Source organism: Chlorocebus sabaeus, chromosome 8, assembly GCF_047675955.1.
Source record: "Chlorocebus sabaeus isolate Y175 chromosome 8, mChlSab1.0.hap1, whole genome shotgun sequence".
Classification (NCBI taxonomy): domain Eukaryota; kingdom Metazoa; phylum Chordata; class Mammalia; order Primates; family Cercopithecidae; genus Chlorocebus; species Chlorocebus sabaeus.
This window is the reverse complement of record NC_132911.1, coordinates 70,224,391-70,332,726: the sequence shown is the minus strand read 5'-3', so window position 1 is coordinate 70,332,726 and position 108,336 is coordinate 70,224,391. Positions and strand designations below refer to the sequence as shown.

Sequence of the window (108,336 nt, the reverse complement as noted above, 5' to 3'; positions counted from 1 at the left end):
AACAAATGCAAATGTGCATGCCTAGCCACTGAACCATGCCCTCTGTGAATACTCACTGAGAATTTGGTGACAGTTTCTCCAGGAAGGGGCAGAATGCAGCACAGAGTCTGACTGTGTAACTAATGCCAGCCCTGTCTTGAGAGTGTAGGAATTGAGTCACCGAAAGTAGCCTAATAGAGCCTTCTTAGGTGAAAATGAACAAAACATGTCTTGAAAATTGTTATCCAGGTTTCACAAGGGCAATCATCAAAAAGACGTTCTTAATGTTAAGTATTTCATCTTTGTCAGCTGGGGTTGTGGTCTTTGAAAAATTACAATTTAAAAGCTAAATTCAAATCTTCACCATAAAAGTATCCACCTAATAAATAAATAAATACATGCATAAATAAAAATTCAAAACCAGTGGATGATCTAATTATTTGAGAAAAAAGTTATATGATAAAACAACTCTAGTATGCTGTTTGCTCTTCTGCATTGCTTTCCTCTCCCTTGGCCCTCTTTCCTCCTATACTGCCTCGCTTCCTACACACACCCAAAAACACAAAGCAAATTTGATGGTCTTTTACTGATTATTTAAATTCTTAAATTATATAATAGTTTGCAACAATAATCAGTAATGAGGTAGCAACTGGCAGGGGCCTGGGGGTGGCAAATCTATTATTTCATTTTGTCATCCCTTGGGGCACAGTTACCAGTGCCATTGACAAGTGAAGTATAAATGGAGTCCTATTTCCATACCTGCATTTCATCTGCCTCCAAAATAACTATACTCCCTTGCATTTCCCCTTCCTCCAAGGTGACTTTTTAAACCATAGTTTCCCTGGTCATTTCTAATATTCTTGGTCTGCTCTTGAGTCATAAACATTGATTCTGACATTCATCGGGATTTTTGTGAAGCGACAGTTTAACCAATATATATTGTATTTAAAAATTTTAAAATCAGATCAAAAATGAAAAAGAAATCCATGTGGTAAATTTCGGCTTTCTTTCTCCTTGATTTTAAAAACCTGGGACAATGAACACATTTTGTTAACATATCCCTGGTGTGAATCAGATTACCAGTGAAGTGTAGGTCAGTGTGACTGGTTATGTGTGGTCTTAGTGCTGTGTGCACAGAGAGCTTATTGAGAATCTAACAAGCTCTATTAATTAATAATAAGTTATATGTATTCATAAACTTATCGGGGATCTTTAGAGAATTATCTTAGTCCTTTCAATATTTATTTAGCAACTACAGTGAGGACAGGAACTGGTAAAATTTTTTTACTGAATTACTTCGGTTCACCCAGCCTAGACAGTTAATTGTGTTTATCAATTCATGGGCTGCGGAAGGGAGGTCTGAATACAATATGTGAGATATTTTCTAGGAAAGATTAAGTTTCTACTGCCAAAGACCTTGCAATCTAAGTAAAAGCACTTAAACTAATCATGTACATTGCAGTAGAGTCTTTTCTTGTAGAAGGAATTCATTCCTTCAAAATACATTCATTGGATATGTGTAGTGTGTGTCCATTGTGTGAGGCTCTGGGGATTGAAAGATGAACAAGACATAGGTCATTGTCCTCAAGGAGCCCAGTCTAAGAGTGGAGATGAGTCATGCACACACACAAGATAGTACAAAATAAAATGTGATAAAGAGTCCAAGCCAAAAAGTACCTGAGACAGGTCTCAATCGAGAAAGTTAAGGGCGTGTGCCAGGAGGCAGGTCTGTGCCTTTCTCCAGAGAAGATTTTGGAGGCTTTAATATTTAAAGGGAAAAGGATGGATATTGGGGAAAGAGAAAAAAAATTTCTCAGCTGTGGGTATAGATAAGAGGCAAACGGTTGCATTCTTTCGAGTCTTTGATCAGTCTTTCACCAAATACATAATTTACATGTTGGCGCTGGGTGGTAGGTAGAGGAATAATAGTCATTTATGTCTCCCTCTAGCTCAGTGAGTCTGCATTTTTACATCAGAGGAAGAAAGCAGATATGCATTTGTCTCAGGTAAGCAGAGAGATGACTTAGAGTTCTGTCCTTTGTACCACGCCTGTGAAGATAAGCTGTCAGTTTACACTGTCAGGGTAAAATTCAACAAAACTGTTTTAAGGTAAAGATATTGGGGCCTGTAAGGAATTTCCCAGTGTGCAAATTGTAAGGGAGGTATGTAGCTTTTAAATCTTTGTAGCTATCTTATTTAGGAATAATGTGGGAGGCAGGTTTGCCTGACGCAGTTCCCAGCTTGACTTTTCCCTTTGGCTTATGATTTTGGGGTCCCAAGATTTATTTTCCTTTCACAACAGCTACAGCAATTCAGGGTCAGGGTCGGAGGAATCAGAAGGGCTTCATGGGTGGGGGTAGTGTTTGAACTGCTGCACCGAGGATGTCAGAGGGATGGACGTGTGGTTAGGTGGGGCATGGCTGGGGCTTTCCAAGAGAAGGCACAGAAGCAGCAACATGGGCATGCACAGGCGTGCAGGGGATCTCCGAGCCACGGTGGCTTGAGCTGGAGTGCAGGCATACTGCTCAAGCATTGGCTGGCCATGGATACTGCGTTAAAGAGTTTTTAACACTTAATAAATTAAGCAGCAGGAAGTCGTTAAAAGTTTCTCACTTCCGTGAGGGCAGTGGTTGGTTAGATTGATCTTTCAGTGAGAATTGGGTTAGACTAGCATGAAGGTGACTGGCTAAAGACCAGATCAGAGGCTGTTGCCAATAGTCCAAGTGAGAGGTCGGGAAGCCCTGGCACAGGTCATGGCAGTGGGGAAGGAAAGAAGGAAATGATCCCTGGGGCTGCTATGAAAGTAGAATCCACAGAGATGACTCAGATGCGTGAGCCTGAGCGACCGATGATGTAGTGAGAGGCTGCAGAGTGAGTCAGAGACAGTCAGGCTTTCTCCCAACTTCTGCATCTACCTCGCTTTGTGGTCTTGGAAGGTGACCTCACCTAGAGGATTTCAGTTCTGCCCTCTATAAGTGAGTGGGGTTCATAACCTAGCTTAGCAGTATTCGTAGAAAAAAACAAAAACCTGTGAAACAGTATTTTCTTTTAAGAGACCGAGAGTCACTCTGTTGGCCAAACTGGAGTGTAGTGGCGCAGTCATAGCTCACTGAAACCTCAAACTCCTGAGCTCAAGCAATCCCCCAACCTTAGCCCCCTGAGTAGCTGGGACTACAGGTGTGCACCACTAGGCCCGGCTAATTTTTTAATTTTTTTGCAGAGACAAGGGTCTTGCTATGTTGCCCAGGCTTGAACTCCTGGCTTCAAGCCATCCTCCTGCCATGGCCTCCCAAAGCTCTGGGATTACAGAGCTGATCTCTATCTTCCTTTCTCTGTCTTTTTTTTTTCTCTCTGTTCTTTCTTGCTCCCTGCCTTTTACTTTTTCTTAGAACTGTCCCTGGAGGCGACACAAGAAACCAGCATGAATCCCACAGGACTAAGAGCTCAGTTGACGAATATCAATGAAAAAGAGTAAAACTCTGTAAAATGTTTGAAAAGATTTACTCTGAGCCAAATATAAGAACCATGACCTGTGACAGCCCCAGGAAGTCCTGAGAACAGGTGCCCAAGGTGGTCAGGCTACAGTTTAGTTTTATAAGTTTCAGGGAGACATAAGACATCAATCAATATATGTGGGGGTATACATTCATTTGGTCTGAAATATGGGACAGCTCGAAGTGGGGGCTTCCAGGTCATAGGTAGATTCAAAGATTTTCTGATTGGCAGTTGGTTAAAAGAGTTAAGATATCACCTAAGGACCCGCAATTTACAGTAAGGTATGAAGGTATGTCTGGGTTTAGATAAGGGGTTGTGGACACCAAGGTTCTTGTGCAGAAGATGCTTCCAACTAGCAGGCTTCAAAGAGAATAGAAGTTAAATCTTAGTTAAATCTCTCCCAGATCAGGGAAAAGACTTGGAAAAGGAAGGGATTCTCTACAGAATATAGATTGTCTCAACAAGAGACAGTGTTGCAGGGCCATTTCAAAATATTTCAAATAAATATATTTTGGGGGAAAATAATTTATTTCAGGGCCTGCTATCTGTCATATGATGCTATACTAGCATCAGATTGGAATTTGGTATCTTATTGCTACAAAGAATCTGTTTTTTCAGTCTTAAGATCTCTGTTTTAGTGTTAATGCTGGTCAGCTGAGCCTGAATTCTAAAAGAGGCTAGAAGGAGGCATGTGTGACTCTATCGTCCCATGATGGCCTGAAATCATTTTTTAGGTTTACTTTGGAACGACCTTGGCTGAGAAGGGGCGTCCATCAGTGAGTTGGGGGGGCTTAGAATTATATTTTTGGTTACCAAAATATACCCTGAAAATCGGAGACAGGTCTCAGTTAATTTAGAAAGTTAATTTTGCCAAGGTTGAGGATGCATGCCTGTGACATGATCTCAGGAGGTCCTAACGACGTGTGCCCAAGGTGATCAGAGCACAGTTTGTTTTTATACAGTCTATGGAGACATGAGACATCAATCAACATATACAAGATGAACATTGGCTTGGTCTGGAAACAGGACAGCTCGAAGCAAAGGCGGAAGATTCGAAGCAGGGAGGAGGATTCCAGGTCATAGGTAGAAAAGAGAAAAATGGTTGCATTCTCTTCAGTTTCTAATTAGCCTCTCCATTTATGCATTTATCTCAGTGAGCAGAGGGGCGACTTTGAATAGAATGAGAGGCAGATTGGCCCTAAACAGTTCCCAGCTTGACTTTTCCCTTTAGCTTAGTGATTTGGGGGCCCCAAGATTTATTTTCCCTTCACAACATGAATAATTACCACCTTCCTCTCTGCGTTCTCTTTTCTTCATTTCTTGCTCCTCCCTGCTCTCAGACACCAGTCCATGGGGTGGGTGTTTGAGCTGGAAGTGGGACACAGGAGGGAGTGCTCTGCTCTAAGGAGAAATCAGAACATTTTGTTTACTCCCAAATCATTCATAGGGTCCAGGAGATTGGGGAAATTCCGGACCTGAATCAGAATTTAAGTCATCTTCAGGTTCCGGGATTTGGAGTGGACCTGAGCCTGTGCTGGACATGAAAACCAGCTGATAAAAGAAAAAATTTAGACAAATTGAAATTAACAAAATTTAATTGAGCAAAGGACGATTCACAAATGAGGCAGCCCTCAGAACCAGAATAGGTTTAGAGATTCAAGGGCTGCCCCATGGTTGGATAAGATTTATGGACCGAGAAAAGGAGGTGATGTACAGAAAGCAGAAGTGGGGCACAGAGTTAGGTGGACTGGTGACAGCTCAGCGTTTGCCTTACTTGAACCTGGTTTAACAGCTGACCACCTGGGATTGGCTGAGACTCAGCGACCTGTTACAAGAGCACGTTACAGTCTGTTTAGACACCCAGTTGGGTGACAGTTCACTATGTACAAGAAACCTTTAGGTGAAACCTAAAATATATATGAAGGTAGCTTTAGGTCAAACTTAATTTAACAAAGCGTAGTCTCCTGAAGGTATTTTGGTTTATATAGAAGGAGTGCACTGCTTCCCCCACGTCCACCCCCACTCTCACCACACATATCAGGACAGAGGCTAGAAACTGATCAGGAGCAATTACACAGGGAGCTGCCATGGTTGGAAGCCCTGGTTGCCCCTCATTTCTGAGTCCCACCAGCCTGGGGCTGGAGTATATTTAGACACATTGAAAAACTGAAGCAAAGTTACCACCACCTTCCCCTCTTTCAACGGTTTTCCAGTCTCCCAGATACATCTGGGGAAATTAGATGGGTCCCTAGGAACCTGAGTGTGCACCCAGCGGTGGATGTGACGCTGAAAAGTAACAACAGAAAAAGAAGGCTTTTGACCTCTTTCAACCTGTAGCTGCCGGGTCAAATGGAACCAGGCATTTTCAGGGGCCAGGGCCCAGGAATGAGATGTAGATCTGCAATGGAATTCTGACGTGACCTACCTGGAGTTAGGCCAAATTTCACAAGTAAAGGGCACGGTCTGTCCTCACTTAAGACACCAGCAGCAAACTCTGGGGTTCCCAGATCCTGCACTTATGACCAACTGGCTACAAATTTGGGGGTTCCCACTACCTCCCTGGTTTGGTAGAATGACTCACAGAACTCAGGAAAACATATTTATGATTACAGTTTTATTAGAGCCAAAAAGAATACAAATTAAGACTGGCCAAAAGAAGAAATTCATAGGGGCAAGGTTGCAGGGTATCCCAAATGTGAACTTCCATGTCCTCTCCCAGTGGAGTCAGGATGCATCACCCTCCTGGCACATGAATGTGTAACAATGCACACAGAGTGCTGTTAACCAAGGAAGATCACCCGAGCTTCTGTGTCCAGAGTTCTTATGGGGGCTTCATTATGGAGGCATGATTGGTGGAATCATTAGCTATGTGACTGATCTCAATCTTCAGCTTTCTCCTTGCCTCCCTGGAGGTTGGGCTGACATCATGTGGCTCAAAGCCCCAAGATTCTCATCTCATGGTTGTTCTTTCTGACATGACCGGCCCCCATCCTCAGTTATCTCATTAGCATAAATTATCAGGGCCCACGATGAATAACAAAGGCATGTCTGTCACTCGAGAAATTCTAAGGATTTAGAGGCTCCCACTCAGGGACTTGGGACAAAGACCAGCTAAGTTCTTTATTATACAGTAAGAGCTCAGTGTGTTTTTCATCTAGGGAAGACAGGAAGGGATGCTAAAATTATTTTTACTACTATACCACTACAACAAATCTGATAAATATGTACTGAGTACCCATTACTTCATGTCATAGATCCCTGTCTCTGGTATTATTATCTCCACTGAGTCAACTGTGGCTGAGCAAGTTAAGTAGTTGCCTTGAGTCACGTGGCTGCTGAAACTGTGATGCAGACTAAGAGACACATCTTTTGAGTACAGAGCCCATGACCTCACCCACTAAGCTGCACCACACCCATGCTTTAGAAGGGCACTATCCATAACAATTTCCACTAATTATGGAAATGTTCTATATCTGTAGTGTCCAATCTCTAGCCACTTGTGGTTCTTGATGTGGAATGTGCACAGTGCAGCTCTGAAACTAAATTTTAAACTGTATTAATTTAAACTTATATTTAAATGTCCACATGTGGATAGTGGTTATTATACTAGACAACCAGTCCTAGAACACGAGATATAAAAAAATATTGGGGGCAAATTCAAATGCATATGAAGGACTCTCCAACAAGAACTGGGTCACCGTCTTTTGGTGATTTTGTACTCTCTGGCTAGAGTGATGTGAATCTCTACTCGCCCCAGTGTGGTCAGAAGAGCAGCACCGATTCTTCATTGTAACTGTCAAAATAGGTCAGAGCATTCTGTGAACAGGAGACATTAGAAAATCCCAAAGAATCCTGAACATTCCAGAACATCCTCAGCATTTCATTTACCCATGTTCTGTTTTGTGTCTTTGGTGCAGGTAATTGCAATTCCAGGTACTTGAAAATAATCCAGCCTTAGTTTAAGGAGCCATTTGTTCATCAAACAGAACAGAGAATTTATGGTTAGATGGAGAGTAGAGCTAAAAGAAAATAAAAAACAGATATGGTTTGAAGCAAAACAGTGAGCAGAGAGAGTGCAGTCCTGATGAAAGAGAAGACAAGAGGAGTCGGAAGACGGATCTTACTCCTGGCTCAGCCTCTAAGGTAGAAAGGAAGTATTCTTGCTTTCTTGTGCCCACTGGAAGTGAGAAAGGGGGTGATCGACTAAAGAATTAAAACAGGGAAAGAACATCAGATGATGCGGATGTGAAGGCAGAGAGTTGATGATTGCTGAAGAAGGAAGTTTAGTTGGGCTGGAGCACTAGGGCACCAGTGGACCAAGACTTTCAGGTCAACTCCAGCACCAATATAATCTGAGAATTATTTTAATCCCATGCCAAAACAAAGGCCAACACTTAATCTTGTGCAAACCAGGTCCTCTTAAACTAAGCCAGTGAGGCTGTTAATTCTTTCTTGCAATATTCACACATGCATGCCTGCATCCACCCGTCCGTCCATCCATCCATCCATCCATCCATCCATCCATCCATCCATCCCTCTCTCCCTCCTTCCCTCCCTCCCTCACTCCCTTTTTTAGTGAGAACTCCACTCATGACCAATGGAGAGAAGGCCACACTTCATTTGGGATTTCAATGAGCCGGTGTTCCAAGCACCAGGCTCGGTTATCAGTCTTGCCAGATATAACCCATCTGACCACAGAAGACATGATGTTATTTCCTTTGGTATCCTAGAGCTCAGGGTGTGGCCCAAATAAAGCACTGTCTAACCATTATTTGGCTTAGAAATTTCCCTCCATGTAACAACTTTAAAAGTTATTCCAAAAAATATAACCCAGAACTCTCTTTCCTTACAAAGATTCTTGCCATCCCTTTGCACTGAGGACTTGACCCATGACATCTACAAAATACTTCATGTTTTCCCTCTGCCTGTGTCATCAGTCTTTTCTATTTAGCTGTCTACCTGGCAATAAGTAGCTTGGATATGTGATTTTTTAAATTTTTTTTTTTTTTGACACGGAGTCTCGCTTTGTCACCCAGGCTAGAGTGCAGTGGTGAGATCTCGGCTCACTGCAAGCTCCGCCTCCCTTGTTCACGGAGCCCGGCCTCAGCCTCCAAGTAGTTGGGACTACAGGCCGCGCACCACCACGCCCGGCTAATTTTTTGTATTTTTAGCAGAGACGGGGTTTCTCTGTGTTAGCCAGGATAGTCTCGATCTCCTGACCTCGTGATCCGCCCGCCTTGGCCTCCCAAAGTGCTGGGATTACAGGCGTGAGCCACCGCACCAGGCGTGATTTTTAAATTTTTAATGAAAAGAAACATCTTACAAAATCTAAAATCAAAGAGAAATGAACTTGAAAAGCACTTAACAGCAGCTAACACTGTGGCATTTCTTTCATTAGATGGTTTGCCAATTTCTGCTTGAAATCTTTTGTGCATTTGATAATCACTCCTTCTTCAAATCTGTTGTTTATAAATTTTACTTCATCATAAAGATCTCTGAGGAAACGTTAGAAAATTGAACATATTTTACTTTCCCCTGAACACTTCTTGGAAATAAGAAACACTCATTATATATGTGCCAGAAATAAGCAGCGACAGTCCCAACAAGTAGCCAATACTTTAGCCCAAGGTCTTCCCAATGGCCTATGTCTGAACTCCACACGTTGGCTCCACCCTCCCCACTCAGACCCATCCCCACTTCTCCTCCACCTCAGCCTCCTAACTGATTTCTCTGAATTCACTCTTGCCTTCTGCAATCCACTTCTCACAAGTCACCCCTTATTTAAATCCTATTAATGGTCACATCACCTCTAGGATAAAGGTATTAATCCTCACTGTGGTCCCAAGACCTGATGTGATATGGCCCTTGCCTATCTCTCTGACTTGCACTGTCCAAAGAAATAAGAGGTATGTGACAAATATGTGCCATATACATGATTTTAAATTTTGTAATAGCCACATTTAAAAAATCTAAAAATAAATAAAAATAATACTATTTTACTTAACCCCAGAACATCTAAAATATTATCATTTCAACATGTAACCAATACTGTTTAAAAGTGAGATGTGCACACAGAGACAGTTTTCCCTCTTCCTTTCCTATATGGAGATCTTTTACTTCCTTTGCTTTATTGCCCTGATGAGAGCTGAAAACACCCTTGCCTTGGTCTTGGTCTTAGGAAGAAAGCACTGTTCTTTAATATTAAGCATAATGTAAGCTGCATGTGTTTCACTTATGTCCTTTATCAGGTTGAATAAGTTCCCTTCTCCTCTAAATTTGCTGACAGTTTTTAAAAGCAGGAATGGATGTTGAATTTGGTCAAATGTTTTTTCTGCATCTGCTCAGATGATCATATGATTTTTTTTCTTTAATCTGTTTAATGTTATGAATTTGAATGTTGAGCCAGTCTTGTATTCCTGGGATAAATCTCACTTAGTCATAATGTATTTTCCTTTTTATATGTTGTTGGATTTACTTGGCTAAAATTTTGTTGAGAATTTTTGCATCTATATTCATAAGCTATATTGGTCTGTAGTTTTCTTTTTCTGTAATGTCTTTGCCTAATTTTGGTATCAGAGACTTCATAGAATGAGTTGGAAAGTACTCCTTTTTCATCATTTTTTTTTGGAAAAATTTGTATATAATTGGTATTTTTTTTCTTCCTTAACTCTTTGGTAGAATTCAGTACTGAAGCCATTTGGGCCTGGTGTTCTCTTTATGAGAGAAATAAGTTACAACATGTAAAGTACCTAGAGCTGTGCTCGGCTTGTAGGAAGTGCTGGGTTGATGTTAGCTGTTAATTTTTTTAAAGTCATCCCTAGTTCCAATTTAAAAATATTGTTTATTTCAGAAAACTTAGAAAATAGTTTAAAATTTTAAGGAAAATATATCACAGTAATCATATTACCAAAGATCATTATTGTTGTTAACATTTTAATGCATGTTTCCAGTCTTTTTTTCTTTTTCTTCTTCTTCTTTTTTTTTTTGAGACAGGGTCTCCCTCTGTTGCCCAAGCTGGAGTGCAGTGGTGAAATCACTGCTCACTGCAGCCGTGCAATCACTGCTCACTGCAGCCTTGACCTCTCAGGCTCAAGAGATCTTCCTACCTTACCCTCCTGAGCAGCTGGGATCACAGGTACATGCCACTGCATACAGCTAATTTTTGTATTTTTTTTAGAGACAGGGTTTCACCAGGTTGCCCAGGCTGGTCTCAAACTCCTGAGTTCAAGGGATCTGTTTGCCTGGGCCTCTCAAAGTGTTGGGATTACAGGCATGAGCCACCATGCCGGCTTGTTTCTAGTCTTTTCTATAAATAACTTATGCTTATTTATATTGCTTATTGTTTATATTGCTCTATACCTACTTTATTTCTAAGCATGATTATTAACATTTCCCATGTCAATGTAAGTTCTTAATAAATACAATTTTGAGGGCTATATATATTTCATTACATGGCCACACCATAATATATCTAACCATCATATTGTATTTTTAGCATTGTTCTTCCTACTTTCCCTACACAGTAGATCCAAGCACCTCTTTCCAAGCACTTCCATATATATTTATATAAACACATATACAAACCCTTAGACTAATTCCCCCAGGCCTTCACTGTATGATGCTATGCTTGCCAGGCCTCTAGGTGCTGAAATGTGTCGAATCTCTGCAGTTTCCCAGGGAAATGACACTTTATGTTTCTGTTTCTTCCTTCCTTGCACACTGATAACAGCTAATGTTTATTTTGTGTTTACTATGTGCCAGGCACTGTACTAAGGCTTTTACATGTTATATCTTAATTAAAAGTAGGTATCATTATTATATCCCCATTTGAGAAACAAAGACACTGAAGCACCGAAATGTCAAGCAACCTGCCTGTGGTCATGCAGTTAGAAGTAGCAAAGCCAAGAAAGGCCATCAGGTTTCACAGTCTGCCTGACTAACCACCATGCATTACTGCTTCCTGACTGATACCTTTGAGCTTTGTACGTGAATTCCATTCCCAGTTTGGGTTGCTGACTCTGAGATATCCTTTGAGTTCTGGCCCAGGTCACCTCCCCCAAATGTGTGTCCTCCACTGGGTTTTGGGTGCATTACTTGCTATTCCTTTGACTTATTACTTACTTCTTGCTCTTTCGGTCACTTAAAGTTTCACTGCCAGTTCCTCCCCTCAGCCAGCTAGAACGCCCATAATCCCAAACTAGAAACTGGGACATGTCATCTGATAAAAGAATTCTTTTTCTTACTTTGTGAATTTGTTTTTATGAACATCATGATGTTATATTTCAAGTAATTTACAATACATTCAATTAAAAGACTATTGAAAATAATAAAACGAGGTAAAAATGGAGACCACTGTAGAAAATGAAAGATAGCAATAAACCATAGCATGTTGTATACACAGGTAACAAAAGTATACAGGTTGCCTAGGACCCTGAAGAAATATCATTTATTTGCTGCACTCCTCACAAAGGATAATACTGTATTTCTGCTTTTGTGTGGAAGATTTGTGTTTTGTCTTGTAAGAACTGCGGGGTGGCTTCAACAGCTTTTTTTCTAGAAAATTAGGATAGGGAGATTTTATTACCAGAAAAGTCTTTGTGTTCTGTTTAATCTCTGAATCTTTCAGTGAGTGTGTGGATGTGTGTTTGGGTTTTACTCGTTTTGTTTTTGTCTTGTCTTTGCTTAACAAAATTACGCTCAAGGACTGCCTTAGATAAAATTTTTATCCAATTAATTCTCTCTCATCGCTGGTCTCTAGTTAATTCTCCACAGTTACTTCCACTGGAGGACAATGACATAAGAACCTCCTCCAAAGGCAGCCCCTGTGTCCAGGGACTTTATCCACTCACCTCCCCAGGGCTACCTTTTGCCTTATCCATCCACCTCGGATCTGTCCTCTGTCCAGAGCCAGGCAGCCCGCCCGGGGCCGAACAGTTACTGCTTCCTCGGCTGAGCAAACGTTCAAAGTAATCAGTGTCCGTTTCCAAGTTCTCTGTTTCTTGTTTTGTTTTCCCTGAGGGTCTCCCCGAACGATGGGCAGCTTAGCCTCAGATGAGTCCCTGGAAATGCAGACATCTTATCACAAATCATAAAGGATTTTGAGGGATAATACATGTGACGGCAATCTGTCTCCATTTTGAAGCAGAAATAATTGTATTTCGTGAATTTCCCCCAATTAAATGGGTCTAGAAATTTAAAGCTAGAAGGATAAACTGCTAGCACCCACCACTCCTTGTCTGGGAAGTTTTAGAGTGGTAACCTGGAGCTCGCCCTACTCTTCAGTTGACTTCGTCTGACTTTTCAGCTCTAGTTTGGGCTGAGAGAATCGAAAGAAAAACCCTACGGGACAGGAAAGAAAACTGGAGGATGCGGGCATCGATCCCGCTACCTCTCGCATGCTAAGCGAGCGCTCTACCATTTGAGCTAATCCCCCACGGCTGGGCACGGCTCGTTATCTGTTCCTCTAGAGAAGGGTCAGAACACTCAGCACTAAAGACAGATTTCTTTGGTTCAAAGCAACAAAACAAATGAGTCTCTCCTTCGAGCCGGAATCGAACCAGCGACCTAAGGATGGCTACGGGCGCGCGCCTACAGTCCTCCGCTCTACCAGCTGAGCTATCGAAGGGAGCGGACAAAACGGCCTGGGTGCCGCCTTGTCTCTGTAACATTGTGTCATTTTTAGGCTTCCTGTTTTTGGTATTGTGTTCTCTCTCTTTCTGATTCCCAGGTTCCGGGAGCACCAGATCCCTCTTCCCGCGGACCCCCCACCTCCTCACGGCAGCCGTTGCGAGCCCTCGGGTAGCAGAAGCTGCCCGGGGCTCTGAGGAGAGGGCCCCGCCCGGCCCCCTGGAGTCGGCCCTGCCTCCTGTGTGACTCGGGGGCCCGGCAATGCCAAAGACCGGTTAGAAAGATGCAGAAGCCGTGACCCGGCAGTCGCTCGGCCGAGCGGAGACCCACAGCTGCGCTGGGAACCTGCCCGGGCGCGTCCCCGCGGGGGGATAGCTAAAAAGAATTACCGCGCAGGCTGGGAGGCCCAAAATGCGGATAACGCGCTAGAGTTTCCAACTGCTTGTTGGAATGCAACGTGTCATTGAAGGCACCCAAGGAAAGGGACATAAGTCATCGGGAGCTGGAATAAAAACCGCACTTGTCTCCTTCGAGCCGGAATCGAACCAGCGACCTAAGGATGTCTCCTGCTGAGGAAGTAGCTACAGTCCTCCGCTCTACCAGCTGAGCTATCGAAGGGACGTGTATGCATGTTGGCGTCCCCTGAGATTCAGCACAGAAGAATCGGAGCGCCAGTCCAGGCAGCCGGAGATTGCACTGAGCGCAGCGCCCGAGAGCCGGCCTGTGTGCTCCACGCGTGCGCAGAAAGACAGCGCGCTCTGGCTCGCTAGCCTGACTGACCGGGTAAAGGCCCTCAACCCAGGTGTCTGGGGCCCGCGGTGCCAAGACCCTGCGACTCTACCGCCCCCACTTATCGTACTTTTCCTTTACCAGCCTGCGTTGCCCTTTAAAGTGCTTGCCGAGTGTGTTCTCAACACGCAGTAATTCAACGGCCAGTGGAGGAGTTGCGTGGTAGACCAGTGGCGCAATGGATAACGTGTCTGACCACGCATCAGAAGATTGTAGGTCCAGCTCCCGCCTGGCTCGGCATTTTTGTCACCTGAGGTTAACAAACCAGAAATCATTACTTCCTCTAGCGTCCCCAAACTGCGAATGCCACTAGTTTGGATTTCTGCAGTGTCCGTTGCACTTTAAGCCCGGGAGGCCTTACCAGCGCCGCCCGTCCAACTTCCGCGGGGTGAAGGGAAGGCCCCAAGGCTCTCGGGACGCCCCCGGCCGGCAAGCCGGGTTAGGAAGACGCCACTGAAGCCCGCGGTTGTGTAGACAGAGCTGGTTCCACCGCATGTACTTTAAGACGTCAGAGTCATTAAGTTCCTAGAGAAAGTCCCCTCACCAACCCGCGGCTAAGCGAAGAGAGGGAAGAAGATTAAGATTACATAAAATGTCTTTTTGATCTGGTTCCTATTTTACGTTTAATTTTAACAAAGTTATTCAATCTCAAATAGGCCTATAATCCTGCTTTGTCGGCCTATTTTTGTAAGTTCATAGTCAGCGTTTATAAATAAAGGTTTGCCGCCATATTCCCACTCAGTTTTTAGCATAGCATAAAAACCATCCAACGACCTGGATTTTGCCCTTAGGGGTCTTTTAACCAAGAAGGCATCATGTTGGTTTGGGCAAACTGAGTTTCTGTGTTAATGTTATTATAGTAATATTTGTGGAAGGGAGATTGGAATTATTTCTTAAATCTCCCCTATAAGATAGTAGTTCCCAAAAGTAAAAGCTTTAATAAAACGTAAAATTAGGAAAGAGAAAATAGGAAGTTAGAGAAAAGGAAAGGGCTGGATTTTTAAGTGGGAAAGCGGCTTCCTTAAGGCTGCACAAACATGAGATTATTTTTGTTTCCTGGTGAACATTTTTCCATTTTTGCATGTAACAAGCTGATGTATCTTTAAAGTTATACAGCGTTTCTGAGAGTTTGAGAAAATGACCTCTGAGAGGTGGGGGAGGTGAGTTGTACCCCTCTGGCTCAAGTTCATGGACAGAACCATGTAAATTAGGCTAAGAGAAAAGAGCCTCCTTTTAGTCCTACTTTCTCCTTATTTTACAAGAGTGGCAAGCAGGGTGTTTATTAAATTATTTTTATCATTATTTTTTAGAAACAGAATCTTGCTTTGTTACCCAGATTGGGGTGCAGTGGTGCAATCATAGCTCACTGCAGCCTCAAACTTCTGAGCTCAAGTGATTCTCCTGCCTCAGCCTCCTGGGATTACAGGCATGCACCACCTCACCTGGCTCTAGCTTTTTTGCCCAGGCTGGTCTTGAACTCTTGACTTCAAGTGATCTTCCAGCCTCGGCCTCCCAAAGTGCTGGGATTAAGGCGCAAGCTACTATACCTAGCCAAACCCTTTTCCCCAACGGCCAACCTTACTTGAGTAACAGGTTTCAGGGAGGCCAAACATGCATAATTTTTGGCCTTTTTACTTGTAAGTGACAGAAATTCACAAGAGCTAGTATAAGCAAGACATTTATTATAATGACACAAGGGTGTCCCCAAGAAACCAAGGATGAAATGTCACTAGGCCTCCTTAAAAGTTTCTCTGTCAGTGCTTCTCAGCTCCTCTCTAGCGCACACAGTTGGAAACATGGTGCTGTCCCCCACCCTAAAAGTTCTGGAGCTTTATTCTTCATGGTCTATCACACAGAGAGTCACTTCTCTTTCTCAGGCCTGACTGCAAAACTCTCCATTATTCTTGGCCTCACTTAGGTGCTCACCCACTGTGTCCAGGGATCAGGATTACATGTATGAAGGTTGGGCGCATACGACTACACCCTTTCCTCCCCAGGAGTACGTTGAAAAGATGATAAAAATACACAAAAGAAAAAAAAAATCTATTGCAACATGGAAAACTACAGTAGGTATAATTAACAAATAGACATTTTAAATAACTTCTGGAAGGTGAAAATCAAATGAGATTATAATGGAGAAAAGCACAGCTTCAAATGCACATTCTACAAGCTAGCAGAGACAAAACCATTCTCCCCATGGAGCTGATAAGAGACTCCAGGCACAGAGAGAGCAGCACAGAGGTCAGCCGCCCACAACATTGTGCAGCTGCTGCTGAATTTTTTGCCAGGGAGATCCCATTGGAGAATGGCTTAAGCAGAGTAGATTTGCCAGTCTAGAGTCTGTAGAGTGGTATAGGGCTAGGGAGTAGGGCAGAGTAGAGCCTAATAGAGATGGAGGGAACAGGAAGGCCACCCCACCCAACTCTTAGAGCAAGTTCTTCCTTGACTTGTCAGGTTGGGGGATCTTAGGCCAGCATGGCTGTTCCCACCCATGCACCATAAATGCAAAGCCTGATTGTCCTCAGGACACAGTCATTTTTACAGATATCAATGTATTCTTTCATATTGTGTTTACCAGACATTTGGGAGGAAATAACAACTTAAAAAAGAAAGTCCAAGATGAACAAGTTAAATAAATGACTGAGGAGAAAACAGAGATAATGCAAGGAATAGAACAGAACTATTTAACAAAAAAGTAATTAGGGATATCCTCAGGGACATCCAAGAGAGTGTTACAGCAATGAAAACCAGAATACAGTGATATTAACAGGAGCAATTAGGGAAGAAGAGAGTTCCTGAATATAAAAGTATGATTGTTAAGGTGAAAAGTAACATATTGGTCATGGCTAAAGATCAACTATGAAGATATACAAGACAGAATGGAAAATATGTGGGAAGCAAAAAATAAAAACATGACACTGGATACGGTGGCTCACCTCTGTAATTCCAGTATTTTGGGAGCCCGGGGCGGGAGGATTGCTTGAAGCCAAGAGTTTAAGCAAGCCTGGGAAACAACGCAAGACCCCCATCTCTACAAAAGATACGAAAATTAGCTAGACATAGTGGTGTGCACCTGTAGTCCCAGCTACTTGGGAGACTGAGGCAGGAGGATCTCTTGAGCCCAGGAGTTCAAAGCTGCGGTGAGCTATGATTGGTTGCACCATTGCACTCCCACTCCTGGGACAGCGTGAGATCCGGTTTCATACATACACACACGCGCGCACACACACGCGCGCGCACACACACACACACACATACACTCAAAAAAAAAAAAAGAAAGAAAAGATAGATCCTGAAGACATAAAGAGTATCTAATATGAGCTCCAGAAAGAGCAAACAGAGACAATGCAGGGGAAAGAATAAAAGAAAGACATTGGTCCTCAGATGGAAAGGATCATGCAAGTTAGGATGAATGAAAAACAACTATGCCTGGACACAGCCTAGTGACATTCAAAAGCATTGAGGATAAAGATGAAACCCTATAACTTTCAAAGATGGAGAAAAACAAAACAAAACAAAAAATCTAAACAAGAACTAGGCTAGCTACAAAGGAATAAGAATTGGATTATGATCAGACTTATCATCATCATTACTGGATGTTAGAAGACAGTGGAGCATGGCCTTCAAAGTTCTGCAGAGAAATAATTTTAAGCCTAGAATTGTATACCGATCAAAGTAGTAATCACATATGAGGACAAATAGTTCACACTTGCAAGGTCTCATAAAGTTTAAATCTATGATTCCTTTCTGAAACAAATAAAAAGTAAGTAAACATTATTTGAGGATGTTATACTAGATGGGTTCTCCAGGAAGCTGAAGCTCAAACAGAATTAGAGCACACCATTTTACAGGGGAGTAACATCTGTGAATGGAAAAGGGGAGGACACAGGATTGGGTAGAGGTAGTCATTAGACAATGATGCAGACCCGACAAAGTTTCTGCCAAACCTCTTGGTGGCTCCAGAGCAAAGATTTCATTTTAGAGGAGTCTCAAGTTGGGCAGAAATGGTGGGGCCCTAGCATCACTACCTTGCTCAGTCATTGGCCAGAGGCTTAGAACCTCGGCTAGAGGAGTTAACACGTGGTGGCTACTAGTTAACCATCCTCCTTGCAGCTGGGTAGTGAGTTCTTTTTTGAAAGGAAAGAACAGCATGTCTAGCAGCATGTCTCTGTGTATGCCACAGATGTACTTCAGTAAAGCAAAGCAAGAATCCAAGAAGGAGGAGTACACAGGATTTAAGAAAAAAGGAAACCAACCCAGGAACTCAATGAAAATAAAATCTCAGGTTGACAGTGATGCAGCTGGCAAAGAAAGCAATCAGGACAAATTAAGGTGAAGAAAAAAGAGGGCTCTGGGAAGATTATTTTTCAAAAAGAAGCAGATTCTTTACAATAGTAGTGTGATTAAGGACCTGGGAGACCTTAGAGATATGATAAAGGCACATGTCACTTTTCTCAAAAAGACAGAACAAAGATACTCAGGGATTTCTTAAAAAAAAAAAAAAAAAGAAAAAAAAAAAAAAGTCTTTATAAAACATATGTGGTTCAAATATAAAGCAAACTGAAATATGGCACAATTTTGAGAAATTGATGGCATGGGTGTTGTTGGGCTGACTTCCCTCCCCACCCCAATTTATTTGTTGAAGACCTAACTCCTAGTACTTCAGAGTGTGACTGTATTTGGAGATAAGGCCTTTAAAGAGGTAATTAAACAAAAACAAGGTCATTAGGATAAGTCCTGATCCAATACAACTGGTGTCCTTAAAAGACGAGGAGAACAGAACACAGAGACAGCAGGCACATGCCCGCACAGAGAGATGGCCACAAGAAGATGCAGGGAGAAGATGGCCATCTACAAGCCATGGGGTCTGAGAAGAAACCAAACCTGCCAATACCTTGAGCTTAGACTTCTAGTCTCTAGAACTGTGATAAAATAAATTTCTGTTTTTAAAAGCCACCCAATCTGTGATATTTTGTTATGAGAGCCCTAACAAACTATATGGGGATGGTGAAGAAATTTGCTTTTGTACATTTTTGTTTAACCATATGTAAGTTATTTTTACATAACATGTATGGGTCAGAGTTTCCCATAATTGTCATCTAATTAAAGATATTCTCTAATAAACATTGCTTAAGAATGAAGAAACTGAGTCCCAAAGATGTGAAATGACTTATCCAAGGTAACAGAGAGGAGAAGTGGCATGTGAGATCTCAGGCCTCCTAAGTCACAGCCAGGGCTCCTTTCTGTGGCACTGCTTGGTCTCTCTGTCCTCAGACGGACACTTGGGTTAGGGAGATTGGGCTGCTGGCTGTTACTCTGGGAGGAAGGAGGTTGAAAGGCAGGTTCTGATGCCAGTACAGTCAGAAAACGGACATTCTGGGAGTAGCAAAGTGTTCCATCTATTAAAGGGGATTCTCTTCTCACCTCTAAATCCAAAGGTCAAATCCCTTAAATTTGTTAACAGCAATGCTCCAAGGAGGTGTGTCAAGACTCCATGAAATGTGGAAGAAAAAAAAAAGCCATTGTTTACTAGAAAAATTATTCTTAGACATATGTGCACTAAAGAGCTTTCAAGTTTTTCCTTTCAGTCAAGGAAACCATTCTACAGATAAGGAAGCTCTACCCGGAAAGATTAAACAATGTCTTTAGAATGACCATCCAGATTAGGGGTGCAGGGCTAGACTCAGGCTTATTGACTTATCCATGGTTTTCTCTAAATATGCACCATCTCCAAGAAGGATATTTGTGAGAAACCACAGAGATGATGTTTCTAGGTCAGAAAGGGAACTATTCTGGGGAATTCCAGTGAAGATACACTTGATTCTCATTATTCATGCAATTACATTGTATAAAGTCATTTTGAACCCTGTTAGCCAAGTTACTTATCTTTTCCATGTTCTAGTCACATAGTCTAAAAAACCACAGATGATGATGGTGACAGTACTTCTGTCACAGGTTGTTGTATTAAATGAATCAATATAAAGCTCTTAGGGCCGTGTCAGATACTAAGCACTATGACTCTTGGTTATTATTCTCTTAGAAATTTTATTTCTAATTTATGAAAGAATAAATCAGCTTTCTCAAATACAAGTAAATGCACCTGTGAGACTAAGGCCAACCCTTTCAAATCCTCTATTTTGGGGGATGGGATGAGAAAGGAAGAGGTAAAAGAGCTAAGAAATGCAGAATATGAGTAGGAAAGTGACTCATTTTATTTTGTTAAAACTTTACTCTTTGACTCAGAATAACAGGTATCTTTCAAGTTTTGGTAGCTAAATATTTAATTTTCTAGTATGTTACACATTGATTTAAAAACATAATTTCCATGCTGAATACAATAAAAATGTTTTCGAAATGAAGGCATTTTATATAAAACTATTATGCTAATAAATTAATCAATGTAGCTGGGCGTGGTGGCTCACACCTGTAATCCCAACACTTTGGGAGGCCGAGGTGGGCAGATCACCTGAGGTCAGGAGTTCGAGATCAGCCTGGCCAACATGGTGAAACCCCGTCTCTACTAAAAATACTAAAAATACAATGTAGCCGGGCGTGATGGCATGCGAATGTAGTCCCAGCTACTCGGGAGACTGAGGCACAAGAATTACTTGAGCCCAGGAGGCAGAGATTGCAGTGAGACTCTGTCTCGAAAAAAAAAAAAAAAAATTCATGTATAGACAGTTTTTTCATTCTAGATATAGAATGTCACTTATTCTAAAAGAATTGATATGTGCGTGTGTGTGTGTTTGGGTAAAGAAAAATGCACATGTAAGTTTTTTATTATGTTCTAATGTAAGACAGCAAAAAAATAAATGGATGACTCATTGAACTTTTTAAGAAGTCTCCCATTCCAGTAGCCCAGTGCCCAGGATAGGTGGTGAGCTGTTGACATGGACCGTTCAATGAACTCTGTGTGTCCACTGATGAGGCTCACGCTCAGCATTTCTCTTCTTGCCTTGAAGCTTCCCTGCTAAGATGCTTGTGAGTTCAGAATGACTGCCAGTGCTTCTGGATAGCCCTTCTGTTGACCCCCACAATATACTTCAGCAGCTCCTCCTCTAATGAAGAGTGGATTCTTGTATCTCTGTAGCTGAAGGAGCATTCTGCAGAATTCATTCTCTCATTCATAGGCATTCAAGTGCTTGCATTTGTCACACATCATTGTAACCAGAAACTAGCCCTTTGTGAGGAACATTGGCCAGAACCCGTCTTGCAATTTGATTCTACCATCTAATTCCGATTCTGATCCATGTCCTGTTCTCATCTTAACCACTCTTGGACCAGCTTCCTGGGGGAACCAGGAGTGGAAGCAAAAAATTCCATGTGAGAAAGGAAAATGAGGTTTGAGCAAGAAAGAGAAGGTGAGCTTTGTAATTTGTAAGTTGCTTTTCAAAATAGACCTGACCATTTTGCTTAAAAAGACCACAGGAAGGAAATGGAATGGCTCAAATTATCCGCAGATTGGGCTATTTATCCTATTGTTTCCTCCAAACAGAAAATAGCATTTGTTTGTTGAGTACAGCTTTCCAAGCACTTGCTGGTTACTGGAGCTGTTAATACTGGGTGTCTCTATGGGTCTTGTTGGGTGAGAGAGTTTATATGCATCGAATCACAGTACATTTGTCTGTGTGTGTCAACATATACAAATTCATTTAAAACCATCTTACATTTGTTGAACATTTGACTTTTCAGATTTCTTTCACTTTAGCCATTTTATCTGATCATCCAGCAACTTGGAAGGTGGTCAGGGCAGATATGAAAACAGAGTCATAGAGAGATTAGCCATGTTATTTTCATCTCACTTGGTCACAAGGCTAGTTAATGAAAGCTTAGATTAGAACCAGGTTTCTTAACTTTCAAACCAAGGCTCTGTCTACTTGATTACATAGAAAAAAAAATTCAGTAACTAAAGAGTTAGAGCAGAATTTTAATGACGTCAGAACTGTCAGAGCTATAACACTAATTCTCACTTACAATATATATTTAGCAGCAATTGACTATAATTTTGTGGGGAGGGGGATAAGAAACAAGAAAAAAGATGAAGGCATTTTATACAATATTATATAAAAACATAACAAGATCTTGAAAATGCAATATTATATAAAGAAGTAAGAAAGACCTAGAAAAACAAACACTTTTTCTGCCGTAGTATTTTAGAAATAGCACATGGTTTCTACCACATAAAAAATATAAGAATCAAACAAGCAGATACAGAGATGACCTCTGGGCTTAAATTGTGTAACGTGTACAGAGCCGAGCAATTTCTGTCAAGGCAAATAATTTTAACAAAAATGAGGTGATATGCGTTTTGGTGTAAATTTAGGCTCTAGAGTTTAGAGTTCTACCCCTTCATGTGTTTTTTTTGTTTGTTTGTTTTGTTTTGTTTTGTTTTTCCTTAGTTTGGCTAATCTGAGCCAGTTATACAAAAATTATTTTACTAGAAAATGATCAACATGCTGATGGGGCTGGTTCAGTCTCAGAATGATTTTCTGGTTCACTTACAACATATAACCAGGTTGAAGTTTTGTTTTGTTTTGTTTTTAAGCCGATCTAAAAGTACACACAAAACCTGTTTCTTCCTGGTTTTACTTGCCAGTTTTCAGTAAATGCCAATTTTTAATGTTCCAAAAATATACCTTAAAAATGTGATTTTTAAGAAATCTAATCATCCTTTTCTGGCTCTTGAAACATTTCTATAACTTTATTGAATATTGACATGGAAGAGGCTCCACACCCAAAAACTCTTTATAGGTTCTCATATATTTTGATGATGATGTTTGTGGTAGATATCAATATTGTGCTACATGGAAGAAAAGTGGCTTCTGTTCTGGAATATTACTTTGCTCAGTTAGGAATCAGATCTGCCTCACATAAAGGGCAGGTTCATAAAGGCTGTACAATTCCACTGTCCTACATCAGGCAAGGAGCATAAAATAACTCTTTAGGCCTTTATTCACCCAAATTGAATGTGTTTCATAAGAAATTCTACTCAGAGAGAAAGTCTGCAAACTGAGAAAATTATATAGCAATCATGTTTTCCTAACCCAAAAATAAAATACCAAGATGGAAAAGTTCACAGCACTTTATGCCCCACACGCTCCCCTACGACCATCTGGAAACAAGACTGAACTGAGAGGAGGGACTGTGGACTCTCAGAGGGCTCAATATCAAGAGTCTGTGCAATAACTTCGAGATCCTTCTTTGATTAGCTGTGTTTTCTCATTTGCATTTGTAGGCTGGAGAAAAACTGGAAAGTCCACATCTAAAAATAAACAAAGCAAAGCAATAAACACTTTCATCATGTTACAGTTCTTTTAATGAAGCAAGTGATAGGTATTTTTGTGGAAATCATGACTGGCAAATCAACTCAATTCATAAGATATCAATATATCTACCATTTTAAGGACTTCAAAAGGGAGGAGGCACTGTCTTTACTCTTTATTCAAGTTTTGTCAGTTATGGAATTATAAAACCAAAGCACCAAACCCAGCTGTCACCTGGAGGGTACTTGCTGAACCTGGTGAACTTGAACTTTAGTTTTCACCACCTTGTGGGGATACAGATAGAACCATCACATATAGTTGTGCAGATTGGAAACTGAACATTATCAAAGGGCACCTGTCATATAGACTACAATGTATATCTACAGGGAAGGTATAGTTTATATGAAAGATGCAGCCTGGCATTAAGTAGTGTACAATTGGATGACTGGCCCTTCTTGGGACAGCAGTCAAAATTGGGAGTTTGCTTAGAGGGAGAGTCTAATAGAAATCTCCTCAGATAAAGCTAGTGCCCAAAATGGTTATGCTGTCTCTAAAATCACTAAATCTACTCCTAAATCTACAGAGAGATTTGTTAGCCTTTAATTTGGGTGCTAAGTTGAGAGAGCTGCCCTAAAAATGTTTAATGGCAAGCCAATGAATACACAAGTTGGCCCACCAAGTTTTCAAAACCTCCGTGTTCTAAGAAACCTCAAGATGATAATTTAGTTTAAAGAGGTCCAGTGCAAGATGTGCTCTCAGGCACTTAGCAAAAGTGAATGACCTCACCTCCAACCTAGGCCTCAAAATATCATCAGAAAATTTCAAGAAACATGAGCTCATAGTAAAAACAATTAGAGGTAGACAAATAGATGTGTGTGTGTGTGTGTGAGACAAAGAGGGAGAGAGAGAATGAGAGAGGGAGAGACAGAGAGAGAGAGACAGAGAGAGAGACAGAGAGAGAGTGATTACATATAGAAACAATGCATACTAAGATCCAATATAAACAGCAGAAGGCCAAATCAGACCCAGAAAGACTTCAAGAACTGCATTTATCAGATACAGAATACAAAATAATTACATTTTAAAAGTAATTAAATTAAATAAAATAATAGATCTTAAAATTTAAAAGAGAATTTCTGGAGATTAAAACATGGATAAAACCTTCATGAATTGGCTTAACAGCTAAAGAAAGAATTAGTGAAGTAGAAAACAGATTGGAAGAGATTATCCAAAATTTAACAGAGACAAAGAGAAAATATAAAAGAGTGTTAAAGGACATGATGGAAAGAATTGTAAGGTCTAACATATCTAACATAACTTTCAGAAAGAAATAAAAAAAAGGAGACACAATATTTGAAGATTTGATGGCTGAGACTATTCTAGAATTGATGAAATACACCAATCCATAGAACCAGCCAGGATAAATTAAAGAGCACAGTGGTTCACTGTTGTAATCCCAGCACTTTTGGAGGCTGAAGCAGTCAGATCATGAGGTCAGGAGATGACCATCCTGGCTAACATGGTGAAACTCTGTCTGTACTAAAAATCCAAAAATTAGCTGGGTGTGGTGACGCACACCTGTAGTCCCAGCTACTCAGGAGGCTGAGGCAAGGAGAATCACTTGAACTTGGGAGGCAGAGGCTGTAGTGAGCTGAGATCGTGCCGCTGCACTCCAGCCTGGTGACAGAGTAATACTCTGTCTAAAAAAAAAGAGAGAGAGAGAGAGAAACCCATCTTTAAAACATCTCAGTCACATTGAAGAACAAAAGACAAGGATTTTGGGCCGGGTGCGGCGCCTCACGCCTGCAATCCCAGCACTTGGGGAGGCCAACGCAGGCAGATTACCTAAGGTCAGGACTTTGAAACCAGCCTGGCTAATGTAGTGAAACCCTATCTCTACAAAAAATACGAAAAAAAAAAAAAAAAAATTAGCCAGGCATGACCGCAGGCGCCTGTAATCCCAGCTACTCGGGAGGCTGATGCAGGAGAATCACTTGAACCTGGGAGGCAGTGGTTGCAGTGAGTCAAGATTGTGCCACTGCACTCTAACCTGGGCAACAAGAGCGAAACTCCATCTGAAAAAAAAAAGACAAGGATTTTAAAAGCAATCTTACTTGTCAATAGCAAATATGGAAGATAAAACTGTGGAGCTAAAAAAACTATGAAACTATGTCTCCAACATACTGAAAGAAGACATCAATCTATATTTATTGACAAACTCTCTTAATAAGTTACATTTGTTTTTTAAAAGAGCATGATAAAGATATTTTCAGACAGTAAAAACAAATTTTTCTAACTGCAGACTCAATTTAAAAGATATAATTCAGGCAGAAACAGTTATCAGATGAAATAATTAAGGTGTAAAAAAATTTTTAAAAAACAGTAAATATGTCAGTAAAACCAAATAATTATTGAATATAAAACAGTAATAAAAATGTATGAGGCTTAACATTGAGAAAAATCTAAAATATGAAAGTAATGTATAAGTCAGAAAGAGGTTGATCAGGGTTAAAGTGTTACAAAATTCTTATATTGTTCAATAGGAGGGTAAAGATAAGAATTGGCTTTAAATTTTGACAAATTAAGTATGTTTGATAAATTTTCAGGGTAATTCCAAAAGAACAGAAAAGAGAATATAATTTCCAAATCAGAGGACAGAAAGAAATTAAATAAGAAAAGACACTCTGACAATTTAAAAGAAAAAAAAAAAAAAAGAAATAGAAAAAACATGTCAACTTAAAGTGATAAATAAAATGATAAAAAATTACCAAAAATTAGGTATATGTATATATCTTATTATGTATCCAGCAGTGTTCTTAGCACTTTATGTATATTAACTCACATAAAGTTATAATGATACTATGAGGTAGGGTTGTTATTATAACCATTTTACAAATGAGAAAACGGGGGCACAGAATGTGTAACTAGGCCAACTTTACATGGGTAGGAAGCAATAGAGCTGATATTCAAACCAAGGCAGTGTTTCTCAGAGGTCTGTTCTCTTCAAGACTATTTCTATATTGTCTCTCACAAAAAGTAGGGTAATAGAAAAAGATTGATGGTAATAAATACCAATGGATATAATACTCTATTTAAAAGAAAAATATTGTCAGACCGAATTTTAAAAACCCAAGCTGCATTAAAAAATAAGGATAAAAGTAGAGAGTAAAATGATGAAAACATATTTACCACACAAACACTGATGGGAAGAAAGCTAATGTAAGTATATTTTAACAGACAAAATAAAATATAAGGCAAAAGCATTTCTGGAGCTAGAAGTAACTCCGTAATAATAAAATGTTTAGTTCACCAAGTAGCTGTAAATATTCTAAACTTATATACACTAATAACATAACCTCAAAATCAAAATCATAAATCAAAAATCAAGAGAACTTTATAGAGGAACAGAAGACTTCATCATCACAGTGGAAAATTTGACTGCTTTCAGCACCTAACTCATGAAATCAAGCAAGGAAACCTTATGTAGAATTTGAAAAGGACTATGTCGTGGACTGAATTGTGTCTCCCCCAAAATTCGTATGTTGAAGTCCTAATTCCTAGTACCTTACAATGTGATCATATTTGGAGATAGGGTCTTTAAAGAGGTAATTAAATTAGAAGGAGGTCACTAGAGTGGGCCCTAATCCAATAGGACTGGTGTCTTATAAGAAGAGATTTGGACACCGAGGAAACACCACGTGAAATCACAGGGAGATGAACAGCTACCAAACAAGAAGAGGGGTCTCAGAAGAAACCAACCCTGCTACCTTGATCTCTGACTTCTGACCTCCAGAACTTTGAGAGAATAAATTTCTGTTGTTTAAAGCCCCAGTCTGTAGTAGTTTGTTATGGCTGCCTTAGCAAACTAATATATACAATAAATTAGCTTTATGCAATAGACATATATGGAACAATGAACCTAACAAATGCAGAATGTGTTGTTTTGAAGCAATGTGGAACATTTATAAAAATTGGCTAAGTTCCAGGCTGTACAGCAAGTCCTAAGACATTTCAAAGCACTGGTATCATAGTGTTGACATTTTCTGATCACAGAGCAGTCAAGTTAGATACAAACAACAAGTAACCTCGAAATCCCAAGATTGAAAATTAAGATATACATAGGCCTAGCTTACAGATTAAAGAAAAAAATCATAATAGAAATCAGAAAATATTTATAACTCAGATGATGAGAGCAATATAAGAACGTCTGTGTGTGTGTGTATGTGTGTGTGTGAGTGTGTGTGTGTGTATGTGTGTGTGTGCGAAACTGAAGTATAACTTATAGGAAAATTTAAAATTTATAGTCTTAAATTTTTAATGTGAGAACAGAGGAAGGGCCGAAAATTAAGAAGCATAAAAGGAAGTTAGAAAATGAACAAAATAAACTGAGAAATAAGGAAGAAAGAAATTAAGTAGAACCAATCAGCAAAACCAAAAGTTGTTTATTTGAGAAGACTGATAAGATTGTAAGACATCTGGTGAGAATGGTTAAAAAAAAAAACAGAGAGAAAGCAGAAATGACCAATGTAAAGAATAAAAAATAGAATAATCATGCAGATACTATAGATGTGTAAAGGATAAGAGGAAATCTTGAAGAAACCATTTTTTCTTTTTGTAAATAAAAAAGAAGGGAAATCTAACTGGTCTATAAACATTAAATAAATTAAATCAATAGTTTAAAATTTGCACAGTTACACGCCAGCCCAGAAAGGTCTTCAAAATCCTGTAGAAAGAATCCTAGTATTACACAAGCTCTCCAAGAGAAGTAAAAAACAAAGGAATACTTTGCAATTTATTTCATGAGGCATAATCTCAATGCAAAATACAGTAGGGAAAGTGAGGAAGGGAAATTATAGACCACTCTCACTCATTAACATTGTCACAAACATCTCAAACAAAATATTGACAGCTCATTTCATCAAATAATAAAATAGTTAATACATGAAGAATACACTGAGTTTAATTATCTAAGGAGTAGAAGGTTGCTTTAATATTGGAAAACCAATTCATATAATTCATCACATTAACAGATCAAAGGAGAAAAATCAGGACCATCTCAATTGATGAAGAAAAAATATTTGATAAAATTTTAATCCACAATCAAATATGAAGTTCTAACAAAATATGAATAGAAGACAATTTTCTTAACCCGATCAAAAACCTATAGCAAACTTACTAATTATGATGCAACCCTGAAAGTACCTTCTCTTTAACATTTTACTAGTAGTCTTGGCAAACACAGAAAGGCAAGAGAAAAAACTGGGTTCACATACTTGGTATGGTTTAAAAAATAAAGAAAAAATGATAAGAGATGGAAAGGAAGAATCAAAACTGTCAGTACTCACAGATGAGACAAACAGTTATGTAGAAACCCTAAAGAATCTACAGGTAAATAATTAAAATTAGCAAGAGAGTTTAGATAGTCTCTTGGATTCAAAAATCAATGTTTTTAAAAGTACATTTTTATATGCCAAAAAGCACGTAGAAAAATACATATATAATTGATTGATAGTAAGAAAAATGGTAAAGTATTCAAAAATAAATATAACTAAAGATACGGAAAATACATCTTTAGTGAAAGCCAATAAATGGTGAAATATACCATGTCACATATTAAAAGACTCAAATTCTTAAAAGTGTCAATTGTACCTGTGGATCTGTAGATTCACTGTAATTCTAACCAAGATCCTAAAACGTTTTGCTTAGGGAATTCTTGTTAAAGAACTTGACAAAAACCTGATTTTGAGATTTATATAAGAAAGCAAAATACTAAGGATATATGACTCTCCTGAAGTACAAGGGAGGAGGACTTGCTTAAACAGATATTAGGGATTATTATAAGTGGGCTTGGTATTGCATAAAATAAACAAAATCACCAATGGACTAGAACAGAAAGCCCAGAAACTGCTCCATATATCTATTGAAACTTAATGTTTATCAAAACCAAAATTAGAAATCAGTGTGCTGAAACAATTTGTTTTCTATCTGGAAAAAAAATGAAATTGGGGTCCCACATCATACCACATGTAAAAAATCAATTCCAGGTGATTAAACTCATATATGTGAAAAGGCAAAACTATAAAACTTTGAAAATCTATATTGGAGAGTATCTTTATATGTTTGAGTTAGTACAGGAATTCTTAATCAAAACACAAAAATCACTAAACATAAAGGCAAAGACTTTTCACTTTTCAACATTAAAATCAAGAACTTTGATTCATCAAAAATGCCATAAAGAGTAAAACACCAAGTCACAAACTGGGAGAATATGTTCTAAATAAACATAATCAATGAAGAATCAATATCCAGAATATTTTAAAAATCAGTAAGGAAAAAGGCAGATGATACAATCTTAAAACCTGCAAAAGATCTGAATGGGCATTTCATAGAAGGGGAAACCCCAATGAACAATGAACATATGAAAAGATGTCAACTTTAATCAAGGAGATAAAAACTAGAATCCCAATGGCACACCGTTTCCCACCTATAAGATTGTCACACATTTACCATCTGGGGATGTCAAATGTAGGCAAGGGTGTGGGGCAACAGGAACTCTCGTTAACTGTTAGTGGGAATGTAAATTAGTGCAATGATTTTGCAGAACTGCTCAGTGTTACCTAATGAGTTATATAAGTGTGTATCCTTTGACTAAAAAAATGACATCCTCTGTATACATATACCGAGAAAAACTCTAGCATTCATGCACCAGAAAATACATGCAAGAACATTCATAACAGCACCGTTTGTAATGTCAAAAAGTGGATGGTATTCAAATGTCCATTAGCAGTAGAATGGATAAGTAAATTATGGTATGGCCACCCAAAATATGATACAACAGTGAAAATACATGAATGACAGCCATAATGTGAATGAATCTCAGAAGGACAACGCTGAATGGAGCATACATAGACATAAAATGGGAATAACAGACACTGTGGGCTGCTAGAGTGGGGAGGGGAGAAGGGAACATGGGTTAAAAAGCTAACTATTGGGTACTATGCTCACTACCTGGGTGATGGGATCTGTACCCTACACCTCAGCGTCACACAGTATACCATGTAACAACCCTGCACGTGTACCCCCGAATCTAAAATAAAAGTTGACACTATTTTTTAAAAAAAGAAATATTACACAGTAAAAATAAAGAAAGTTGAAGAAAGATAATTATTGCATGTAAATCTATTCACTTGAAGTTCAACAATAGGGAAAACCAAGCAGTATGCCATTAGGATTATAAATAAAGCTGTAATACTAAAAAGAATAGTAAGAACTGGTCACACATGATTTAAGATCATTACGTCCGAAGAGCAAACAAGGAGCTCTAAAGGTGATGGTAACATTCTTTTTCTGAGGTGGAAACCCAGGTCATATTTATTTGTATCTATTTAATATTTGAGAAAAACAATAACAGATAAAGGAGTTAGGTAAATTATCCCCAGAACCTCAACCAGTAACTTAGGGAGCTGAGGCCTGAGCCAGGATTGTCTGACTCCACAGCCGTCTGTGCTAGTCCCTGGGGTGGACTGCCCTCAAGTTAGCTGGCGTAAAAGTTTAGCTGGCGTAAAAGGCTAAGTCACCTTTTTGCTGTCCCTTTTCGGGAATTTTAATGCCTTCCTTAGGCCTGTGATATCCTCCACTCGCTGTGCTGCATGAATTTGCAGAGAACAAAGGACTCTCCTTTTCTGAAGGAAGGGTGTTCAGTTTCTTTCTCTAGTTAAATCTTGGTCTACCCTCTCCCCTACTATATATTTTTAAGATTGAAATGAGATTCACATAACTTAAAACCAACCACTTTAAAATGAACACTTCAGTGGCATTGAGTACAAATACAGCTAATGTATGACTCACACTTTGTCTAATTGCAAAACATTTTTATCTCCCCAAAAGGAAACCCAGTCCTCATTAAACAGTTGCTCCCTATTTTTCCCGCGCCACAGGCCCTGGCAACCACCAATCTACTTTCTGCCTCTTTGGATTTACCTATTCTGAATATTTAATATAAATTGAATTGTACAATGTTTGTCCTTTTGTGTTTGACTTCTTCCATCTAGCATGATCTTCCCAGGTTCATCCACATTGTAGCATGCACATGTATCACTACCTCATTGCTTTTTATGGTGGAATAATATTTCACCTCCCCTCTATATTTTTGCATTTTTCTCCATGGAGTCTCTCAAGTCCTTTTCCCCCTTCCCTAGGTAATCCTACCACTCTTGCACTTCTCTAGCAAACTGTTGGGGAGTCCAGCTACTTCCACTTATCACGTTTCATTTTGATGGTTTGAACCTTTGTGTAAGCGTATCTCAGTTTGGGTTTCTTTGCAAAAATAGTCATTGCACAACTTCTGCTTTATTCGATTACCTGATAAAACTATTCAATAGAACAGCCCAATATGACTCTACCTGCCTTTGCCTGGCATGCAAAGCACTATTCACCATCTTATCCACAAGAATATGGGGAGAGGCTGTGATAGTTCTTTGCTTGTACTAAGATTGGTCCCTTCTAGAGTGCACCATCCCCAGAGTCCCCTACCCCTCAACTCCTCCTCCTTCTTAAAGTCTTCTGCTTTAAATGTCACTTCCTGGGAAAGTGTCCTCAACCTGCATGCAGGTGAGGCCCCAAGTGCTCACTTTCACAGCCCCTGTACTTCTTCTTTGGCAGGCTTATGTACCTGTAAATTAACTAGTTCTTTGTGTGATTATTTATTTAATATTTGTCTCCCCATCTCTCTTGCTAGTTTGTAAGGTCCAAAGTACCAGGAACTATGTCTTTACTTTCTCTAGCCCCTGGTATAGCATCAGGCAAATACTAAGTGATCAGTAAATGTTTGCTGTCCGAAGACTATCTCAATAAACCTGACCAGTAAGTTTGCTCACTGAACCTTAATGGCCAAAAATCAAAGAAGTCTTGGGTTCACTTTGAGCTGCTTTTTGGGGGAGCACTCAGAGCTGACAAACCTGTCCTACTGCTCTGGCCTAAGACCTTGATGGTACTTTCTTGCTGTTTCCGTATAAAGAAGAAGCACAGCACTCTTGACTTGCAAGCATTGTTTTCCATGCATTATTTCTAGAAATTGATTCCTTTTGATTGAGGAAAGGGGTAGGAAGAAGCATGATATGTGGGGAGTGGCAAAAAGGGGAAGGATGAATTTAATCTCTTCCTCGGTGCCTTTTCCCTGGGCAGTAAGATGTGATGAATACTAAATAGCAAATGTAATAAATGTCTCAATATCTTGGCCAAGAGTGAGAGTCTAATTACAAGCCATATGGCCTCTTCATCTCAGTGGTTTTGTGGTTGTGAATGTATTTGGGTTTTATCCAGGTGAGTGGCAAGAACAGTTAAGCAGTCAACAGATTTTTCTATGAACTGAATCTCACATTTTTAGATCCAAGGTCAATAGTATAAAACTCTTTTTCTTTTATTCTCCCTCCTTTAAAAAAATTGGGGCAATCATGACTCCACAGTTTTTTGTTTTGTTTTGTTTAGGGTTTTTGTTTTGTTTTGTTTTGTTTTTTTAGGGTTTAGCTGGAAATTTTGGTTGGAGGTCATTCTACTGCCTTCAGCTTGGAAAAATCAAACTGAATTTAGCTCTTATATTGTGGGTTTGTTTTGCCAGGGTGTTCAGAGGTAACTGGTTCCAATTTGGGCTCTTGCTCCATACCTTCTCTCTCTCTCTCTCTCTCTCTCTCTCTGTCACACACACACACACACACACGCATGCATGCACACACATATACTACATACACATACATTGTCCCACGAAATAAGGCTCGCTCTCAAGATGGTCTGTAAGGCCCTCATAGTGGAATTCTATTTCATTGTGGCCTTCAGCTGCTAGAGGAGTATAGGGTCTAAGTGAGCTTTTTTTAAACATACCACCCAAAATTTCACAAAGTAGAACTCCTAATTTGTGAGCATATGAAAGTAAGGGAAATAAGTTGGTACCTATTACCTTTTACCTTTAAGGTTTCAAATTTTCAAAGACAACAAAACTGGGGAAGGGTTCCCCCAAGACACTATCTATCTTCCATTTGATCTTGATTGATTCATAAGAACAACAGAATGCCTCTGTGTTCCTGGGGTCCCATTTTGGGAGTATATTGGGAGTATATTTCTATTTTAAGAAAGACATAGGAATCCACTTATAAGTTCTGTAGTTGCCAGTGAATACTGAAGATGCCACTGTTTGAACTTTCCCCCATTTATTTCTTAAAGGTAGAAGCTGGATTATACTTTCTGATACAGTTTAAAGGGACATAAAAACCCAAACAAATCTATTCCCATTGCTACCAAATCCCACACTGTACCACCACTATTGAACAGAGTTTGGTACAATTTTATATCATCAAAAGGTATCTTAGACTTCAGCTAGAGTCAAGGAGTAGGCATGTTTGAATATGCACACAATAACAAATACACAAGACAAAGTCTTAGATACATAATTAGAATTGTTAAAACTCTCTTAAGGCAGGTGAGAAATATTTCTAATAGCTTTTATAAGTCAACAATTAAGAAAGGATTTGATATTTCAAATTTGGATTTTCATAAATTAAGGAATAGTTATAATGTCCTATAACATGTACTTAAAAGTGAAATTTGTAGTGTTTGGTCACTGATATGGTTTGGCTCTGTGTTACCACACAAATCTCATTTTGAGTAGGAATCCTTATGTGTCGAGGGAGGTGACTGGATCATGGAGATGGTTTCCCCCAAGCTGTTCTCATGATAGTGAGTTCTCACCAGATCTGATTGGGTTAAAAGTGTGACACTTCCCTTTCACTCACTCCTCTCTCTCCTGTCACCTTGTGAAGAAGGTGTTTGCTTCTCCTTCACCTTCCTCCATGATTGTAAATTTCCCGAGGCCTCCCCAGCCATGCAGAACTGCGAGGTCCATTAAACCTCTTTTGTTTATAAATTACCCAGTCTCAGGTGGTATTTTTATAGCAGAGTGGTATTTTTATAACAGACTAATACAGAAAATTGGTACAGGCAGAGTGGGGTACTGCTATAAAGACAACCTGAAAATATGGAAGTGACTTTGGGATTGGGTAACAGGCAGAGGTTGGAACAGTTTGGAGGGCTCAGAAGAAGACAGGAAGATGTGGGAAAGTTTGGAACTTTCTAGATACTTGTTGAATGGCTTTGACCAAAATGCTGATAGTGATATGGACAATGAAGTCCAGGCTGAGGTCATCTCAGACAGAGATGAGGAACTTGTTGGGAACTGAAGCAAAGGTCACTCATGCTATGCTTTGGCAAAGAGACTGACAGCATTTTGCCCCTGTCCTAGAGATCTGTGGAACTTTGAACTTGAGAGAGATGATTTAGGGTATCTGGTGGAAGAAATGGCTAAGCAGCAAAGCATTCAAGAGGTGATCTGGCTGATTCTGAAAGCCAGTTATACGTGTTCACAAAGAGATGGTTTGAAATTGGAATTTATGTTTAAAAGGCAAGCAGAGCATAAGGTTTGGAAAATTTGCAGCCTGACTATATGATAGAAAAGAAAAATCCATTTTCTGGGGAGGAATTCAAGCCTGCTGCAGAAATTTACGTAAGTAACGAGAAACTGAATGTTAATAGCCAAGATCATGGGGAAACTGTCTCCAGGGCATGTACAGACCTTCACAGAAGGCCCTCCAATCACAAGCCTGGAGGCCTAGGAGAAAAAAAAAATGGCTCCTTGGGCAAGGTCTAGGGCCCCACTACTCTGTGCAGCTTCAAGACTTGATGCCCTGCATCCTAGCCACTCCAGCTCCAGATGAGGCTGAAAGGGGCCAAGGTACTCTTCAGAGGGTGCCTCAAACCTTGGTGGCTTCTACGTGGTATTGGGCCTGCTGGTGTGCAGAACACAAGAGTTGAACTTTGAGATCCTCTGCCTAGATTTCAGAGGATGTATGGAAATGTCTGGATGTCAAGGCAGAAGTCTGCTGCAGGGGTAAAGCCCTCATGGAGAGCCTCTGCTAGGGCAATGCAGAAGGGAAATATGGGTTTGGAGCCCCCACAGACAGTCCCCACTGGGGCACTGTCTAGTGGAGCTGTGAGAAGAAGGCCACCATCCTCCAGACCCCAGAAAGGTAGACCCATCAATAGCTTGCACCAAGAGCCTGGAAAAGCCACAGGTACTCAATGTCAGCTAGGAAAAGCAGCTGCAAGGGCTGTACCCTGCAGAGCCCTGCAAAGCCACAGGGACAGAGTTGCCCAAGGCTGTGGGAGCCCACCTCTTGCATCACCATGCCCTGGATATGAGACATAAAATCAAAGGAGATTTTGGCACTTTAAGATTTAAAGACTGCCCAGCCAGGTTTCAGACTTGTCTGGGGCCTGTGGTCCCTTTGTTTTGACCAGTTTCTCCCATTTGGATTGGGAACATTTACCCAATGCCTGTACCTCCATTGTATCTTGGAAGTAACTAACTTGCTTTTGCTTTTACAGGCTCATAGGTAGAAGGGACTTGCCTTGTCTCAGATGAGACTTTGGACTTGGACTTTTGAGTTAATTCTGGAATGAGTTAAGACTTTGGGGGACTGTTGGGAAGGCATGATTTGTTTTGAAATGTGAAAAGGACATGAGATTTTGGAGGGGGCAGGGGCAGAATGATATGGTTTGGCTCTGTGTCCCTATCAAATTTTATCTCAAAATTTAACTTTCATGTGTCAAGGGAGGGACCTGGTGGGAGGTGACTGGATTATGGGGCTGGTGTCCCTCATCCTGTTCTCACGATAGTGAGTGAGTTCTCATGAGATCTGAAGGTTTAAAAGTGTGGCACTTCCCCTTTGCTCACTCTCTCTCACCTGCTGCCTTGTGAAGAAGGTGCTTGCTTCTCCTTCACTTTCTGCCATGATTGTAAGTTTCCTGAGGCCTCCTCAGCCATGTAGAACTGTGAGTCAATTAAACCTCTTTTGCTTATAAATTACCCATTCTCTGGTTGTATCTTTATAATAGTGTGAAAACAGACTGCTACAGTAACTGAATTCAAATCATAAATGTATTTCCCTAGTTAACCCCTGTTCCTTTCTCTTATTTGTTCATACAGTAAGATATAAGAAGACAAAGTGTTAAGTAGCTATTACTTTTATTCTGGAGTAAAGATTGCCCCATAGTAGTTTTACTATACTTTGCATCTTGACATTTCTGGATAAAAGATGGGGAAAATAATAGAAGAAAGAACTGCTAACCATATTTCCTTAAAATCAGTGCTCATGTATGAAAAATTAATTTCCTGTGGTAATCTTCATATGCTGGTCAAATCTCCAAGTACAGTATAATAATCTGTAACATAGCATTTAGATGGGTAATTAATATAAAGCCCTGGCTCCACTTAGTCTTCCCCATCCCACCTTGTCTCATCTTAATTTGTTTTCTCCTTCCCTAAAACCAGAGTATTATGCTCTGGAGGCATTTTGTCTTTTTCCTTGCCAGTGAGGATTGGCTCCTCTGTTCTTTTAAACATCCTTATATAATGTAGATTTTAAAATGTAAATGTAAAGTTAGCTAATAGTTCCTTCGAAGAAAAATTCTGTTGGCAAAAGTCATCAAACTTGAAATCCCGATTTATAGTCCACACGAGGAAATATCCTCAGTAGTGGCTATATAACTTGCCAAACCCAGTTCAAAATGAAAATGTGAGGTACCTTATTCAAAAATTAAGAATTTTAAGACAATAACAGCACAGCAGCAAACAAAGTGGTAGAAATCTTAGTGCAACAAGGCAAGAAAAAGAAACAAATGGAATAAGGATGCGAATGGAAGAAATAAAACTGTTTCTATTTATAGATGATATAATTGTCTGCATAGAAAATCCCAAGGAATTTACACACTCACAAAAATCCAAACTGTTAAATGAGTTTAGCAAAGACATGGGATACAAAGGCAACACAGAACAACTGCAAACAAAATTAAACCAACGCCACTTACAATAGCTCTCTCCAAAATGAAATACTTAGGTACTCATTTAATAAGACATACTAGCTTTGTATGCTGAAAGCTACAAAATGTTCATGAAAGAAATCAAATGAGACCTGGGTAAGTAGAGATACATACTATGTGATAGATTGGAATATTCAACATAGTAAAGATGTCAATTCTTTCCAAGCTGATCTACAAATTTAATGCAATTTCAATAAAAATCCCAGCAGGATTTTTCTGTAGATATAGACAACTTGATTCTAAAATTTATATGCAAAGCAAAGATACTAGAAGAGCCAAAACAATTTTGAAAAAAAAAATAAAGTTGGAAGAATCACACTACCTGATTTTAAGGCTTACTTTAAAGCTGCAAGACAGCAAGACAGTGTGGAATTGATGAGGTCACATTTCTCTGTCTGATGAGTGGCAACAGAAGAACTGTAGACATTTTGGGGATTTGATTAAGGGGATACAGAGTTAGGGATAGGTTTCAGTTGAATTTAGTGGGATATGTTTTTGTGGTTTGCAGCAACTCTGTGTGTAGTTAATTATTGTTAGCCCTACGAGTGTAGAAATGACTTTAGGTAGATTCCTACACATAGATCAATGGGACGGACTAGAGAATACAGAAATAGGTCCATAGAAATATGACCTTTTTTTTTTTTTTTTTTTTTTTTTTTTGAGACAGAGTCTTGCTCTGTCGCCCAGGCTGGAGTGCAGTGGCTCAATCTCTGCTCACTGCAACCTCTGCCTCCCAGATTCAAGCAATTCTTGTGCCTCAGCCTCCTGATTAGCTGGGATTACAGGCACCTGCCACCATGCTCGGCTAATCATTGTATTTTTAGTAGAGACAGGGTTTCACTGTGTTGGCCAGACTGGTCTTGAACTCCTGGTCTCAAGCGATCCGCCAGCCTCAGCCTCCCAAAGTGCTGGAATTACAGATGTGAGCCACCCTGCCCGACCCTGGCCAACTGATTTTTGGCAAAGAGGGAAAGACAATTCAATGAACAAAGGATACATAGTAGAAGCCATGTAGAGGATACATAGACCATTTTCAGCAAATGGTCTTAGAAAAATTAGATTCCATATTCAAGAAAAAAAAAAGAGTCTGGACCTAAACCTTACACCTTATATGAAAATTAACTCAAAATGGGTCATAGATCTAAATGTTAAACATAAAACTCAAAAACTTTTAGAAAACATTGGAGGAAGTCTTTATGACAAACGGTAGTCTGAGTTCTCGACATAACACCAAAATAAAGCACAATCAATTTAAAAAGAACTGATAAATATGATTTCATCAAAATTTTCCTCTGCAAAGAAGCAGGAAAAGGGCGTAATAATATGTGGATACCACACTTTTGTAAAACAAAAAAAATTTACACAAAAATTGTGTAAATGTAATTGTGTTTTGGTATCCTTGAGTGGTGCCTGAGGGTGGACTGTAGAGTTAATGTGGACTCTACGCCCTCCTTTGGTGGTTGAATTTTTATGGGCATCTCTTACTTATAAACAAAGTCCTAAACCTCCCCACCACAGGCAGCTTTCAAATGAGCAGCTGGCTGGAAAAGCCATGCAGAGGTGAGGGTTGATTCCTCAGATTCCTCCCAAGTCTAAAATCCTAAGATTTTATGATTAAATCCTACTTAAGAATGAAGGATTCCCCAAGTAAGAAAAAGTTTGCCATTTTTTAATTAAGTTTTAGAATCACTAAAATAAGATTCTTAAAGCCCTAATGTCATACCAGTGCTTTCTGATGGATTCAAACCTTGATGAATGCTGTTTATTCTTTGTCTTGAGTCACTTGATTTTTAAGTGGCTAGTAGACTCTTTCAAGTGTATTTTCTTAAAGAACCTTAAGTGGGTTCCCTTCTTTTGCAGAGCGGATGCAAGTGCGGTCCATTTAATGGACCACAGTCCAGAAAGCTTAGTCTTCAGATGAAGTCTGATTTTCATTCTTACCCAGCCTGAACTCTGGGTTAGTGGAGTACAAACGTGAATCTAGCTAATACAACTAACTGCAAATAAGGTGCAGTTCCTTAAAAGGAAAGGGTAGATCCAAGAACAGTGCTGGATTTACTGCATAGTTAATAAAACTTAAGCTCAAGGATCCTCACCTGTGCACAGCCTTCCAAGGGCCTATTGGGGCCCTAACGATGTATTCATGTTTTTTGTAATTTGCAAAAGAAAGATATTTTGTAGCAGCATAATTTATAATCCTTTGGGTATATACCCAGTAATGGGATGGCTGGGTCATATGGTACACACGTATGTTTATTGCGGCACTATTCACAATAGCAAAGACTTGGAATCAACCCAAATGTCCATCAGTGACAGATTGGATTAAGAAAATGTGGCACATATACACCATGGAATACTATGCAGCCATAAAAAGGATGAGTTTGTGTCCTTTGTAGGGACATGGATGCAGCTGGAAACCATCATTCTTAGCAAACTATCACAAGAACAGAAAACCAAACACTGCATGTTCTCACTCATAGGTGGGAACTGAACAATGAGATCACTTGGACTCGGGAAGGGGAACATCACACACCGGGGCCTATCATGGGGAGGGGGGAGGGGGGAGGGATTGCATTGGGAGTTATACCTGATGTAAATGACGAGTTGATGGGTGCAGCACAGCAACATGGCACAAGTATACATATGTAACAAACCTGCACGTTATGCACATGTACCCTACAACTTAAAGTATAATAATAATAAATAAATTTAAAAAAAAAAAAAAGAAAGATATTTGGCCACAATCAACAAAAACATCTCTTTCCACTTTAACTTCCCTTCTGTCACATTTCTCTGTCTGATGAATGGCAACAAAGGAACTGTAGACATTTTGGGGATTTGATTAAGGGGATAAAGAGTTAGGGTTAGGTTTCAGTTGAATTTAGTGGGATATGTTTTTGTGGTTTGCAACTCTGTGTGTAGTTAATTACTGTTAGCCCTACGAGTGCAGAAATGGCTTTAGGTAGACTCCTACAGCTCACTGTGCCAATTCACTTGCTGAGGGGACATGAAAATCTAAACCAGAGGTGATGTTACACAATGTGAATGTGTCCACTGGGCTCTGATGCTGGGAGTATTAGATGGAGTAAGGACAACAAGGTTTGAAATGTACAAAATCAAAGGTGTTCTGTGGAAAATTCCTCCAAATCTTACATCTTCTATATGAAATAAATTATATAGGTGTTTTCCTGAATTTGACAACAATCCCTAAAAATGTAGACAACATTATCAATAATGAGTCATAAAGCTGAAATAAACTTTTCTAATTTACCAGTAATAAAACTTTTTGATCAAACATGCTAGAGGAAAGGCAGATTTTTCTATTTCTTTTTTCATAGAAAATATCACAAAATGGCCATGCGTGGTGACTCACGCCTGTAATCCCAACACTTTGGGAGGCCAAGGCAGGAGGATCACGTGGTCAGGAGATCAAGACCATTCTGGCTAACACGGTGAAACCCCATCTCTACTAAAAACACAAAAAATTAGTCAGGTGTGGTAGCACATGCCTGTAGTCCCATCTACTCAGGAGGCCGAGGCAGGAGAAATGCTTGAACCCGGGAGGCAGAGGTTGCAGTGAGCCGAGATCTTCCACTGCACTCCAGCCTGGGCAACACAGAGACTTCATCTCAAGAAAAAGAAAAGAAAAAGAAAATACTACAAAATTATTGCTATCTTAATATGAAGAAGCAATCAATGGATGTGTAGCCACAAAACCTCAGGGGAAGCGTATTGCAGAGGTGTACCAGAGAGTTAATTAAACAATTGCTATTTTTCTAGATTTTGTGACGTTTATGGTATCCTTAAGTATTTAAGCCTTGCAATTTGTTGTAATTTCTTTTTCTCGTTCTAAATATATATTCACTTTCAGATTTAATTTTGTGTTCTTTTTCTTAAAGAGGTTTGCCCAAATTGTGTAAATTTCAAGTCCCACAAAATCTGGATCCCTGCATATGAGCTGTTAAATATTTAGAAATAAGATAAAGCTTTTCCTTTTGGTTAAGAATTCTTAATAACATAGTCAAACAGGATCATGGTTTACTTTGTCCAAGATCTGACCTCTGTGATGGAATTGGTAGCTCTGGGGTGTCAGAGCTGAGCACAGTGAGAGACATGTAGATTTATCACCAATCACCCAGCCGGGAGGAAATCTGGGTGGAATCTGGCACCTAGTATGGATTTCTGTTCCAAAAAAGAAATCTTCCACAAAGAAGGTCTACTGAAATGACCTGGTGGAGTTTTTATCTAATTTTAAACAGGAAAGACTGAGGTTGTTCAGAGAAGTGTGAAACACTGGATTGGGGATATCTAAGTTCAATTCACCTAGGTTTGGTTTTCCCACTGTAAAGGAAAAGTTCAGTTAGGTTGACCCAGTGGAGGATGGTGAAGATACTCCCCTATCTTGCTGTCTCTTCTGGTCCTCTGTCAGTGACTGAGTACTGGGCTGGGTTGATGGATGTTATGGGAGATCCTGTGGTCTATGGGGCTAGCAATCCCTGACATAGTCTTGTAACAGTTTCTCTCCTTCACAAGAGCAGATGGGATTCAGACCCTAGGATTGTCATTCTTAGGCAAGCTGTGTCAACGTCACGGACCTTTTCCTGAAGAAACAGATATTCCATGCATACATTACTCCTTAACCCATTTACTTGTAATCCTGCTTGCTTGGTCTTCTTGGTGTATATGCCCACATTAAAAGATTAATTTGTCCTTTTATATCTCAAATGAAGGAAAGGAGAGTTATAATTCGGCTTCACCATGGGCCCACAATTTGGCGTCAAGGTCAGTAATAAAAAATGGTCAGAATACCACCTCTGTTTGCTGGACTGGCCACCTATAGGTCCTTACAGCAAGGGGTCCCAGGTTTCAAGAAAACCTCTTCTGTCCTCTCTGAGCTCCCAATCCTGAAAGAGTCTGGGAGTCTGCACAATTCACATGATTGAAGACCCCTTCCTCTGAGCTAGAGTCAGGGTGGTTAATACCTGGATATTACTTAGCACTGCATTTCATAGGGAATAAAACGTGTGTGGAAGCCTTTAACTGGTCTCTGATGCTAGATGACCTGGAATTTCCGTTTCAGTTTGATCAAAAGAATCAGAGTACAATATAGTCCAGAAAAGTAAACTGTTCCTAATTTTAGCGGTTCTGATAAAAATGGGCCACTGTCTGAATTATCAAGTAATTCTTTTATTTGGCTGTCTAGGTTTTTTTTGAGGATTCAGTGATGAAGTCTGTACTCCAGGATAAGTATGAGAGAGAATAAGGGGAGAGAATGACAGGAGGATCTTGGCTGTAAGGTGGAGCGGGACAATGGCAGGTCTGACCCCAGCTTCTTTAAACAAAGGCATTGCCCAGAGGCCATAAGGTATTCCTGGTGCTGCGAATCCGGGAGCTCTCATCTTTCTTTAAACTTTTAAATTTTTTTCATTTCTGGATAGAATGAACTTGAAGAATCAAGTACTACATCACAGTCATGCATACACATGGACATACGGAGGTGGGTTAGCAAAGCAAATAGTCCCATCCTTGATGCTGGTTTGAGGCTACTCCTGAAAGAAGCTACCTTTCAGGTAAAGAAGGACTTCTCTCTCCTAGTTCACCCAAATTCATAATCAAGTCATTAAAAAGAAGCAAAGTCAAGGGTTGGTGACTTTTTTTGATGCCCACTTCCTTCTATTCCAAAGAGGATCCTAAAGGAACCAGCTGAAATGCTTTTTCTGCAAAAAATTTCTACCTTGGTTCTCCTGTCCTGAGCATTTTCATCCAATCCTCCCTGAATCCAGTGCTCACTCTCTTGTAATGAGACCTGAATTGTATTTCCTTTGTTTCATCATCAGCATATTTCATGATTTTCTTTCTAATGGCATCACGGACTGCTTTTCTCTATGCCTGGTAAAGGTATCAGTCTTTTCATTCTCCCCAGAAGCTGTACCAAAGCTGACAGTCTGTGAGGTTCCAACCATTTGGTTGTGGGAGCTCTCCTACTATAGTGATAGCTGTCTCTGTGGGACCTGGTGCTTGCTCAGGCCTATGAATGGACACTCACTACCTCTGCTCTCATTGTACCCCACCTTTTTCCATGTCGGATTTGATCTGTGCCTCCAGATCCTCTGGGGGCACGTAGAAGTCCTCTTCTGGCACTGATGACTTGGGCCGGCAATGCCCACAGCAACAGTTGCAGCAGCAGCACAGGCAGCAGCAAAAATAGCAGCCTGTCAAGAGGCCAACGATGACAAACAGGGCCTAGGGAAACAGAGGCAAAGCAAAATGAGGATGAGGGGTGATGCGGTGAGGGGAGAACCCATGAAATCAAGTCTGCACCCAGTTACCCCCAGAGACCTGAAGACTTCACCGTTCACTCCACAGGCCACATCTTCACCCTCATCCTTACTCCACATAAGAACGATTTCACTTCCTTGGAAATCAATTGCCAGGTAAAGTTTTGCCTAATAAATTAGACCCAGAGGAAATGACTTGTAGCCAAAGTAATAAAGTATGGAGTTTCTTTTTTTATTCTTAAGCTATATGGTGATCATTATTAAGAGCAGAGCAAAGCAAGACAAAAACCAAAAAACCAACCAACAAAACCTCTGCAGGTCAAATGAGTTAGCAAGCTCCCTGCCCAGAGGAACTGAATCATCCTCACCAGAATGATAAAGAATGAACTTTCCAATACCTCCCCCTCCTACACTCACATTCCTACTGGTCACCAAGTCCTGGAGAGCTTCTCTCCTCAAGTCTCTTGTATCCTCCCTCATGCTTTTATCCTGGCCAGCAAGGCTTCAGAACAGACCTTCAGTATGTCTAGTCTGGACACTTCAGCAGCCTCCCAGCTGACCTTCCTGCCTTCCCTCTGGCCTCCCTCAAATCCATGCTGCGCATTGCTGATAGAGTGAACTTTCTGAAATACATGTTCTCTTGAACCCATGCAATGGCGTTCCTGCCTCTGAGATACAGCCAAGTTCCTTATGATGGTGATCTGGCTCTGCCAATGCCTCCCTGCACCAGCACAACCCTGTTCTTGCCTTTCCTTGCCTTATAGCTCTGCTCTCCCTGTGGATTCATCTGTCTGGACGTCTACCTCCCAGTTCCCCAGTCACCTAACAAAATATCCACCTGGTGTGTAAGACTCATCTTAAAGATCCCTTCTGTGACATCTTTCCTGATCCTGCCCCAAACAATGACTCCCTCCTTTGTCCCCAATTGCATTTCATGCAGACTTCTATTTTGGTGCTTTTTTTAAGTGATATTTTTAGAACATTGATCAGTTTATAGGTCTGTCTCATTGGACTAGACCATGAGCTTCCTGCAAGCTAGCACTGTCAGCTAGTCATCTTTCAGTTCCTCCTACTGAAGGACTTAGTACCTGATATGTGTTAGATGCTTATAAAATACCAGCTGAATTAATGATTGTATCAAGTAATAAACAGACAAATTATTTGCTCTGCCTGGTGAACAGCAGCAGGATTTCCCCCAAAACATAAAAGGTTTGCTCGCTGTTTGTTATAGCTAAAAATTAAAAGAAACTCTCAACTCATCCAATGTGAAGTTAGAAAAAGTCAGTTTTTGTGAAGTGAGCAAAATCAATTTATGATTTTATCAAAAATATGCAATTTGAAATAGAAAGAAAGGGGTTTATACACCTCTAATTAAAACACAGATTTTGGCCGGGCGCAGTGGCTCAAGCCTGTAATCCCAGCACTTTGGGAGGCCGAGATGGGCAGATCACGAGGTCAGGGGATCAAGACCATCCTGGCTAACCCGGTGAAACCTCGTCTCTACAAAAAAAAAAAACAAAAAAACAAAACAAAACAAAAACAATATATATATATATATATATATAAACACTAGCTGGGCGATGTGGCGGGCGCCTGTAGTTCCAGCTACTCAGGAGGCTGAGGCAGGAGAATGGTGTGAACCCGGGAGGCGGAGCTTGCAGTGAGCTGAGATCTGGCCACTGCACTCCAGCCTGGGCGACAGAGCCAGACTCTGTCTCAAAAAAACAAAAACAAAAACAAAAAACCCACAGATTTTATCTAATTAAGGGAGCAAGAGGGATAAAGGGGACTTGTGTGCCTGAGTACTTCTTCAATAACTTCAGGTAGAAATCTTTAATGCTGACAGCCCTCACCTGCCCCACTCGTGCTTCGTAGCCCTGGACTTCATCTCTGACTCTGGCCCCAGGTGTGAGGTGGAGACTCTGGTGCCTTGGAGTAGGGGAGCTTCAGTCACATCCTCAAATATATAATCTCTTCGCTACGGAGAATTTACATTTTCGTAGTCTTAGGTAAATCACTCTGAAAACAACTACAACACCCGCCACCTCACTGTCTCCACACCCTCCTGTGCAGTGTTCTTGAGCTATTGCCCCACGAAACTCCTCCCTTTTTTTAGTTATTTTTGTCTTTTTTGTTTCTACTATGCAATTCCCATATTGTTCTCTTCTCTGAACTTTTCTTTTCATTCATATACTGTTTTGTTCTTTATTCCAACTTGATTGTTTGCCTTCTGTGGAAATAACCTTGCTTTATCCCTTACAGTGCTTAGTACAGAACTAGGCACAAGTAGATGTCTAATATTTTTACAAATATGTATCTTTGTGGTACACTGATTCATTCATGTCATGCATATTTAACACATGATTGCTACATGCAGGGCCACTCTGATGGGTGCCGTGAAACTGGGCTTTGGTACAAGGAGAAGGTAAAGATATGTTTTTTGTGGTCTTATGTTTAAAGAACCACACCAGGAATTATGTTGTGTATCTCTCACACTACTGGGCAGATTCTGCTTGTTCATATTAATTTTGATCAATTTTGTCAGCTTCCAGGGCAAGGAAATTTATTCTCATTTTTATGCAGGCAGGCCCTGATGTGCCATCAGATGGATATGTGTAATTATCTGGACCTGCCTCTGCAGTATCTTCCCATGGAACAATGTCACGCCCAGAGGTTGGGTTCCCAAGCAAACCCACAAAAGCTTGTATGGTCCTATGAACATTCAATCTAGTGTCATAAATGACATTGTCAGTGTGTACACTCTCATTCCAAATTCCAAATCTTCTCAATAGGAACTTGTCTCTCCCCTAAGTCTTCAACAATAAAGAAAGGGGTTTCAAATGGGAATCCCAGGTATCCCCGAGAAACAGAACTCTGAAGACTATAGTAAGCAAATTAGGCTAGGTTGCAAGAATCCTTTTGCATGCTGATGTACAAAAACATATTCTCTCTCTTCCTGCATACATAAAACTCAATTTAGCAAGATTTAGTGGAAGAAAATAGCAATCAGATGCTACTATTAAACCTGCCTTTTTAGATATTTAATAATTATTATTATGTATTGGAACTTATATGAATGTGAACTGTCCACAAAATATGTTGATGGACTACATGTATGACCTATGTGTAAATACACTTTTATCAGAAGATAAGGATATTAATATTCACAAACAAGTAAAAACCATCACCAAACATATATATATCAGAGATTCCTAGGAAACCAAACAAAATTTACCACACAAAAGTCAATTCTGATTGCACTAAGCCCTTAAAAATGTTGCCTTTTTCTTGACTAGGTATCCATTTTGCTCTCTGTCCCCCTGTCTCTGCCTTTCCAATTCCCTGTCCTCCACTAGTAAATTCTCACATTTTCCCCCTCATTTCTTTCTCCTCTACCTCACAGCAGGCTCCAAGTGAGTCTCTGACATAATTACCACTCATTCTCCCCAGTATTGTGTTTGCTGATGTAGCCTATGCTATAGATAGTAAAGGACATGGCTAAATTTGCCCTATAATAATTTATTAAGCACTTGTCACACTAATAAATTATTTTTGGTTTTGAGCAATGAGTCAGTCCTTAATTAGTCATTATAAAGAGTTAATCTGAAGCTCCAAATTCAAATATAATTAATGTCTAGAAGTATTTTAAATCATGTTGTATCTTACAATTATTTGTTGAGCTAAACCAGAAATGATCCTAAATAATAGCACTCAGTGGAAGCAGTATCTCCTTTTATTTACCAGAGTTTAATAGCAGGAAGGTTAGACTTCCTTTGAGATGGAATCTAAAAGAGTGATTAATATCATGGTGTTACAGGAGATTGTGAAGAAAGGAAATTCAGATTCACCTTTGCCCACCAACTCGACAGCATGAAGTAGGTGTTAACATTTTCGTCTCCAAACTGCTCGGCTACGTAGAGTCCCAGCGATCCGTACTTGTCGTATATGCTTCTCCTTGAGATGTCAGTAAGTATTGCGTGGGCGTTGTTGATTTCTTTAAACTTCTCAGTAGCAGCTGGATCATCTGGATTCTTGTCTGGATGGTGTTTCAGGGCCAATTTTCTTTTAAAAAAAAAGAAAACAAGGAAAGTGTGTAATTTGACAAGAATGAACGATGATGGCATTTTAGAAGGGCACTGTTCATTTGTATATTCTTTATTAGTGCAAATACTGTGAAATAGTAAGTTTCAGACTAGCGGTGATTGACAAGTACATTTTCACTAAATAGTGTCCCTTGTTTCGAGTGCACAGGCAAAATAGTACTAATTCTCCCCTCACATTTCCAGAGGAATTCTCAGTATCTGCACGACTGTTGAGCCTGAGAGACATTTGTTGTCGGCAAATATGCGAAGTTGCTTTTTACCACGAAGCTATCAGTAGCCCACCCCTACAGACCTTTAAGAGTTTCAGCAACAGGATCAGTTTACACCAAACTTCCATTTAGAACCAGAAGAATTTTCCACAATTAACAGAACGTCACAACATATATTCTAAAAGTTCAACTCAGCTATCAAAAAAGTCTCTCTTGAACAAAATTAAGACCGCTTCACCAATCTTCCACAAGCCCTGACTATCTCTTGGTTTTCTGAACAAATACTGTGACTTCCTTTGCATTCAAATGCATATTTGGCCTCTTTCTAAATAGGTCTTTCCACTTAATAATCTATATAAATTTTCTTGTGGGCATAAGGCCTTCTCATCTGTGGATCAGAAAGCAATTCCTGAGGGACTCTGCTGGAAATTCCACCTGACTCATCTCCCTACTGTGCCTATCATACGTCTATGTAGGAACACACCTTAAGCTTTTGTTTATTGTATTAGTTTAGATCAAATTGTTTCATTTTAAACAGTAATGTAAGTCCAGAAGTAAAGCAGAAAAGTAAAGTACACTTTATAAATCAATCTATATGATAAACAGAACAAATCACATCTATTTTAGGAACTAAAGTATTATTGATTAGGAAGTAGATGAATATCTAAGGAGCTCAGCATCAGGATGCTTTAAATTACCAAAATATTTAAAAGCATAAATCATGATGGATAATCCATTCTAATCCTAAACTCAGAATAAATTTTTAAAAATCAAATGATGGTTCATCTTAAATTTATTGAACCAAAACTTTTTTTATCCTTTTTGAAAGATATCTGGGGTATTTATAACTTCTTATAGATAGGACCATTGGAGACATGTTTTCTTACACACAGAATTTATAATGAAATATTTGCTAATAGCATAAAATGCCTTTTGTCATTTTTTTACTTTTATGTTTATTTCAGCACTATTGTAAGCATGCTAGAAGTATTAATTTATGAATCCTCACAACAACCCTATGATATGGATATTATAATTATTTTACAGATGAGGAAATGTAGGCACCGAGAGGTTAAGTTAGTTGCGCAATAGCCACACAGCTATTGATGATAATTTATAGAAGGCTTTGAACACAGGCAAGCTGACCTTGACCACATGCTCTTAACTGCCACTATGCTGCTTCCTATATTTATATTTTTAAATTTAAAAAGCAAGACACATAGAATGTTGAGTAGACCATTGTGAGGATGTTGGCTTTAGTCTGGGTCATGTGGCAAGTCATTGGAGTGTGTTGGGAACAAGAGTGATATGAACAGACTTTAGCTTCAGAAAGATCACTCAGTCTTGGAGAGGACAAAGGCAAAAGTGGGGAGACTCTTTCAGGAGGTTCTTGTAGTGATCCAGGCAAAAGTTCATGGTGGTGTGGACTAGTGCAGAAGTGGAGGATATAGTGAGAAGTGGTTGGATTCTGGAAGTATTTTAAGGGCTAGCTAATGGATTGTATATATGGTGGCAGTGAAAAAGAAGAATCAGAATGGTACCAAAATTTTCACCTGAGCAATTTGAAGTTTGGAGTTACCATTTAATGAGATGCCAAGATATTTCTTTGTCTGTCTTTCTCTCTTTCTTTCTCTCTTTCTTTCTCTCTTTCTTTCTTTCTCTTTTTTCTTTCTTTCTTTTTTCTTTCTTCCTTCTTTCTTTCTTTCTTTCCTTCTTTTTTTGTAGTTGGGGAGTGGTTTGCTATGATTTGGAAGTTCTATTCTGGACACCTTTGAGATGCCTATTAGACTTTCAAGTAGAGGTAGAGAGAAATAAATCTGAAGCTCAGGCAAGATGTACATGTGAGAGTTCTCAGCAGGTAGATGATGATATTTAGAACCAGGGAATAAAAGAGATTCCCAAGACAGTGAGTCCAAGAAGTAGAATAACTGAGCTTTGGGAAAGGAAAATCAGCAAAGGACACTTAAAAACAAAGGTCAGTAATACAGAAAGAAAAGCCCAGAGAGTGGGGGTTCTTGGGAACCAAGCGAAGAATATAGTTCAAGGAGGAGGGTGATCATAATGTGTCAAATGCTGCTCACAGGTCATGGCAGATGAAGCTAAGAATTGACCACTGGGCTGGGCATGGTGGCTCACACCTATAATCCCAACACTTTGGGAGGCTGAGGCGGGTGGAACACCTGACATCAGGGATTGAAGACCAACATGGTGAAACCCCATCTCTACTAAAAATACAAAAATTAGCTGGGCCTGGTGATGGGTGCCTATAATACCAGCTACTTAGGAGGCTGAGGCAGGTGAATCACTTGAACCTGGGACACAGAGGTTGCAGTGGGCCGAGATTGCATCATTGCACTCCAGCCTGGGCAACAAGAGCAAAACTCTCTCTCAAAAAAAAAAAAAAAAAGATTGACCACTGAATTTAGTAATGAAAATTATTTTTGGTGGCCTTCACACACACACACACGCACCCATGCATGTGCACACACATACACACAATTACATATATGTCTTTATATAGGAAAAAATAAAACAGAAAAGTAAGCAGAAAATGGAAAGTTATAACCAAAATTAGCAATGTATATAGTTGCACATTGGGATTACAGATTCAGTTTTAGTTATTTTTGTTAAACTAAGACTTAGTTTTTGTTAGCTAAGTTTAAACTAAAAACTGAAGCTGGATGTGGTAGTTTACACCTGTAATCCCAACACTTTGGAAGGGCAAGGTGGGAGGATCATTTGAGGCCAGGAGTTCGAGACCAGCCTGGGCAACATAGTGAAATCCTACCTCTACAAAAAAATTTTAAAATTAGCTGGATGTAATGACACATACGTGTAATTTCAGCTACTTGGGAGGCTGAGGTGGGAGGATTACTTGAGCACAGGAGTTTAAGGTTGCAGTGAGCTATGACTTGTACCATTACACCCAGCCTGGGCAACAGAGCAGGCCCCATTTGTAAAAATAAATAAACTAAAAACAGGTTTTTGTGAAACTTCTAGTTTTGTTTGTTATAAAAACTCTGCATATTACTTGTGTAACTTTTCCCCTGAACATTTTAAAGCTTTAGTCACAGATTTTGTTCTCTTTGAACAGTTGGAAGTTCAGAATTTGTTTCCCTGAATGACTCGTTACCAAGGAAGGAAAATCTACAAAGGAAGATTTTTTTAAAAAAAGGAAGAAAGGAAGAAAAGTCCTCAAACTGCAACAATACTATGTTGCTCATCAAAAAGCCTTAAGTGGATACTTTAAGCATGTTAATTCTAATGGCTTAATATTTCTGGAATTCTCACTCTGGGCCCTGAAATATGAATTGCAGCATTTCCCCTCCATGGTTCCAAAGATATCATGTCTCGGCCAATTAAACGAAAGGGCTGTCACTTCTGCCTTGAAAGAAAGAAATCTCCAGGCCGGCAGATCACTTAAGGTCAGGAACTTGAGATCAGCCTCATCAACATGCCCGTCTCTACTAATTAGCCAGGTGTGGTGGCACACGCCTGTAATCCCATCTACTTGGGAGGCTGAGGCAGGAGAATCGCTTGAACCTGGGAGGTGGAGGTTGCAGTGAGCCAAGACTACATCACTGCACTCCAGCCTGGGCGACAGAGTGAGACTCCAAATCAAACAAACAAACAAACAAACAGGAAGGAAGAAATCTCTGGAAAATGCCTCTTTACATACATTTTCTTGTTTCTAGGGCAGCTTCCTGTCATTTTTTAAGCAACTTGGATCTTTGTCAGCTCACAAGGGCAGATGCACCCAATCCATTTATCACACTCCTAACAATGGAGTTGGCAAATTAGGAGAGCTGGAACACCTCCACTTGTAACACATCCAATTCCTGGTCATCAGCAACATTTTGATTCCTCTTGGCAGATACTCTTGGCTCTGAGGAATCCTCGGGAAACATGGTGAGCAGAGACAGCTGCCAAAATTCCACAACCGTCAAGGAGGTGGTCGTACAATGCCTCGCCCTCTTGCGTGTTATCCATAGAGCAAGGAAACAACTATGGAATGTAGGGTTTAAGGAAGTGCTTGGAGTATTTTTAAATAGAATAGGCACCTATCCATTGTTAAGGGTATTTGTTGTCATTTCTACATTGATACTTAAAGTGACATAATATTCAACAAGAATGTGAGCCTTTAATTCTAAATGTCTCTACACTCTTGGTCACCTGTCAATGTGGCATGGCTGTAGCTAATATTAGAAACAGTATTCAATGCCTCTAATTCCTACTTCAGAATCTAATGACAGCTTTCAACTAAAATGCATAGTGAATTTAATTAGTGGCAGATAAGATAAACATGTGGTTTATAGTTGTAATTATCTAAAGCCCTCAAGATCTTCCTATTTTGAGGCAGTAGCATAATTCTAAGAGTTACGATGTTTTGCTCCATTCTCTTCCTTGCCCCATCTAACACTTTAAGATGCAATCAAATTACTACTACCTACCACTCTCTACCAGTCTCTGAGTCACCTGAGGCCTGATTCTAACCATGATGTCCCAGCTCTTAAAATATTTTAATATTTGTCAATCTCGCGGTTTATATGAGGCTGTTACATATACCATTTGGATATTCTCTAAGTGTATTTTAGTCCTTTACAGATTTTTACTTTGGTTTTTAAAATTAATTTGTGGTATTTTAAAAATGCATATTCTGGATATGAATTCTTTGTCAGTTTTATGTATTGCATATATCTTCTCCCATTCTGGGGCTTTCTTGTTGTTTTACTTTACGGTATCTCTTGGTAATCAGAAATTCTTTATTTTAATTTACTGAGTTAACCAATCTGTTCCTCAATTCAGGAAGATATTGTTCTATAAACTCTCTATAACTCCACAATCTTTATAGCTTTTCCTTTCATATGGAAGTCTATGGCCCATTTACACCTGACATTTTAATGTGCTGGAGGGTAGAATTCTAATCTCACTTATTTTATATAGATATTCCACTGTTGTAGCACCATTTATTAGGAAAAGGAAATCCTTTCCATGGATTTCTGGGATCTCTATTCTGTTCCATTGGTCAATTTGGTTATTTCTGGGCCAGTAACAGTCTTACATGTGATGCTTTAAAATATGTCTTCGTATCTTAAGAGCAAATTCTGCTATCCTGTTGTTCTTCAAGAGTTCTGTGATTATTCTGGGTCCTGTACATTTCCACATGAATTTTAGAATTAGCTTGTCAATTTACACACACACACATACATATATACACACACACACGAACACATGTACACATATTCACACAACCTATTGAGATTTTTATTGCAATTGCATTGACTCTATAGATTATTTTGGAGATTGACTTTTGTATTATATGTCCACCTATTTTGATCTTTTTAACGAATTTTAAAGTTTTATCATTTTTACCTTTATGTCCTATGTATATTTTCTTGAATTTAGTCCTGGGAGCTTAATTTTTTTGTGGTTTTGACATTTAAAAATGTTCCTAATTATTCATTGTGGATAAAAATAATTTTTTTCTATTTTTATGCTTAGGTTTGAAATAATTGTTGTATGTTGATTTTTTATCCTTCTAACTTCCCAAGCTCATGTCCAAATTTTATTAAATTATAAATTCTTTTAAATTTTCTACATAGACAACTTATATAAGCTTAAGTGATAATTGGATTTTTTTCCCTTCGAATCCTTATAACATTTACATTTTTTTTCCTTATCGTACTGCCCTGGCTAAGACCCTCCCAGTACGATGTCAAAAGTGGCTGAAACAGGTGTCCTTCTTCTGAATTCACTAAGAATGAATGGATGTTGAATTTTATCAAATGTTATTTCTGCACCTATGTAGAAGATATGTTGTTTCTCTTTTGGTCTGTTAATGTGATTGATTGAGTTTTTAAATGTTAGATGAAGCTTATGTTTCTGGGATAAATTCATTTGGTCGTTATGTATTTTTAAAATTTATTGCTGGGCTTGGTTTTCTAATACGTGCATTAAACTCTATAAATTTTCCCGTACATGCTATTTTGACTGCATTTCACGTCTTAATACGTAGCATTGAATTATAGATGTTTTATAATTTTAATTATGGTTTGTTATTTTTAGCCATGAGTTATTTTAAATTATACCTCCTAATTTTCAAACATACAGAAAATTTCCAGCTATTTAAAAATTTTGCTCTCTACCATAATTGCATTGCTGTCAGAGAACATATTTGATATGACTGAAATGTTTTAAAATTTGAGACTTGCCTTATGTCTTATTGTTTTTATAAATGTTCCATGTGTGTTTGAAAAGGATATATATTCTATTCCTATTGGGTACTTTGTTTTTATAGTTTTTGATTTTGTTTGATAATTGTTTTGCTCAAATCTATATCCTTAGCCATTTTATTGATCAAGCCAGATGTGTTAAAACTTTCCACTATGACTGTAGATTTGCAGATTTCTCCTTAAAGTTCTGTCAACTCTTTGTTTTGTATATTTTAGGCCATGTGTTTTAGAAGCCCATGAACTTATAACTGTTATATATTCTTGGTGAATCATTTTTTTATTATACTTTAAGTTCTGGGGTACATGTGCAGAACATGCAGTTTTGTTACACAGGTACACACATGCATGATGGTTTGCTGCACCCATCAATCCATCACCTACATTAAGTATTTCTCCTAATGTTATCCCTCCCCTAGCCCCTCACTCCCTGACAGGCCCCAGTGTGTGATATTCCCCTCCCTATGTCCATGTGCTCTCAATGTTCAGCTTCCACTTATGAGTGAGAACATGTGGTGTTTGGTTTTCTGTTCTTGTGATAGTTTGCTGAGAATGATGGATTCCAGCTTCATCCATGTCCCTGCAAAGGACACAAACTCATTCTTTTTTATGGATGCATAGTATTCCGTGGTGTATATGTGCCACATTTTCTTTATCCAGTCTATTATTGATGGACATTTGGGTTGGTTCCAAGTCTTTTAATTGTGCATAGTGCTGCAATAAACATATGTGTGCATGTGTCTTTATAATAGAATGATTTCTAATCCTTTGGATATATACTCAGTAATGGGATGGCTGGATCAAATGGTATTTCTAGTTCTAGATCCTTGAGGAATCGCCACACTATCTTTCACAAGATCGAATTAATTTACACTCCCACCAACAGTGTAAAAGCGTCCCTATTTCTCCAAATCCTCTCCAGCACCTGTCGTTTCCTGACTTTTTAATGATCACCATTCTAATTGGTGTGAGATGGTATCTCATTGTGGTTTTTATTTGCATTTCTCTAATGACCAGTGATAATGAGCATTTTTTCATGTGTCTGTTAGCTGCATAAATGTCTTCTTTTGAGAAGTGTCTGTTCATATCCTTTGCCCACTTTTTGATGGGGTTGTTTTTTTCTTGTAAATTTGTTAAGTTCTTAGTAGAGTCTGGATATTAGCCCTTTGTCAGATGGATAGATTGCAAAAATTTTCTCCCATTCTGTAGGTTGCCTGTTCATTCTGATGGTACTTTCTTTTGCTGTGCAGAAGCTCTTTATTTAATTAGATCGCATTTGTTAATTTTGGCTTTTGTTTCCACTGCTTTTGGTGTTTTAGACATGAAGTCTTTGCCCATGCTTATGCCCTGAATAGTATTGCCCAGGTTTTCTTCTAGGATTTTATCCTAGGTCTTACATTTAAGTCTGTGATCCATCTTAAGTTGATTTTTGTATAAGGTCTAAGGAAGGGGTCCAGTTTCAGTTTTCTACATATGGTTAGTTAGTTTTCCCAACATGATTAATTAAATAGGGAATCTTTTCCCCATTGCTTGTTTGTGTCAGGTTTGTCAAAGATCAGATGATTGTAGGTGTGTGGTGTTATTTCTGAGGCTTCTGTTCTGTTCCATTGGTCTATATATCTGTTTTGGTAACAGTACCATGCTGTTTCGGTTACTGTAGCCTTGTAGTATAGTTTGAAGTCAGGTAGCATGATGTCTCCAGCTTTGTGCCTTTGGCTTAGGATTGTCTTGGCAATGCAGGCTCTTTTTTGGTTCTGTATGAAGTTTAAAGTAATTTTTTCCAGTTCTGTGAAGAAAGTCAGTGGTAGCTTGATGGGAACAGCATTGAATCTATAAATTACTTTGGGCAGTATGGCCATTTTCACAATATTGATTCTTCCTATCCATGAGCATGGAATGTTTTTTCCATTTGTTTGTGTCCTCTCTTATTTCCTTGAGCAGTGGTTTGTAATTCTCCTTGAAGAAGTCCTTCACATCCCTTGTAAGTTGTATTCCTAGGTATTTTATTCTCTTTTTAGCAATTGTGAATGGGAGTTCACTTATGATTTGGCTCTCTGTCTGTTATTGGTGTATAGGAATGCTTGTGATTTTTGCAGATTGATTTTGTATCCTGAGACTTTGCTGAAGTTGCTTATCAGCTTAAGGAGGTTTTGGGCTGAGGCAATCGGGTTTTCTAAATATACAATCATGTCATCTTCAAACAGGGACAATTTGACTTCCTCTCTTCCTATTTGAATACCCTTTATTGCTTTCTCTTGCCTGATTGCCCTGGCCAGAACTTCCAATGCTATGTTGAATAGGAGTGGTGAGAGAGGGCATCCTTGTCTTGTGCTGGTTTTCAAAGGGAATGCTTCCAGTTTTTGCCCATTTAGTATGATATTGGCTGTAGGTCTGTCATAAATAGCTCTTATTATCTTGAGATACATTCCATCAATACCTCATTTATTGAGAGTTTTTAGCATGAGGGGCTGTTGAATTTTTCAAAGACCTTTTCTGCATCTATTGAGATAATCATGTGTTTTCTGTCATTGGTTCGGTTTACATGATGGATTACGTTTATTGATTTGCATATGTTGAACCAGCCTTGCATCCCAGGGATGAAGCTGACTTGATCGTGGTGGATACGCTTTTTGATGTGCTGCTGGATTCGGTTTGCTAGTATTTTACTGAGGATTTTCACATCCATGTTCATCAGGGATATTGGCCTGAAATTTTCTTTTTTTGTTGTGTCTCTGCCAGGTTTTGGTATCAGGATTATGCTGGTCTCATAAAATGAGTTAGGGAGGATTCCCTCTTTTTCTATTGTTTGGAATAGTTTCGGAAGGAATGGTACCAGCTCTCTTTTTACCTCTGGTAGAATTTGGCTGTGAATCCATCTGGTCCTGGACTTTCTTTGGTTAGTAGGCTGTTAATTACTGCCTCAATTTCAGAACTTGTTATTTGTTTATTCAGGGATTAGACTTCTTCCTGGTTTAGACTTTGGAGGGTGTCAAATTTTTATCATTACAAAGTATCCCTCTTTATCTGTAGTAATGCTTTCTGTCTTCATTTTAATTTTAATAAAGCTATACAGCTTTCTTTTGCTAAGCATCTGCATGGCATCTTTGCCCCTCCTTTTATTTTCAAATTTTCTGTATTCTTAAATATTAGATGTGTCTTTCGTAAAAACCATATGATGTCAGTTTTTTATTCAGAATGACTTTTTTCTTTTAATTGAAGCATTTGGTCTATATTTATTTTTAACATAATTACTGATATTTTTCAGGTTTAGTCACCATATTCTATTTGTCCCTTCTAAAATATACTCATATTTCTTTTCCCTTTCCTTTCTTGCCTTCTTGTTGGATTAATTTCTCATTACTCTACTTTTTTTCCCTGTTGGTTTGGAAATTATATATTCTTTTATCATTCTTTTCAGAGTCCTTTGAGATTTCAAAATCCTTGACTAATGTTAATGTACTTTTGTTTTCCTCCAAAATAATACAAAAATCTTAGAACATGGACACTGTTACTCTCTTCTTAACTTACGTGTTGTTGGTAGCATATACTTTAATTCTCTAAGTCTTTTAAGCTCTGAATAATTATTCTTTCATGAAATTAGCATTTAAGGATATTTTATACAATTAGTATTTGCATGTATTTACTCACATATTTGCCATTGTTATTACTATTAGTTCTTTCCTGCATCTCTGACCATTGATCTGAGATCATTTTCCTTCTGTCTATGAACATTCTTAGTACCTCCTTTAAGTGAAAAAATCCACTAGGGATTAATTCACAGCTTTCTTTAAAAAAAACTTAATATGTCTTTATTTCACCTCAATTTTGAAAATTTCCCTGGATGTAGAATTGTAGGTTATCTGTTATCTTCTTTCATCATATTCAAGACTTTGGTCCACTGTCTTCTGGCTTTTGTTATCTTGGCTGAAAAATCAGCTGTAATTCTAATTCTCGTGCTTTAAAAGTAATCTGTATTTTTTCCTCTGGTTGCTATAAAGCCTTTACATCTTAAGATTTTGGAAGTTTTCCTGTGATGTGCCTGGGTATAGGGTTCTTTGAATTTATTTTGCTTGCTTTTATTGAGTATATGTGGTTTAATATCTTTCATGAACCTGTAATATCGACATGTTGTTTTTTCTTTTTTTTTTTTGAGACGGCGTCTCTCTCTGTCGCCCAGGCTGGAGTGCAGTGGCGCGATCTCGGCTCACTGCAAGCTCCGCCTCCCGGGTTTACGCCATTCTCTCGCCTCAGCCTCCCGAGTAGCCAGGACTACAGGCGCCCGCCACCTCGCCCGGCTAGTTTTTTGTATTTTTTTTAGTAGAGACGAGGTTTCACCGTGTTAGCCAGGATGGTCTTGATCTCCTGACCTCGTGATCCGCCCGTCTCGGCCTCCCAAAGTGCTGGGATTACAGGCTTGAGCCACCGCTCCCGGCCCATATTGTTTTTTCAAATGGCTTTTCCCCATTCCCTTTCTACTCTCCTTTTTAGACTCCACTTGCTTATATCTAACTTAATACATCTTCTATGTTTTTTATCTTTTTCCATTTTTCATCCTTTTGTAATTCTTTCTTGTTAATGAAACTTCATTTTTATCTTGTTAATAAATCTTCGATTTTTAAGTCTTTCTTCATTTTCCATCCTTTTGGTATTTTCTTCTGACCTATCTTCCAGTCAACTCTCTAACCTGGTAAAACCTACCTTTGGGTTTTTTACTTTGGTGATTGCATTTTCTGTTGTAGAGTTTCTGTTTCTTTTGCAAATCTGAAATATCCCTTTCCATAATTTTCAGGATTTAAAAAAAAAAATCTCAACCTCATGTTTTATCTTCTTGGTCATGGAATATTATTTTAAGATCTGTATCTGATCATTCAAATGTCTAAAATTCTCATGGTTCTGTTTCTATTATTTCTGCCAAATCTTGTTCATATTGTCTTGATTTGTATGCTTATCTCTGTGGCAAACATTGCATTAAAACATATTTAAGAAATAATCTGAGGACTAAGAATATGTTTTCTTAAACCAGAAAGTGTTTTTATTTCCTATTTTCAGATTTCTGTGGCCTTCGCAAAACTAAGATCATCTTAATCCAACATTAAAGATCAAGGTTTCCTCAGCTGCCCAGATGACTCAAAGTTCAGTTGCAGTCCATACAAGACTGGTGTTCCTATTATTTTTTTCTCTGTAACTAACTACAGTCAAGTTTAAAGTTTAGTAACTTAAAACAACAAGCATTTTATTTAATTGCTCAAATGTTGTCATTAGGCAGAACTTGGTGGGTACAATTTTCAGCTCTGCTTAGCATTGGCTGAGGAGTTGGAGCTGATGGATATGCTCCCAAGGTGGCTTCATATATATGCTGATAAGTTGGTGCTGGCTGTGGTTGGGAGCTCAGCTAGGGCTGCTGTCTGGGGGACTCTGTTCTCTTCCATGTGACTTTTCCTCATGGCTACATGAGGCTTCTCACAACAAGATGGTCTGGGAGTAGTTAAATTTCTTGAACGGTGGCTAGCTTAAAACAAAAGCAGAAACTGGTAGACCTCTTTAATATTTAGGCACAGCATCATTTCTGCCATATTCTACGGGTTAAATTGGGTCAGAGAGCCATCCCAGATTCATGAGTTACAACACAAGGACATGAAAACCAGTGGGCATGGTTGCTGACGACCACCAAAGTAATTGTCAACCACAGATGATTTCCTTCTAGTTTACCCTTTCTCCTGGATTACAGCACTTCAGAATCTCAGTAAAATTGTAGGACCTTCAACCTTGCTGGGCTAGTGTCCAAGTTGTCTCCTCTTTTCTCTGTAGGGCTGTTTTTTAAAGTCCTGCTTAGTCTTTCAGCTTCTGTTCTCCAAGATCAGGGCCCAGTTAGCAGTAATTCTTTACTCTCAAAGGCTTTTAAGATATGGGGGGGTGGGGGCGGGGGGAGGGGTGTGTTCTTTCAGTTTTTCTAGTTGCTGTCAGCAGGAGGAACAATTGGTACAAATTATGTAGTCAGTGAGAACCAGGAAACTCCTGATGATCACTTATGTCTTTGTTGTCTTCTTTCAACTATGTTAATCCCGCCAAAGGCCTTACATGCTATTACACAAATGAGCCAAAGATAGCCTCTGTGTATTGGCCCCTAGCTTTTTAAAAATTTCTTAACTACAGGCTGAAACCCAGTAGCTTAAAAGCCTGCCAGCACCAAAGTTGGATTTTTATACATCTAATTGTTTATGTATTTATTCTGAAATATTTTTAAAATTTCAATAGCTTTTGGAGTACAGGTGGTTTTTGGTTACATGGATGAATTGTATAGTGGTGAGGTCTGAGATTTTAGTGCATCCAACACCTGAGTAGTACACATTGTACTTTTTTATCCCTCACCCCCTTCCACCCTCCCGCTTCTGAGTCTCCGAAGTCCCTTATATCACCCTGTATGCTTTTGTGTATCCATAGCTTAGCTTATAAGTGACAGCGCACGGTGTTTTTTTTCAATTCCTGAGTTACCTATTTAGAATAATGGCCTGCAGCTCCATCCAAGTTGCTCCAAAAAAACATTATTTTTCTCTTTTTTATGGCTGAGTAGTATTCCATGATGTAAATATATATCACATTTTCTTTAGCCACTCATTGGTTGATGGGCACTTAGGTTGGTTCTGTATCTTTGCAATTGTGCTGCAATAAGTACATGCATGCACATGTCTTTTTGATATATTGATACATTGTGTTCAGTAGTGAGACTGCTGGATCAGGTGGTAGGTCTATTTTTAGATCTTTAAGAAATCTCAATACTGTCTTCCACAGTGGTTGTACTAATTTACATTCCCACCAGCAATGTATAGGCATTCCTTTTTCACCACACCTGTGCCAACATCTATTGTTTTTTGACTTTTTAATAATGACCATTCTTACAGGAGTAAGGTGGTATCTCATTGTGGTTTTAGTTCGCATTTCCCTTATGATTAGTGATGGTGAGCATTTTTTAATATGTTTGTTGGTCATTTGTATATCTTCTTTTGAGAAATGTCTATTTAACACATCCAGTTATCTAAAAAATAGCCCAACCATCAGATTTCTGGCCATGTAGAGCCAGTCCACTTTACCTACCCTGCAAAACCTCACTCCACTTCTGCTGGCTCTTGATAAGACAGAGCTTTGTGGTTATAGGATCTCAAGCTTTTATAGCTCTTTGGAGCTCTCTGACTCAGAGACCTGCCATGCTACTGCATGACATAGCTAGTCCCATAAGCCCCCGTTTTGACCCCCTCTTCCTGAGAAGTTCCCTCACCCTTGTCTCCCGGATGGTGGCCCTTCACTGAAAACCCCTGGGCAGTCTTATGCTGTGAGGGCCCTTCTCAGGCAGCCATATCCAAGCACCCAAACACCAACAAAGCTTATTATGCGTTACTGCCTCTTGTGGTCATATCTTTTCCCTTGATCAGCCCCCAAATCCTTCAAACCCCCTACAACCACTTCATGCACTTACACCTAGTACAACTGCCCTCCCACAAGAAGCTTGAGTACAGTATGTGGCTGAGAATGCTAGCGGGGCTTAGGGACTCAGGAGCCATTGGGCCAGGATTAGTCTCTGTCCTTCATAAGGGACAGAATAGAAAGCTCAGGGCACCATTTGGTTTCAAATTGCAGATTGTGATGCCAGTGCTACCCCTGCTGTGTAATTATTTCTGAAACACCTGCTACCATAGTACATGATTCAAGTACTTTGACCAGCAAGGCCCCACTGAGGACACACTGAAGGCCACATTACACAATCCTATGATTTTCTCACATTTGCAGATGGAATATCTGAGCAACTCACCCCAGCCATTGTTTGAGTGTTCTCTCATTTTCTGGGATGCAGTCACCTTTGTGATTCAAGACAGATGGCATGAGATAACAACAGGAACCATAGATGATGATCTATTTCAGAGAATTGGTTTTTTCCCTCATACAGAACCGTTTGGAGAGTCAAGTGCTGACCTCTAGTGGTAGTGGAGATGGTGAAACCACTGTATCTCAATGATTGCTTGACAAGTATTGTCCCAAATGTTTACTAGAATGTGTATTAACTTGACTTTTTGAGGCATTTTACTTGATTTTTTAAATGTAAGGGTTAAAAACACAACAATACTTAATCTTTTTTTTAGGTAGCTTTCTGGTCATTACAATCTTTTCCTATGGTTGATTAAGAGCCAAGTCATTACCCTCCCTAATAAGGTAGAAGGAACTGGAATATTTGTGCAAACACAATAGATAAAATACATGTCCAACGCCAGTCATAAAGCACTACCTTAGGGGATAAGAACCTGAACTTCTGACAGCAGTGGGTCACTGACAGCTTTTAGCAAGCCACTAAGATTTCTGTGTACTGTATAATATAACCCTTTTCCCACAACCTACCAGCCCCACAGCTCACTCAGAATCTGTAGGCTGCATACAGCTCAAAACATCTGTATCTGGCTCAAGCTCCCAATAAAAGTTTCTGGGCACCTAACTTTACTATGTTTCCTGGGGGAAAATTTACATTTGTGGTTTTTCTTCAAGCCAGCAATCTCTACTGAACTAGAAGGTCAAGGGAGGATAAGACTGGGATGTAGGAGAAGTGGCTGTATAGACTTCCTCCGTCTGATATCTTGTCTCCTACTTTCAATAACAGCTCATGCCACTGGTTCTAGTCAAAGCTCTCAGTAAGCACTTGCTCTCTGTAGGCCTTCCTCCTGCCAGCTCCTGGCTTAAGCTCCAGTGACAAAGCTCCAAGCAGGTCCTGGTAGTTTTCAGAGGCAGTTCCTGCCAATAGCTCTTTTCAGGCTCTCAGTGTCTCCAGTCTTTTAGTTTTCTCAGTGCAAAAACAAACAGCATTATCCTCTGATCTTTATGTCAAGCTCTCACTTTCTTATTCTTCCTAAACTCATTTTTCCCCAAACTCACTTTTTAAACGTAATAAGACCTATTTTTCTAGACTGGCAGTCTCACTGACAATTTCCTTAACCATACAGGCTGAATCTTGTGTTCATGCAGTTGAATGCTACTCAAACCATCTTACTCAATTCCTTAATCATTCTGATTTCCTATTTCAGTCCCAAGAAGATGACATTAGCCACCCACTAATTCCACTCCTGTTTCTGTGCTGACCAGCATTGCTGGAGAAGATTGCACAACCATGCAAACCAGAGCCAATAAATTTAAAGAGTTTACTACATAGAGTAAAATTTAATAAGGTTGAAAAGGTATGTCTCAAAGACAAGCAAAACAAAGGAGAGTATAGTGAGTGGGATAGATGAACTTCAGCATAGGGTTCATATTAATGAATACAATGAATATATATATGTATATTCATCTCTCATAGTATGATATAAATAATTATCCAACACTAAATAGATATTGAGTGAATGAGTGAGTAAAAAGACATGGATCGTAATGATTCCGGCACCCAGGAATGACTGAGGTTGGCACTGCTTGAAGAACTAAGAGGCCCGATCAAGTGAAAGACTTGACCAAGGAAAAGGAAGGTTATGCAGCCCACCGGAAGACAACTCTTCCAAGTGGGCTGTGAGTATGGCCTCACATACTCTTCTTTTCAGTGGAAGATTTTAGAACTCAGGAAACAAATTAGTGCTTGATAGAGATTAATGTCAATTAATCTTGTGAGCTTGAATCATCACTCTGCCTTGTAAATATTTACAATTCTTCTATTAACTATGCATTCCCCTGACATTTACACTTTATTCATAAGCAGCCTCTGTTTTCACCTGTAATTGCTAATAAAGATGGGTAAAAGCACCACAGATTGGGGTTGCCACAGATCATTATGGAAATAACACTCTTTTCTGTTTCTTTGGAAAACAGAATTTGCCTCACTTTGGACTACACTGAGGCAACTCATTTCTGCAGAATTGAAAGATAATTTCTAGAAAGTTCCATGTAAAATCAAATGAAAAAGAAGAGTCAACCGAGTCTTCTGCTGTCATGTGAATCAGAATACTTGGTACCTTGTCAACAAGGAGAAATTAAGCTTATCCATGAGGCACAGAGACCCAAGTGCTAATGTGCAAAGTAGTTCACTTTGATTTTTTTTTTTTTTTTTTTAAGAGTCTGGGTCTCACTCTGCCACATAGACTGGAGCACAGTGGTGCAATCATGGCTCACTGCAGCCTCAAACTCCTGGGCTTAAGAGATCCTCCCACCTCAGCCTCCCAAATAGCTAGGACCACAGGCACATGCCACCATGCCTGTCTATAAGTTAATCTCTAATTAGGGTTTTGTTTTGTTTAGAGATAGGGTCTTGCTCTGTCACCCAAGCTGGAGTGCAGTGGCATGATCATAGCTCACTACAGCCTCAAACTCCTGGGCTCAGTTGATCCTCCCACTTCAACCTGCTAAATTACTGGGATTACAGGCAAGAGCCACCACACCCAGCCTCTGATTTTGTGGCTCTCTAAAAAGCCAAGGAAGAGCTAGATCTTTGCGTGTTTTCTTACGCAGCATTTTGTTAGCTCTTGCACCCAGCATGCTAGAGAAACCAGTCAGCCTCATTTTGGGGCATCTTAATCTTGTTTCTAGTCCACTTCAAAAATGTACGTATTGGTGTAAATAAAAACCAATGTTTATGTTACAAATGAGATTTTAAACACTGAAAGTACATTATCTAAATTGCAAACCTGGCTGTTTTTTACAGTATTCCTTTTCTCATCCCCTAACTACTTTTCACTTGAAGGTCCCAGAATCATACAAAACTTCTCTGGTTCCCAAATGGAAACTAGTATCTTTCCTTGCTGATCCGCCCCTCCTCTGTTTACTGGGTCAGTAAATAACTCCCTGTTCAGCAAAGTGACCAAACTAATTATTTGAGAAATGGTCCTGAAGAAGCTGAGATTACCATCAGGGAGAAAACAGACATTCTATATTGTCTAATTCCTTTTTGCATTCAGCAAATACTAGCATGGTGCTAGGGCCGGAAGTACAATGAGAGACCGGGCTCAGTGTCTGCCCTCAAGGAACTGATGGAGTGGGAGAGGCAGAAAAGCAGCAAGGGAATTACTGTCTGTGAGGCTGCAGTGCTCTGCTGGGACAGCACAGTGGGCCAGGGAGCAAATGAAAGGCCTCAGGAAGGTGCTTGGCTGTGCCCCCGCAGGCCGCCACTCCCCAAAGCCACCTGAATGCCTCCTTGTCATCACTCTGGGTGGGATGTTTGGGTTTCTTTTGTCCTCCCCACCCACAGTTAAATTCTTTTTGCTTACACACCTCTTAAACTAATAACGAGAAATTGTGTCCCTTCAACATTTTTAACTTGGTAACTAAAATTCTTTATAAGATTAAACAGATGGAAAGAATGTAATTTTCAACATATTATAAACATCAGCATGTTAAAATAAAACAGTTGTAACCTTCTTTTAAATGTATTCAGTGGAATCTAAATGTCACATAATCTAAATATCCCCTACATACACACACACACATTCTGTATCCATTCTCTCTCATTCACATACTCACACTTCTTGGCACACCACCCTGCACCCATGCCCTAGCTGAGTTTGGAAACTGCCATTCTGTAGGGTTGGTTCTCAGGCTCTTGTGTATCCTTTGTAGCACCCAGTACCCATGTGCCAGACTTTGGCCAAATATTTTGCATGCATCATCTCATGTAATCCTCCACAACTCTCTGAGATCGGATCATTATCTGCACTTTACTTATGAAGAGAATGAGGTTGAGAAAAGTGAGTTGAATTCAGGTCTTTCCAAATATCTTGTACTCTTTTTTAGATATGGGATCTTGCTGTGTTGCCCAGGCTGGAGTGCAGTTGCTATTCACAGGCTCAGTCATAGCATACTACAGCCTCAAACTCCTGGGCTCAAGAGACCCTCCCACCTCAGCCTCCTGAGTAGCTAGGACTATAGGCAAGCACCACCACACTCAGAAATATCCTGTGCTCTTAACTGCTACATTATATTTAGGATATGTTTCAATTGAGTGATTTTAGTGTTTATGTGAACATCAAAGAGAATGTGGAACTTCCAGCACACTCCTAACACTCCCTACCCTCTTCTGCTTTTCTTCACAGCATTTAGCAACATCTGATATGCTGTGTGTCTTACTTATTTGTTCATTATTAAGCCTCCCCCTTTCCCTGGCCCTATTTAGAACAGGTTTAAGGAAGCAGGAATTTGGTCTGTTTTGTTGACTGCTATTTTCTCAGTACCTAGGACAGTGGCCAACACAGAGGCGGTGCTCAATACATATTTGTTGAATAATGAACAAGACTTGCTGGTATAAAGCCATTGATAGTGTCAGAGACTCTAGACATACTGGTGGTTGTTACGTGCTCTGATCAGCCTTCTTGGCTTCTGCTATCATTAGGTAGCAGTATGGATCAACAATCTAACGACTTTGGTGTGAAGGTCCTTTATGTGCCAACAAGAAAACGGGAAATCTAATCATACACCCACAGTACTTGCTGAGCAACAAACAGTAAGATGACACATTTTATTTACCTGTTTCAACACAGAATCAGGTGGCCTTGCTGCAGGAATATGGTAGGGCTGCTCTTTGAGTCATTATCGCCCATTGTTCACTGCTCGGGGTTAAGGCATGTCAGGTTGTGTCTGGAAAACTGGTAGCAATGGCCTCCCAGAAGTTCCACAGAGCTGAAGAGGCTTCCAGAAAGGAATCCTAGCCATGACTGTGGCAGCCCCAGCTGGGTACATCTAAAGAACCAGTGGGACAGACTGACACAAACCTCTCTTAGGCTGGAGAGGGAACTGTAGAATCTCCTGGAAAAGAATGCCTCTTAGGAAAGAAAGAGCCAGGTGTGAAGACCTTGACACAGGAGCAGCGGGGACTGTTGGATAAGACTGAGAGTCTAAGCAGAGCAACACTACTGCTAGTGTCTGGCTCACCCCCTGAGCATGTGTCTGGGTCCTAGAGAAAAAGAGAGCTACAAGGAAAACTGGAAGGAGCTTTTCTACCATGCTTTGAACTCACAGGGGGCTCTAACAGAGCATATCACAAAGAGGAGGGAGGGAGCCATCCCCTATGCCCAGCCTCATCCCTGCCAGAGGTACAGCCCAGGAGGCTTTGGTGCTCCCTCAGTTCTCAAGGTAAATAGCAGAAAAGGCTTCTGGGCCTGAAGGAGCGGTCAGAGGATTTGGGGACTGAGTGGTTGGCAAGGAGCACCAGCTGCACCTACCATGCCTAGCAGGGAGGTGCAGCTGAGTGGCAGGGGAGCTGTAGAAGCAGAGTCTACCACCCAGGGCTGTGTCTAGCAGTGACCGTGGACATGCCAACATAGCAAATGGCAAAGCAGCATCAGCTACAGGGTGGCAACATGGCTTGGTGGACAATGCCACTACATGGAGATGAACTGGCTCCCAGGCCCTGGAAAACTTCCTCAGAGGAGACTCCTAGAAGGATGGCAGAGACTCTGCAGTGAACCCAAGTTCTCAAGTCACTTGAAAGGGTCTTGAGCCTGAGTATTGAGGTTATATAGAGAGCAGTCTTTGAGTTCCTTATTTCAGCAGTGTCCCATCTCCCCAATTGTTCAATCATCCCACCGTCCACTAGTGACTCTCCCTTCTCCTCACTTCCTTCACTAGTTTTCTAACTCAAAATTCCTGTTGGCTCTTGGAGCAATATCTAAATTAGGTGGAAAGGCAAAACATGTCAGTTTAAAGTTCAGGCAAATGTATGAATGATGGATAACCTCCATCATTCTAGGTCTATCTGAATTTTAAAAGATTAACTCAAATAAGTATCCTTCAGACAACATGATAAGGGGGAGACTTAAGACTTTTAGGCAGTGGGAGAAGAGGGTAAAATATTTGCTTATCTCATGCAAATACTGGTCAGATTAAGTGACATGATCTAGCAATGATAAAATCAGATTAAATGAGCCTAAGACTTCAATCCCTTTGGGATGATTATGATCTGCAATACTAAAGGCAGATTTATTCCATAATGAAGGCCCTGGATGACACCATACCATGAGTTTCACCCTGTGATATGCCACTTTTGACTTGGATCACAAATTCATCTTATGTTAGATAAATGGTTTTGGAACAGCAGCACCAAAGGGCAGGATAATTTTAGACTTGGATATTTGTTCATTCACAATAGTACCTGGTATTTTCACTGTGCTTTGCCACAAAGAGCTTGGCATCCCTTGAAAAAAAAAGATCTCATTTCCCTTCACAAAATGTCAATAAGGCAAGAGCTTCAATACCTGATGGATTGGCACAGTAAAAGCCTTCCTCTTGTCACCTTTCCCAGCTGTCCTTTGAGGTAGCTGGGGACTCCATTTTATCAGCTGACTAATGACATATGGTTGAGTTTCAGATGACATAGGAAAAAGTGCTTTATTCACAGGAAGACTCTATGATAAAGATCTACAAATAGACATGGAAGGGACTGAGATAGGTCTTTGAGGCTGCTGTTTATGGTTAATTCTGTAAAAGAATGAAGAACTGGAGATATTGATAATTTCTTTCCCAACTTTGTCTCCTTTTTTAGAGAACACTGTCCCTTTCCCTTCCGGTAAAAGTTGGATCGCACCTCCTTGCTAAGTGGTAGCGGGAAGCTGTGATTCCCTGAATCAGAGCTAGTTAGACATGAATGGGCATCTGATCTGGCTGGATCCATGAGATTCTTGCTCCAGGAATCTGGGATCAGGACATGCAAATACTGAAAAGGGATCAGGAACCAAGATTGTTTCCTTTTCCCCACCTCTATCTACCTTTCTGGACTATGGGGTTTCCCTCTCCGAGAGGCGAAAAGTTGGTTTTAAAAAGACAGCCTTGATGGGAAACAACCTAAATATCTATCATTAGGAAACTAATTAAGCCATGGGACATCCATGTCATGGAATACTACATGGTAATAGGAAAAGAATGGGAAATCCTTTCATGAACTGATGATTCCTTGGAATTATCTTGAAGATATGTTGTTAAGAAAATACGAAGTACAGGCTAGGAGGGAGAACACACAACCATGGGTAGAAGAAAGGAAAATATAACATATATGCTTAGGCTGTTTACACAATATAATTATTATGTGAGGGTTTAAGGCTACAAATTTTAGATAATGGGACTTGGACAGTTGGGGAGATGGTAGGCTGTTGAAATAGATTTTAAATTTTCTGTTTGTTTCATTTGTTTCTCATTTTTCTTGTTCTTTTTTCTTGTCTTCCTGTGGGTTATTTGAACATTTTTAGGATTCCATGTTGATTTATTTGTGTGTATTGGAATGTGTCATTTTGTGTGGGTTTCCCAGTGACTGGGTATTATATATGTGTATGTGTGTGTGACATCACAATCTATTGATATCAGTTTGAGTGAAGGTGCAAACCTTACTCCCACTTTGGCTCCTTTATCCTCCCATTTTTAAATATCATTGTTTTGAGTGTCACATGGTATTATAAATTTCGTCCCAATCATCATACATGAAAACTCACTAGGAAAAGGATAGTCTCTTGTATTTTCCCATATTTCTGCTTTCTTCCTTGTTCTTTCCTTCTTCCTGATCGCCTAAGATTCCTTCCTTTATCATTTCCTTTCTTTTGAAGAACTTCCTTTAGCCATTCTTTAAGAGGAGATCTGCTAGTGACAAATTCTTTTAGATTCCCTTTATGTGAGAACGTATTTCCCCTTCACTCCTGAAATATAGTTTCACCAGATATAGAATTTTCTGCTGACAGTTCTTCTCTTTCATCACTTGAAAAATGTTTTGTCACTTTCTTCAGGCTTCTGTTGCTTTAGATGAGAAATATGCTGCCATTCAAATGGGTGTTCGGCCATGCATTGTTTCTCCCTGACTGCTTCCACATTTTTTTCTTTGTCTTTAGTTTTCAGAAGTTTGATTATAATGTTCTTGTCATGGACTGCTTTGGGATTATCCTTTTGGAGTTCTCTCAGCCTCTTGAGTCTGTAGGTTTCTATCTTTTGCCAAATGTGGGCAATTTCCAGCCATTACTTCTCTGAGTACTCTTTTAGTCCCATTGTTTCATTCCTCTCCTTCTAGGACGGCAATATTATAAATGTTGGGTCTTTGTTATTGTCCCACAGGTTTCTGAGACTCTGTTTTCAGTTTATTGCTTATCGGTTGTTCAGATCGGGCACATTCTATTGACCTGTCCTCAATTTCTATTCTCTGTCATCTCCACTGTACTATTAATCTTATCCAGTTAGTTTTATTATTTATTATTTTTTTGTTTTTTTGGGGGGAGGTTCTGTAATTTCCATTTGGTTCTTTTTTGTAACTCCTATTTCTTCACTGGGAATTTCCATTTTTTTACTTGCTTCAAGAGAAGCATTACTTGTTGAATTATTTTATGATGTCATTACTTGTCATTACTCGTTGAATTATTTTATGATGGTTACTTTAAAATGCTTTTCAGATAGTTCCAACATCTGGTACATCTCAGCACAGGAGCTAGCTGATTTTCTTTTCTTATTGAAGTTATGATTTTCTCGCTTCTTTGTAGGATGGGTGATTTTGTTTGTATCTGGATATTTTGGCTATCATGTTGGGAGATTCTGGTTTCTATTTAAATTGTTTTATTTTAGCAGGCAGTCCCCTTCTATAGGTTTAGCATGCAGGTTCTAGCCTACTTTTGTGAGTGGTTCCAATAACAATCTACTTTTCAGAGTCTTTACGGTGCTTCCTCGGTTTGTTTGGTTTGTCTCCTGCTTCTGAGGCTCCCAACACTCCTTGTTGGTAGTAGCTGAGGAACCAGGTGCCTTTAGTTGAAGGAAGGGAGTCTCCAGCCTGTGGGGACAAAAGCATTCCTGGGCTGGGTGCTTGTGGTGGAATCCCCCTTACTAATGTCCTCTGCCAAGTGGGGTCTCTAGGTGAGAAAGAGGAGTCCCAGACTGGTGGTGGGAAAAGAGAGCACTTCCCCGGCAAGATGTTGATGGAGGGCTTTCAGCTGGTGCTGCTTGCTGTTTCTGTGGGACTTGTCTAATGTTGTTGGCAGGACTTCTGTTCAATTTGGAGGAAGAATAAGGTTAACTGGATGCCTTCCCTTGCTAGATTGGGTATTAGGAAAAGCTGGGCCTGGGTTATCTTTTGTTGGGTTGGGGTGGAGGGGATTATAAAATGCCCTGCTGCTGTGACCTAGGATTTCTGACCAATTAACCTTCCTCTTTCTACTTTTCAGAGTTCTCTTTTGGTTGTCTCTTGTGTTATTTCCAAGGTTTTTAGTTGTGCTTAGCAGGGAGAGAAAAGTCTACACCATCTTGCTTAGACTGGAAGTTCTGTATATATGCTTATTTATTTATTCTGAGACACAGTCTCACTCTGTCGCCCAGGCTGAAGTACAGCAGCATGATATCGGCTCTCGGCTCACTGCAACCTCTGCCTTCCAGGTTCAAGCGATTCTCTTGCCTCAGCCTCCTGAGCAGCTGGGATTACAGGCATGCATCTCCATACCCAGCTAATTTTTGTATTTTTAGTAGAGATGGGGTTTTGCCATGTTGGCCAGGCTGGTCTCAAACTCCTGACCTCAAGTGATCCACCTGCCTCAGCCTCCCAAAGTTCTGGGATTACAGGTGTGAGCCACCGTGCCCGGCCTATATCTGCTTATTTAGATGTAAGATCTCTCTAGAAGGGTACACAAAGAATTGATAATATTGCTTCCCCTGGGGAAGTGATTTGGGGGATATGAGGTAAGAGAAATACTTTTTTATATACCTGTTTTCATTTTAATCAAATGAAAGATTATCTTTTTAAAAATAAAATGCAAAAGAAGAAAGAAATCTTCTAACTCAGCCTTGTTTTCAAGAGCACAGCCAAATATTATAACAGTGGCCAAGTTGTGTATGGATTCAACAGTTGGTAATTTTATTAAATTTCACTGATTTTTAATTTCACTATATTGTGACCGCTTTGATCCAGATCCCACAATATAAGAATAATATTCTCAGTGGATTTCCAGCTTGCTCATACATTTTGAATAACTTGCAGAATACAAATATGTAATTTAGAGAGAAGTAGATGCTTTTGGCAGCATACTAGTACCCTAATCACCTGAAAAAATAATATTTGTATGACATTAAAACAAAATTAATAGCAAGACACTAATTACATGAATAGACTTTATGTTGTAATTGTTAAATTTGCAAACAACTCAGCATAATTAATGCCTTAATTAACATATGACCTGCAATTTTAGCTTACAAAATTAATAAAGACAATTAAGAGTCACATTTTTAAAGTGAAGTGGATTTTTAAAATTACAAGGAAGTTGGATGTCACTTTTTTCCCTCCCCGTTTTGGGGAGCAGTTTTGTAGTTATTACAAAAATTAATTAACTGACAATGCAGTTATGGCATTCCCTCCCACCTCCCCTCCCCCAGCACAGTGTCCCAGCCTGAAGCCTTCAGTCAAATTCAGTGATCTTCAGCCAAGGACGTCCACCAACAGGTGTGGGCAGCTCCCAGGCACACTCCTCTGGATAGGTCTAGGGCAAAATAGAAAAGCAAAGACTTTTCTCTCCCTAGCACCTTAAGGGAAATATAAACTAGAAGATTGATATTCACTTTGATCAGACTCTACCATTTTCATGTAACTATTTGGTTCCAAATTGCAGTTCGCACCATTGTCATTTCTTCTTCAAAACATGCTTCTCAAAGGCATTTCAGTCCTACAGTTTGCCAATGGTGAAGGTTCCAATCCAAACCCAGAGAATTTCCCATTAATAGATAAATATAGAGACTCAATAAGTATTAGTGGGCTAAGCATTTGGAAAAAAATTAGATCTGGAATTTGACCTCATTCCTTTTTCATATTTTGGCATATGAAATATGCCAAAATAAACCTCAATTGGATCAAGATTTAGTGTCAAAGCAAAATCATAAATGTGCCAGAAGAAGATAAGGTGAATATTTTTATAGTGTTGTAATTGCAAGAGGTCTTTTAACCATAATTGGTAAAACAAAAGTCATAAAAAAGTGACTAACAAATTTGCCTAATTTTAAACTTCTGAACAGTAAGAAAAAGCACATAGGTTAAAAAAACCTAATTCAAGACTAAATCAAGAAGTAACTGATTAAAATCTGAAAATTTATTTATACTTTGATTCTTTTTTTCCCATAAAGGCGTAGCTTTTTACCTCATAAGAAAATAAGTAATTGAAAATATGCATTGTAATATATGTACATTAAGTATAAGGAATAAGTAAAAGAACTTATGTGTTCAATAACAACTTGCAATGTGACCAAACAAATTACAGAATAACCATAGACTAACACCATTAAAAATCAGACTATTTAGTAACATCAAGATATTTTCATGATAAGACCTTGTTAATTAAAAAAAAAAAAAAAAAAAAAAAAAAAAGCAGTAGTAGTCCAGGCGTAGTGGCTTACGCGTGTAATCCCAGCATTTTAGGAGGCCAAGGTGGGAGGATCACCTGAGGTGGTGAGTTCAAGACCAGCCTGACCAACATGGAGAAAACCCATCTCTACTAAAAATACAAAATCAGCCGGGCATGGTGACAGGCACCTGTAGTCCCAGCTACTCAGGAGGCTGAGGCAGGAGAATCACTTGAACCCGGGAGGTGGACGTTGCAGTGAGTTGAGATCGCGCCGTTACACTCCAGCCTGGGCAACAAGAGTGAAACTCCATCTCAGAAAATAAATAAATAAATAAATAAATAAATAAATAAATAAATAAGAGGTAGTTGAAGAATACAGACTAACACAACCTGATTTTTAAATGTCTTTTCTAGATAGAAAAAAAAAGACTGGAAAGAAACAAAATACTAATGATAATTATTAGTAGAGGTAGGATTATGGATAAATGTTATTGCCTTCATTTTTGGTAATTTGCAAATTCTCTACAATAAGCAAATTAGTTTTGTACTTAACATTGTTTTTTGCAAGTTGGAAAACAGTTTAATCATCAGTCACCAAAACCCACAGGTGTATCTTAAATGTTTACAAGCACAGATTATTCCACTATTTCTGTTATCACCATGTCCTTCATGGTAGAGTATCACAAGTCAAAAGTTTCTGGTTGTTTCATCTGCTTAAAACTACATGTAAGAAAGAACCTGAGTCTTAGCAAATTTAGGCTTTAATGTGAAACTGTCAAGGCTCTTCTGGCACTTTGGGAGGCCAAAGTGGGAGGATTACTTGAAGCTGGGGGTTCAAGACCAGCCTGGATAACAAAGCAAGATCCCATCTTTTTAAAAAGGTAATATCAAAAAATTAGCTAGGCCTGGTGGTCCTGATAGCCTGAGTAGCTAGCCTGAAGTCCTAGCTACTCAGGAGGCTGAGGTGGGAGGATTGCTTGAGCCCAGGGGTTCGAGGCTGCAGTGAGCTGTGATCAGACCACTACACTCCAGCCTGGGTGACAAAAGTGATGCCCTATCTCTAAACAAACAAGCAAACAAACAAACACTCTCCTGGAAAGATTTTCCCTCTCTGAAAGCAGCTGCCTCGTCCAGAAGGTGGGTAAAGTCCACACATCTTTCTTCCTCCAACTAGCCAAGAGACAGTTAAATACCTCAAAATGCCCTATGAGGTCCCAAAACATTGTCAAGACAAGTATCGGACAGGCTACATGCCTTGCAGGTGGGACAAATATCAGAATTTTGAGAAATTCATTAAACTCATCATGGAATTCTTGGAGGACTGACATACTACAGCACCAGTGCAGAATATCTCCTGGAGTAGGAAGCCCTGAACTAGTGTTTCTTCTGTCACTGATATGCCTTTCTAGACTTCGGTGTAGAAGCAGATGATTTTTTTGTGTGTTTTGAGTTGGGGATTTGTCCCTTCGACTTTAATTTTACAGCTTCCCTCATATGTTTGGTTGTAGTAGTGGCGTTTCTCCCTCAATATTTTTTTATTCCTTGGATACTTAAAAAGACATTTCAAAGTTTTCCAAAAATAACTAACTTGGAACTAGACTATAAAAGCTCAAAAGTAAGGGCTTGAGAAATATGGCTTACAAATACAGCATTCTACCCAACTCCTTTTATTAAAAAAGAGTTCCTCTACCTGACTCAGTGATGCTATATCAGATGGGTTAAATGACAGTGGTTGGCAGGGTGCGGTGGCTCATACCTGTAACCCCAGCACTTTGGGAGGCCGAGATGGGCAAATCACCTGAGGTCAGGAGTTCAAGACCAGCCTGGCCAACATGGTGAAACCCCGTCTCTACAAAAAAAAAAAAAAAAAAAAAATTAGCTGGGTATCGTGGCACGTGTCTGTAATCCCAGCTACTTGGGATGCTGAGGCAGAGAAATGCTTGAACCCGGGAGGCGGAGGTTGGAGTAAGCCAAGATTGAGCCACTGCACTCCAGCCTGGGCGACAGGCTGAGACTGTCTAAGAAAGAAAAAAAAAATGACAGCGATTGGTTGTGGTCAGTTCACTCATTTCTCTCTCTCTCTCTCTCTCTCTCTCTCTCTCTCACTGCAAGTCTAAGACATAGGCTGCCCTTTCCTAAGGCCCAGCATCATCAGTGAGTTCTTTCATAAAATCAGTGCCATGCCTGTCCATTCCTCACTCCTATGTTGTAGAGCAGGGAACATTAGATCTAAAATTTGGATTACCTGGTCTTAGCAAGAAGCTTATGTCTTTAATGGAGGCACCTACCAGTCACAAAATAACTATCACTAGTAGCACAAGAAAAGTCACCATTGAACTCTGTACCTGTAGGTTTTCTTAATTTCTTCATTTGATGCTCCCTTACGCAGACCAAGAATTTCGTATAGAGCTTCTCCTGTTGTTGACAGAGTCCGCTGTCTTTGGCTAGGTACGTTACATGCCATTTTCTAAGGCTGTAAAACTAAAGGAGAGAAAATAGCCATGAAGGTTATGCACACTACTTCCCACTCTCTAAAGGGGAAGACAGCTCATGTTTGACCTTTTGTAAAATGACAATCTGAAGAATATTTGTGTACCAACTGCAAAAAGAGGGGAGAAAAGGGTTAGGAGAGCCAAAAGCAGAGCTCTGAATCAGGGTGTTATAAGGGTACAGGCAGCCATGCAAATGGAACAGGGCTTCGTCCATACAGTTAAATAGAAGAAAAATGTCATCTAAACACCCAGTGAATTCAGAATTGTTGAGAATCAATCCTCACAGGCCAGGCAAATGTAGAGCTTTTTGGTCTTTTGTTTTTTTCTGGAATTTGCTTAACTTCTTGTTCATATATTTTCCAAATTTAGCCAGCAATGGAAGTGGTGGATATGGGGCAAGCAGTGGCTGGGGGATGTTGTCCAAATTATGCTAAATTTCAGTTTAATAGGAGGAATAAGTTCAAGAAATCTGTTGTACAACTTGGTGACAATAGTCAATAACAATATATTATATATGAATGTGAAAATAGCTAGGAGAGTAGATTTTAAGTGTTCTTACCACACAACAAAAAGAGAAATGAGCTAATGTGTTTGCTTACCTTAGCAATTAGCTTACCTTAACCATTCCATCACGTATGTACACATAAGGCAAAACATCACACTGTACACCATAAATATACACAATTTTTGTTTGTCAAATAAATAAACAAATTGACATAATAATTCAAATCCCAGGACTACAGAATATAGAGTTAGAGGCCATCTAGGCCATCTTAACAAATGCCTTTTGGGGTGTTCTGGCCAGAGATCATAGCAGTAGATAATTTTCCTATTAGCCATTTAGCTTTTCTTTTTCTGGGGAGTGCATACGTTCCCCAATGCAACTTGTGCTTTTTCTGAGACCTACCTCAGTCTTACCCAATCTCCGTTAGTCCACCAGGTGGAAGTACCTGACCCAAGTCAGACCAATTAGAATCCTTCCCTAACATTTTAAAAACATAGAACAGTCTCTCAGATGGTGAAACCTATACAATTGAACATTTGAGTATTGTTGGCTGGCCTGAATTAAGAGACGGTGAAAGAGAGTGAGAGCCTCAGTGGGGTTCAGTTCCTGGCTCCGGTTGTTCTCGGGTCCACCTGCAACTCTTACCCGACAACAGTTTGTCTATCAACCCTTCCTTGGATTGGGCCAATAAAATTCCTCTCCATGTACAAATGTACACACATATTTTTTCTTGTGTGTTTCAGCTAGGTTTTGGTCACTGTCAACCAGGACTCCTAAGTGCTGTTATACTCTCTCAATTAAACACCAGTGGCAGCTCCCTGAGCATCGCCAAGCCAGACTAACTATTGTGGAAGTTTCTTAAATCACTGCACCCACTCTGCCTTTAAGTTGAATGTGGCTTCTGGGTACTTGGGAAGAATACTTTGGGAAAATAATAGTGATAAACTAAGATATTCAAACCCAACAGATTCAAATGTGTTGTGTTGACATTTCTAGTACAGATAAGAAGAGTTATGTCTGCTTTATCGATTTTTCTCTATATGCAACATCCAAAAGAAACCATTTTGATAGTTTCAATTTGAGGGAAAAATGTATTTCCTCTTCATCATCTATGTCATAAAATAAAAGAGATGTCATGACTCCCATAAATCAACAGATAGTTGTAAAATCAATTTTAACAAGGCACAGAGAAGCATAATTTTCATGCTTGTGAGCACCGTGCTCTATGACTCACTCACTCTGATTGCTTCCTACTTGGATCTTGCTGTCACTAATCCAGGAAAGAGATATACAGTTCACTGAAGATAATCTACTACACGGATTAGGATAACACCCACAGCCGACAATTTAATTATGGTCATGCACTGCTTGACAATGAGGCTATGTTCCGAGAAATGCATCCTTAGGGGATTTTGTCATTGTGTGAACATTATAGAGTGTATTTACACAAACCTAGATGGGAAAGCCTACTACACACCAAGGCTATATGCTATAGCCTATTGCTCCTAGACTACAAACCTGTACAGTGTGTTACTGTACTGAATATTGTAGTCAACTTTTTAACACCTAAACACAGAAAAGGTACAGTAAAAATGTAGCATAAAATATAAAAATTGGTACATCTGTATAGGGCATTTGCCACAAATGGAGCTCAAAGGACTGGAAGTTGTTCTGGATGAGTCAGTGAGTAAGGGATGAGTGAATGTGAAGGTCTACGTCATGATTGTACACTTTTATATAACAGGCAATGCAGTAGGTTTGTTTACACCAGTACTGCCACAGACATGAGTCATGTGTCACACTACATTATGACAGCTACAATGTCACTAGGCAATAGTAATTCTTCAACTCCATTACAATCTTCCGGGACCACCATTGTATATGTAGTCTGACGTTGACCAAAATGTTGCTATTCAGATGACTGTATTTATTCAGAAGCCTAAAGTGTGGGTTAGGTCTTCAGAGAGGTTGCAGACTAATATGGGATCCAAATGTATAAGCCAAAAATGAAACTAGTGTTCAGGGTCAGAGAAGTACCAAGTATAGAGATCAAACAGAGGAGGGATCTCCTAGAGGACAGGATTCTGCTTGGGAACCATGCCATTAGAGGCCTCGCTTTGTGCTTGGCTCGTATTAGGTATCTGGCAAATGTCCACGGGGTGATTCAAAAGCAAGTGCTTAACTTGAGTGAGAGTGGGAGGGATGGCCTCGCAGAAATGGTGAAGCCTGAACTGAAAGCAATACTATCACTTGCTTCTGTAGAACTTGGTTCATATTTTTCTATTACAGCCCTTCTATCTAAGTCTAACCTCAGATCTGTATGGCCTTGGTGGCCAGTGACTCTGCTGGTCATCTATTTGCATAAATCAACACGAAGTAGGACTTCTGGGTTTGGGGGCTGAAAGAGGAGGGAGGAAATTTTGACTGGGATCTAGCTCAGAGAGAAGATGAGGGGAGTCTAGACTAGATGATGCCCACTGGTCCCCTGCCCTACCCAAGAATGTGTTTTTGAGCTCCTCTCGGGGAGAACTTAGGGACTGAAGAGATATTTGCATGAGCACTCTGTAAAGACTAAAGGGAACAACGATCTGCAACTCTGAAACTATTTCATAGGGAGAGGCAGCACCCAGGCCACGCTGGGCCAGCATTTTGCTACAAAGAAAGTAGCAACAGAGAACGTGGCAGAAAGTCAGGGGACACTGCTGCCTGCCCCTTCCCCTGCCCCTTCCTTCCTGCCCCTGCCCCTTCCTTCCCTCCTATCAGGCCTGATAGGAGAAGGGCTGGTCACAGAAGGCCCAGAGTCATTTCAGAAAACATTTGCAATACCAGCTAGGGATACTCAGAAATATTTGGGGTGTTTGGAAGCTCCAGAATCACAATGTAGGAAAGACTCAGTACCAGCAAGTGGGCAGCTGGGTGGTGGGGTGTCGGGGAACTTCAGGTTGCTTTGTATATACTTTAGCTGGGATTAAGAAAACATCATTGATTCAAATTTTAAAATGGGCATGGTGTGGACTAATGCTAATGGAGAAAATGGGGATGAAGGGTGGACACTAATCTCCCTGAGCCCTGGCACATCTTTGGGAGGATTTTGCAGGAAGTGGGGCCCTGTATTTGTACAGGTGAGGTCTAGCAGCACAGCAAAATGAATAAATGAATACCAGGAAGGCCACATTGATTCCCACAGCCAATGGGCCTGGGAACAACAGGGTTTTTACACTCAACAAAACATTATCCACTTAAATATCTCTGCACCACCATACCCTGAGCTCCTCAGGGGCTGGAATCCAATTTTCTATTAATCTTTGAAATACAAGTGACATAGCACAGGTCTATGTTCCATAAAAGTCTTAAGAACTGTCATATTGCATGAAAGGGAAGGAAAACAGAGAATTATTCTTTACTGAGCCCCTCCTATGCACCAGAAAGACAACTTTCATATGTCGTATCATTTAATCCTGTTATCAGTACTTGGGGGCATCAGAGAGGGACCCCCAAAAGCTTAGGAGTAAGATAAATAAAACTGTTTTCTGAGAGGTAAAATGGGAGATCAGTGCATGCTGGATCAGGAAAAAAGCTGTCTTATAAAATCATCTTAAAGAGATAAATGGCTCGTGGGCCTGCAAGACCTGATAGAACCTGATTAACTGCATAATCGTAACTGACAGTGTCAGGTTCTTCTTGTGTTGGTTATTCAGGAGGATGAGCAGACACAGACAGGCAGAGAAAAACAAATGTGGAGGCCAATGCTGGCCGGGCCATCCAAGCGCTATTGCAAGGAAGGCGGGAAGGGACTCAGGCCCCATTGGCCAGGCAGTTGCTCTTGAGAGAAGCCCATCCAGCAATTTCAGCCCTCTTTGTTAAACATTGGACTCATCTAACTCCATGCTGACAAGTCTCCTTCTGGCTACTATCTGGCATCCTACATAAATCTCCCTCAAGGAAGAGAATGCACTGGTCACATGGATTCAGTTCTTTTCACTGGTCTCAGGGACACTTCTATCTCCTGGTAAATGAATAAATTGGCATCTGATGATGATTTATCTTGCCCTGAGATTCACCCACAAGGAGGACATGAATTGGTCACATTGACACAAGTGATCTTCTTCCAAGGATAACTGTTTCCCTTCATAAAATGATAGACATCCAGAGTTTGTGCACCATCCGGAGAACGTGGCTGCAGGGAGTGCGGTCTTCAGCAAGGCCCTGCTCTCTGGCTGCCGCCAACTCAGCTGGTTGAGCTTCAAAGGCTGAGAACCGGACAGCCTTTCACTGTTTTGACCACGGTAAGTTCATGATGTGGTGATGAATGCTGTCATATGAAGTCTCTTAGAAAACAAGCAGCCTGTAGCCCCCGAGGGGCAGCAGGCATATACCTCTCTGCTGTGCAATCTCATTTTGTGGATGAGGGAATTGAGTCTCCCAGAAGTAAAGCAACTTGCCCAGGTTCACAGAGGTGAGTTTGGAATTTAGAGCTATCTGGTTCTAAAGCTCATGTTCTTACTAGAGTGTCATATTGAATAACACTTGACATGTCTAAGACAATTTACAATTTCCCCTAACTAGTATCTCATCTAATCCTTACAAGAACTCTGAATAGCGGTGACACTGAACCGAAGCAGCCTTGCACTGTGTCCAGCTACAGGTTGTGAGGGGGCCTGCAGCTCTGTCCAGGGTAAGGGTCCACATGGAGGTGCAGTGGGATCTAAGGGCTACTGCAGCAAGTGTTTTCCCTCTGCACAGCCACTGAGCCTGCACGTGGACTAAGACGGAGCTCCTAACGGAGCTAGTGAGGAAAGTAGAGTTAGCTGAAAGTAGAGGAATGTGTGGGTTATGCAAGAATTTCAGAACTTCTGCAGGGAGCCCAGTTTGTAAGCCACAGAAGGAAGAAGATTCCTGGCCTCTGGGTCAAAACCCCCTGAGGATCTCCAGGAAGCCTTGTGGCTCAGGGCTACAGGAAACACATGAGCCACAGCCCTGAGTGTTTCTAGTCTTGTTAAACTTACTCCTACCACCTATGAAAAACCACTCTCTCTCCTCTCCATTCCCAAACTCCTGGTTCTTATTTTCCCTGCTGACTGGGTGGTGACAGGAGAGGGACACATTAGGTTTGGCGTTGGGCAGCACTTTTACTGGGTACACCAGTGTTTGTGAGTGAAGCAGCCTAACGTTAGCATTCATGCTTTTCACAGAGGAAGACTCCGAGGTTTCTGGAGTTGAGGGTGCCTGAATCCTATCCAGTATATTTTCCAGTGTAAGGAAAGCAGCCCCGGGGAGCCTGCAAAGCCCTCTGGTGCCCTTTGAGGATGGCTTTCTCCAAGGCTGCTTCCTTCAAAATTATCCCAGGTGTGGAAAAAGAGAGATGGGTTCAAGCGGGGGCTGCTCCCAGCCCCTTCCAGAGAACAGTCCTGGAAACAGGCTGGAGCCTGTCTTTCCCTGCCCCAGGCCTTTGCTTCTCTACCCTCCCTTTTCTAGTAGGGAGAAAAAAAGGGCAGATTCCATTTCTCAAAGAGTTTCATACCTAGAAACTCATACCCGGGAAGACACAGTAGCTAGCTAATTCTTTGGTTTATGATGTTTTCTCCAACCATCACTTCATTTAGAAATCGAATCACATTATAATTTATTCCCGCTAAATGAAATCCAGTAGTCACCTTGTTTTACAATACGGATTGATCAATATTCAGAATGGGTAGTGTAGAGTGTATATTGTCTGTTTTGTCTTCTTTTGCCCTGTTCCCAAAGATTTCCTTTCAGACAGACAACATCTTTTAATGAAGAAACTTTTTTAAAAAGTCCATTTGCATTATGTTAAAATGCAAGCAAAAGATAGTTGGTCAATGTGGGAAGTAGTTGGCTGACTCCACAGACCGAAACACAAAGGAACCAAAAGATCATAAGGCTGCTTTATGCCTCAAGCAGCAACAACACACTACTTTTTCTGCCTCCTTGTTAAGTTAGAAACCAGATTCTTCATATATTATTGATTTCTATGATATTTAGTTTCAGATTCAATAGAGCAATACATTGAAACCTTTAATGGGTGTAAAGATGTTATGTCCTGAGAACGTAATAACATAAAAACTCTTCCTTAAGTAACCTTAAATAGTGGGCCCAAAACCTTTTTAAATTCCTTATATAAAATACAACTTTTAAAACTCTTTTTTTCTGTAACCTTTTGAATTATAATATTCTTATGCAAATTTTAAGTCTTTATTATTTATTCATAGTCCCTCATCTATCAGGCATCCAATGGGGAGAAAAATCTTGTCGAGCAAAGTCATTAAGTGATTTAATTTTGAACATCCAACACATGATACTTAATCTTCTGAACTTAAAATTACTTTCTAACTGCACGACAAAGCCATTAATATTACAAAAAGCATTGACCTCTTTAGAGTGACTACCAAACCAGGTACTGCTCACGTGCCTCTTGATAATGGATGTAATCGAAAGAAGGTACAGCCCCCCAATGACAATAGGCAATGACTCAAAATGAACAAAAATTTTAAAGATTCTAATTCCAGGGGTCCTAAGAGTGTGGTTCTAAATTTTTCATGTTGAAATGAAATCTTCATTTCGAAGCAAAAGAAGCTTCACCTATATCTATTATGTGAATTTGAAAAAATAGAAAAAGTCAAACTATGCCTTTCTTGGCAGAGTCCCTTCACAACTGAGAAAATGAATGTGGGCAGAGGAGATTAGATCATTAAGCACAGCAAACACTCTCTCCATGGCATTCTCTGGGGAAATCAACACGCTTTGCCGTTTTGTCATTACTTCTATGATTCCTTCGTAGAAATTCGTTTAGTGGAGCAAAATTCCCATAAGCCCAAATAATGTATCTTAAAGCTAAATGCACATCCAAAATGCAAATCTTATGTTTAAAAGTAATAATTCTCCCTAGAATGATTACTTATTTGCTATTTGAAAACAATGGTCTCAGCCAGGCATGGTGGCACACACCTGTAATCCTACTTCTTTGGGAGGCCAAGGCAGGTAGATCACCTGAGGTCGGGAGTTCCAGACCAGCCTGGCCAACATGGTGAAACCCTGTCTCTACTAAAAATACAAAAATTAGCCGTGGTAGCGGGTGCCTGCAATCCCAGCTACTCAGGGGGCTGAGGCAGGAGAATCACTTGAACCTGGGAGGTGGAGGTTGCAGTGATCCAAGGTGGTGCCACTGTACTCCGGCCTGGATGACAGAGAACCCATCTCAAAAAAATAAATAAATAAATAAAAATAAAAATAAAAAGGTTTTTTCATTGCCCTAGTCGTTATATAAATGGCAACCTGAAGATGTGGCAAGTCAGAATGTTACTAGTAAACCACAGTACCTGTTCCTGGAACCCGGAACCCCAATTCTGTATCCGCAAACAGGAACAACTTGCTGTTTTCAACTGGTCTGGAAATAATGTGCAAGGAAATAAAAGAAGGCAACAACAAAAGCTGCTGTTCCATACCTGTTCCACTGTTTCAAAGCAAACAGCTGCTCATTTCCATCCTTCCCCCTGTGCAGGGTTAAGCGGGTCAATAGAGTCAGGTTACTTTTCATTTGTTACTTTGCCAGCCAATTGGTTATCTCTCTGGAAAACACAACAAGAGAGAATGAAACATGCATGACCGTAAAGCTTGCAATTACAAGGCATCCACTGATACCAAAATATATGCCGCATCCCACTTTTGATCCTTTGTCAACTGGTGCTTGGTTCAACCAAACACCACTGAAGAACTGCCTCCAGTGTCTCCACCAGGACTCTCCATTAAGGAAATAAGCTCATCTCCTGACATGTGAAGTGGGTTCCTTCAAACTTCATTTTCTTTTTGGTCTACGGCTAGTACTGATCAGTTGATTTAAAATTACTGGAAAGACCATGCAATATTAATAAGTGGGAAACTTTAATTGCTCACTATTTATTAACCCAATATTTTCAAATCTGCATATTTAACCCTTGTCTAGTTAACAGGCATTGAGTCACAGTACTGACTCAGGTGGTTTTAAGAGTTAAGGCGTCTCACGCTAATGCCCATACTCTCACAGACATTAAAAATTCTCGTGAGACAACAATTCTTATGATTTCGAGTAAGATCCCACAGACTAAAAATGTGTTACGTGAGACAGGTTTTATTCCTGAATTTGGCACAGTGGGGTCCTGAAACCTGAAGGAGTAGTTTAAGTGTGCTGCTTACCAAGACAAGTAGCCCAGCTTCAGGCAATTTTGTGTGAATGATTTAGAGCACTCTCGCCTCTAGAGGGCATTGGTATTTTAGATACCTTTGGATTTCCAGCCAGAGTTTATGAAGCTGCCCATCATCACATAAGAAGAAGAAGGAAGAGGAGGAGGAGGAAGGAGGAGGGAGGAGGAGGAGGGAGGAGGGAGGAAGGAGGAAGGAGGAGGGAGGAGAAGAACAAGAAGAAGATAAAGAAGAAGGAAGAAAAAGAAGAAGGAAGAAGAAGAAGAAACACAAACAAATTTAGAACTAAATACCCAAGTTCCAGCATCACCTCAGTTTAAGGACAGTGTCCTTTGATGAAATAAAAGTAGTTGCTATATACATATGGTGAGCTTTGTATGTTTATCGCAGCACTATTCACAATAGCAAAGACTTGGAATCAACCCAAATGTCCATCAGTGACAGACTGGATTAAGAAAATGTGGCACATATACACCATGGAATACTATGCCGCCATAAAAAAGGATGAGTTCATGTCCTTTGTAGGGACATGGATGCAGCTGGAAACCATCATTCTCAGCAAACTATTACAAGAACAGAAAACCAAACACCGCATGTTCTCACTCATAGGTGGGAATTGAACAATGAGATCACTTGGACACAGGAAGGAGAACATCACACACCAGGGCCTATTGTGGGGAGGGGGGAGGGGGGAGGGATAGCATTAGGAGATATACCTAATGTAAATGACGAGTTAATGGGTGCAGCACACCAACGTGGTACATGTATACATATGTAACAAACCTGCACTTTGTGCACATGTACCCTAGAACTTAAAGTATAATAATAAATAAATAAATAAATAAATATGGTGAACTTATGGATAGCTTTTTAAAAATGTATGTTTTAGTTTATGTTTCAGATTTAGTCTAATAAGAAATACTTTTAGTAAGAGTCATTCTTTTTGCACAGTTAATCACACTCCTTAACCATTAATCTTTATTTTAAAGTATTACATAGAACATTAGTTTCAAAAAGTTAAATAACGCAGAACTCTTCAGCGAAGTGGAACTGTAGCTGAGTTTCAAAGAGAAAGTGCAGTATTCATTCAACAATTAGTCACCTATTGAATTCAAACACTGGACTAACTGCTAGAAATATACTGATAAACAAAAGTCAACACAGACCCTGGGTGTGTGAGTCAAAGAGTTACAGCCTTCCGAGAGAGGCAGTGAGCAATCAAATGGTCACCCAAAAAAGTGGAAAAGTAAGACTTTGGAGAGATACTACAAGAACATAAAATCAGTGAACACGGGAAGATTAGAGAAAGCTTCCCTGAACAAAAACATCTGGGCAGAGATCTGAAAAGAACTAGATAAAGGAGTTGCTGATAGTAGCAAATATATTCCAAGCAGGTGGAAGAGCATGTTCAAAGGTCCTATGTGCTTAAGTCGGAGAAATTAAAAGGACATACTGACGCGTACTGTCATACAATGGACGTCATTACATGCCTGTAAGCATATGGCTTCCGATATCAAAAGATACGTCCAGAGATCAATGGGATCATATTCCACATAACCAGGTGAGACTTTCTAGAAGTGGTGAGTTTCAAATGATGTTTGCAAAAGGAAATAACTCATGGTAAGCACATTAAACAATTCTGTGATTCAAAATGCACTAATGTATTGTAAAAGCATTGCCAAGTGGATCATTTATATTTTGAAAAAGAGAACTTAGTAGATCTTCCAAGACTGAACCAAAGAATCCTATCTCTGAGGTGGGAAACTGAAGATAGAACCATGATGGGGAGGAGGGTTTTACATGCTAATCTTCCTTGTTTTCTCTATTTGTGGGGTCTTCACCATTCCTTTAGGGGCTTCTAGGGAACTTTTATACACCTCTTTCAATTGCCACATATGGTTAGGGTTATTTTAAGAAATGACTGGTGCACCACCACAGAATCTGCAGCAGGTAGCAGCTGAATTATTTGAATATTCCACCCGAACTATCTAACACATAAGCATTAGGGTTACATAGTCTTTCTTTTAAATTTCATATCTCAGCAAGCTCAAACACCACTTGTTTTGAACATGTGATGTGCAAGGACATGATGAACAAACACATTATTATTACTAATATTGTTATTATTTTTACTACCTCTCTACATCATTTGTGTTATTAGTATTACAATATATGAAACTCAAGCCATCACTTTGTAAATTTCAAAGAGAGAAATCATCTGGTCAAGATTCATTGCATTAACTTACTTGGGAAAGGGAAGAAAACAGGTGGTTGCTCTGATTGCATAAAATGAAAAAGCTGTCACTACTACTTCAGTATCTAAGATGTCGCTACTGAACAATTCTGGCAATTCTTCTGTAAAATCAAGTGCCTATATGTTTCTTCAGAAGAACAAACTGGTTAATTCCTATTACGTTTTATCATTTTACAAAGTTAAAAAAAGTCCCTTTTAAAGAGAAGTTACAAAGGGGAGAGAATTTTAATGTGCTGAAATCTATAAACATGTATAAAACATAGAAATACAGAAGGCGAAGCAGAGAGACCTAGATTATAACTCTCTCTAGAAGCACTTGGAAAGATTTTAATAATTCTGACGCCTGGGGCCCACCTAGACTATCCCAAAGCAAAAATCTGGCTCAGTGGTGCTGGGCTTGTGTACGTTTTAAGGCTCATGGGGTGGTTCTAAAGAGCTATGCCTGGGTTGAGAGCCCTGTTTACCCCGTGTCAGAGAGATCTGACTGGCGACAGCTCTCCAGTCAAGCAATGTGGAAAACACCTGCTGACCAGCAGCTCTCTGGAGGAATTTCCCACTGCCTGGGTTTCCCAATAAAACATTTACTGAAGATAATGGCATCCTTGTGAAAAAACACAAAATAAAATTCAGTTTGACTCAAGAAGGAGTATCCAAAAACATTCTTATTTCTTAAACATTGGGCAAGTCGCCTTTTTTTTTTTTGAGTTTCACTCTGTTGCCAGGCTGGAGTGCAGTTCAGTGGCACGATCTTGGCTCACTGCAACCTCTGCCTCCCGGGTTCAAGCGATTCTCCTGCCTCAGCCTCCCAAGTAGCTGGGACTATAGGCACGTGCCCCTACTCCCGGCTAATTTTTTGTATTTTAGTAGAGACGGGGTTTCACCATGTTAGCCAGGATGGTCTCGATCTCCTGACCTCATGATCTGCCTGCCTCGGCCCCCCAAACACAGGTGTGAGCCACCGTGTGTGGCCACAAGTCACTTTCTTGAAGCCTATGTCTCCCCTGAAAATCATCATAAAATATAAACCCATTTTACTTTTTATCTCCCAGAACTTTTATCAAATGTCTATTATGACTTGCCAAGAATTATACTAAGAACTTTTATATACATAGATTATTTTCTAGGGTTGAAGTTTGGGAAAGTTTTAAGAAGGTACTCTCTCCCTGCCTCCCAAAATGGGAACACAGTACATTGGAAGAGCTTTAAGAATTTGAATGTGTAATCCTGATAGATTTCATTCCAAATTTAAAATGCATCAGTGGATGGAATGAGTTATACAACAAATGGAAATTGCTCCCCCGTATCACAGTGCAAGGCACTATACTGGGTATTTTGGGAGACTAAGAGGTGGTGATGATGATGATGATGATGATGTTGTTAGTGATAGTAGCTAACACTAACTAGATTATCTCATTGAAGCCCTAAAAAGTATAAAGTGGACTGGGCGCAGTGGGTCACGCCTGTAATCCCAGCACTTTGGGAGGCCAAAGCTGGTGGATCACCTGAGGTCGGGAGTTTGAGACCAGCCTGGCCAACATGATGAAACCCCATCTCTACTAAAAATACAAAAAATTAGCCAGGCATGGTGGTGTGCACCTATAATCCCACCTACTCAGGAGACTGAGGCAGGAGAATCGCTTGAACCCAGGAGGCAGAGGTTGCAGTGAGCCAAAATCGCACCACTGCACTCCAGCCTGGGCAACAAGAGCGAAATTCCATCTCAAAAAAAAAAAAAAAAAAGAAGTATGAAGTGGGTGTTTTTATGCACTCATTTTCTAGAGGAGGAATTTAAGATTGAGGAGGTTGAGTGAATTGCCCAAGGTGACCAGCCGGTAAACAGTGGACTCTGGCTTTGAAATCAGGCTGGTTGATTCCATAGCTTAAGCTGTCACCCATTACAGAGCTTTGCTTCAGGAGCTTGTAATTCCAGGGGACTGCTGCCTACTATATTCCCTTGCTTATCAGTCTATGACTGTGCCAAGTGGTGCATGTTTTAAAGCTCAAGAAAAACACTGGGGTAATGGACTTAAACAAGGAACTACCAAGCGTGTTCACTAATAAAATCCAATTCACAGTTCTAGTGTCAAGGTTAAGAACTTACTTCCTTTGGTTAAGTAAACTTTTGGTTAAGTAAAGCTCAGAACCTGAGAACTGTGCTACAAAAAATATTGACTGAGTCTTGGTCCCTGCTAGGCAACATAATATGTATTTCACATGTGTGAAATTTAAACACCTTGTTGCTTACTTACAGTAAGCAATTGCTGTAATAAACCAACGAGGCTTCGAGTCAAACAGATGTATTTGTTTGACAAAACGTAAATAGAACTTTGATCCCTGATTTTGCCAGTAGTTATTTTCTGTTTTCATTAGCCTAAGATGTCTCTAGTGTTAGCTTAAAAAAAGGTAGAAAACAAAAACAAGGACGGTATTCCCTGCTCAGGACAAAAGTCCTTTTTAGTGGGGTTTCTAATATGGAAGTTGCTCTGCAAATTGTTGTCTGAATGTGGCTAAGCAACCACAAAGCCATGAGTACCCAGAACCCAAAATACTTTCCAATTCTATTTGTTTGGTGATGGTAACAGCATGGGCCTGAAGATATATCTTTATCTTAACTCTAAATAAACCTCTTTCACTCAGCCCAAGTAACAGACACATATTTGAAAGAGAACGAAGTGCTAAAGATTCCCTCCTGAGATTAATGACACCACTTACGTCACACTGGATCAATTCCTAAGTGCTTTCACAGGTCGTATCGTATCCATTATTTGGCACTATTAACAGGTGCCCATTTTAAGAAAGGTAACCTGTTAGGTGTGATTGTGTGACTTCTGCCAAGCATGAGCAACAGTCATGAGGGTCACAAATCTGGAACTGGAATCCAGGTGGTCTGCTATCAAATTATGTCCTTCTTGATCCCAGTTAAATAAAAATACTGAATGGAGCAAGCAAATTGTAAATGACAAAGGGAACCCCCTCATGGCCAGGTAGCCCCCACAGTGGTCACTGGTCTTGGAAGCAGGGCAGTCCCTCTGCCCGCCTTCTGGGCCCACTGCACCAAGCAGATCATGGCCTTGCATGAGTTCCCATTATCCACAGTGGATCTTCTCGGTGGAATGTTTCAACTTGCTCGTGGAGGTCACAGCCATGCTCTCATACTCTCTTTTATAGATATACATTCTCCCCTCATTTTGCTGAAGTTTTCTCTTTCATACAAAAAGCCAAGGCTCACTAAATTGCCATCAACTCATTAGTAGAGCTTCTGGTCTGCAAAGCCATCTGCTTTCCTGCAGAGCGAGTGCTCCTTTGCTATTTACAACATGCTGTTGCTAAGAACAGTCTTGCTCTCTGCTGAGTGTCATCAGAAGGTGCCCATAACCGTATGGCTAACATTGAGTGGCCTGTCCCAGAGGTGAGAATGGAAAAGCCCCTGTCTGAATGAGTTGTGTCATCTGCCACAGATTCTTCCACAAGCACACACACCCCCTTGGGGCCCAGACACTCGTGATTAGACAGGCGATGGTGCTGGTAGCATCTGCCTCTGCTGCCCACCTCTGGCAAGGCACCTCTCCCACGTGGTCTCTCCTCCCAGGCCTCAGGTCACCCTGGAGGTCAGCCCAGCCACCCCTTCACAGGGCCCCCAGTACCCACGAAGCCTCCCATGCCCTCAGTAGCTCTGCTCCTGCTCCTTCCAGAGCCTTTTAGGAGCCTTTAGAAAATTTTCTACATTTCTCCAGAACCATAAATGCTCTGCTGTCAGTGGGAAGCTACCAGAGGGCAGCTGTCAGTGGGAAGCTATCAGCGGGAAACTGTTCAAGACCCCAGACACACACCGGTGAACTGGCCCCTGTTGCCGAAGCCCCACCCCTGTTGAGGCAACAACAGTGCAACCTCAGCCATGCCTCGACCTTCCCTGGGGAATCCTCCATTCTCCCAGGGCCAGGTCTCACCTCCAGATGCGAATTGAAACAACTCACAGAACAAGTTTAAAAGGATGAGCCCAGGAAGTAATGAGCTGGGTCCCTGCAAGAGGCAGCTCTGACCTGGGACACAGTCGTAGCCCTGCTGCAGAACAGACCAGAGCTGGACAATCTCACGACTAGGTGGGAGAGCAGGCAAGGAGTGCTGCCCCACAGGTCCCCCTGCCCCAGACCCTGGGCGTGAACATCCAGCAAGTGGCCCCAAAAGCCTCCTCTGCAACTTTCTTAGAAGTCCGAGCAAAATATTCAAATGAATCCATGTTCAATTCAGCACTTCTTAGTTCTTAAACTTAAAAAGAAAAAAAAGAGTTGGGTGCCAGGATTGCAGTCCTAAAGCAAGACCGACCCACCATTCAGTATGACTGTGGTGCCCTCTGGTGTTCATAAAGAAAGAAACTGTGAACAGGAGTTACAATTTCAAAATGTGTCTCACCCCAAATCACCCTTGATTTTCCATGTGCCTGATGCCTGTCTCCCAGCCACCTAAGATGACGAGAACTGCCTAGAAAAACACTCCTGGAAACATCCAGGTGGGGCAGGTCATGTCTGGGGAGGACGCTGCCCTCTTGGTGCATTCTTCTGAAACTAGAGTTTTGCAATAGCGTCCCACAGCTCATCTGTTGCTACAAAAATCTGGGGTTTCTGTCTGAAGGGAGAAATATTGGAGCAACTGTGGAAATTCTGAGATCTCCACTCCATCCACTCTTCAGCTATGTCAAGACGAAAGGCCCCTGAGAGATCCAGGTAGCAAATGACAACAAAAACCCAGGAACCAACCAGAGACAATCAGCCAGTTCACCAGCAGTGAATAAGTGCTGCTGGAGGCTGCTGGGGGCTGCTGGGGGCATGCCAAGGCTAAGAGATGTCCTTCACCTCTCAGAACAACAATACCTGGCACCTCGTGGGAAGGACCAGATCATGGTAAAGAAAACACGTGCTGGAAGAGGGAAGGTCCCCTAGGAACAGAGACAGGGAAAGGCAAAAGCCGACTTTCCCTTTGCTGTTCATGTGGAAGAACTTCCATGCCCTCCTGCCCAAACGTGAGGCTGTGACAGGGTTGTCAGTTTCCCCGCGCTGCCATAAATGGCACAAACCGCGTGGCTTTAAACAAGAGGAATGTCTTCTCTTACAGGTGTGGAGGCCAGAAGTCTGAAGTCAAGGTGTCTGCAGGGTTGGTTGTTTCTGGAGCTCCGAGGGGAGTCGGTTCCATGTCTTTCTCTTGGCCTCTTGTGCCGCCAGCAATCGTTGGTGTGTGTCACCGTTGTGTGCCTCCAATGTCACATGCTGTTCTGCCCTGGGTCTGCGTCTTCACATGGTTTTCCCCACTCTGTTTGTATCTATCTGTATCTCTTCTTGTTTTCTAAGGAGGACTCCAGTCACATCGGATTAAGGGCCCACCCTACTCCAGTAAGGCCTCATCTTAACTTAGATCTTAATTATATCTTCAAAGACCCTGCTTTGAAATAAGACCACATCCACAGGTACCAGAGATTAGGACATGTCTCTTTTAGAGGCACAACACATTCAATCCACAACAGGATTGTAAAATTGCGCAGATTTGGAGATTTTATTTAGGCCTAGGCAGTGGTGCTGGGAAATATTTGATAAACTAGATTTGCAGGGTTGGGGGGGGCATTAGTGGAGGGAAGCCCTGGTTTGTAATGTTTGCTGATTTCGCTTCCAGGCCTATTTCAAGCTATCAACATAACACCTGGCTTGCAAAACTCCTGAAAATTCAGCAATGCGTGGCTCTCTTTCATTGGTACTAACCATGCCCTTGGGCCTATTTTATGAAAAATGTCAATAGCTAAAAGGAGTTATTTATTACAGTTTTTTAATGCATATTTTGTATTATTGAGGATAAGATGTCCCAACAACTTTTGATTATCTACATGTAAAATGACCAATCTGTATGTAATTCATATCCAATTTCAAATCTGGGCATGCATCCAGGTAGATCTGTTTTCTGGGTCTCCATAACCCTAAAACAGCATCAGCCTTCTCCTCCCAGCCCCTCCAGACACCTGCCCCCACCTCTGATGTCCTCACCACTCACAGATTTCCCATCTCCCTAGGTGTGACAACTCCACCACATTCTTTGAGGTGACCCTGGCACTCAGCTTCTACTCTTTCTATCCCAACCTTGTCATTTGGCCTGGGGCCCTTCAGCACCACCGTGGCCCTCCCAGCCAGCAACCCCTCTCTTGTCAGATCTTGGATGCCCTTCACCTCTCAAATCTGAAACTCCAGCCTTGCCTCTCTGCCCACCACTGCCACCTTGCCAACAACTCCCTTATGCACGTGATGCTTACATCTCGCTGATACCTCCGAGCTCCCCAAACCTATCTGCTGGGTCCCTTTCTTCAGCCCCTTCCCTGTTCAGTGAAATCTCTGGGATCACCATTGTAACTGCTGCCTTGTCAATATGCGTAACTATCCACCACCCCAGCCAACACTGGACCGCATGTCCATCTGCTGGTGGCGTGAATGCTGGAGCTGCAGATCCAGGGTCTCCAGTGCTAGGGGTCTGCAACCCTACCCAGCACCCTCTGTGTGTCCCAGTAAGACCTTTACCATTCTCCACCACTCTTCAGCATTCCCATCTCACTTCCAGCAAAAGACATTCCCACCTACATCACACACACACACACACAAATAGAATACTCCCCTGTTAACAAAGTGTGTTCACATAGGGTCATTTGACCCACACACCTGGGACAGGCAGGCACGGCAAGTGTTATTATTCCCACTTTATAAATCAAGAAACTGAGGCTCAGAGGGGTTTCATGTACACATCAGACAGTTATTAACAGAGCGAGGGCAGGAACATGGGTCTCCCAATTCTGAGCATCCCAGGTCAAGCGGTGCGGTGATTTTACCAGTGAGACCTTGGTATCCAGAACGAGCTCCCACATCTCTGGACACCATCCAAATTCTCTATCCACCTCTAGGGTGTGCTGCCTTCTCAGCTATGATTCAATTGCTCTCAAGGCACCTAAAGTTTATTTACCCTTCATGCTACCAAAAAAAAAAAAAAAAAAAGCAGAATGATCTTGAAAGCAAGAAGCAGTTTTTTTTTCCTTTCCTCTGAGAGTTGTTACCACCGATTGTGTTTCCTTGTGGAAGTGTTTGGCTGGTAGAGGATTCTCAGAGTCCTCGGCTGAAACAAGACAGTTCACCCTCTGCTCCTGTGGTCTGCTTCAGAGCTCGGGAGCTGACCAAAGGGTCTGATCAGGAAACATCTTCCCATGGAAGCCAAATGCGTGTCTGGAGACCCATCAAGGTATCATAGAGAAGAATCCGCTGGGTGGATCCAATGCTGTGGGCTTACATGGATGAGATGATTTTCTGTAAACACATAATACGAGCCAAAGCCACTTCCTCTGGGAATGGGAGTCCTAAGTTTGTCATATTCTAGTCAATTAGGAATCTCAGCTCTTTCCCGGGCCTTCCAGCAAAGCATGCACACCAGAGGGAATCTGCTTCTGTTAATATAAAAGTACTTCCCTATCCCAGTTCCTCTTCCAGTACCTTTGTTTGTGTTGCACCCACATGGCTGTACATGGAGGCAAATATGCAAAACAGGTGCCGACCTCCCGTGTGGCCCTGGGCCAGCCTGCGTGCCTTCCCGCAAGGCCACCTCCAGGATGTCTTGTTCTTTGACCTGCCTGCACTGGGTCAGTCCAGGGGGCTGACCCCATCCCATCCCGTAAGAACTGATGTCTGTGGGATACACCAGAAGCACCGGACTGGGACACGGATGGCTTGGCTTCTAACTGTGTGACCTTGGGGAAGGCCCATGCCCTCCTGAGTCTCTGATTCCTCCTCTGCAAAATAAGAGTTTTGCTATGGGCGAAGCTAACTGAGCAATGCCATGAGGACTGCTTATGTTGTCACGATGAAGGGGACTCCGTAGAGCAGAGAGTGCTGCAGGAAGTTGAGGACAAAGGAGCTCCTTTTATACAAGATTTATTTAGGGGCTCATAGTTATGTTTAGAACTGAACAATGTTTTTGCCAAGCTCTAGTGGAAATGGAAAATGAGGAACAGCAATGTATCAGGCAATGAGGAGCAAATAAAATGAAGGGAAAGCCCAGGCCTGCTCATGGGTGAATCAGCAGGCAGCACACACCTGCGGAGCCATTGATTCATGCATATTTTAAGCAGTTTTTATGGACAGATTTTGAGGAGCGATGGAACAGGATTGGACTGGTCCATGGGGCCATTTAAGGCAACCTAGAGTACTCTTGGTGGCTCTGAGGACAACAGTTTAAAAGGATGCCTCCTAGTCCTTGCCCATGGCTGCCTCATGGGGAAGCTGTCACTGTCTCCCTCCCAAACAGGGTGGGGTGGTGGGAAGAACACAGAAATGTTGTTAACATTAAATAATAATATCCACACAAAAGACGAGCACATAGCTTTCAACAAATGCTAGCAACTATTTGCGCTCTATGGGTCATCTCAAAGGCCAAGGAAAGGGGAGCCTTCTCCAGGCTCCCAGCTGCACTCAGGTCCCACATGTTCAGGCGTGCCTGCCCCACTGCTGCCCTGAGTTTTGGCCAGTGGCCAATGCCTTCAGCTCTCCTCCATCCTAAGGAGGGAGCCCCAGGGCCTGTGGGAAGCACAGCACCAGTGCTGGGAGGCAGTGGTCATACTGGTTCAGAGTACCCAGCTGAGTCTTGTGTTGAAATCTTGGTCCTGCCATTTACTGGCTGTGCTGCCTTAGACAAGTGTTACTTCAATTCCCTGAGGCTCAGTTCTTCATTTCTAAAGTGTGCAAACATTTGTTAAATAAACAGCTGTGGAGTAAATGGGAATAAGGCCACTTTCCACATGGGAGGTCTTTGTGGCAATTAAATGAGGTAATTACTAGGCCAACTGATGACATAGTAGGTACAATGATTAATTTTATGTGTCTACTTGACTAGGCTGCAGGGTGCCCAGATATTTGGTCAAACATGATTCTGGGTGTGTCTGCATGCGTGTTTTGGGTGAGACGAACATTTGAATCATTTGAATGATTCATTTGAATCATTCAATCATTTGAATCAGTTGACTGAGTAAAGCAGGTTGCTGCTGCCCACCCCACCCTCATCCAATCAGTTGAAGGCCTGAATGGAACAAAAAGACTGACCCTCCTGCCTCACTGCTTTGAGCTGGGACATTGGGTTTTTTTTCTACCTCCAAACTCAAACTGAAACATTGGCTCTTCCTGGGTCTCAGGCATGCTGAATGCAGATCCTGGGACTTGTCAGCCTCCATAACCATATGGGCCAACTCCTTATTTTATATATGTATATATATGAAATACATACATTACACACATATGTCCATCTCTCCTATTGGTGCTGTTTCTCTGAAGAATCATGACTAGTACAATAGGTGCTTAAGAAAAAAAAAATAGGTTGCTTTTAATGATTGCTATTTCTGTTATCTCAAAACTAAGCAAGAAATGACATCTAAATGTAAAGCTGACTAAAATTATGTTAAGGGATAGGAGGAATGCCAATAATGACCTAAATAGCACTTATTATTTGTCTGCTATTCAGATAGTATCTTTCATCTTCTAAAATGAGCATTTATAATAACATATGTGTGTATCAATTGTGGCAATATCATTACCTTAAAATCTGGGAAACACATTTTTATTTTTTTATTTTTTATTTTTTATTTTTTTTGAGACAGAGACTCGCTCTGTCGCCCGGGCTGGAGTGCAGTGGCCGGATCTCAGCTCACTGCAAGCTCCGCCTCCCGGGTTTACGCTGCCTCAGCCTCCGGAGTAGCTGGGACTACAGGTGCCCGCCTAGTTTTTTGTATTTTTTTAGTGGAGATGGGGTTTCACCGTGTTAGCCAGGATGGTCTCGATCTCCTGACCTCGTGATCCGCCTGTCTCGGCCTCCCAAAGTGCTGGGATTACAGGCTTGAGGCACCGCGCCCGGCCACATTTTTAAATATATATTGATAACTACCTCCTTCTAGTTGTATAGTTCTTTAAAATTAAAGAATTATATTAATTGGACTATGATTTTACCATTCCCTAGTTATGATGATATCACTGATATGCAAACCTGACGGTCTGCTAACGAGCGTGAAGAAAGTGCTCACTGATTGCTTCTGCAACTTATAGAGGTAGTGAGGGGCTCTCACAAACATGCGCCCAGGAGAAAGCCATCACTACGAGATTCCAGACACAAAGGAGGACCGTGAGCAGCCTCAAGATGTGAATAAGGAAAGACTCACGCCTGTAATTTCAGCACTTTGGGAGGATGAGGCAGGCAGATCACTTGAGGTCGGGAGTTCAAGACCAGCCTGGCCAAAATGGTGAAACACGTGTCTCCACGAAAAATACAAAAATTAGCAGGGAATGGTGGTGGGCACCTGTAATCCCAGCTACTGGGGAGGCTGAGGCACAAGAAACACTTGAACCTGGGAGGTGGAGGTTGCAGTGAGCTGAGATCGTGCCACTGCAATCCAGCCTGGGTGACAGAACAAGACTCTGTCTCAAAAATAAATAAATAAATAAATAAATAAATAAATAAATAAATAAATAAGAAAAAAAAGAACATACCACAACAGCACAGACTACAGGTGGAGGAGGAAAAGAAGGAGACCTCACTGCTCTATCAAGTGGACTTACCAAGAGAGGAAGGGGGCAGTGGCGGCAGGGGAGGGACAGAGCAAGTCGATCGTGAGCCATGATTCTGGAGATGAACTACTTTCTGACAATATGAGTATGCCTTGAAGTGATTCATAAGAAAAGATGCAGTCAGAAGACATGGTATGTTTAGTTCCTTTAAGGTTCTAGGTAGGAATAAAGGACATAAGGGGATTTTAATCTTTTATTGTACAGACCATGACTTTGAAGAGAAAGGAAGATGTAGGAAGGGGACTGTTGGCCCGGGATGCTGTCAAAAGACACAGTTGATTTTCTGGTGATGACTCTGAGCTACCAGATATTAAATAGCCATCAAGGAGCACCATGAAGACTATGAAGGCTATCAAATAACCCAGCTGGCAGAAGACTTGCCTCCTAATGAAGACTTTCAACTGAAATCTGAGTTGGAGAGGAAGACAGGCTCCATTATATTTACACTATGAAGGGCAATAAAAGATAAAATGCCCAATATTTTTTAGAAAACATAGCAGGAAGACTACCAGGAACAGTATTTATAGGCACAGTTGTTTGTTCACCAACGTTTATTGAATAACTAGTTGCCCTGGAGACTGTAACAAATGAATGAGATCCAGGCCCCATATCAACTGGAAGTGTCTTCTCCGAAGCAAATGTCTGAGGAGCTGTCGACCACCCCCACTCTCACTGTCAAAAGTTTCATCTCTGAGAAGGGATAGAGAGATCCAGTCTCTTTAGAGGGCATCAGCAGGAAGTGATGCTGTGCCATGGACGGTATCATTTCTAGGCCATGCCAGAAACCCAAGTGTCTCCCTTCTCTCACCCTCTCCATTTAAACCATGCCGATCAATTAACCAGGCCTAATCGCGCCTCCTTTCTAAAGCTCCCTGAAGTCTACTCTCTTCCTCTGTTTCTTGAATAGAGGTAGTGAACTTGGTCACTACCCTTGACCAAGCTTATTATCTCCTGCCAGCCTTCTCTAACTGACAGTCCTTTCTCCAGTCTTTCTCTGGTCCCCATATACTAATTCCTTTAAAATGCAAATATTATCCCATCACTGCCCTGCTGATAACTCTTCAAACTTGCCCGTTGATCTTTAGCTAAAAGTCCAGCTTCTTAGCAGGGCCAATCCCTAGGACTTGCCCCTGCCTCCAGTGCCATTTCTTCCCAATGCTGTCCTGTCCACTCAAACCCAGTTTCTACTAACTACTATGCATATTTAGCTCCATGAACACACCATTCTCTCTGTCCTCTGAGTCTTTACACATGCTCTTCCCTGTCTCAAAACATTCTTCTACTCCCTTCGCCCTGGTCTCCCAATCTCACCTGACTCACTTCTTCAGCACAAAGGGTCAACATTTTTTAAATGTCAGGAGAATGTCACAAATGATGGAGGTAGGAAGAAGTGGCCCCTGGGAAGCAGGAATCCCAGAGGAGGCCACATTAGGAGTTCAACTATCAGAAAAGCTGAAGAAATTGCATGAGCAAGACCATGGAGGCAAGAAAAGTACTGGGCAAGCTGGAAAATTGAAGGCAGACAGATCCGCCTGGTCCATAAGAGGTGGGGAGGAATGGGTAAATGGGTGGCCAAGGGGAGAGGCTTGGTCCAGTGAAGCTAGAGAAGGTGAGAGGCCTTGAAAACCAAGCAAAGGACTTTAGTCCTTGTTTTACAAACAATGGGAAAAACTTGAAACTGGGAAGTGCTGGTTTCTATTTTAGAAAGGTGTGGCCAACGAGTGCAGAGGAATGGGGCTGGAGAGATGAGTGACCTTAGAGGAAGATGAGGAGATGAGGGCCCAGACCAGGGTGGCAGCAGGAAGAACTGGCTGAGGCAATGGGTTCGGAAAAGATGTGGAGATCCAACCCCCTAAACTCAATGCTCAGTGACCGAATGCAGCAGTAGAGAGTGACTCAGGAATCAGAGGGGACTTGAGATCCTCGCCAGAGAAACTGGGAATATGGTGAGGCCCATTGGCTGAGGTGGGAATCACAAACGGGCAGCAGGTTTGGGGAAGATAAGGAGTTAGTTTTGGAACATGTTGACTTCAGGGAGTAGGCTCTAGAAGACCACGTGCATAATTAAAGTCAGACACAGCCCTGGTTTCAGCATGCAGGGCTGTTCACGGAAACCACCTGTTAGAGTTCATTTTGTCCTTCCTGGTGTCCTTGTGTTTCCATGACTCCTCTTTTTCATATCCCAATGAAGCAATGTGAATTGTTTGCTTTGCACGCCAAGAACGAGTCGTCAAAGCGCAGGGAGAGTGGACACGAGCGCCGGTGAGTGGGAGAAGAGTGGTTGTGCCAGGGCCAAAATTTTCACTAGGAAATTGTTTTTCTCCCTAAGTTTGTGTCAATCAGTCATACTCTGTTTCTCTTCCTTTCAAGATTCCTCCCAAGTCTCAGTGCTGACCTGCCCTCATGAGCAGGCTGAACACTCCAGACAACACTGCTTCTTCGCGCTGAGCCCCTGGGGCACTTTGAAGTCCACAGTGCACACATTTTTCACATAGTTTTGTAGTTTCCTCTTTGCTTTTGAACTCTTTGCAGGTGTACATCTTGTCTCCTTAACTAAATTCTTAACTCTTAAAGAGCCCAACTTATGTCAAACATTTTATTTTACTGTTGTCACAGTGCCTAGTACAGTCCCAGGTGCATATTAAGTTTTTAAAAGTACAAACTGGATTGAAACTGACATTGAATTTATTTGTCATAGAAAGGAGACTGGAAAACAACCTCCTTGAAAGGACATAGTATGAGAGGAGATAAGGTCGATGTGGGGAGGGAGATAGCGCCAGTTCCTACCATGCAGAGGAACATAGCCTAACTTAAAAAAAAGCTTTCCCTCTCTTGTTGTAATAATGATTTTGCATTCTAAATATACTTGAAAGGACGAGAATACTGGTCTTCTAGGTGCCAAATAAGTTGTCTTCTCAACTGGCTAAAACGTTCGTTTTCCTGAGACCACCTTTTGTGATCAACAATATTGGTAATATAAAAATGTGGAACTTGTCATTTAGAGTGAATTACACGCCGTAGTACTCGGTGCCACTCAAATGGCAAGACTGAGAGTGAATCTTTCACTTCCTATTGGTTAGAGCTCCATTTGTGTGGCCATCATGATGTTTGGGTAACTTAAAAGGAGAATATTCATGACTCAGCTCATGACATTTTCCCCAGGCAGAAGAGACGGAACAACCCCAAGTATTATGGTGGCCAGATTGTGTACTTGTCATATTGGAGGACAATGTCTATGAGAGAGGTGAGGAGAGGAGGCAGGAAGCTGGTTTTGTAAATCGATGAATCCCAAAGATTTCTGGGGCTGTCCTGCTACCAGTGCCTGGCACTCTACCATCCTCATCACATATAATATGGATCCCTGCTCCCTGGACAGCAGGATGCCCTTTACCCTTACAGGACATTGGAATAATGGGACCACAACTTGTAGCTTTCAGTAGGAGACACAATTAAGAGGAGAAGGAGGAGGAGGAGGATGGGTAGGTCAGGTGATGGGTATCCTAAAAGCCCAAACTTGACCACCACACAATCTGTGCATTTTTAAAAATTGCACTTGTACCCCATATATTTATACAAATACAACAAAAATTAAAGCACATCAGGTTCTACTCTCTGGAGTAGCATGAAGCATGCCCCCGGAGGTCAGCAAAGATGACGGGAAAAGACACTCACTAGAGTGCTTGCTTCACAGCTGTGCCAAGGACTTGACTCCCCATGCATTTCAGAGCATACCTTCCCCCTTCTGAGGTTCCCACGGGATAGCAGGGTAAACAGCAGGAGAGCTCCTTCTCAGCCCTGGTGGCACCAACGCCCCTTGGCTCTGGGTCACATTCCTCCACAGACTTCACAGGCCTCAGGTTACAAAGGCCCTGTTGCACAATTCTTGGGAGAGTGGGCATGGGGGCTGGGCTGGGATGACAGGCAGTGTCCTGCGCGTGTCGGAGATCCAGCGTGGCCACTTGCCAAGGCGCCTCAGGGGATGGCAGCAAGAGGAGACTCTGCTGTCCCAGGATCTTCAGAGAGGTAGCTTCCTTTGCTTTTTTTCCTTCCAAGTCTCTTAAATAAAACTTGTCAAGGCTGCATCTTCTCCGGTAATTCAAGAGAAAACATTTCAAAAGTTTACTTGGCATACCTGTGTTTCATTTTACTGGAGAGATTTGAAACTTCAAAACCACAATGAAGAATTCTGAAACTAAAACTTCTTTTATCCCTCTGTTTTTCACAATCAGCTTTCTCCTGTAGTTATATGGCGTGGTGTGTGTAAAATTACTCAATATATTACACAACTTTTAAAATTAATATGGAAGCTGAAAGCTATTACAACTGTTTAAAGCCTATGCCATGATGGAATGCTATTTCTTATGCTCCTTCTTGTTGGTAATTGCTTCATAATTATCTTTTATTAAAGGCAATCTGCATATAAAACCAGAAACATATGGAAAATCCTTACAGGAAGTTCACATTTTAGTTGGCTAAAAAACAATCTAATGACCTAGAAAATACTTATCAGACCTCTCTAAGGCTAATGATGGCGCTGATGACTATAAAAATTAGGTCTCTATTTATATTAAAAAATTCTTCATTTCATTTCATTTTCTTTCAGAATTTGGATGTTTGGACTGATACTATTATATCTGCAATGAATTCAATTGGAAAAACGCTGAGTGCCTGCACCCAGGCACTGCCCGGGCTCAAACTTGCAGATTAATTATGGATTCAAGGCATATATAGCATCATGTATGCCAAACCCTGGACAAGTCTAAGGAGGCTCCTCCTATACTATCATGTTAATTCCAAATAGAATATTAATTCATTGGATAAGTCAGAGAAGGCTCATATAGAAGATATATTAGGTAAGTAAGGGTAGGTCAGTTACCACGGATGGATGTAATAGCCAGCCCCACACCTGCCAGATAAAGTGTTTACTCATCTGTACATTCAAGGGTGTACACACACATGTTCATAAACAAAGTATTGTCTACCCAAACTGGAAAAGACAAGGCCAAAGGAAGACTATATATTTATTATAAAGTAAAAATCTGGTAAATTGTATAAATTTTTTTTTAAGAAAAAAAAAAAAGGATTACTTCTAATCAGCCCTCAATTTACAGTAGCTAGTCAGTTTCCCTGGATTTATTTTCACTATTATCTCAGTCTTTTGAATGGGGTCTTTGATGCTTTTTCTTGTCATTAACCAAAGCTTATTTTGTATGGAGATGCAGAGGCTAGGAGAATACCTACTTTTACCAACAACCACACCAAAGTGATAAACGAGATTTCCTCTTTTTAGCATATTCTAACTTAGAAAATCAAAGAGTTAGTTCAAATATGAACCAACACATTCATTCATTGTGGGGCGGAGTGTATTGGAGAGGCCATCAGGCTGAGAGTGAGGGGGCTTAAACTTGAGTCCCCAGCACTAACTAGCTTGATCCCCTTAGCCGAGACACTTCTGTGTCTGGTTTCTCCTTCTGGAAACGAAGCTGTGGAATGGATGATCTTCCAGTTCCTTCCGACTCTAAAATTCTGCAGTATGTGACAGGCTGCAGCAGCATGTGACTAACACAAGGGTCAGGGAACGTTACAGTCAATAAATGCAAATGGAGATGAGTTAGGACTTTCTGTGTTTTGTGGGTATTATCTGAGATTCAGCTTAAACTTCGTTTTCAATGGCTATCAAGGAAGGAAGCCTAAAAACTGGACCAATGAGATTTTAATGTTCAAGGTTTGAGTGGTTATGATTAGATCATAACCCAATTGTGAAAATCACAGTGACTTTTGTACAGCAGTTGAATGTGTGCTATAAAGTTAATGTGCAAGTGTATTTTGTTTTTATCTGGATCTCTCAGTTTTACATGCTGTGGGGACGATTACTACTTTCATAGAATGTGAGAGTATTGGCCTTACTGCTATGACATATTTATTCGTGACGTGTTGGAGGTCAAGGAGAGTTAGAATTGTGTCCTGTGGATAGAGATTCCATCTCCTCCTCCTCTTGTCGATGGCTGTTTGGGTCCCCTGTGGGTAACTGACCTACCTGTCAGAACAGGGACTCCTGCTCCCACTGAGGGAGCATCGCCATCAACTCTGACCTTGCAGGCAGAGCTCAGCGTGCCTGCCTGAGCTGTCCTGTGCTCCAACTCCGGGGCTGCAGTGTGCTAAGACCCAAGGGAGTCCACATGGGGATGAGTCAGGGCCTGGCGCTGGCCCCGTGCTCCGCCCCACTGGTAAACAGAACAGTTCTTTGCTGTCACTGAGAGCCTCTCGGGGCCCCAAGACTGCAGGAAGAAACAAGTATTGTAGAAGCCAAAACCCCAAGGCAAGGTAAAGAAAACAGAACTGTCCGCATCCCCAGCAATGATTTCACTGGCGGGAGTTGCTGGGAGCTGGGTGGGGGGTCCCGTATATGGTTCCAGCAGAACTGTTTTACTTACTTCTCAACCAAAAGTCCCTTCTCTTTTACTGTTTATAGGGGTGGCCTTTTGCCTTTCAAGGTTTGAACTTTCAAAACTCAACCTTAGAGTCAGTCTTGCTTGCTAACCCATAACTTTTCACCTTTTATTACTTTTGTTTGTTTTTGTACTGGCTTCTATTAAAATACTTCCTTCAGTGAACTTATTTTTGTTTACTCTTCCCTGTCATTCCAGGGAGAAGCTATTGAAAGACAAAAACCTCTATATAGAAATATATCACCAGCAGCACAAGTGGACTACAGCCTCAGAAATGTCCTCACCGTCTAGCTTCATGACAAGCAGACTGGCTGTTGGCAGAATGCACCCAGCTCTGCTTCTGCTCGTATGGAACCTTACATTACCCTAACACAGCTGGGGCACACGCTATCTGTGCTTATACTGTTCTTCCTAAGCTTGGAGACACACTTGCCTTGAGATCTCTCCTCTTTTTCCTTTAGACATTGGCAAGTCCTGTTCCGAGCTTAGCAATTCCACGTACCTGAACTGGAGGCATGGCTGGCTGATCCCTTCTAGCTCCCTCCAGCAGCGTCCCACCTTGGCTATATCAGTAACTGCACCTCCTGTTATTTCTCCTTCCCGGTTGTCAAGGTCAAACCTGGGCTGGATATTGTGATGTCACAGAGTGGAATCCTCATTCCCCCAGATGGTCCAGCTAAGGCCATCCTGGACAGCACTTCCTCTCCTGCCCACGGCGGGAGGTTGGGAAGGACATTCCCCCATTTCCACTTGCTCTACCATTCAAAACCTTGTGAGGGCCCTCAGGGGAGAATCCCCTTGCAGGTTATACTGACCTGCAGAATTATGGGATCTTAACTGTGGGGAGAGACCTAGAAGACCAGCTCATGACCAGATTCTCATCTAACTCCTTTTTTTTTTTTTTTTTTTTTTTTTTTTACAGATAAGGAACTGAGGCCCCACGTGGTGAAGTGACAGAGCTGATTCTAGAGTCCAGGTGCTCTCAGTGTCAGCCTCTGCCATTCTGACCATGCTGCACTCAGATCTTGCTCTACTCTCTAGAGTTTGTTCACATCACAGTTTTCTGGTATGCAGCTCATCAGACAATTTTTACCTGAATCTACACATGACAAGAGACCATTTGGGTAATGTACATTATGGGAAGAGAACAGAGTCTCAGTGAAGATCATTAGTTTCCCTAGCAACGTAGATGCCAGGAGTGGCTGGCTCTGGTCCTAGCCTAGACTCAGAAATCCTAAGCACCAGACCAATTCTAGATTAACAAGTAAGGTGACTTCTGAGTAACTAATATTTTCACTGAGATTTGATGATAAGCAGCAAAGCTCAAACAAAAGTCCAGAGTTAGTGTTGGCAGGGTGAGGTGGCTCATGCCTGTAATCCCAGCACTTTGGGAGGCTGAGGTGGGAGGATCACTTGAGCCCAGGAGTTTGAGACCAGCTGAGCAATATAGTGAGATCCCATCTCTACAAAAAATACAAAAATTAGCCGGGCGTAGTGGTGCATGCCTGTAGTTCTAACTACTCAGGAGGCTGACAGGGGAGGATCGCTTGAGCCCAAGAGGTCTAAGCTGCAATGAGTTGAGATTGCACCACTGCATTCCAGCCTGGACGGCAGAATGAGACCTTGTTTAAAACATACACACACATGCACACACACACACAGTATTGACTACAGCGCTATACCAGGTTCTAGTGTTGTGTAGGAGACAGGGAGGAGCAATCTGTAAAGAAATAGCATCTCACTGAACTTCGTTCTTCATTCTTTCATATCCTTCATTTTTTTCTAGACACTAACCCCATATGGTACTAAAAAATTATCTGAATTGTGTGAGACGACGTACCTGTGAAGTCAGAGAATTAGGCTTTAAGAATCTCTCAAGAGGAGAACATATATTGGGCTTTTATAATACTGATAACATTTTACATCATGCTTCATTTACAAGCTATTTTCACACATATCACTCTATTTAATCTTCACAACTTGGTGAGATAACCAGTATTATTTTTAGTATAATTTTATGGATGAGAAAATTACAGCTTAGAGAAGTTGTGTCTTGCACGATATCACAAAGCTAATTAAGTGGAAAGGTTACTTAACATTAACTACAAACCAGATCTTCCACCAAGCCTTTTCCCCACCACACGCCTTCGCTGGTTGGGGAGAAATTGCCATTTGGTCCCAGAACACACTTGAAGGCCACTGCCTTAAGCAACGCTTTGAGTAACAAGGAAGAAAGTATTCCCACAGGTCATAAATGCTGCTTTACTGACTTCCTAAATGTCTTCATAAAAACTTAGGGAAATGATTAATGGACACCAATTTTAAGCTTTAAAATAATATAATTATTACCCTTCCATTCAACAATTCCACATCTGTGAATTCTCCTAAGAGAACCATTACGGATATGAAAAATATTTAGCTACAAGAGGTTTTTTTGAAGCACTGTTTATAACAGAAAACAAATATAAAGCTCAACATTGGAAAAGTGTTAAAATGGATTATGCTGAACTCATGAAAATAACGTGCGTTTCCCACACTTTGATTATTCATGTGGCATCTTCAGAATATTGCCATCTGCACTAATATTTACTTAACATTTTTCCTTTAAATTAATTCACACATTTTACTGGAATAAAATTATTTAAAGGTTTTTTTTATTATTAACGTAAGTAGAAATACAGTATTAATTGCCTTAAATGTCAGATGACAATAAAAACAAATACAATGAAAACAAAGTAATGTTATGAATGCATTAATTTGGTCCCAATACCTTGAAGAAAACACATGACTGATTTAATAAAATCACAATTAATATGCTTTTTTGCCATCACAAACTTCACCTTTCTACATTTAAAAAAATCTCTTTTTTCACCTCTGATCTAGACAAGGTTCAATGGAAAGAAGAAATGCAGTGTGTGTCTGATCCCAAATCACAGTTAGATATATTTATGCATACCTTACATTCTAAATCAGTAATTCTCAAAACTTGCTTGAAAGGTCACCTTGCTTAGAAGAGGGTATTTCCCTGGCAGAATATGCAGGGATCAAGGCCTCTTTGCTCAAACAGTCTTCCTCCAACTATCATCTCAGGGCAAATAAAGATGACATCTTTCCTTGTGTTTTGTCTTGGCCAAGCATACTCAATGCTGTACATTCTGTGGAGGTGTGGATTATGCCGCATCCCTTGAGCATACATCCCTGTGATGAAACAGGTGCACACCTGTAGCAGAGTCAGGCAAAGCCTTACATCTGGAGCACACAGAGGCTCCAGGTCCCCATGGCAGTGATGAGGGAAGCCTGCACACCTCTTCAGAAGCAGGCATTCTGCAGGCTGAGTGAAAGTTATAGATATTTGTAAGTCAGAGTTCAAAGGTTTTTGCTCAGTTATGGAGAAGGATTTTGTAGGGGGAAATGCTAATTTTGTCAACATTTAAATTCCACTTCAAGGCAGAATTTCTCAAATTGTGTTCTACAGACTATATATATATATACATATATATATACACGCAGATTCCCACACAGCTTCCTGCATTTACTGCCTCCAAATCTCAGGGACTGAGTGAGAGACTCATATTAAGTCAAGCTCCTCCAGGAGCTTGTGGTGTAGGTGTACACAAATACTGGAGAACAACGCTCTAGGCCAGAAGTTCCCGAACTTTAGAGCAAACCAACGGAGTGCCTGGAGGACTTGTTTTTGTTTTTTTTTTTTTTTGTTGTTTGTTTGTTTTGTTTTCTGAGATGGAGTCTCACTCTGTCACCTAGGCTGGAGTGCAGTGGCACAATATCAGCTTACTGCCACCTCCGTCTCCCAGGTTCAAGCAATTCTCTGCCTCAGCCTCCCTAGTAGCTGGGAGTACAGGTGCCCACCCCCTCCACCGCCACCATGCCCAGCTAATTTTTTGTAATTTTAGTAGAGATGGAGTTTCACCATTTTGGCCAGGCTGGTCTTGAACTCCTGACCTCGTGATCCACCTGCCTCAGCCTCCCAAAGTGCTGGGATTACAGGAGTGAGCCACCGCACCCAGCTGAGGACTTGTTAAAACACAAATTGCAGGCCCCACCCATCAAGTTTTTGGTTTTGGATATCTAGAGTGAGTCTCAAGACTTGACAATTTTAGCAGGTTCCTAGGCCTGATGGTGGACACCAGACTTTGAGAGCTACTGCACTTGACCAAGAAATTGAATGTACAGTATAGAGTGCTCTCGATAGTAGTACAGAATGTACAGTATTGAGTACACTCTAAAGGCATTTCCAAAGGCCTAGGAAATGGAGTTTGGACCTTGGGTCTTTACATAATCAGAAAAGAATTGGTATAGAAAGGAATTTTGTTCTTATTTTGCTTTTGGCTTTTGTTCTTTAGGATTTTTTCTACAAATAATTTTTATTTTTCCACTAAAATGCTTGTAGTCTTATGTCCATACATTCAGGATTCTTCAAGATTAAACAGAATCACTTTTCCTTATTTTGTACCTTTTAAAATAAGGAAAATGAAAATGAACACAATTGATGTCTGACTTTTCAGATGCCTGCATTAATTTGATTTCAGTGACCCACTGGAAACCAGTGTCAGCATAACAACAGTTACCAGAGCTAAATCTACAAAGTAGGTAAGGAATATAAACAGACTAA

At 40.7% G+C, this 108,336-nt stretch overlaps 1 protein-coding gene, 1 long non-coding RNA gene and 3 other non-coding genes across 5 annotated transcripts; 1 reads left to right on the top strand and 4 right to left on the bottom strand.

Annotated features, from left to right (window-relative positions):
- Nucleotides 1-12,834: 12,834 nt before the first annotated feature.
- TRNAA-AGC (transfer RNA alanine (anticodon AGC)) lies at nucleotides 12,835-12,907 on the bottom strand. The gene has a single exon. It is a non-coding gene; the product is annotated as a tRNA-Ala (tRNA).
- A 103-nt stretch (nucleotides 12,908-13,010) lies between these two features.
- TRNAY-GUA (transfer RNA tyrosine (anticodon GUA)) lies at nucleotides 13,011-13,099 on the bottom strand. The gene is given in 2 exon segments: nucleotides 13,011-13,046; nucleotides 13,063-13,099. It is a non-coding gene; the product is annotated as a tRNA-Tyr (tRNA).
- Nucleotides 13,100-13,626: 527 nt separating this feature from the next.
- Nucleotides 13,627-13,719, bottom strand: TRNAY-GUA (transfer RNA tyrosine (anticodon GUA)). Its single transcript has 2 exons — nucleotides 13,683-13,719; nucleotides 13,627-13,662 (listed from the first exon to the last, which is right to left on the bottom strand). It is a non-coding gene; the product is annotated as a tRNA-Tyr (tRNA).
- Nucleotides 13,720-21,833: 8,114 nt separating this feature from the next.
- DNAJC5B (DnaJ heat shock protein family (Hsp40) member C5 beta) lies at nucleotides 21,834-83,762 on the bottom strand. Its single transcript, XM_073018653.1, has 5 exons — nucleotides 83,523-83,762; nucleotides 75,534-75,661; nucleotides 47,206-47,419; nucleotides 43,151-43,322; nucleotides 21,834-23,152 (listed from the first exon to the last, which is right to left on the bottom strand). Exons 2-5 carry the CDS (start codon nucleotides 75,650-75,652, stop codon nucleotides 23,058-23,060), a joined length of 600 nt encoding a protein of 199 aa, XP_072874754.1. The 5' UTR covers nucleotides 75,653-75,661; nucleotides 83,523-83,762; the 3' UTR covers nucleotides 21,834-23,057.
- A 19,708-nt stretch (nucleotides 83,763-103,470) lies between these two features.
- Nucleotides 103,471-106,316, top strand: LOC140712314 (uncharacterized). The gene is made up of 3 exons (XR_012093841.1): nucleotides 103,471-103,581; nucleotides 103,905-104,052; nucleotides 104,629-106,316. It is a non-coding gene; the product is annotated as an uncharacterized lncRNA (long non-coding RNA).
- Nucleotides 106,317-108,336: the final 2,020 nt, after the last annotated feature.

What these genes read in the sequence shown, in the direction of transcription:
- DNAJC5B (XM_073018653.1), bottom strand. Translation starts at nt 75,652, where the DNA reads ATGGCATGTAACGTACCTAGCCAAAGACAGCGGACTCTGTCAACAACA. An exon ending in GAAATTAAGAAAACCTACAG is followed by an intron (nt 47,420 to 75,533) that starts GTACAGAGTTCA and finishes TTTTTTTAAAAG; the next exon opens with AAAATTGGCCCTGAAACACC. An exon ending in CAAATCCGACATGGAAAAAG is followed by an intron (nt 23,153 to 43,150) that starts GTGGGGTACAAT and finishes GTTTATTTTTAG; the next exon opens with ATGTGGACTTTCCAGTTTTT.